Raw genomic sequence first — 144,179 nt, forward strand, 5'->3', positions numbered from 1 at the left:
ATGTTTGGTTAAGATATAATGTAAAATATGCATTAAATGGAGGTTTCAATATTAAATTTAAATGGCCACAACATCTGAAATCCAGATCAGATCTGGATCAAACTTTGTCAGGTGATAGTGAGTGCCAGTCTGTACCTCACTTTCAAATATGAGAGTGATTGGGGCACGTTTGGGTTAGATATAATGCAAAATATACATTAAATGGGGGTTTCAGTGTTAAATTAAAATGGCCACAACATCTGAAATCCAGATCAGATCAAGATAACCCTTTGTCAGGTGATAGTGAGTGCCAGTCTGCATGTCACTTTCAAATATGAGAGTAATTGGAGCATGTTTGGTTAAGATATAATGTAAAATATGCATTAAATGGAGGTTTCAATATTAAATTTAAATGGCCACAACATCTGAAATCCAGATCAGATCTGGATCAAACTTTGTCAGGTGATAGTGAATGCCAGTCTGTACCTCACTTTCAAATATGACAGTGATTGAGGCATGTTTGGTTAAGATATAATGTAAAATATACATTAAATGGGGGTTTCAGTGTTAAATTCAAATGGCCACAACATCTGAAATCCAGATCAGATCAAAATAACTCTTTCTCAGGTGACAGTGAGTGCCAGTCTGCACCTCACTTTCAAATATGAGAGTGATTGGGGCATGTTTGGTTAAGATATAATGCAAAATATACATTAAATGGGGGTTTCAGTGTTAAATTAAAATGGCCACAACATCTGAAATCCAGATCAGATCTGGATCTGATTGGGGCATGTTTGGTTAAGATATAATGCAAAAATATACATTAAATGGGGGGTTTGATGTTAAATTTAAATGGCCACAACATCTGAAATCCAGATCAGATCTGGATCAAACTTTGTCAGGCTATAGCGAGTGCCAGTCTGCACCTCACTTTCAAATGTGAGAGTGATTGGGGCATGTTTGGTTAAGATATAATGTAAAAATACATTAAATGGGGGGTTTCAGTGTTAAATTTAAATGGCCACAACATCTGAAATCCAGATCAGATCAAAATAACTCTTTCTCAGGTGATAGTGAGTGCCAGTCTGCACCTCACTTTCAAATATGAGAGTGATTGGGGCATATTTGGTTAAGATATTGTTGTGTGTTGGGGGGTTTGGCTGGATGTTTTTGTGTTGTTTTCTTTTCTTTGCTCTCCAGGTGGTATGCAAACTGGTTTTTGTCTGTGGAGAAGGTGCTGGCAGATGAATCCTTCACCCTCATCAACATTATTGGCTGCACTTGTGGAGGATGTCCACGTGCAGGCCTAATGACTCGCAGCACCTGTGGATGATGCTCACATGCAGACTTAAGGACTTTCAGCTGAAGCAGATAATTAGATGGTGTTCTGCATTTAAGCCATGAGTGGTTCAAGCAGAATTGCCGGGAACTCGACCTTGTGACGTTCGTTTGTGAGACGCTGAGGACCGCGCCTGGGTTTGACACATCGTGCCTGTGAAGGAGGACGGGTGAGGGACACATGCTCAGCACACATCAGAGGTGATTGATTGTCTGAATAAGTGTTAATAGTAATTTGGTATTTTGTTACGCAGTATATTTGAACATTGATGAGAATTGTGCAGCTCGCTTCTCACGGCCATGGCGTGCGGACTGATGATCCTCCACCTGTTGTGAGAAGCTGCTCATTTACATAAAGCTTAAAGTCAGACCTGAATGTGTTGCTGATAGCGTGTGCCTTTTGAAGGATATTAGTTGTAGCTGTTGACTTACCTCACCTCTTCTATCCTTCACAGAGTCAGTTTGTCGTGTCCACCTGGGGGGTGTTTGGCAGTGAATTTGAGTCCAGAAGCGCCGGGCTTCGATCCCTTTGGGCGCTGGAGAGCGCGCCGTCCTTCACTCCGCCAGACAAGCTATATATTATGTTGTACACAATTATTGCATGGAAAGGGAAATAAATGTTTTGTTTTTGGAACCGCTTTCTGGTTATTTAGCACTGGGTTCAGTCAGACGCAGGTCCGCTCCTCAACCCGCGTCAGCACATAACAGATATAATGTAAAATATGCATTAAATGGAGGTTTCAATATTAAATTTAAATGGCCACAACATCTGAAATCCAGATCAGATCTGGATCAAACTTTGTCAGGCTATAGCGAGTGCCAGACTGCACCTCACTTTCAAATATGAGAGTGATTGGGGCATGTTTGGTTAAGATATAATGTAAAATATACATTAAATGGGGGTTTCAATGTTAAATTTAAATGACCACAATATCTTAAATCCAGATCAGATCCAGATAAATCTTTGAACAGAATAGAGCCTTTATTGCCATTGCACATATACTCAACAAATATATAAACGCAACACTTTTGGTTTTGCTCCCATTTTGTATGAGATGAACTCAAACATCTAAAACTTTTTCCACATACACAATATCACCATTTCCCTCAAATATTGTTCACAAACCAGTCTAAATCTGTGATAGTGAGCACTTCTCCTTTGCTGAGATAATCCATCCCACCTCACAGGTGTGCCATATCAAGATGCTGATTAGACACCATGATTAGTGCACAGGTGTGCCTTAGACTGCCCACAATAAAAGGCCACTCTGAAAGGTGCAGTTTTGTTTTATTGTGGGGGGATACCAGTCAGTATCTGGTGTGACCACCATTTGCCTCATGCAGTGCAACACATCTCCTTCGCATAGAGTTGATCAGGTTGTCAATTGTGGCCGGTGGAATGTTGGTCCACTCCTCTTCAATGGCTGTGCGAAGTTGCTGGATATTGGCAGGAACTGGTACACGCTGTCGTATACGCCGGTCCAGAGCATCCCAAACATGCTCAATGGGTGACATGTCCGGTGAGTATGCCGGCCATGCAAGAACTGGGACATTTTCAGCTTCCAAAAATTGTGTACAGGTCCTTGCAACATGGGGCCGTGAATTATCCTGCTGCAACATGAGGTGATGTTCTTGGATGTATGGCACAACAATGGGCCTCAGGATCTCGTCACGGTATCTCTGTGCATTCAAAATGCCATTAATAAAATGCACCTGTGTTCTTCATCCATAACAGACGCCTGCCCATACCATAACCCCACCACCACCATGGGCCACTCGATCCACAACATTGACATCAGAAAACCGCTCACCCACACGACGCCACACACGCTGTCTGCCATCTGCCCTGAACAGTGTGAACCGAGATTCATCCGTGAAGAGAACACCTCTCCAACGTGCCAAACGCCAGCGAATGTGAGCATTTGCCCACTCAAGTCGGTTACGACGACGAACTGGAGTCAGGTCGAGACCCCGATGAGGACGACGAGCATGCAAATGAGCTTCCCTGAGACGGTTTCTGACAGTTTGTGCAGAAATTCTTTGGTTATGCGAACCGATTGTTTCAGCAGCTGTCTGAGTGGCTGGTCTCAGACGATGTTGGAGGTGAACATGCTGGATGTGGAGGTCCTGGGCTGGTGTGGTTACACGTGGTCTGCGGTTGTGAGGCTGGTTGGATGTACTGCCAAATTCTCTGAAATGCCTTTGGAGATGGCTTATGGTAGAGAAATGAACATTCAATACACGAGCAACAGCTCTGGTTGACATTCCTGCTGTCAGCATGCCAATTGCACGCTCCCTCAAATCGTGCGACATCTGTGGCATTGTGCTGTGTGATAAAACTGCACCTTTCAAAGTGGCCTTTTATTGTGGACAGTCTAAGGCACACCTGTGCACTAATCATGGTGTCTAATCAGCATCTTGATATGGCACACCTGTGAGGTGGGATGGATTATCTCAGCAAAGGAGAAGTGCTCACTATCACAGATTTAGACTGGTTTGTGAACAATATTTGAGGGAAATGGTGATATTGTGTATGTGGAAAAAGTTTTAGATCTTTGAGTTCATCTCATACAAAATGGGAGCAAAACCAAAAGTGTTGCGTTTACATGCATACAATGAAATACGTGTATGTCCTCTGCATTTAACCCATTCTAATTACAGTTAGACACAATCCAACGACTAGGAGCAGTGGGCAGCCACATTCCTGCGCCCGTAGACCAACTCCAGATGTAGAGACGCTACCGTGGTCAGGGGCAGAGAAAGGAGCAGACCCTAAACAAGAATGTTTTGATTGTGGGAGGAAACCAGAGTGGCTGGAAGAAACCCACACAGACACGGGGAGAACATGCAAACTCCACACAGAAAGGCTGGGAAGCGATCCCACGACCTTCTTGCCGTGAGCCACCATTGCTAACCACTAATCCACCATGCCACCAGTCAGTCAATTTGTCAGTTTGTCTGATTGTTTAAATGATGTTGTCTTGTATGACCTCAAATTTTTGGAAGTTGAATGAAAATCTGAAAACAAAAATAAGACTGAAACTATTGTTTGGTTGTGGTCCTTCAGATTGTTCTGCTGGATTTCTGCTCTCTTTGACTCCGAACATTTGGTCTTCTGTGAAAAATCTCTGTTTAAGATTTGACGACAGGTTGAAACTTGATCGTCAACTGAACTCAGTTGTGAAAAAATAGTTTTTTCTATTTGCAGTTTTTAGCTAAAGTTAAAGTGTACTTGTCATGTAAAGACTTTGACACTGTGAGTCATGCTTTTGTTAATGCACGGCTGGATTACTGCAACTCATTGTATGGCCTTGATCAGTCACTCTTGCACCGCCTGCAGCTGGTGCAAAACACAGCTGCCCGTCTTCTTACTGGCAGGCGCAAGCGTGATCATATATCCCCTGTCTTGGCCTCGCTGCACTGGCTTCCAGTTGCTTTTAGAATTTATTTTAAAATTTGAGTATTTATTTTTAAAGCTCTCAGTGGTTTAGCCCTCATTATTTGTCTAACCTTCTTTGTGTCTATGCCCCTGCTAGAGCACTGATGTCTGCCAATCAATTGTTATTGGTTACCCCTAAAATGAGATTAAAAACTAAAGGTGATAGGGCCTTTGTGGCTGCAGCCCCGAGGCTCTGGAACAATTTGCCCTGGCATAGCCGCTCTGTGGGATCATCTGAGGTTTTTAAATCATCTTTAAAGGCACATCTTTTTCCTTGGTTTTTGACCAAGTCTAAGTGGCTTTTTGGCAATTTTTAAACTTAATTACTTTTAACTTTATGTTCTATTTATAGTATTGTGTTGGTTTTATTGTGTATCTTTTATTGATTTGGTGATTGGAATATGAATAGCACTTTGGTCATCCTTGGTTGTTTTAAATATGTTTTATAAATAAAGTTTGAGCTGAGTTGAATTGATAAAGGATACCATCCTACATAACAATCTCAAATATCTTTTTTGACATTTATGAATTTTTAAAAATTGGTTCAATGTTAAAAGATTGGGATTTTTCCAGCATTCCAAGATTTTTCCTGACTTTGACCTATGACCTTGAAAGTTGAATCAGTTCTTGCCCGTCAGGATATGGATCTTCTGTAAAAATTTCATAACAATATATGAAAAATTGTGGGTTCCAGGCTGTTCACAATCTAACAAACGGGTGAAAACTTAACCTCTGCCCAACTTCGTTGGCGCCAGTAACGAGCTGCATTGTTGACCTCTTCATGCTCCCACACTGGGATGTTGGTCAGTACAAAGGGAGTAGGGGATCACCTGTCGATGCAATTCACCAGCTGCATTTCTGTAAGTTTAATATTCTCACACTGCATATACTGGTTAGGGCAGAGATATAAAAATAATCCAGTACTGCCAAAAACAAAAACAATGAGATCATAAATTCAGTAATCATCTCAGTAAACTGGGGGTCTTAAGGGGCTTTTGGTGAAACTCATCTGGGATTCACTCATTCAGAATGTTCAACCCAAATTTGGTGAAAATCAAATCAATTTTGTTCAAGTTATCATGTACACAAGAAACTTCCAGCTAACAAATTTACATTTTTACAACATTGTTGTGATATGGCATCATTGTGACAATGTTGGGATTTCAAGTTGTTCCAATCTAAATCTGTAGCATTTATATTTATAGTTTTGCCAACTATAATATAGTATTTTTATGTAGCAAATAATCACAACATTATGTTTTAGTGATGATAACGTTAGAAAGTGAAGTTGCCACGACATGGTAGACTCACAGCAACATTGCTGCAGTGTTGAGGGACCCTTCACACATAGTGCAAATTTGGTCGAATTACGACGAAACAGCACGAAACAGTTCTAATTAGTAATCCACGAAAACATCGCGCCAACAGGCAGGCATGTACGACGATTCCGCTGTAAAGGTTTCGTGCACGAACACAGTGCAAGCAACTGGAACATGCGGAACCACATTGCGCCGCTGCTGTGGTCCCTGCCCGGGTTTTGGGTTTGGTCGTGCTGGCTCCTTGGCTCCTTGGCCCCTCGTCCCCGCCACTGCTCGCTCCTCCCTTTGGGGCCTGAGGCCCCGGGTGATGTGGTTCTGGGGTGCCCCCTTTTGTGGGCCTACACCGGTGTCTTGTGCGCTCCCCCTGGTGTGTGGAGTTGCTCCATGTGCCTCTGTGAGTGGGGGGGAGGCGGTGTGGGGGTGCATTCTGGTCTGCCTGCGCCGTTCCCCTGGTGGTTCATCAGGCTGCCCTGGTGGCTCTCTTGGATGCCCTTCCTGGCCCCTGTGCCCTTCTACTGTCCCTTTTCTCCTTGCGTCTTGTGGGGCCCTGCATCCTGGACCCATTTCCATCTGACATGCCAGAGTGGTCCACAGTAGTGATTGGATATTCAGCTGTGATCTGGGTCTCTGTGTGTGGATGGTTCGGTGTTTGTGGCCATCACCACAATTCGGTTTAGGGTGCTCTCAAGAGGATCAAGACTCTAGTGTCCTCAATTAGGGTATGGATGCTCACTAACGAGACAACAGACTGTTGCTGTCACTGCTTGTTCATGTGTGGTTGTTTGTCCTGGTATGTTGTATGGTCGGGGTCCCATCTCCTTGGTGTCTCACTTTTCATCACTTTATAGATATTACTGTCACCACTTGTCGTTCGTTCTTGTCTGTCTTCATGTTGTTTTGGTGGTCGGCTCTTCCTGAAAGAAGTTGTTGGTTGGCTTTGAGTAGGATGTTGTAGGCTGATCGGGAAGGGCGGATGGGGGGTCACACACGCACACCACATTCACTCATGCTCTACATACTGTCTGTCTTGCAAGAACAAATTGCATATATGTGTATTTATTTATATAAATGGTTCTGCCAGTGTGGCATTTACCATTACTATATATGCAGACAGGGAAAAAAAACAGCTGGTACCTGTGGAACCACATCATGCCGCTGCTGTGGAAAAACAGAAAAAATACATACACACACATGATTTGAACTTGCATTTCACTGATTGTTTGCCCAAAACCGTACCACTGCACTCTACCATTGCTGGCCTGTAAATCCTGCGGGAAATGCCTGAAATCAACAATGAAATGGATGTATTTAAAAAAATAAAAACACACATCATAAAAAAACCCTCTTATCAAGTATGAACCATCTGTTCCTCTGTAAACGACCCATGGTCACAGACGTACAGTCATGAAATTACATTAATGAAGCAGTGCGCTGTTATCATGTCATGGCGCGTCATTCGACTCCAAAGGGTTAAACCTCAACCTAAACACAACACTGCATTTACGTAGTGTCTTTGCTGAGGTGTGACTGATGGATACACATGGACAGAGTGCATTTCTGTATCTCCCTACCAGGTTGTACAATAGCCAGGAGATAAAAATCAGCATAAATACCCTTCTGGAAGGACCCAAGTGCAAATTTGGAAACATCTGAGGGTAAACAGGTACAACAACATAAAAAATATGTCCAGCGAACAATGGACAGAGTCAGTAGAGAGACTGTTCTCCTTTACTGTAGGGGGGTTATTCTCCATCACTCTTTGTGATTGGTGGTTTGTCATCCTCTTGCTTCTCAGTTTCACCAGCTTCTGATTACCGAACAGTCATTTGACAACAAAAGAAATCCATTTTTTTTTTTATTATGCTAGCAAACCAAAGCAAACAGGATAATGGAGAAATAAATATGTTTGTGTTAGTGGCATGAACTTGTCCAATTGGTCCCAATGCAAGTAATAATATAATAATAAATTTTATTTATACTACACTTTACATCTGATTCCAAATCTCAAAGTGCTACAGAGACAAAAAACAAACAACAAAAAAAAAAACAATAAAAACATCGTAAAATATACACATAAGTTAATAACGTTGGCTGTAACCTTTCCTAAAAAGATACGCTTTTAGTCCTTTCTTAAAAGCATCGACCATCTGTGGAGCCCTGAGGTGGTCTGGCAGAGTGTTCCACAATGGGGAGCAGTGGCCTTGCAGGCTCGGTCCCCCATGGTCTTAAGCCGTGTCCTGGGCAGGAGAAGAACGGTGCTGTTGAGGTGTGTAGAGTGAGCAGGTCTGTGAGGTAGGTGGTGGCATCACCATAGAGACAGTGGTGGATGTGCAGAAGGACCTTGTACTTGATACAGAGGTGAACGGGGAGCCAGTGGAGGGTGTGGAGGATGGGGGTGATGTGCTCGTGTTTTTGCACCCTCATCAGGACCCTGGCAGTGCTGTTCTGAACATACTGGAGCTTTTGAATGCTCCTGCCAGGGATCCCGATGAAGAGTGCATTACAGTAGTCCAACCTGAAGGAGACAAAGGCATGGATGAGCTTCTTTGCAGCTGACAGGGAAAGGGAAGAATGGACTACTACTCCACTACTCTGCAACTACCGATCCATACCTGCGAACCTGTCTGGTCAACTTTTCAGTTTGCCTGGAGATAAACTACAATTTGTGATATAGTTCATCCATCAAAGCCCTCTTGTCAGCAGAGAAATATATAAAAAAGTACTACAGTGACAAACTGTAGATCAGTTGGCAGAGTGGCTCTTGGTGCATTTGATTCTGATATTTGAACAATTAATTCTTAAACTCCTCACCTCCTCAAACTGCTAGAAATGTAGAATTAATATGAATGTAGAATTAATTCAGCTTAAGATGTTTTGTCCAGCCTTTACTGCAGTCTCCTTCAGTTAATGGGCTGATATCTGGTGAGTGACTTGGCCTTTGAAGAATGTTCAGTTTAGCAGAGTAGATATGTGAAACAATTGTCAGTACTGAAACAATTGTTACATCCGCCAATGAAATTGGGTGGAGGTTATGTTTTCACCTGTTTGTTTGTTTGTTTGTGAACAGCCTGAAACCCACAATTTTCCATATATCGCTATGATATTTTTACTGAAGATTCATATCCTGATGAACAAGAAATTATTCAATTTCAAGGTCATAGATCAAAGGTCAAAGTCGTGAAAAATATTTGAAAAGTCCCTATCCTTTAACACTGAACAAATTTTCAAAAATTCATAACTCTGTCAAAAAAGATCACATTTCTTTCATATTTGAAAGTTGAATGTGGGATTGTATCCTTTATCAGCTGACAGTGTTTGATCCAGATCTGATCTGGATTACAGATTTAATGGCCATTTAAACTTAACATTGAAGACCCCATTTAATGTATATTTTACATTATATCTTACTCAAACATGCCCAAATCACTATTTGAAAGTGAGGTGCAGACTGGCACTCACTATCACCTGATGAAGTTGATCCAGATCTGATCCAGATTGTAGATTTTGTGAACATTTGAATTTAATATTGAAAAGCCCATTTGGTGTACTTTTTTAATTTTATCTCAATCAAAAGTGCCTCAATCACTTTCATTTTTTTGTTATGGATTTATCTTCACCACCAAAAATGGATAGAGGTTCCACTCAGAGGTGGGTGGATCAATCCTAATATTGATAATATCGATACCAACTCTGGTATTGATATTGAACATTCCTTGTGTAAAAAGATCGATACTCGAGCTTCTTTTCTCTCCCGCACCTGCTGCGCATGCAGAGTCATCAAAGTCTACTCTCTGTAAGAGCAGCGCTGCACTGTGTCACACAACACGGAGCAGCGCACCCTTGTATTGTGGTTTGTCAGCCCTCTACCTCAGGAGATTTTGTTTTAAGTTGTATTGAGTGATATTTTTTTTAAACAAAAATGTTGATTGTGATTATAAAGTATTTTGTTGTCACGTACAATGTTTGGCAAAATTCTATCCTGGGTCTTTTGGATTCTTTGGATCTATGAAGCTTAAATGTTGTGTGTTGGGGGGCTTGGCTGGACACTGTTTTGTGGTTTTTGTGTTTGTTTTCCTTCCCAGGTGGTCTGGGACTGACCTCTGGGAAAATTGTGCTGCAGAAGAGTCTCTCACCTCTGTGATGATTGGTTGCACCTGTTGCATCCTCGTGTGGCTCTTTATCAGGATGATCTGCAACACCTGTGACATTCACGCGCAGACTAAGGACTCTCAGCTGGCGTCAATGAAGAAATGAGGAGTTGCATTTAAGCCAGCAGTGATGAGGGCTGTTTGCTGGAGAATACAACCTTGTTACGACCTTGTATCGAACGTTGGGGACGCTGAGGGCCGCTCCAGAGTTTGACGTTACGTCTGTGAAGGAGGAATAGGGTGAGAGGCAAAAGCTGTCAGCACACGTCAGAGGTGATTATCTTTAAAGGCTTATTTGTGAATATAATGTGGTGTTTTTTGCACAGCTAAATTTGAACATTGAAGAAATGGTCTTGTTTGCTCCTCGCGGCTGTGGTGTGCGGAATAATAAACCTACACAAGCCGTGAGCAGCTGTTCATCTGAATTAACTCTGAAACCTGAACTGAACGTGTTGCTGATAAGTGTGCCTTTAATAGCTTTCTGGTAATAGTATTGAATAATCTCACCTCTGTTCCCCCTCCACAGAGTACAGTTCTGGGAAAAGCCACCTGGGGGGTGTCGGCGGAAAACCTGAGTCCAGAACGTTCGGGCTCTGGTCCGTTGAGGCGCTGGGAGAGCGTGCCACCTCTTCACCCCACCAGATTTATTTATTTTGTATTGCACAGTGGAAAAGAAAAATAAATTTGTTTCTTTTGGAACTGCTTCTGGTTATTTAGCGCTGGGTTCAGTCAGACGCTGGACCGCTCCTCGAGCCGCGTCCCACACATAACATTAAATATGAAAGTATCAGTATCGATATCGGCGATATTGGACCTGTATTTACTTGGTATCGGATCAGTACCAAAATTCCCGGTATCGCCCACCTCTAGTTCCACTTTTATGCCTATCTGTTTGACTTCCAGTTATCAGTCAGAAACCAAGTGCCAAAAAGCAATGGCAAATTGTGCATAGCAGAGATAACCAATGATCTATAAAAATTTTCGGAAAAAGAATTCACAAACTGAAACAGCTGAAAAAAAAACCTGACACCACCACAAAAAGCTTTGATTCAAGTACATGAACTAAATGCATACTCCTGACTCCTTTAATCACATCTAATTTAGCTTATGAAAAGTCACTTCTAACAGGACTTTGACCTTGAAAATGATTTCCAAAATAAAAATGTGCAGAACTGGAAACTAGTGCTGGTGGAGGTTTGCACTGTGCAAGTGCAGTGCTCTAGTTTTAATATTTTTCCAACAACACAGCAACAAATCAAGTGTAACATTTGTAAGCATTTGTTTTCAACAGCAATTTGCAGTACAGACAAAAGGTTTTACTGTCCCAAGCCACATGTTTTATCCATTCTTTTTTTTTTTACCTTCCCATTCTGTTGTACATTTCATCTCATAGTTACTCCTATAGTGGGAGTCATCTTCATCCCTGCAGATGTAAGATTGTTAGCTGTCCAAAAGTGCAGTGTTGTGCACACAACACAGTTGTTTCAATAAATTATCCAGCATCCACTAACCATCCAGTAGGTGGCAGACACACCTATAGATATTACACATGCAAATAAAGTTGCTGGTTTGATCAATGAAGTTGACCAAAGTTCACCTGATTCAATAGGGTTTGCACTCATTATATGTTGTTTTAATTTGGTGATGCACAATATGATAACAATATACTGTTGTTTTAGAGTTATTGCCTACACAAGCTGGCAGGGATGGACTATCCCACTCACTCGCCCACTCATCCACATTCACACTTTTTCCAGTTGCATCCACAGAAGCCTATAACCTCTTCAGACTAGTTATTCATGGTGTCTTCACTCACTGGTCTCCTTCTTACACAGTCAGTTTTTGAGACCTTCCTGTTCCAGACAGATTTACCATACAGTAGAATATTGTTTGTATTTCTTAATAATTGACATGAATGAAGTCCAAGACTTGTAAATGTTCACGTGTCCATCGCTTGACTAGTCAAGAAAGCCAGCTGTAAAAGTGATGACTTAATCCTTACATTTCGAATGATAATTCGTCAAATTAGTTGTGGCCTCTGAAAATGGAGGGAAATGGCTGTAATTCTGAAATTAAAAATGTAATATTTACAAGAACATCTTGATTGCTTTAGTTGCAGACTTGGGTAGGATCAATTTGAAATGTAATCAGTTATTTTAATTTTTTTTATTATTATTAAATGGAACGCATTGGATTTCTTAAAATCTGAGTACTTTTGGACCGCATTCAGATTACATGTACTCCAGAGTATTCCAATTATAATATATATATATATATATATATATATATATATATATATATATATATATATATATATATTGTTACTGTCTATATTACTTCACTAAGATACTCCATTGGAGATATTAGAGTGTTTTCTCTGTGTTTAACGTCTTCACTTCATCTCACAATATAATTTTGGTCTAATAAATTTAGATCATAATCAGTCATGGGGGTAATCGCACGGTTCAGTCGTCCTCGCGAGAACTGAAATTAGTTTTGCATCCAAGTAACAAGAGGCGCGGCAGTCGTGCTCCAATTGAGATAATTTACAAGGAGACTTTATTGTTGGGTGATAAACCGGAGCACACGCCCGAGTCTGCTGGCGGGGTTTCTGCCGCGTGTTAAGTGGATTTTTGGACACGTCCGGAACCAGGATCTCGGTCTGCAGGATTACATAGAAAAAGTTGCCTTTGGTTTGGTGGATCGGATCGACGGGACGTCCTCTGGCTGCAGAGACCTACGTCAGCGACTGCTGTGAATTTCCTGCACTGAGACCGAAGCGTATTCTCACCTGGAGAAAAAACGCGCAGTTCTCTGAAACTGTGCGGCGCGATTATGTCCTTCAACTCGAACCAGTCCGTTTTTCACGACACGTCAAACTCTTTATTAATGAACAGCGAAGACGCCACGGACACCTGCGCGTGTGCCAGCACGGCGGGGCTCAGCAAAGCAGTGTCAGTGTCCTTGGGTTTGGATCCAGTCTCCTGTCAGTGCTCCTCCAGTGGCGCGTTGGCGAGCAGCGCGCACCGAGCGCTCCACTTATTAGGAGCGGCAGCAGGCGTGCACCCAGAAGGCGCCACCGTGGCGGCAGCGAACGCCAACCCGAGAGAGGACGACTTTGGAAAAGTGTGTCGTGATATGGATCGAGTGAGCTGCATGGATCTGCTGCGATCGGGCGACGCGGCGGACGGCGCGCTGCCCGTGACGCACGGATCCTCCGCGGTCTCCCGGTACGTGTGCAAGGAGTCAAACTTATTTGTGGGCGAGCCGCCCGATCGGTCACCTATAAAACCTTACCCGGGGTACTCCAGCGGACAAGTCCTCTTAAGAGACGCGACGGCGGATGCGTGGTGCGTAAACGAGCGCGGATACGGTGGTCCGGCCGAGCCCGTCAGAGGCGGATCCGGTGGAGTTAATTTCTTGTGTAAATACTGTAACTGTGGAGAAGCCTCGCGTGGATGCCGCTGCGTCTGGTACAACAGCGGAGAACACAGCGGAAAAGCTGGCGCCAAATCAGCCACGGCACAAGAGTACGGCCAAGCGGAAAGTTACCAAAGTGCAGCCGCCCGGGGGCACGCCGGTTACCCCACCATTAAGACCGAACCGGCGGCGTGGACGCACTGCGCGGACCGCCGTTTCAGGTAAAGTCTGACTGAATTGTTGGTGCATTTGTACTTTCTGATTTTTCTTAAAAAAAAAAAAAAAAAAAAGACAGATTGTCCTTATTTGACCCCACTTGACCTGTAGTGACCTTTTCGTTTCTCCACAAATAATTACAGACCGTCCAAGTTTGGAGTTTCCACCTTACAAATCAGAGTGATTCGTAATTATTTGTGCTTAAAAGGGGCCACGGTGCATCTTTATCATCCTTAAATTGTTTGTGTTCTTAAAACACCACATTGCCCTTCACCTTGGTAACGCTGCGTGCAAGCAGGTGACCCTTCCCTTGACCTTGTACCACTCTGCATTCGTGCTGTGGCTATTGCATTGTGTCAGTGTAAACAAGAGATATGGCACCTGTTGCTGATCATGTGATCAGAGTGAAACCTTTTATTTTGACCCATTTAAACATGACTGAAAATTAAATCTTTCTTTATAAATCAAATGTTGTTTCTGGAGTAATATGATGAATAATACTGGGTTCAGGATAACTGTGATGTGTCTTTATTAAAAATAAAACAAAAAACAAAAAAACTTGAGGTTCAGTAGACCATCCAGAGACCTATAGGGACCAGAGCTTCCACACAAAAGTATTTCACGATTACCACATTTATTTACTCATTGATCACAGATGAACTCCTATAAATGATCTAGTTGGCCTTATAGGTTAATTATCAGAAATTGTCCTGTTCTTAAAAGGAAACCCATATTAGAATAAAATAAAATGATCACATGTGACTAATTATGCATATCTAACACATAAAATACTCAAGGTGACTGTAAAAACAATACAACACAGTCGTGCTTACATTATATACAAAAGAAGAAGAAAAAAGTAGGAATCACAAACCTCTAAATAGGCACATTTATGTGCAGAGGTGTGTGAATATTTTCTTGTTAAATCCAGTTTGAAATTTAACAATACAGTTTTAGAAATTTAAAGTCAATATTTTGGTGGACATTTTTAAATTTACTGCTGTCTTTTTATATTGTGGAGACATCCTTCAACTTTTGAGCCAGACTCCAATAAAAGGATAAATATTGATCTGTAAATCAAATTGAACATTTATCAAGTTGTGCCCAGCTGTACAACTGATCAACATAAATGTAATCACTGGGAACAACAACAGGGACCAGACAACAAAATGTCCCAGCAATCGAAGGGGAGATTCACAAGGGGAAGACAGTTTAAAAATAAAAACAAGCCTTGCCTTTAATCCAAATTCTACCTGATTAATACTTTTCAACCTCACAAAAAAGACAAGGAATTTTAAATTGATCATTGACCCTCCACATTTAAAAAAAAAAAATCACTGTACAATTAAGTCTATAACTGTAAAAATACTCAACTGTTTAATTGACTGACAACTAGAAAAGCACTTGGTGGAGTGCTGATTTAACCTTATGTGTTGTCGTAACTGCAGCACCATCTGGTGGTAGTTCGATTGACAGATGAGCTGGTGGTTGTACTGGTCAGGTTCCAGGTGTAAATGGAAACTGTGAGAGTGAACAGGGTGTGCCTGAAGAGGAGAGATTACTCTCTGCACACGTACTATGATTGACAGGAAGAGTTCACATGAGGTCAGCTGTTACTGTAATTTGGTTGTCATGATCTGGGCGTGGAAGTGGATTGAATATTATTCCAGTAATTTAGCCAGAGCCAGAAGGGGCTTCGGGGGGGTTCAGATAAACCGCCCATGTCTCCCACTTTTGCTACAATTTTCACCCTGGTGCTTGTTAGGGGTTGAAGTACCGGTATAAATGTTTGTTTGGTGCACCGCTAATCCCCATATTGATGATATATCGGCGTTTGATGTTGCGAGCTGTTAGTCTGCTGTTTTGTGTCGCAGCTCCGATTTGTTCAAACAGTTGTAGAGGCGCCCCCCATCCCCACAACATCCCTAGATTAAAGATCCACTGTTGAATACATTTTTCGTACTCCTAAATACTACTACTTATTATAATAATAATGATAATAATAATGATAATTAATAATAGTTTTAACAACTGAAATGTTTAAATCAGTTTTACTCTGGGCCTAAGTTTTACTGCAGTTCTGCACTGTTTAATTGATGAGCCTGTTAGATAATATCTGTGCTAATTCTTTGTTTTATGTTAGCTATTATGTATTTGTGTTATTTGTTTGGAAGTTCTGAGAAATGTTAAGTTTTACTCTATCATCTGTCCAAGTTTCAGATACAGGGAGAGCTCCCCCTGTTGGTGAGAGCCAGTAACATTAGAAATGTGAGACTAAACCACACCCGTGTTAACACCCACATTGTATAAAAAGTGTTGTATGACTCATTTTAGGGGCCTTTCACAAGATGGACACTGTCTGTGAGGGTCCCAGGCCTGGTTTCTAATGTGACCTTGAATAAACTCAAAATGAGGATTACAATGGTTTGGTTTTTGGTAAGGGGCGGAATTTTACATAAAAAGAACCAAGTAGAAATAACAAGCCATACAAAAATTTATACCGTGGTCAGTGAGAATTCCATGTCTGCATTATTTTTGTGTATACGCACATGTAGTTTGGTGAGTTAAGTCACTGTAATATCACTCCGCTCTGGTCGTCACCATAGCAACGCGCAAATCACTTGGTGCAGATCAACTGTGTTTTGATAGCTGAATGACAGAAACGCGATAAAACATGGATTTCCAAGTGAATTTTAATACTTTGGGCCAAAATGTTTGAGTTTAGCAAAAAATGAGTTGCGCTCTTTACACAAGTCCTGTTTGGTTCTGGTGCGGTAGTCAAGCGGAGCATAAACTGTTTGCAGGAGGGACTCGCACACAGAAGGACAAACTCAGAGTTTTTTTCAGATCATGTTTTTTTTACTTAAAGGAGCCTTACCCAGAAGGGTGCAGGAAAGAAAAAGAAAAAAAAGAAAAGAAAAGTGCAAACGTTTCAGTCCCCCTGGACTTTCCTCAGTGCAAACCGGGTGTGACATTGGAGCCGTTCTTTTACAGAGTTCATCAGGTGTCATCAAAATGTTTGAGGAATGGAAAGAGGAGGAGAACAAATGAGAACAGCAAAAGCAACGGCATAAAGATTTAGCATCGGACAAACTGGACAAGATTGAAGACGGGAAAGAAGAAGAGAACGGTTGCCAAGGATGAAAATATCTTGAGACTGGCATAAAATAGTCCCAAATACTTCAGCATTTTTATGAAATTGTTAACTTAAATAAATATTTGTGTGTTAGCTCACTGTGCGGGACCATGGAATAAGCGTATTAAACAACTCGAAGCTGTGCATTATACAGTTTCAATTATACTCCGCTTCGCGTCGTGGTGTTTTAGACTCCGCGTCGTGCATTCAAACCGTGTAATGCACGGCTTCTCATTGTTTAATCCTTACATGTTTACTTACTTTAACTTTTCTGCATAGCTAAAGTGGGACGTGAAGCACTGTCTTTTTTTTTTTCTTTTCTTTTTACCGTGACGTCTAAGCTCAGGCATTACTGGGTCTGTTTGGGGTTCTAGCTGTAAAATGAGGTCTGTTAGGATGAGGGAAGCCAAAACAGTTCTTGGGATTAGTTATCTTATAAAACAAACATGTAGTTTGTGATGACAGTTTGGGATAAAGGCAAAGAAAAGGTGAAAATGTGTTAAGGAAAGTACTAATAGAACACATATCAAGCAGTACAGCTAAATTGGGGTGGTGGATAGTGATCAAAAAACCCTCCAGAATGCAGATCCCCTATTAAGGCACAATGGTTCACTCTCACAAAAAGAGAACACCCCCCACTGTTTTCGTATCCTGGCTACAGGCCTGTATCACAGAGAGATATGTGAACTTTAATGATGTATTTGGCTTCTCTCTGTGATGAAACACCTTTGACTGAATTGAAACTTTTAGCTGGGTTGCATGTGATTGAGGGGTTAAAGAGCTGACATCACCTATCCATGTAATGTGGACAGACCCTGTGACAGTCAAACATCATGCTGTTTACTAAACTCACCTTGATGAGTCTGTAGTGTGATAGTTACGGTAACAGCCTCTGGATCTGGATTAGACAGCGTGGGTTTGATTTATTTATTTATTTTCTCAGGATCATCGCAGTCTGCATGTTTGTGACAAATATAACCTTCTTCTCCTAAAATTTCAATTCAGTTTATTTTCATTTATATAGCGCCAAATCACAACAGAGTTGCCTCAAAGCGCTTCACACAGGTAAGGTCTAACCTTACCAACCCCCAGAGCAACAGTGGTAAGGAAAAACTCCCTCTGAGGAAGAAACCTCAAGCAGACCAGACTCAAAGGGGTGACCCTCTGCTTGGGGCATGATACAAACATAAATTACAGAACAATTCACGGACGAATATACAAGAAATGCTGTTGGTGCACAGGACAGGAGGATCGCCAACACGAACGAAAATAAAGTCTATTTTAAAATTAGGATCTGTGTAGTCTCTCCCATTATTCACAGACGTGGATCTTGGGTCTTTGTGGATGAGGGGTGTGTCTTTTATTACTGGAGGGTTGTCTCAGAGAAGTCTATTTAGCCAGTCTGTGAGTTTAACCCTATGGTCACATTAGCTACAAGTGACAGAGGCAAAGTGAAGACTTGCCACTCATTTTTAATTAGAATGGGCATTTTGCAGCAACATGAGACAGTGGTCACTATGCCATCAGCGAGGTGGGGCCAAAATGGATAAGAAGTCTATTTCATGCAAATGCTGAGTGACGTGACATGGTGACTGGCAATCTGAGTAAAAAAGTGCTGAAAAATAAATTGGAAGTGCCACCTTTCTGTTATTTGAAGGGCCACTTGAGGCTGGAAAAGCAAGTCAGTCCCCGTCGAAGCACATGTTAAAATCTCCAACTTTATAGCCTGGTACAAAATGGCACATGTATGGCGGTGAATCTTTTTTATATCTCATCAATTTAAGCTATTTTAAGCAATAAATGTATGAATAGTTTGGGGCTATAGTCACTTTGAGGGACAGCTAGTGTGTCAATCGGCAGAGAAGGCCACTGCTAGCGGCAGTCGCAAACTGTGGACTCGACTGTGGCTTTCTGGACTGTTAATTGTTCTAATGGACCATCTAAATGATCTGTGTGCCAGTGTTTCTGTTTGAAATTTTAATATTGTTTTTTTCTACATTACACCATTGGCATTATTTAGCAGGTATCAGTAGCTTGGTAATGTTAGCTCCGCTCATGTTGCCACTGTTAATGAGGCTGGATGGCAGTCATAGTTTTTAATATCTGCACCCAAGCCACGTAATAAACCACCGTCCAGTCTGCAGACATATGCATTAATCAAATACCTAAATTGAAGGTTACCTAGCCTGTTTGCTTTAGCTAAGTTGGTAACTTTGAGATAAGTGATCATGTTTGGGTTTCATTCGTCCCGCTCCGTCAAACCAGTCTTGCCCAAGCTCCACCTCTTTAAATCACTTATGGGTAATATCACAGATGGTTTGTCCAGTGTTTATGCAGTCAATGGTCTGGACTCCATTTTCATTTACCACCATACTATGGAACCCAGAGACATCAATTCAAGTTTAATTTATTTATACAGTGCCAAATCACAACATAATTCATCCCAAGGTGTTTAGATTGTAGAAAGAAACCTCAGGCAGGACACACATAAACTATTTTATCACAGCAGACAGACCATTCCACAGAAAAGATACACCATAAAAAGGTCTGACCTGCTGGCTACTTCTTTACCTTTGGAACACATAGTTATCCTGCATCCCAAGAATGCAGAGCATGGGGTTGGTACATAAGGTTTAATTAGGTCTGCCAGTTCTTTTTTTGGGGGGGGGTGGGGGTGGGGGTGCTAGCCTATGTAGGATTTGAAAATCTGAACTCACATAACAGGAAGGAATTTGACTCCGGTTTGAACTGTACTCTCTCTGTTCAAACATGTATAAATACACACTAAACACCAAATAGTAAGTCCCTTCGGCTGCTCCCTTGTTTGCACTCGGGGTCGCCACAGCAAATCCAAGGTGGATCTGCATGTTGATTTGGCACAGGTTTTACGCCGGATGCCCTTCCTGACGCAACTCCACATTACATGGAGAAATGTGGCAGGGTTGGGATTTGAACCCAGAACCTTCTGAACTGAAACCAAGCGCATTAACCACTTGGCCACCACCCCTGCTAAACACCAAATAATTCACTATTTAAAAAGTGCAAATAAAAATGTGTGCAAAGGAGAAACGGACAAACAAATTGAAGTTGTACATGAGGTATATGAATTAGTGAGTTATTTTGGCAGGTTAAATTGTTTCAGTGTAATGGCCTGTGGGAAGAAACTGTTCCTGTTTCTTGTTGTTTTGGTGTACAGAGCTCTGTAACATCAACCAGAAGGGAGAAGTTTAAACAGTGTGTGTCCAGGGGGTGAGGGGTCTGCAGAGGTGGTACCAGCTGGCTTCCTGGTTCTGGACCGGTGTTGCCAACTGAACGGCCCCCCCCTAAAAATCGGTCCTCAAAAATCCTTTTTTGAGCGAGATTGTTTGCATTAATTGGCATGTAAAGCTGAGTGTCCTCAGTATAACAGTGAAAGGTAATTCCATAGCATCACAATATCTGTCCAAGGGGTGCTATGTAAAGAGAGAATAGCAGTGGGTCTATTATAGAACCCTGTGGTACCTCATATTTTACCGGCACAAGTTTTGAAGTAGTGTTGTTGTACAAGACACATTGAGATCGGTTGGATAAGTATAAAATCAACCATAAGACAACTCAACAATAATAACGGCAGTTAGTTAAAATTGTAGTGAGGAGAGCGACACATGACAGCAGAAGGTCCTTTCCATTTAAAGCGAAAAACAGCGTAAACTGATTTCCCCCACCTGACTGTTCTTTAAGTAAGTCCTTTGGCTGCTCCCTTGTTTTCATTGGGGGTCGCCACAGCAGACCAAGGTGGATATGCATTTTGATTTGGCACAAGTTTTACGCCGGATGCCCTTCCTGATGCAACTCCACATTACATGGAGAAATGTGGAAGGGGCGGGGTTTGAACCGGGAACCTTATGCATGGAAGCTATGTGTACTAACCACTTAGCCAAACTGTCAATAGGGGTATTTTTTTGTTCTTTAATCACTTGGTAAGATGTATAAGCTTGTGAAAAAGGTATAATATAACCCTCTATGTTTTTTTCTCCCATACTGTGATAGAGGTATTCTCAAAATTTTGGCTCATAACTCTGACGCTTGCTGTTTGGAGTCTCGTCTTACCACTTATAAAACAGCTTGAAATGATGCAGGTTGAATGATTCATCTGGCTCTGGTCCAAACAAATGTCTCTGTAATTGAACAGCACATTCAGGAAACAGCTTAGTGGTGTCAATTTAATATCGAACTGCATATTTAACTATATGTATTTCATCAGAAACAAAATCCAAGCGTTTGTTCTTTAGTAGGGAAGCTAGGACCACACACCCCCTCCCACCAACCCTCATCCCAACCTAAATTAAACCAAACTAACAATCAGGATGTTCATACGAGGAAAAATAAAAAGTAACATACAGACTGGGCCTCACACCAGATATTCAAGATGACGCCCAAAAAGGCTGGTAAAACCAGATGTTCTACTATTATTAATCCTGTTGTTTGGTACAAGTGTAATTCAAAGTTCCTGTTTGACACTGTGGCGACACTTATTCACAGACAACCACCCACAAGTCGCTCTCCATTTACAGCCCAAGATTTCTTAGATTTTAAGAAGAAAATAGGTGGCATTAGGTTAAATATATTCCAGCATGCCTTAGTCCAGCCACTACACCCTGTTATTGAGGTGGGTGCCATTACTGATACATCACCTAGATTTCCAAATTGATATATTCAATTGGGTGTGCTGATGAAACCTGTAACTTCTGCTCAAAGCACCACCTGTAGTTTTGACGCTATATCAACAAAACTGTTTAAAGACATGTGGCCCACTCTTGGGTCTACTGTGTTGGAAATGATTAATATGCCACTAACCTTGGGATATGTTCCAAAATGTTTCAAATCTACATTGATTAAACCATTACTTAAGAAATCTAATGTTTGATCCTAGTTTACTGAAAAATTATAGGTCGATATCAACCTATCATTTTGTTTCTAAGATCTTGGAAAAAGTGCTCCATCGGGTTGGATGGGGAGCATCAGTGCACAGCCATTTTCACATCTCTCCGGGGATGTTCATTCGGATTCAGGTCTGGGCTCTGGCTGGAGCACTCAAGAACATTCACAGAGTTGTCCTGAAGCCACTCCTTTCATATACTGGTTGTGTCACTAACTAGCACTAATCTCAGAATCTGTTGCTAAATCTTTCAAATTTGCAGTGATTCAAATATGACTTAAAATCTTTGTTCTTGACCCTAGTGTACTGAAAAATTATAGGCCAATATCAAATCATTTTGTTCTAAAATTCTGGAAAAAGTGGTTTCACAGCAGCTCGTGGACCACCTTACTGAGAATGATCTCTTTGAGCCACTGTAGTCTGCATTTAGAACACATCATTCCATGGAGACAACCCTCACTAAAGTGGTAAATGATCTTCTGCTTGCAATGAATTCAGACATCACTATGGTTCTGTTAGTGTTAGATCTTAGCGCTGCAATTGATATGGTGGACCATCGTATTCTACTTGATAGGTTAGAGCAGGGGTAGGCAACCTGTTCCAGAAAGAGCCATGAGGGTGCAGGTTTTCTTTGCAGCCACTGACTCCACCAGGTGATTTTACTGATTAATATCACTTTGAGCAGATGGAATCAGTGAAATCACCTGGTGGAGTCAGTGGCTGCAAAGAAAACCCTGCACCCTCATGGCTCTTTCTGGAACAGGTTGCCTACCCCTGGGTTAGAGAATCATTTTGGGGTTACTGGGAATGTCCTTGCGTGACATCTTGCCTAACCACTTGCTCTCATTGTGTTCTATACAACAACACTACCTCTAACCTTGGCAATATGAAATAGAGGGTCTGTCTTAGGTCCCCTGCTTTGCTCCCTTTATATAGTACCCCTCGGACACATACTGCGGGATTATGGGATTACTTTTCACTGTTATGCTGATGACACCTAGTTGTACATGCCACATGCTGTTGTAACTGCTGGTAATATCGCACACGTAAAGTCTTTAGAGGATTGCCTTGCTCCATTGAAAAGCTGGATGTACAGCAATTTCTTACTTTTAAACTCGGGTAAGATGAAAATGATGGTCCTTGGTCCAGCGAGACATAGTCAACAGTTTGATCAGCTAACGCTTTCCCAAGGCTCGTGTGTCATACATCACACTGACAAAGTGAGGAACCTTGGGTTGATTTTTGATCCCATGTTGTCCTTTGACCTACACATTAGAGATATTATGAGGCCTGCTGTCTTCCACCTGTGAAACATTGCGAAGATTTGTCTCATCCTGTCTATGGGTGATGCAGAGACCCTGATTCATGTGTTTGTCTTTTCTAGATTGGACTACTGCAATGTTCTATTTTCTGGTTTACCGCAGTCCAGCATTAGAGGTCTCCAATTGGTTCAAATGCTGCTGCCAGACCACACATTTGACCACATTACTCCAATTTTGGCATATTTTCACTGGCTTCCTGTCTCTGTGAGGTTGGATTTTAAGGTTCTGTTACTAACTCATAAAATTATTCACAGACTAGCACCTCCCTACTTAGCAGACCTACGTAAACCCTATGTACCGGCCCAGGCTCTGCATTCTCAAGATGCAGGACTACTTTGTGTCCCTAGCGTGAATAAAAAGTCTGTCTTTTCGTGCCCCTGTTTTGTGGAATAATCTCACTACGGAGATAAAACCATTAGATTCTGTAGAGACTTTCAAGTCCAGATTTAAGATACATCTGTTCTCCCTCTCGTATAGCTAGCATACTGACACAGTATGGTACTATGCTTCCTCTCCCTTTAACCCTAATCGGCACACTTGGGGTCCATGTGGACCCCGGAGGGGAAAATGTTATTAAAAAAATGCATCTTTAATTGGTTTCCTGACAAATCCTTTTATGTATTCCTCACGCTATATATCCAATTAATAAACCCATTATGTTTTTGGAAAAATGTCAAGACATATTTTTTTTTTTTTTTTTTTTTTGGTGTCCACATGGACTCCAGGATTATTTGATACTTGACCATAAGCAAATGTTTTGAAGCTGTGTATGATGTTCCATGTAAATATTTATTCTTTGCAACATTCAAACATTGATATTCTTCACCTGTATTTACAGGTTAGAGTGAAACAATTGCAAGAGTAAACAAGAGAAATCTGAGATTTCTGATGTCCGCCATTCCGGATCTGGATCACCTCCAAAATTCAGTGCACTTTTGCATGGCCTAATATCTATCTCTGGTGACAAATTCATCAACATCCGTGGAGTAGTTTTAATGTAATCCTCCTAACAGACAGACAGACAAGTAAACGCCAGTGATTTTATTACATCCTTGGTGGACGTAATAAAAATGGCAAAATACACACCTGCAGAAGCCCTAAAACGAATCCTAGCATCCTCAAGTGATGTTGATGATGATGATGATTGACATTGTGAAAATGACTGTTTGGTAATGAATCAGTTTCTGAACAGGAGGACCACCTCTTAGAGGTCTCTGGTATTAATTCCTTCCCACTGTTGCCAAGTGCTTGCTCACAGGGGGTCGTTTTGACCGTTGGGGTTTTTCCGTAATTATTTTATGGCCTTGCCTTACAATATAAGGTGCCTCGGGGCAACTGTTTGTTGTGATTTGGCACTATATAAATAAAATTGATTTTATTTGATTTAATTCTGAGTCTGATCAGGGTGATGGTAAACAAAGAAATGCTCAAGGGGCTCAAGGTGACAATGTTGTTTTGCAAGATGAACCTATGGTTAAGGAGATCCGAGACAGAAGTAGTACACCTGGCAGAGGAAGGGGGAATGCCTTGAGACCAGAAAACAGGAGAAATGAATCAAATTAATCAGCAGGGAGTGATGGTGAAGAAGACAGAAGGCATATAGCACAACAAAGAAGGCATGGAAGGGGCAGAGGCCATGCCCAACGAAGGGGCAGTGGTAGAGGAAGAGGTGTGCTAAGACAGACTCGAGTAAATGAAGCAGCAGCAGATGATGAAGGTGGTGCCCTGCATATGCAAGCACAAATGACCTCAAAGAATAATAAAGTATGGAATCGTAACACACTTCCTTGCCACAGGAGAGGCCTACAGGACATTATTCAACATGTACCAGGTGTGACAAGAGAGGGCAGAGTGGATAACATTCTAGCTGCCTTTGATCTACACATCGCAGAAGATATGCTGGATATAATCATCAGAGAAACAAACTGTGAGGCCACTGGAGTATATAGAGAATGGAATGACACAAATCCAAATCACCAGAAGGAATGGGAACAAGTCAGTGTGACTGAAATGCCAACATTCCTTGGCCTCTTGATCCTTCAATCAATCAATCAACTTTTTTCTTGTATAGCGCCAAATCACAACAAACAGTTGCCCCAAGGCGCTCCACATTGCAAGGCAAGGCCATACAATAATTATGAAACACAGTCTACGTCTAAAGCAACATAACCAAGGGATGGTCCAGGGTCACCCGATCCAGCCCTAACTATAAGCCTTAGCGAAAAGGAAAGTTTTAAGCCTAATCTTAAAAGTAGAGAGGGTATCTGTCTCCCTGATCTGAATTGGGAGCTGGTTCCACAGGAGAGGAGCCTGAAAGCTGAAGGCTCTGCCTCCCATTCTACTCTTACAAACCCTAGGAACTACAAGTAAGCCCGCAGTCTGAGAGCGAAGCGCTCTAATGGGGTAATATGGTACTACGAGGTCCCTAAGATAAGATGGGACCTGATTATTCAAAACCTTATAAGTAAGAAGAAGAATTTTAAATTCTATTCTAGCATTAACAGGAAGCCAATGAAGGGAGGCCAACACGGGTGAGATATGCTCTCTCCTGCTAGTCCCCGTCAGTACTCTAGCTGCAGCATTCTGAACCAACTGAAGGCTTTTTAGGGAACTTTTAGGACAACCTGATAATAATGAATTACAATAGTCCAGCCTAGAGGAAATAAATGCATGAATTAGTTTTTCAGCATCACTCTGAGACAAGACCTTTCTGATTTTAGAGATATTGCGTAAATGCAAAAAGGCAGTCCTACATATTTGTTTAATATGCGCTTTGAATGACATATCCTGATCAAAAATAACTCCAAGATTTCTCACAGTATTACTAGAGATCAGGGAAATGCCATCCAGAGTAACGATCTGGTTAGACACCATGCTTCTAAGATTTGTGGGGCCAAGTACAAGTACATGCCCGCAAGGGCATGTATCATGCTGCTCATGAAACTTTGGATGAATTGTGGAGTCCACGCAATGGGAGAGCAACATTCCAAGCAATTATGTCACTCAACCAATTTAAATCCCTGCTTTATTTCATCTGCTTTGACAGCAAGATTAATAATCCACGGCAACAAGCAACAGACAAGCCAGCAGCATTGCGGGACATCTGGACTATGTTTGTTGCACAACTCAGAAAGTACTACATCCCTGGGACTGATGTTACTTCTGTGGAAGATGTCCATTTAGACAGTACATAAAGAGCCAGTCTGCCAAGTATGGAATAAAAATTTAGTGGCGTTGTGATTCAAACTCGAGCTATCTCCTGAATAGCCAGGTCTACCTTGGCTGGCAACCTAATGAGCAAAGGGAGATGAACCAAGATGCCAGAGTGGTCAAAGACATGGTTCAAGCATTATATGGTAGTGGCAGAAACATAAATGCTGATAATCTGTTCACTAGTGTGCCTCTGGTTCAAGAAATTCTGACTCGCCATCTGACAAATGTTGGAACCATAAGAAGCAACAAGCCAGATATTCCTCACGAAATGCTTGCAAGTAATGCAAGGGCAGAAGCATCTTCCATTTTTGTATTTGCAGGAGAATTAACCATAGCTTTCTATGTCCTCAAACCAGGCAAGGCTGTGATCATGCTATCTATCAATCCACCATGACAACACTGGAGGGGGTGAAAGGGCAAAACCAGAGATCATAACCCACTACAATGAAAACAAAGGAGGTGTTGACAACATGGATCACAAGGTAGACACATACAGTGTGAAGCATAAGAGCAACGGATAGGCCCCTTGTACTATTCTTCAGTATGATTGATGTAGCAGGCATAGCAGCAAAGGTGATTTGGGTTTCCAACCACCCAGAATGGATGGCACACAGGAAAAAGAGTCTGCGCAGAGAGTTCCTGAGGTCACTTGGTGAAGCACTGGTTAATGATCTCTTGCAGCAGAGAATGCAAAATTGTAGGGCTCTGCAGAAAGATGTAAAGAGTGCGTTGGTGCACATGGCTGTGCTAGATGTGCGTCAACAGGCTGCTGCTGGACAGCCTGCAGCAAAACGCCACTGCATTGTGTGTTCAAGAGAAGCTGACAAAAAATACGCCAAACGTGCAGTGCATGTGGAAGTCATGTGTGCAAAACTCACTCAACACCAAGCATTATATGTAAAGAGTGCGTGTGAATAGAGTGAGAAAGAGAAAGTGAATCATTCTTACAGTAGATCACAGAACATTTCTTGTACATGTGGTACACGTGTGCTATAAGGACATTTTTAATTAGCATTACAGGTTCACAGTTTTGTAATCGGGTTGCATATGTGCTGTGAGGGCATTTTAATTAACATTTTCTACATGTAATTGTCATATAATTGATCTTCTGTAGGTTAAGGTTTAGGTTAAGATCATGATTATCAGAACGTGTTGATACAAGCCTTAATTTTCCTGATGTTGCATTCAGTTGTTGTCTCTTAAAATGGATTTTTCTGAGAGTTATATTTCATTTCAAAGTGCCTGAATGCATGTAAGAAAATCTTCTTCAACATAAATACAAATAAAAGTTAGTTTAGTCACATTTTAATGTAATATTGCTGTGTTTTTCTCTTTGGGTCCGCATGGACCCCAGGTTGCCTGGAACGTCGGTTTCAGGACATGTGCTGATGAGGGTTAACTCATCAGCAACGGAGCAGGTGTCGGCCTCACTTCATCTAAATTCTGGGTCTGTTAGTGAAGCTCAGGGCTTGCTGCCGACGATCACCTTAGTATTCTCTCTGCTTCACTGTCGATTTCCCTGCTGGTAAACTCGTACCTTAGGTGCAGTTTTTCGAGCCAACTGGTTCTGGTCTTTTTCTCTCTGTCCGATGCACTGACAACACTACTGACTGATCCTGGCCTTGGGATGCCACGCCTGTTCCACATGTACTGGATATTATATATTAGAGACCCAAGATGGACTTTATTGTATTTTCAATTAAGGACTCTGTTTTTGTTGCTTGTGGGCTTGTAAACAAACTTTTAGACAATCTGTAACAACCTTGTAACTGTTAGAATGGCCTAAGCAGTGGGTCACCCCTTTGAGTCTGGTCTGTTTGAGGTTTCTTCCTCATTATCACCACTGGCAGTTTTTCCTTACCACTGTCACCTGTGTGCTTGCTCTAGGGGTTGGTAAGGTTCGACCTTACTCATGTGAAGCGCCTTGAGGCAGCTTTGTTGTGATTTGATGCTATACCAATAAAATAAATTGAATTAGATTGAAAATTGGTGGTATGATACATTATAGGGACATTTATTTGAAAACAGCCTTTTGGTGGACAATTTGGATTTAATTTTGAATTTAAACCCATTAATGAAATTATTTAGGAACAAGTACATTTTTTGTGACCTGAAGCTTATTTTTGAAAGTGAAGGCCTTGTGTCTATTCAAAAGTAAAAACCAAAAGAGAAATTGTGTCAACATTTAAACCACCGTTTTGAATATTTGCCTTCAGGCCAGTTTTTATTTTTTTGGCTACATCCTGATTGTGTTTTCAGGTCAACCAGCAAATCTTAAAAACTTGGTTTGTACTTTCTTGAGATAACCTTTCAGGTAAAACTGGCCCAATGGCTGCAATAGTTAATTTGATATTGTTTTGAATCTGTCATTGATTACGTTTAGAGGTGCAGGTTAGTTTTCCTGCCCTTCCTAATATGTAGGATAATTGATAATTTTATGGAAATCCATCCATCCATTTCAAAGGTTGCTTATTCCAGTTATGGGTCACGACTCATGGGTTTTTTTTTTTTCCAGAGCCTCTCCCAGCGGTCATTGGGGTGAGAGCCAGGATCCATCCTGGACAGGTAGTTTATGGAAAAGAGTTCAGATATTTTCTTGTTGTTTGTCGTTGGTGAACTTAATTGTTTAAAAGCCTGTTTAACACTTTCTTTACATGCTTGAGATTTTGAGATGTGGGTGTGGTGTCACTGTGGGTGTGGCATCACTGTACTCTGAGCACCTATGAGCTGATTAAAGGTGAAAAGTTTCCAAACTGCTTCACCAGTGAAAGGTCATTAAAACTGTATGTACCCGGTAAGCAAATAACCCACCAAGCGTTTGCCCGCTCCTTTAACAAACATGTATTTGTGCTTCTACGTGTTCAGGAATGAAGATCTGTTTCCAGGCGTCTACCTGTCAGATCGGAGGGTGTGTCAAGTGTGTGGTGATGACGCCTCAGGGTGTCACTATGGAGCAGTGACTTGTGGCAGCTGCAAAGTATTTTTCAAGAGGGCAGCTGCAGGTGGGCATGACACACAAAAACACACAAGAATGCCTTCGATCAATCATTGATTTGGTTCCTGGCACCCACTCGCTCCCTCGTGCTGGAAGGGCACGGTGACCTGACATTACGAGCCAGAGTTATGAGGTGTCGGTAAACACCTGGCAACGGTTACAGCCTGGGCGTTGCTGAAGCTGTGCCATCATCACAAACCTGCTTGTGTGTTTGTTTGCTTGTCTCTCCCAGGTAAGCAGAACCACCTGTGTGCCAGTCGTAATGACTGTACCATTGACAAACTGAGGCGGAAGAACTGCGCCTCGTGCCGTTTAAAAAGGTGCTTCATGTCAGGAATGAGCCTTAAAGGTGAGAAACTAAAGGGCGCAACACAAGGAAGGAGAGGGGCTACTTGGCATGACTTTGGGGAGTGATTTTGGAAGTGGGGTCACAGTGGTTGGATACTTTAGATGCATTGGATCAGAAGCTACCAATAAAATGTTCCAGCTTACACACGCTCTTAGAATTGAATTTCACTAAAAGGCCCCCCCAAAAAAAACAAGTATTGGGTTTTTTTTTCCATCCAGCTGATAATAATCAAGAACTTCCTCATAAATCCTCTTTGAAAATAAAGAACTCCAAACTCTGCTGCACTACTCCACCCAGAGTCGCAGTTTTTCTTCTCGCCTTTTAACCCACCTGTTGTTATAGTAAATCAGACACAACAACTCCGACTGTTAGCTTCTTATCTTTTTCCATGTTTTTGTCTTCTTCTTTTTGTCTGAATCGTCTGCCGTGGTTTCTAGGTCGCAGGCTGAAGGGAGCCGGACAGTCGAAGAACGGAGAGGAGGAGCAATCGAGAGCTGGAACGAGAGCAGAAGCCGAAGCCAGTAACCCAGCTGTCAGGGATCAAGGTAGTGAGGATTAGTGTGTATAAAGCTGGAGTGTGACGCTAAGTGATTCACTCATTAATGAGCACACTGTGACTCCACAGCATCCCAGGCTCTGGCTCTCGCCCCGACTCCGAGCCTGCGCTCCTGCTTAACCATGCTCAGCGTCCTGCAGGCCATTGAGCCAGCTGTGGTCAATGCCGGACATGACCCAGCCCAACCGGACAGTCCGGCGTCTTTGCTCACCAGCCTGAACGAGCTGGGGGAAAGACAGCTGGTGACTGTGGTGCGTTGGGCCAAAGCCATCCCAGGTAATGCAGCGCGAGCAGCGGAACAGATAACGTGGGTGTTCTGCTGATGTCACGCAGTATTTGTTGCAGCTTCGGTGTCACATTGGATACATTATTTGTCGCTGATGCTTCAACAATAACATGCCAAGTAAAACACCACAAGGTCAGACGTGTTAACAAGATTGAGCAATACAATGGAACAGACCGTGGGACGGGAGCAGACGCAGGGGAAAGTCACTTATGTAACGCCACATCACAAAAACAACTTCCACCAAAGAGGCAATGTTTCCACCCCCATTTTATTTCTTTGAGTTTCAGCATTATTATTATTATTATTATTATTATTATTTGATGAAGGAATAGTCTGTTAAATTCTAGGTTGGGTGCAGACTTTTATTTAAATATTATATAACTTTGTGCAATAGGATTTTTTTGTTGTTGTTGATGTTGTTTTAACCATCTTCTTTAGTTTCCTATAAGCTGTTTAACGTGTGTGTGTGTGTGTGTGTGTGTGTGTGTGTGTGTGTGTGTGTGTGTGTGTGTGTGTGTGTGTGTGTGTGTAAAACCAGGTGCACTGAGGTATGAGCCAAAGAACTCATTACTCTTTGGAGTAGATCCAGACAAGGGAGCTGTTCTAGTATTATTTTTTCCCCTCTCTGTTTTCTTTTTATCTTGTTTTGCATCTTGTTCTTTCTTCTATTTTCAAGCCAGAATACAACAAATCCCATCAAACGTAAAATGGAAATAAAAACACACACCTCACAGGAATAATCTATACCACGATTCTCTAAGTAAGGAATATGGTACTCAGTGTGTTGTTTTTTGTTTGTTTGTTTTAAAGCACTTTAGAAATCTCACTGTTTACAACGGAGGCACTCGGCTCATGCTAATGTTAGCCTGTTAGCACTGCTTTATGCAATGCCTGTTAGCGTGTGTTTAAGTTGGTTCCACTCCTCCAGCCAAGGCAAAGGAGTCGGTATCGGGTTATTTGGTCACGTGACTTTTAGTCAGGATTCTGACATTTTGCTGATTGGCTGAGACATGCCGCTCTCCGATTGGCTGCAGCCTTTGTTTACAACATAGCACTGGTACCACAGTCTCTGGAGGAGTGGAAACAACTTACATTTTCAGCGGTTACACCACAGCCAATCACAGAGCGTGGCGTGATAGCCAATAGTGGCCAACGTATCAGATGGACCAATCACAGCCATGTTTTCAAAAACACGCTACCAGTATACGTATAAGAGACTGTGGTACCAGTGCTAGCATGTGTTATGTGATGTTATTGGGTTTTCAAGCTAATGTTATCCCATTATCATTGTACTATGTAATGCTAGTGAGTTGTCACACTAACATTGGTAGGTTAGTGTTACATTATGTGGCGCTAACAAGTTTTTAAGACACGTGAACGATTGCGTATATTGTGAATCACTGGTTCAAGGCCTTCCTGTCGCCTCAGCCACCACAAGTACCATATTTTCCTGAGTATAAGTTGAATATTTTAATTATATATATATATATATATATATATGAAATGGTAAATGGGCTGCATTTATATAGCGCTTTTCCATCTGCATCAGACGCTCAAAGCGTGAGGGTGCTGCCATACAATGTACTCACTACACACCGGGAGCAACTAGGGAATTAAGGATCTTGCAAAAGGGCCCTATTGATTTTCCAGTCAGGCTGGGATTTGAACCGAGGATCCTCTAGTCTCAAGCCCAACGCTTTAACTACTAGACCATCACCCATGAAACAAAATAAACTCTAATAACAAGAATTTATCCCAATAATAAAAATATGCTGCAACTACAAATGAAAGGGCTGATAGATAATATAGAAAAAAGGTACACCTTGTACTCCAATGTGACTTATAGTATATAGGCTTTTCCTCTTCAAGACACATTTAGTATTCTGTAAGACTTATACTGTGGTGCAACTTACACTCTGGAAAATATGGTATGTATTTTTTAAGCACATGATGAATCCCATTGTTCACAATGGAGGAACTCAGCTCATGCTAACCTGGGGTGCGATGTCAGAGCATTGACATCACACCTAACACTAAGATAGTTTCTAGCCAATTATACTACATATTATATGAAGACTGTAAGTGTAAATAAGGAAACCATGCTACCACACAATGACAGTATTAACCAGTTATGAGCTGCAACTGGATTAAATATATATAATTTACAAGGATCTTGGAACATCTTTCTTAATATTTTTGCCAGTAATTGCTCTTAGGAAGCCAAATTCATTAGCAATGATCATAATAAAGTACAATTTATTTATCAACTCATATTTCATGAATATTATGAATAAAAAACCCTACTAAAATAGTTAGCTATTGTTATGTGAAAGATTTTATATACTTATATACGCTTACGCTACGCTTATCCGATATAGATTTTATATCAGATAAGCGGAAGAAAATGGATGGATGGATGGATGGATGGATGGATGGATGGATGGATGGATTTTATATGCTACATTAATTTAATTAAACCTTTAGTAAAATATGTATGTTTAAGTATTTCTGTTTTGGGGAATTTTGGCTAGATTGAGAGTGGATTTATCATGGGGATTCTGATTATGGCAATGATGATGATGATAATAATAACAGTATTTTCCAAGTAACTACTCAAAACAAAGACTAATTCAACAGATTATAGCCAAATATATTGGCTGTGATAATAAAATATAATTTATCAATTCATAATTCATAAATACTATGACTAAAGAAACCTACTGAAATAGTTAGCTCTCTTTATTTGAGAGCTTTTGTATACTTCTCACTAGAGATGCACCGATCCCGATGTCAGCTTCTCTATGGGGGATTTTCACGCACACACTCCGTAATTTCTGGACTATAAGCCGCTACTTTGTTCATACGTTTTGAAGACTGCGGCTTAAACAATGATGCGGCTAATTTATAGATTTTTACATGCTTTCATGTAATTTACTCATAAGTCGAAATACGTCTATCAATGCTGTCCATTGGCTGAAAACCACAGTCCTCATGCGGAGTAAATTCACACACAGGGTAAATATAAAGGCTTACCTTTTCATTTCAGTGTGATTCATCAATAAATGATCCTGTAGAAAAAATTATCCACATACAGCCTCCTGAGTTTGGAAAACAACATCTGAAAATACTTTAATTCCTTGTTGTGGCTGAAAAAAGTTCCTCTGTGACTTTGGCTCTTTATGCCACAGTTCCGTCCATCAGATCGCAGTTTCAGTGGAAGAGATTGTCCATCAGGTTGGTGAGTTTCAGCCCCCGGTGTGGCTGTCCAGGCCGATGGGAGACCGGCTCGGTCCGCTACAGGTGTAATCTGTTTGTTGAATGTCTGTGGTGCTGCGTTCGGAGCCTCCTCTCCTTCCCATGGGCTGCACTTTTGTGCCAGAAGTTGAAAAAGTCACTGTGCTTCATTATTGTCTCAGCGACCACAGGCAACAAGCAAATCTGTCTGCACGCAATGAAATTATCCCATGCTCCACAAAGAAAAAAAAAATAATAATAATGTTTACTCATGTTCGCCTCTGTGGAGCAGAGATGCTGCGCAGCACCATGTGTGCGTGTGCGTACGATGCCGTGCTCCTCCAGTATTTACAGGTTCCACCTTTGGGGAAAAAAACATTTACTTTATTTATTTATTTGTGTATGTTACCTATATATATTTAATTAAAAGTTAAAAAAAAAATAAACATAGTGTGGGGAGTGAAAGGCTGTTTAGCTCAGTGTACACATTGTAGATGAAAACAGAAATAATGCAGAGAAGCTTCTTTTCATCAAAAAGAATCTGCCCCTCACATTTTTAAAAAAGGCTTTTAGTCCTCACAGACATAAGTAAAGTTAGTGATGGACAGTTTCACTTCTGTTCCTGGTATTTTGTAGTGCTGAAGTCCACAGGTTACATTCAAGTGAGATGTCTGGCAGTGCCATGTTTGTTAAGAAACATGGTTAATGTTAAAGGACAATTTGTTGTAATCAAAAAGTGAAGTTACATGATTTAAGTGAAATGATTGTAAAAAAAACAAAAAAAACAAAGTTAATGATTATCATTAAGTTATCATTAAGTATTCGTATCAGTACTCTGTATCGACAAGTACCAAAATATATGTACTTGTACTCAGTCTGGAAAAAACTGGTATCCCTACTTCTCACTCATCTTCAACCACTTACTTCAAACGAGCATCACGGGTGGGTGGAGCCCATCCCAGCAGTCATAGGGTGCAAGGTGGGGTACACCCTGGTTAGGATGCCAGTCTGTCAGATGGCCACATACACACAAACCTATGGACAACGCTTCCAATCCACCTAACCTGCATGTCTTTGGATGTGGGAGGAAGCCGGAGCACCCGGAGAGAACTCTTGCAAACACAGGGAGAACATGCAAACTCCACACAGAAAGACCACAGGTGGGAATCAATCCCATGACCTTCTTGCTGTGAGGCAACAGTGCTAACCACTAATCCACTTCATTATATACGTCATTAATTTACTAAATGTGTACATGTACAGCAAGTGTTTTTGTTCTGGGGAATTGTGGTGAGACTAGATTGGATTTATCCATGGGGATTGTGCTGCTGCTGCTAATAATAATAATAATAATAATAATAAGAGCCAATCCAGATCCAGATCACCTCCAAAGTTCAGTGCAGTCTTCTATGCCCTTATATCTATCTTTGGTGCAATTTTGGCGAGAATCTGTGAAGTAGTTTTGATGTAATCCTTCAAAACCTATATATCTTGATCCAGAATCTGGATCCAGATCACCTCCAAAATTCAGTGGAGTCTTCCATGCTCTAATATCTGTCTTTTGTGCATATTTGGTGAGAATCCATAAGGTAGCCCATATGGAAAAGATATACATAAATTTTATAAAGTTTGTATATGTTCTGTCTGGAACCTGTAAGACATGTGACAGTCAAACCAGATATAAGATCCTTAGTAAATTTGTACAATATGTAACTTATATAAATTGGGAACTTAAAAGAACAACATATGACAGTAATTCCACATACAGAATCCTTAGTAGATATGTGTAATATCAAACTGAGACTTATAAGAACAACATGTCAAACATAAACATTTATTACTGGAATTGATGTAACTTCTTGTAATTTTTTTTCTATTTCTTTTCCATATGGGAGGCTTCTTTTGCTTTGACGTAATCCTTCAAAGCCTATATAAAGTGAAATCTTGATCCAGAATCCGGATCTGGTTCACCTCCAAAATGTAATGGAGTCTTCTGTAGCCTAATATCTATCTGTGGTGAAAATTTTGTCCAAATCTGTGTAGTTTTGATGTAATACTGCTAACAGACAGACAGACAAACAAATAAATAATCACTGATGATTTTATTATGCCCTTGGCGGACGTAATAATAATAATAATAATAATAATAATAATAATAAACGGCCTCATAAGACAACAATAGAAATGAAGAAAACTGTATTTCTATATTGATCCTTATTTGTAAAATAATGTATATATGTGTATACTGTGCATTTTATTCATCAATTGCTATGATTCTATATATTCTGCAACCTTTCCAATCTATTTGTCAAACAAGGGCAACTCCTTGTATCCCGTCTCCCACTTTATTAACCATCTTTAATGTTTTTCCTCAATTTCTCAGTACAATTAAGTAGATCTCAACAAGAAATCTGCTTCAGGTCAGGATGTTTCTTTAATAGGGCAAATAAAAATGCACTGACACATGTGATGCAGAGCCACTCCTATTAAACTGTCCACTTCAGCAGAAGAATGTGCTCTTCTAGCAGTTATTCCATTATAAAGTGCCTGTTTGCACGGAGCAACACCTCGACACAGTGAAGGAAGACATTTCCCAGCAGATGAGGTTCTTTCCAAGAGATGTAACCACAGTTTGAACACCAACATGGTGTCGTCATCCTCAAGTTCCATACTGACCACTAGAGTGGGCTGTGTTCATATATAACCCAAGACAGAGCAGGTGGAAAGTGCAGCCCTCAGTTGACTGTGCAATCGTCACCTTGTTTTTCTTGTGTTTTTTTAATTTAGATTAAGTAAGATTGTGTCTTAACGCCTCATTGTTACACGTCCGGAGGTTTAATGAAATAACTGTTGACAGGTTTCCGTGACCTCCATGTGGACGATCAGATGACAGTGATTCAGCTGTCGTGGATGGGGGTGATGGTGTTCGCTTTGGGCTGGAGGTCGTACACGCTGACCAACAGCTCTATGCTCTACTTTGCTCCAGACTTGGTCTTCAACGAGTGAGTTACTACAACATTCACTTTAACCACTGTGCTTCATGTGTGCATATGAGTGTGTGTGTGTATGTGTGTTTGTTTGCATCAGAAGACAGCTGAAAAGCCTAACGTCGGACAGTGTAGCAGTCTAGTAAATAAGAAGTGTGTTATGGTTTCCTTTGATTCTGATCTATGTGGCCCACAGACAGATTACAACAGATGATTTATTCTATTCCACTGTTACAGAGCAGCCATCAGACTCCGGAAGCTGCTGCAGCATTAAATAGTTTCATTTGGTTTGTGCCTGTTTTTGTGTCTCACCATAGCAACATTCAATCTCCATCACAACATCTCTCTCATCTTTTTATTTTTATATCTGTACTTACTCTAAAAAATGCATTGCAGAGTATACCTAATACCCCTTGGACTTGGAAGAAGTCGATTTTTGAAGATTTTATATATTGTTTTAGGGCAAAACAAACAAACAGATAGACAGCTGGGCTGAAGGCATTTGTTCACTGAAGCAGTTTTTGTTGCTTGTTTTGCAAAGTACATTAAAAAAAAAAAAAAAAAAAAAACAGCATATACTTTTTCATTTTAATGGTATGATCTTTGCATAAATATGTTTGCAGTCAGCATATCATAAATGAGCAAAATTGTGTACTTATGTAACCATCACGCAGTTTTCATATTTAGTGAACATAAGCTGAAAAATGAGTATATTTGTCAAGCTATGCAGCAAGTAGTAGGAGTACCACTCAGTGTTCTGTCACTGAGCAATATGTTGTGTTTAATCAGCAGGAAATTAATTAAAATGTTGGGCTTTAGTACACGCTCTTCATGCATATACAGAAAACAGTTTAGACCAATATTGTCTTTGCTGAGGAAGGAAAGGAAGTGAAGTCATGCAATTGTATGAGTATATTCATTTGTGTAACCTTGTGAATATTAACCACTCTTATATGAGGTCAAATCCAGAAGTAAGACCTTGAGCTTCAGTAGCATCCTAATTGGCTGAATGCGTTTAAACATAAGTGATTTGTAAAGTTTATTTCTTGAGTTTTGGCTTCTCCATGTCCCTCTTAGTCAGAGTTTCATATCAAATGAGCCATTAACAAGCATTTTTCAACATCAAGTTACAATATATACCAGTAGAGGCTTGTATTGTATCACTTCCTGTTCCGGAGCACAGCGGTGTTTTTCTGTATCTGTTAGCTGTTTAATCTGCGCAGTTAGATTGATCTAGTTATCTAGATTACGATTTGTTTCCCAGTGTAATCTTTACGTGCCTTAACTAAAGCACTCCTTCTGCTGAATCACCTCTAAATTATTTACACATTATTCACTTGCGTGTTTTTAGGAATCCGCTAGCTTAGCATAGCTACTAGCTCTTAGCCGATTTAGCATGGCGGCTTCTCCTGTCTCTCCTGCACTTTTCTGCTCTGGGTGTGAAATGTTTAGTTATTCCTCGGCCTCCTTTAGCAGTAACGGTACTTGTAATAAGTGTAGCTTATTCGTAGCTTTGGAGGCCAGGCTGGGCGAATTGGAGACTCGGCTCCGCACCGTGGAAAATTCTACAGCTAGCCAGGCCCCTGTAGTCGGTGCGGACCAAGGTAGCTTAGCCGCCGTTAGTTACCCCCTGGCAGATCCCGAGCAGCCGGGAAAGCAGGCCGACTGGGTGACTGTGAGGAGGAAGCGTAGTTCTAAACAGAAGCCCTGTGTACACCGCCAACCCGTTCACATCTCTAACCGTTTTTCCCCACTCGACGACACACCCGCCGAGGATCAAACTTTGGTTATTGGCGACTCTGTTTTGCGAAATGTGAAGTTAGCGACACCAGCAACCATAGTCAATTGTCTTCCGGGGGCCAGAGCAGGCGACATTGAAGGAAATTTGAAACTGCTGGCTAAGGCTAAGCGTAAATTTGGTAAGATTGTAATTCACGTCGGCAGTAATGACACCCGGTTACGCCAATGGGAGGTCACTAAAATTAACATTAAATCGGTGTGTAACTTTGCAAAAACAATGTCGGACTCTGTAGTTTTCTCTGGGCCCCTCCCCAATCAGACCGGGAGTGACATGTTTAGCCGCATGTTCTCCTTGAATTGCTGGCTGTCTGAGTGGTGTCCAAAAAAATGAGGTGGGCTTCATAGATAATTGGCAAAGATTCTGGGGAAAACCTGGTCTTGTTAGGAGAGACGGCATCCATCCCACTTTGGATGGAGCAGCTCTCATTTCAAGAAATCTGGCCAATTTTCTTAAATCCTCCAAACCGTGACTATCCAGGGTTGGGACCAGGAAGCAGAGTTGTAGTCTTACACACCTCTCTACAGCTTCTCTCCCCCTGCCATCCCCTCATTACCCCATCCCCGTAGAGACGGTGCCTGCTCCCAGACTACCAATAACCAGCAAAAATCTATTTAAGCATAAAAATTCAAAAAGAAAAAATAATATAGCACCTTCAACTGCACCACACACTAAAACAGTTAAATGTGGTCTATTAAACATCAGGTCTCTCTCTTCTAAGTCCCTGTTGGTAATGATATAATAATTGATCAACATATTGATTTATTCTGCCTTACAGAAACCTGGTTACAGCAGGATGAATATGTTAGTTTAAATGAGTCAACACCCCCGAGTCACACTAACTGTCAGAATGCTCGTAGCACGGGCCGGGGCGGAGGATTAGCAGCAATCTTCCATTCCAGCTTATTAATTAATCAAAAACCCAGACAGAGCTTTAATTCATTTGAAATCTTGACTCTTAGTCTTGTCCATCCAAATTGGAAGTCCCAAAAACCAGTTTTATTTGTTATTATCTATCGTCCACCTGGTCGTTACTGTGAGTTTCTCTGTGAATTTTCAGACCTTTTGTCTGACTTAGTGCTTAGCTCAGATAAGATAATTATAGTGGCCGATTTTAACATCCACACAGATGCTGAGAATGACAGCCTCAACACTGCATTTAATCTATTATTAGACTCTATTGGCTTTGCTCAAAAAGTAATGAGTCCACCCACCACTTTAATCATATCTTAGATCTTGTTCTGACTTATGGTATGGAAATAGAAGACTTAACAGTATTCCCTGAAAACTCCCTTCTGTCTGATCATTTCTTAATAACATTTACATTTACTCTGATGGACTACCCAGCCGTGGGGAATAAGTTTCATTACACTAGAAGTCTTTCAGAAAGCACTGTAACTAGGTTAAGGATATGATTCCTTCTTTATGTTCTCTAATGCCATATACCAACACAGTGCAGAGTAGCTACCTAAACTCTGTAAGTGAGATAGAGTATCTCGTCAATAGTTTTACATCCTCATTGAAGACAACTTTGGATGCTGTAGCTCCTCTAAAAAAGAGAGCTTTAAATCAGAAGTGCCTGACTCCATGGTATAACTCACAAACTCGTAGCTTAAAGCAGATAACCCGTAAGTTGGAGAGGAAATGGCGTCTCACTAACTTAGAAGATCTTCACTTAGCCTGGAAAAAGAGTCTGTTGCTCTATAAAAAAGCCCTCCGTAAAGCTAGGACATCTTTCTACTCATCACTAATTGAAGAAAATAAGAACAACCCCAGGTTTCTTTTCAGCACTGTAGCCAGGCTGACAAAGAGTCAGAGCTCTATTGAGCTGAGTATTCCATTAACTTAACTAGTAATGACTTCATGACTTTCTTTGCTAACAAAATTTTAACTATTAGAGAAAAAAATTACTCATAACCATCCCAAAGACGTATCGTTATCTTTGGCTGCTTTCAGTGATGCCGGTATTTGGTTAGACTCTTTCTCTCCGATTGTTCTGTCTGAGTTATTTTCATTAGTTACTTCATCCAAACCATCAACATGCTTATTAGACCCCATTCCTGCCAGGCTGCTCAAGGAAGTCCTACCATTATTTAATGCTTCAATCTTAAATATGATCAATCTATCTTTGTTAGTTGGTTATGTACCACAGGCCTTTAAGGTGGCAGTAATTAAACCATTACTTAAAAAGCCATCACTTGACCCAGCTATCTTAGCTAATTATAGGCCAATCTCCAACCTTCCTTTTCTCTCAAAGATTCTTGAGAGGGTAGTTGTAAAACAGCTAACTGATCACCTGCAGAGGAATGGTCTATTTGAAGAGTTTCAGTCAGGTTTTAGAATTCATCATAGTACAGAAACAGCATTAGTGAAGGTTACAAATGATCTTCTTATGGCTTCGGACAGTGGACTTATCTCTGTGCTTGTTCTGTTGGACCTCAGTGCTGCTTTTGATACTGTTGACCATAAAATTTTATTACAGAGATTAGAGCATGTCATAGGTATTAAAGGCATTGCGCTGCGGTGGTTTGAATCATATTTGTCTAATAGATTACAGTTTGTTCATGTAAATGGGGAATCTTCTTCACAGACTAAAGTTAATTATGGAGTTCCACAAGGTTCTGTGCTAGGACCAATTTTATTCACTTTATACATGCTTCCCTTGGGCAGTATTATTAGACGGTATTGCTTAAATTTTCATTGTTACGCAGATGATACCCAGCTTTATCTATCCATGAAGCCAGAGGATACACACCAATTAGCTAAACTGCAGGATTGTATTACAGGCATAAAGACATGGATGACCTCTAATTTCCTGCTTATAAACTCAGATAAAACTGAAGTTATTGTACTTGGCCCCACAAATCTTAGAAGCATGGTGTCTAACCAGATCGTTACTCTGGATGGCATTTCCCTGATCTCTAGTAATACTGTGAGAAATCTTGGAGTTATTTTTGATCAGGATATGTCATTCAAAGCGCATATTAAACAAATATGTAGGACTGCCTTTTTGCATTTACGCAATATCTCTAAAATCAGAAAGGTCTTGTCTCAGAGTGATGCTGAAAAATTAATTCATGCATTTATTTCCTCTAGGCTGGACTATTGTAATTCATTATTATCAGGTTGTCCTAAAGTTCCCTAAAAAGCCTTCAGTTGGTTCAGAATGCTGCAGCTAGAGTACTGACGGGGACTAGCAGGAGAGAGCATATCTCACCCGTGTTGGCCTCCCTTCATTGGCTTCCTGTTAATGCTAGAATAGAATTTAAAATTCTTCTTCTTACTTATAAGGTTTTGAATAATCAGGTCCCATCTTATCTTAGGGACCTCGTAGTACCATATTACCCCATTAGAGCGCTTCGCTCTCAGACTGCGGGCTTACTTGTAGTTCCTAGGGTTTGTAAGAGTAGAATGGGAGGCAGAGCCTTCAGCTTTCAGGCTCCTCTCCTGTGGAACCAGCTCCCAATTCAGATCAGGGAGACAGATACCCTCTCTACTTTTAAGATTAGGCTTAAAACTTTCCTTTTCGCTAAGGCTTATAGTTAGGGCTGGATCGGGTGACCCTGGACCATCCCTTGGTTATGTTGCTTTAGACGTAGACTGTGGGGGGGTTCCCATGATGCACTGTTTCTTTCTCTTTTTGCTCCGTATGCATCACTCTGCGTTTAATCATTAGTGATCGATCTCTTTTTCCTGGTTCTTTCCCTCAGCCCCAACCAGTCTCAGCAGAAGACTGCCCCTCCCTGAGCCTGGTTCTGCTGGAGGTTTCTTCCTGTTAAAAGGGAGTTTTTCCTTCCCACTGTGGCCAAGTGCTTGCTCATAGGGGGTCGTTTTGACCGTTGGGGTTTTTCATAATTATTGTATGGCCTTGCCTTGCAATGTGGAGTGCCTTGGGGCAACTGTTTGTTGTGATTTGGCGCTATATAAGAAAAAAGTTGATTGATTGATTGATTGATCACGGTTGATTTAGCTCTGAGATTGATCGGTCACAGCAAAGCCTGCCAGTATGTTGTGCCACATTGTTGATATGTCATAACATGTATGTGGCACTGTGCGCGCATCAGAGGCTCAGTGCTGTGCCCCGCAATACAGCTGAACGGGATGTTGTCACTGTAATGTGTGTATTATTACATGTCCACCTCCTAAATCTTTAGCAGATATGATGTGGAAATGTTTCCCCAGCCCATGACAACAAACATAAACATGCAACTCAGCTCTGGTACTCTGCATTCCACAGTGCAGCACAGACAGCTGGTGAAGTCCTTCACCCAGCTGCACTGTGTGCTGGCAACATCCATTGGCTCACAAATGCATAATCCACCTCTGGCATATATAAATCCCATGTGAAGCACCATCCAGCACCGATAATCCAACTACATGTGTGTTAAGATGCCTATCAAGTAAAATGGCCACAATAATAGTTTAAAAGAGAGAAGAAAAAGTTCACTGGCTGCATCTGAAGAATGTTGCGCACATGGGGGAAGTTGGCGCCCTGCCAGCACAGTTCAACAGCAGTTAGGGAGTCCAGCTGAACAAATAAAATCTAGCAATGTAAGTATATACTGATCAAACACCGAAAGAGATTTTTCACTGGACTGTACACAAGCAGGTGATCACTGACGCCCCACGTGTGCATGCGGAGTGGCTGGTACAGCCGTTATGAACACACATACATGCAGCTGAGCGAACATTTGGTCACACACTCGCGCGCTGCTTTGATCACCTGTTCTACGTATGCAGGCACGCTTGCGCCACGGCTCGTTCAGCCATTATGAACACACACACAGCTGAGGGAACATTTCATCTGGCAACACACTTGCATGCTGTTTGGATCACTTGTTCTACGCATGTACACATGCGCACTCCATCATGTGAAACACACACACACTCCTGCCAGCGCGCCCTCTTAGGTCAGTTTAGCACTGAGAATGTGCGGATGAGCGAAGATTTGATTGCGTGGGTGAGTAAGTGAGTGAGTGACGGCTCCAATGTTGGTGGCGTCTGACAGCAATTGGTGTCATCTCACTGTTGTCTGAAATATGTGTGCACGAGGCAGTCTGGATGCGTTCTGATACGGCTGATCACACCTCTTTTCCTCTTGACTGCGTCTGGATTATGACCATATTTGCCTTGTTGGCCTGGTTCCTGCACATTCTTGCTATGTGTGATGGGGGCTTAAGCCATGAGACACTTGCCAGTAAATTGACATCAATTTAATTTTTCTTCTCTTGCTGTTAGTTGGGTTAGCACATATTTGGAGCAGTAAGACTGGTCTGCCACAGGGATCAGTTTTGGGTCCAATTATATTTTGCTTATACATAAATGATTTGCCCACCATTTGTACAGACACAGAATGTCAGATGTATGCTGATGACACAGTGTTTTATGTTTCAGCAAAGAATCCTTATCAAACTCCAGAGACCTTAAGCAGACAGATGGTTACTGTTTCAGAATGGCAACAAAATGGCAAATAAAAACAATATCAATGTGTTTTTCAATAAGAAAGAAAGTCCCTGAGAAATTTCACATTACTTTTGATACTAAAGAACTTTATAAACAAGCTTTGGAAATTTTAGATCAGAAGCCACAAAAAATGGCATCACTTCAGAATAATTTAAGAAACATGATTTGTTGACTTTTTCTAACTTTATAAAATTCCCCTTTCTGAAAGTTGTATTTAAGTGTGTAAATGGCCCCACAATTGATGTCTCAGATCTTTAAAAAGATGGACCACTGTAGGACAATGACAAGGAGCTTAACCAATCAAAACTGGAAAATTTGAAGGTGCAGGACATTTGTCCAATCAGCCCTCTCAGTGCAACGTACACACCTATGGAATTCTTTCCCATTTTTGTGGCAACGTTGTATGTATCATCCCTGATAAATAAACATTAAAATAAAAAATAAATTAAAAAATCAGAGAAAAGCAGGACCATGACCTTCAGCTTCAATAACATAGTTTATAAAAAGTTAATTATGCCAAGGCAATTTGTTCCTTGCTCAACAGGAGACCTTCAAACTAGCTAGAAGAAAGTTGCAAACTGGAGTATGACCTTGAATTTAAAGAGCTGGCTGTGAGCACGGGGGATTTTAAAGTTGATTTTTTTTTCTCCTCCTCTGAAAACATACTGTCATACCATAGTTCTCTGTGACCTCAGACGGATCAAAAGTCTGAGTGTGACAATGAGCTTTAAGTGTCCTAGTTTATCAGAAATGCTTTTACAAAATGCCTTAACGCCATTCTCTGACTTTTGACTTATCAAAGCATGAGTATGACCTTGAGCTTTAAGTGTCCTAGTTCATCAGAAATACTTTTACAAAATGCCATAGTGCCATTTTCTGTGACCTTTGACCTATCAAAAGCATGAGTCTCACCTTGAGCTTTAAGTGTCCTAGTCTATCAGAAATGCTTTTACAAAATGCCAGTGCCATTTTCTGTGACCTTTGACCTATCAAAAGCATGAGTCTCACCTTGAGCTTTAAGTCTCCTAGTCTATCAGAAATACTTTTACAAAATGCCATAGTGCCATTTTCTGTGACCTTTGACCTATCAAAAGCATGAGTCTCACCTTGAGCTTTAAGTATCCTAGCTTATCAGAAATACTTTTTACAAAATGCCATAACATCATTCTCTGTGACTTTTGCCTAATTAAAATCACGAGTCTCACCTTGAGCTTTAAGTGTCCTAGTCTATCAGAAATGCTTTTACAAAATGCCAGAGTGCCATTTTCTGTGACCTTTGACTTATCAAAAGCATGAGCTTTAAGTGTCCTAGTTCATCGGAAATACTTTTACAAATTTCCATAACATCATTCTCTATGACTTTTGCCTAATTAAAATCATGAGTCTCACCTTGAGCTTTAAGTGTCCTAGTCTATCAGTAATGCTTTTACAAAATGCCTTAACGCCATTCTCTGACGTTTGACCTATCAAAAGCATGAGTATGACCTTGAGCTTTAAGTATCCTAATTCATCAGAAATACTTTTACAAAATGCCATAATGCCATTCTCTATGACCTTTGACTTATCAAAGCATGAGTATGAGCTTGAGCTTTAAGTGTCCTAGTTCATCAGAAATACTTTTTACAAAATGCCATAACATCATTCTCTATGACTTTTGCCTAATTAAAATCATGAGTCTCACCTTGCGCTTTAAGTGTCCTAGTTCATCGGAAATACTTTTACAAAATTCCATAACATCATTCTTTATGACTTTTGCCTAATTAAAATCATGAGTCTCACCTTGAGCTTTAAGTGTCCTAGTCTATCAGTAATGCTTTTACAAAATGCCTTAACGCCATTCTCTGACATTTGACCTATCAAAAGCATGAGTATGACCTTGAGCTTTAAGTGTCCTAGTCTATCACAAATGCTTTTACAAAATACCATAATGCCATTCTCTATGACCTTTGCCTAATTAAAATCATGAGTCTTACCTTGAGCTTTAAGTGTCCTAGTTTATCAGAAATGCTTTTACAAAATGCCATAGTGCCATTTTCTGTGACCTTTGACCTATCAAAAATGAAGCCAAACTCCAACGCATCTTGTTAAGTTTATGCTATAAATGAAGAATAATTGTGCTGCTTGTCAGTAAATTGTCATGAGTGTGAGGAAGGGGCTCACACTGTTGAAGTGGGCCACGTGCCACTGGAGGCTGCTGTTCCATTAGTAAAATGTGCATTCTGTGCACATTAGACCTCTGTCACTCTGTTGGGTTGTGTCTAACCTGCATGGTAATGGATACATCTGCCCTTGTTGCTGACCCTCATTTTTCTCTGCCACTCTGTTCTTTTTATTTCCGTGCTCCATCTCATTCATTCTTCTCACCTCTGCTGTACTTTCCTCTTTTGCTTTGCTCCCAATGCTGCTGCTGTGAATTCCTTCCCTCACTTTATATTCCATTTCTCTGACCCTCACCTGGATTCTCGCCTCTTTCGTCACACCTCGTGCTCTTCTCCTGCCCTCCTCCCCCACAGCCAGCGGATGCAAGTGTCCAGCATGTATGAACACTGTGTGAGGATGAAGCTGCTCTCCCAGAGGTTCTGCATGCTGAAGGTCACCCAAGAGGAGTTCCTCTGTATGAAGGCGCTGGTCCTCTTCAGCATCAGTGAGTCCACGGGAGCCGTGTCCCAAATAATAGTTTGTCAGCGAGTGAAATATGAGGGTAACAGAGTGTAACTTGACTTCAGGGTGCTGATGGAGTGGATGAACACGGTGAAGATTAATGTTGTGTTCTGGGTTTGTGGTCACAGTGCCAGTGGAGGGCCTGAAGAACCAGCGCTGTTTTGACGAACTCCGGACCTGCTACATCAAGGAGTTGGACCGCTTAGCCAGCCACTGCGGAGAGACCACCCGCACACAGAGGCTGTTTCACCTCACGCAGCTGCTGGACAATCTCCAGTCGGTAATAACTCTCCTCAAGCACGTCATACCTCGAATCTGAAAAAGTGCACAAATGCAAACAAATAAATAAAAACACACAGTAACAGTGGTCTTCGTGCCCACCAGGACTCTGCCATTAGCAACCGCTGATATCAGACGTCACTTTCCTTCACTAGTTTGATCTTTGTCAGTATCAGTTGGACATTTGGTGCCACTCTGCTGCACGAGCTGCCCAGAAATTTCTACTCGTCACTCTTTTTTAGCAACTAGTGTGGCATGTTTGTCAAACTAGTTCTAACATAAACCTAACTAGTGATACCAGGCCCTACAGTAGTAGCACCAATGTCCCAACTTGTCAATTTCTACATGAACTATATTTTCCAGCGTATAAGTTGCATGTGTTAAAAATTATCTCTTGTAGAGGAAAAATCATCCGGAAAGTATTCACAGCGCTTCACTTTTATTTTGTTACAGCTTTATTCTGAAATGGATACCCCGTAATGACAATGTGAAAAAAGTTGGGTTTTTTTTAGATTCTTGCAAATTTATTTAAAAAAGACTTTTCACAGCCTTTTGCCGTGAAGCTCAAAATTGAGCTCAGGTGTATCCTCTTTCCACTGATCATCCTTGAGATGTTTCTGCAGCATAAATGGAGTCCACCAGGGGTCAATTCAGTTGACTGACATGATTTGGAAAGACACACACCTGTCTACATATAAGGTCCCACAGTTGACAGTGAATGTCAGCGCACAAACTAAGCATGAAGTCAAAGGAACTGTCTGTAGACCTCTGAGACAGGATTGTCTTAAGGCACAAATCTGCAGAAGGGTACAGAAACATTTCTGCTGCTTTGAAGGTCCCAATGAGCACAGTGGACTCCAACCTCCATAAATGGAAGAAGTCCTAGAGCTGGCCACCCATCTGAACTGAGCGATTGGGGGTCACCTCCCTGACTAAGGTTCTTAGTCAGGGAGGTGACCAAGAACCTGATGGTCACTCTGTCAGAGCTCCAGCATTCCTCTGTGGAGAGAGTAGAACCTCCTAGAAGGACAACCATCTCTGCAGCAATGCACCAATCAGGCCTGTATGGTAGAGTGGCCAGACGGAAGCCACTCCTTAGTAAAAGACATATGGCAGCCCACTTGGAGTTTAACAAAAGGCACCTGAAGGACAAAATTCTCTGGTCTGATGAGACCAATATTCAACTCTTTGCTGTGAATGCCAGGTGTCATGTTTGGAGGAAACCAGGCACCATCCCTCTAGTGAAGCATGGTGGTGGAAGCATCAAACTGTGGGGATGTTTTTCAGTGGCAGGAAGTAGGAGACTAGTCAGGATTGAGGGAAAGATGAATGCAGCAATATATAGAGACATCCTGGATGAAAACCTGCTCCAGAGCGCTAATGACCTCAGACTGAGGTCAAAATCACTCTTCTTTCTTTTCATCTTTCAGCAGGACAATGACCCTAAGCACACAGCCAAGATATCAAAGGAGTGGCTTCAGGACAACTCTGTGAATGTCCTTGAGTGCTCCAGCCAGAGCCCAGACCTGAATCTGATTGAACATTTCATGTTGTCATTATGGGGTGTTGTGAGTAGAACTTTGAGGGGAAACAATGAATTTACAACATTTTGGAATAAGGTTGTAACATAACAAAATGTGGAAAAAATGTGGAAAAAGTGAAGTGCTATGAATACTTTCTAGATGCTCTGTATTGAAGTCGTACCTTTTTTTCTGTATTATCAGCTCTTTAATTTTTTTTTGTTTTTTGTGCATCATTGTAGAGTACTTTTTATTCTCACTCATTCTTTCATTATTGGAGTTTATTTTGCTTTAGTGCTTTGATTCCTGGGAAAGTCCCATATAACTAGCCATTATAATTCTTATTATGAATAAACAATGTGATTTTTCAGTCTGTACTGAGAATACACAAAGTTTGTGAACATCTTGAGCTTTTACGTTTGTAAAAGGGAGCTTTTATGCCACCTAATTAATGAGCACTTTAACCAGCAAGACCTTCAATTTCTGAACAACTGAAGTCGAAAATCACCACTAGTTAACTAAGTAAAGCCTCTTTTGACCTTACTAGTTACTTAACTAGTGCAACACAAAATATTACTAGTTAATTGAGGGTCAAAAGTTCAACGAGTTAACTAGTGGTGTGAATAAGTGCTTGGCAAGTTTAAAATGTCAAAGATTTTGTATAAAGATTGGCAATTTTATTAACTAGTGAAGGCCAAAAAGATCACTCATTAACTAGTTTAAGCCTGTTTTGTGATAACTAGTTAATTAGTGGAGTTGCAACTGGTAGGGTTTCTGTTGGAACTAGTTTAACAAAGTGTCACTAGTTTTTATGAAAGTAATGCCAGATGTGTTGTAGACCCAGAAACTGACTAACTTCATTAATCCCAAATCACTATTTTGATAAAAGTAAATTTCCTGACAATCTCAAATATATTCATTTGCTCCATTTCACTCTTTTAATCTTGTATAAAGGTTTTTTTTTCATTATTATTTACTGACAAACAAAACAGTCAATTTAATGAAGCCATCTGCTCACTGATGTCACAGTTTACTCTTTCCTAACATGTTTTATCCTGAATATTTCATTTGTTAATTATAATAAATAATCAACAGACTCGTGCATAATGAAAAAACTCACTAGTTGCAGCTTTAAGCTCTTATCAGTAAATGACTTAACCAGGAAATGGATCAAAGTGTATCTCACAGGGGCACACTTGGCACACACGATTACAGTGCTGATTTATTATTAACTTGACTACATAAAGACTTTTGATCATTTCACGGTGCTGTAGAACAGCTGTTTCACACATCTGTCGTTTCATTTAAGGCCAGCAACATACTAGTTTATTATCCTTCAGTTTGGCACACCTTGCTTTGACTAATTGTACTTTGATCCTTTGTTATTTTTGTTTTTGGATGACTCCAAACTGACTATAACTCAGTTTTGTCTTTGACTCGCTCTGCATTGGTCTGTCAGAAGAGACAGCAAACGTCGCCCTCTAGTGGTAGCAATCACCTTGACGTAATGGCTGTGCAGTGCACGGCACTGATGGAAAGCACCTGAAAATAGGCCAGGCTAATATTATCCAACAGCAGATCATAAGACCTGTCGTCTCTTTATGTGACTCACCTCCAGCAGCTCCCGGCGTTGGGCTCCGGAACCCTAAATGTCCGCAGTATGACTCACACTGTAGAAAAACTTCTTCAGCATAGAATTGGAGCATGAAAACATAACTATAGGTGTGTGTAAACCAAAAACAGTGTATTGTGTTCACACACAATACACAGATGTCAGTAAATACTGAAGCCAGAGAGTAAAATCTGGATATACACAGTAGTATTTGATCCACTTGAGGAGTATTTTCTGAAAATAATTGGAAGTGCCTGCTCTGACCTTTGACCCAGATGAAATGACCCTCAACAGGTCAGCAACGTGATTCCATTGTAGAGACGGGTTTAACAGCATGTAAAGAATCACAGTCCAGTATCCATCTTTTAAATGACGGTGACGTGCTGCAGAAGGCTCATGCTTTTTGTATGTTGGGGCGGGGAGGTTAGCTGTCGCCAAAATCGAGACTATATGACCAGTTTAAAAACTTACAGAGAGGGGAGGTGGCATAATGGCCCATGCACTGTAAGAAACAAAAATTACTTTTCAGTTTCCTCTAATCCTGCCTTCTGTTTCGTCCTATGAATTATTGGACATTTTGCAAGTGTTTTTTCCATTAAAATACATTAGTGTAAAGTTACACAGGAAAAGGAAAAACTCTTGAGTAAAGCCTTTCACAGCTCTCAGACTTGTCAGTCTGTGATGACGGGTCACATGTTGACATTGCTGCAATTTAAAGGGGTCAGAAGTTAAAAAGATTTTCACCCACTGGCCAACAGCTAGAATACTAGCAGCAGTATTAGTTTAGAACTGCAGAGGAACCCAGTTTGCACAATTTACAAGCAAAGACTGCTGCAGAAGAGCTTCTGTAATTTGTCAGTGCAGGCCAGCTGCTGTTTGAGGATTTATAATTTAAACCTGAAAAAGTCAAGAGTTGTGTTAACTGGAAGACATTTTCTGCTGAATACAGGGAAAAGTGTTTAGAGAGTGACGGAAGAGGGTTGAGCAGACTTTGTTTGTCCAAAAGAAAAACTGAAGAAGCCTGACTGAATCTGCTCTGTGGTGCTTCTGTGTTTGCATGAGGGGCCCTATCTTGAAACTTTACAGTGCAGCACATAGCGTGGGTGTATTCGGGGTGTTTCCAAGTCCACTTTTCTATTTATGAGGCAGGAATTTTAGCATAAAGTAGAGCACAGTGCGCAAAGGGATTGAACATTGCTATCTAGATGCCAAACTCAGAAGTGAGGCGTTTCCTGGTAAGGAATGCAGACCTGGCAACTGGCTTGCTTACAAAGTACAGACCCAGCAAACCCGGCATGAAAACGAAAGAAAAGAGTTGCGCCCTCACAAACCGTGACAAACACAGCTTCAGCTTCCAATTTTTACCCTGATGACGCACGATCAAACAGGTTTAAAGCCATAGTCACTACAACGACCCTGTTTAAAGAAGTTTTGAACCCGTTAAGACTGCGAATACCCAGAAGTTATCACATACTAGCAAGGATTTTCAGAATCTGGATGAAATTTTTGAACAGTTCAAAAATTGGATCCCAATTTCAAATGTGGCACCGTTGACAGCCGTAACTGACCATATACCAAGTTTGCTCAAGATGGCCAAAGATGGATCAATAAGTTACTTCAAAACGTGTTCCGATTTGCTATTTGGGATTAAATGGGAAGGAATGGCACTATGTGGAATTGCCCTGTAAGCTAAAGGCTAAATTAAAGTGATGTGCTCATTATTTATGTTGTATTACCACAGTCTTGTGATGATGGTCTATGGTTAAGCGTCGGGCTTCAGATTAGAGGATCCTCAGTTCAAAACCCAGCCAGACTGGAAAATCAGTAAGGGCCCTTGGGCAAGGTCCTTAATCCCGGAGTTGCTCCTGGTGTGTAGTGGCTCCTTGCATATCAGCACCCTGATATCGGTGTGTGAGTGTGGCTGTGTCAATGAGTGAATGTGAGGGATCATTGTAAAGCACTTTGAGCTTCTGATGCAGATGGAAAATCGTTATATAAATGCAGTCCATTTCATATTTCATTCATATATAAGATTTCTCAATGTTTGCAACTCAGCTAAATACTGGTCAGATGTAATCCCCGGCTTCTGGTCACAGAAGAAAAACTTGTGTTTTTCAAATGTTATACAAATAATGAATGTTTATGAGTTCAATGGTACGAATATTTCATGAGCATTATTCCAAACCATTCAAGGCGGCTTCGCCTCCTTGAATGGTTTGTTCCAGCTTTCACCGAATTAAATATTCGTTCCATTGAAAGAATGTAAAAACATTCATTACTTGTTTCATATAACGGCAAAAATCGATCCTTGTCATTTGATATTTTATTAATTTATAAAGAACAGAAAAGGGACTTACATTTTGGTGTTCCACTGCTGCTAAAGTCCAACACAAACTTTAAATAGGAGTCCAAATTGTGACGTTTGCACTGACTTCATACTCCCCCCCCCCCCCCCCCCAAAAAAGACTTTGTGTAGTTCCTCAGTCCAGTGAAAAATCACGTCAGCTTTTCATCTGAACAGCTCTTCATGCCTCCAGATGGCTTACAGTGCTGTCCCGCTAGTGTGAGCGTGAGCGTACACATTCCTTCCATGTGAAGTGATGCTGTGTTTGTGTCGCACAATGGCAGGCTGTCTCCGGAAGTGGTCACATCCTGTAATAACACACAGGGGTTCAAACGAGCTGCACCGCCCCATTAACTTCTACACATTTGTAGGTATTATTGCAATAAATATACCAGACTCCCCCCACCCCCCAATAATATCCATGTAATATTACCTGGAAACACTGACAATGTACAAAAGGGGAGGTGATGGTCTAGTGGTTAAGCAGTGGGCTTGAGACGAGAGGATCCTGGGTTCAAACCCCAGTCTGGCCAGACAATCACTATGGACCCCCTTGGGCAAGGTCCTTAATAAAGTTGCTCCTGGTGTGTCGTGAGCACCTTGCATGGCAGCAACCTGACATCAGTGTGTGGGTGTGTCTGTGTGAATGGGTGAATGTGAGACATCATTCTAAAGCACTTTGAGCTTCTGATATAGATGGAAAAGCACTTTATAAATGCAGTCTCTATAAATAAATATAGTCCAAAAAAAAAAAAAAAATCTCCCTGTGTTTGAAAAGGGGAAATAACAAATCTTGCCTTTTCATCCTGATCTGTTCCAAAATTTAATGTGTTATTTTTTGGCCTATGCTGCATAAAAATGGCCCTGGTGGTTTTTGCATAATTCTGCTGTGCGACTCAGACAGACAGACTAATGTGCACTAATGAAACATAAGGTCCTTGGCAGAGGTAGTAAATGAATCTATAAAATGTGAGAGAAGTATTTTAGCTAACTATTGCCCACTCGAGGATAATGAGATGCGGTAATGTTCCATTTTCATGCAATAAAGTGATGTGAAATGTTAAGAAAAGAAACCAAAACAGTTTACCCGCTGAGATTAGACTTTTAAAATCTGAATCGTATGTTCTCTGTCTTTCTTTCAGCTAGTACTAGAGCACCACGCTCGCAGAGCACAAACCTCCACCAACACTAGTTTCCAGTTCCACCAAATTTTACCTTGGAAAATATTGTCAAGGTCAAAGTTGTGTTTTGTTGTTGTTGTTTTTTTTTGTTTTTTTTTTACTTTTTCGGTTTCTGAATTCTTTGTCAGATAATTTTCACAGAACATTGGTTATCTCTGCTCTGCACAATTTGTCATTACTTTTTGGCGCTTGGTTTCTGACTGATAACTGGAAGACAGACAAACAGGCATAAAATTGGAACCTCCACCCAATTTTGGCAGTGCAGGTAAATCCATCACAGAAAAATGAGAGTGATTGAGGCACTTTTGTTTGAGCTATAATGCAAAATGTACATCAAATGGGCTTTTCAATATTAAATTCAAATGTCCACAAAATCCACAGTCCAGATCAGATCCAGATCAAACTTTGTTAGGTGATAGTGAGTGTCAGTCTGCACCTCACTTTCAAATATGAGAGTGATTGCACGTTTGATTAAGATATAATGTAAAATATATATTAAATTTTTTTTCAATGTTAAATTTAAATGGCCACAAAATCTGTCATCTGTATCAGATCCGGATTAAACTTTGTCAGTCGATAAAGGATACCATCCTACATAACACTCTCAAATATGACAGAAATGTGATCTTTTCTGACAGAGGTATGAATTTTTGAACATTTGTTCAGTGTTAAAGATAAGGATTTTTCCAGTTTTCCAAGATTTTTCCTAACTTTGCTCTTTGACCTATGACCTTGAAAATTGAATCAGTTCTTGCTTATCAGGATATGAATCCTCAGTAAAAATTTCATATGGAAATATGAAGAATTATTGGCTCCAGGCTGCTCACCATCAAACAAGTAAACAAACAGACAAACAAAGAAACAAACATAACCTCCTCCAACTTTGGTGGGGGAGGTAAATGTTTGTTTTCTATTATTACATTATGTGGTTACTGAAATTATGGTCTGGTCAGGACTAATCGGGAGATTGCATGCGTCAGTGCGCATGCCCGGAAGTAGCCCTAGCACAGTGCATCATGGGACAGTCTGTATGCCTACTGCCGGTGTTCTTTCGAGATGAGGTGCGTCGTTGAGATGAGGTTCCTCGCGTAACTGCATATGTGTGCACTGAAAAAATTACTTGACGAAGTTCGCTTATTTTGATGGGCAAGTAAATGTATAAATTGTTCATCCGAACGTAGTAATGTATAAAATCTACTCACTATAAAACGATAAGTATTTTCAACCTGGAGTTAGCTTATTTCGACAGGCAAAATAGACATATACATACATTTATGCTCCTAACGTAAAATACAGAAAATGTTTTACTTGCGAGGTTATAAATACACTGAATACAATTAATAAAAAAAAAACTTTGACGGAAAAAAACAAACAAAATGTCGAGCGAGTTACATCATCTCCCCATGTGCAGTTGCGCGAGGGACCTCATTTTGACGGGTGACGTCTTCAAGTCTGGGGTAGAGCGATATGCGCACGCATGCGCAGTATGCAACTCATCTCGACATTCACCTCATCTCAACGGGACACCGCCATTTATGGTTGTAAACAAAGATGGATGCGATACTTTTAAGCCAATTTTGGACTCAGAAGATGTACATGGAGCTGTTATTAACTCACCACTCAAGGCAGTAACAGTAACGGGACTAAAGAGCAGCCTAAAGATCATCTTACCATCCTCCTGTCTCCATCTGTCCACATAATGATGTAAACATTTAATTCCTTGAATGGGTGAAGGGATATTCATCATTTTGATGCTAAGAATGCATCCTTTGATGAACCACAAATCTACTGAAGATTGGTCACACTAATGACTACTTTCTGGAGCAATAGGTCAACTTCATTAGTAATCACAACACATCATCACCGGAACAGTCAACTAAATTTGTCAGATGAAACGAGATGAAATATGTTCGTCAACAACCCTTTTTCCCATGACTAAGACGAGACGATGATGAGACGGCACCAATGTTCTAAAAACACTGACTAAAACTGTAAATGTGCGTTATTGTTGACGAATAAAAACAAGGCAAAAATGTTTTGCAAAAAATAAACAAAAACTCCCTCCTCGTTTTCGTCTACTGCACAAGAAGAAACACAACATCCAGTCCAGCTGTCACGTGTTTGTGCCAGGAGTTCTTCTGCTGTACTGTAGGCTACGTTACGTATCCTCTCGCTGTGCGATTCGGTGAGAATCGTCCACCGCTTCACATGGACAGTTTTTATTTGTTCGTCATTAACGTGCCTTTTTTTTGTCTGGCAGCCAACGATGCAGATCTCTGCCGTGGACTGGAACATTAATATCTCCTGCTTCTCTGGTTCCTAAACTAAAGTTACTCTCCCTCATGAAAATAATAATAATAACTAGGACTGCAAGCAGTCATATACAGGCCCTCGTTCCGCGTGACTGCCTACCCAGACCAGCGCGTCCCCTTGTGACCAGATGTGGGCATGTGCGTACAGGGGCAACCACTCATCCCACAGTTCAAATTTCAAGCAAATCACGCAATGCATGAAGGAGTTATGACATGTTGATGGTTCATCCACTAGGGGGCGTACAGAGCACAAACAGAAGGGGCAGGTGTGTTCAGGGGCCAACTGTCATCACACATGTGAAGTTTCAAGTCAATCAGGCAAAGCATGAAGGAGTTATCATGAGTTGATGTTCCATGGCGAAGGTCCAAAATGGCGGCGCCATAGCGGCCACACCCTTCAACATAGAGAAAAGCTTTGGATAACTTTTGATCAGTATCATCTCTGGATACTGTGAAAGAAATTTGAAGTGCATTGGACAAAATCCCTAGGAGGAGTTTCTTCAAATACAATGTGCAGAAATCACGCCAAAATGACAAGAAAATTAAAAATGGCCAACTTCCTGTTTGGAGTAGACCAACAGTGCAAGAGACGTTTTTGTACATCTATGCGAGTCACACGTGTACCAATTTTCAACTCCCTACTCCAAAAAAAAAAAAAAAACCCTATGGGGAGGGGTTTTTGAAAGGTTTAAGGGGGCGCTATTGAGGCATTTTGCCCTGCCCATGGGCGACGCCCCTATGAATTGTAAGAGGTTGTCGTGCTTGACCTGTGTATCAATTTTCATGATGATATGACAAAATTAAAGCTGTCAAAAGGAAGAACGTAATTTCATGACGAAGGGGCGATATTCAGCACGCCGCCACACGGACGCCGTTACTCGTAACTACAAACTAAAGTTACTCTCCCTCATGAAAATAATAAGAATAATAGTGATGATATCATCCACTCCATGTTCTTGTGTGTTGTGGGATTTGCTCTACGGCTCTCTGCCGAGTAAAGGTGGAAAGACGGATCATTCACATTACATCAATCATTACATCAATAAATTCAAAGCAAATCGCCGTTTTAAATAAAACGACACCTCTTTCCAAACGCTGTAAAACAGAGAGCATACTACAACTGAACAAAGCTGTTTTTCCCCAAAATGAGATGTCCTCCGTGCCGTCGGAGAGAACTTATCCCGGTGTCAAAATGTTAGCGCTCCAGTCGGACCACAACCAGCATTGTAGGGGAGACCGGGGCCAAAGTAACATTTTACATTTATATCCCTCTGAATCTGCTCCGCTGTGAGTCTAGCGGTAAGAGTCATATTATATAACACCAGTTTTTATTGGTGTCTCTAATAAATATAAAACATCAGAACAAGTGCATCATTTGTAAATGTGTATTGAATAAACAAACAAGATACTTTTTTAGCAAAGTTGCATTGAAGATTCATTCATTCAGTTCATTCAAGATGTTTGTTCTTCCAGACATTTAATCAATATTTCAGCTGTGGAACACAAGTCAACTGGAATGAATAAACAAAAATTATCTCTGAAATAAATAGAAAAAGCCTAAAATGTTTCGACGAAAATACCTTGAGTTCTTGTTTGGCAAAAAACTAGACTAAACTGTTGAGACTTTTAGTCGACTAAAACATGACTAACAAAAATGATATGCGAATGACTAAATGTGACTAAGACTGAGAATGAACTTTGACACAAGACTAAGACTAAATTGAAAAATGGGCGACAAAATTAACACTAATCTCCAGAGCAAGCTTTGGAATGCTTTTTATAGTAATGTCACTGAAGCATGTTGGGGCGGAGAAGAACTGGTCACATTGACCTACTTTTTCAGAGAACACAGTTCGACCTGGACAGTAATGATATACGAGGGTAGGTTGAAAAGTTCTCAGCCTCACCAAGAAGGGTTGTCAGGATACTCCTAGTTCCTGGTTATTTTTCAACATAGTCCCCCTTCACCTCAATGCACTTTGTCCAGCGGTGCTCCAACATTCAGATGCCTTCATGGTAGAAGGCTTCATTTTGGTCCTTCAGGTAGGACTCTACAGCCTTAATGACATCATCATCCGACTCAATGTCAATGGCAATGAGGTGTCATGCCCTTTTTATGCAGATATTTAATCACCACACAAGCTTCTTTTGTGTCCATTTTTGGATCTTCACTAGATCTGAAGACTTTCAAAGAGCCTCACCTAAAAATAAATAAAGACAGACGCATGAATGTTAGTGCATAACCATACAAGGCATAATAGTTTACAACTGCATCATAGATTTGGAGATGCTGCCCTGCCTTCTAGGTCAGGCCGAGAACTTTTCGATCTACCCTCATATACAGAGTCTCACCTGAACAGACCTATAAGATATTTATCATTTTGCGTATTGAAGCCTGTTGAAGTGCTAAGACGCATTATGTTATGTGTGAGTAGATTTTTCTTTATTTCTTTCTTTCTTTCTTTAGTGAAAGGAATAAAGATTCAGTCCTGGAATGTGACGACCACAGTGCCAACAATAACTCCTTGTTAAAAGGATGAAGCAGAAACTTCTGCCTTAACAGCTCTCCACAAATTGAAGAGTTTTACTGTGTTTCCACTCTGGCTGGACGTTGCCAGGCAGCGTAATCGTAGGTGTTTTCCATCAGCTGTCTGAGGAAAACCACCTGCTGTGACACCACTGATTGGGGTGCGGCCAGACGTGCGGTATGCTTGGTGGTGTATCTTTGCTTATTTTTTTATCCTACGGTTTCGCCATTTAAGACTCTGCCTTGTGTGTGTCCTCGTCACATCTTAGATATTTTAATTCCTTCTGAGCTGCGGGCCAGACAGGAACGGTCTGACTCAGGCCGTCTAGGCAGAAAAACCACACTTCAGGTTCCTCATCTATGCGGCTTACGCGTCATTTTGTTTAAATTGCCTCTTTTTAAAACAGGCTTTAGTGTAATTTGTTTTTTCCTCTCACATGAGCAGACTTTGTTCTTTTTCACTGATACACACTTAAAAATGCTTCGCTGTCACCGCTAACAACTCACACGTAATCCCTGCCTCTTTGTGTCTCTTCACCTGTCAGATTGTGAGGAAGCTGCACCAGTTCACCTACAACCTGTTCGTCGAGGCTCAGTCCCTGCAGACACGCGTCAACTTCCCAGAGATGATCTCAGAGATTGTGAGCGTCCATGTGCCTAAAATCCTGTCAGGCATGGTCAAACCCATCCTGTTTCACAGTAAAGCTTAATCTCCATGTTTGTCCCACCTGGGCTCGGGCGCTCAAATCTTGCGCCAGATTTGACGAATCTAGAATATCTAAATAAGGTTAGTGGTTTCATGAGATAGAATTAAAAAAAAAAAAAAAGCTTTACTTTGCCTACAGGGTGATTTTTAAGTGAATATTGACAGAAGGGAATCTTCCAGTCTGTTGGAATCTTTTTACTCTGTTCTTCTTATGCTGGTTCTCTATATCATACACATCAACAGTTTATCAAGACAAGCTCATTTTAAGATCAGACACCTTTTATCGTGTGTTTCTATATATGTGGTCATGAATGGCTGACTGAGTGACATGTAGACTTTTCCCGTTTTTGATCCTACACAGGATAAGTGGCTACAAATAACGGACAGGCAGCCATTTCATGTTGAGTTAAAGGGGTCATATTATGTGCCTTTTCAGCAAGCAAATGTATCACACCGAGAGGCTTAATAACAGGCATGGCAGCCACAAGGTGTGTTAGGGCCATATTACTTGGTTTTTAAAAAAAAAAATGGAGCTGGAGAGGGGCTTAACATTCCAACAGTCAGTTGAGGTTTTTAAAAATTTAGGTTTTAAAGGGGATTCTCTTGACCCTCCCAACCTAGACTCTTATTTTTAGATGTTTTGCGGTTCAACTTTTCACCCTGGATAAATTCAAAATGAAATGATGCTGTATTGATTTTAGAATGCAAGTAGTGTCACAGGCTAACCAGCTAGATCATGTTATTGTACAGGGCAAGCTACACACGCTCAATAAACTGCTTCTTGTCACCACTGAACACAGGGCCGGCCCAAGCCTTTATGGGGCCTTAAGCAGAATTTCATTTGGGGGCCCCCCTGCCATCACCTCCGCACTAGATGCCTCATTATTCCATAGGCTACACTGTTATTAGCATTATTTGTAATTATCTTACATCATACAGGTGTCATTCTTGTTTTTAACCTTAAAGGGGTAGCAAACTCATAAATATGTTTTAATTAACTTCTACATACAGAGTGATGGCAGAGTATGGCTCATTAATTTAACTATTTGAAAGTAACATCAGCAGGCAGGAGACTGCATTTATAGTAAACACATTAAATAGTTTAATTTCTTTCAGATGTGCAACGGTGTGCAAAATGTTCAATATCCAAATACAAAATAGAATCAATTGACATTCACATTATCCATCCATCCATCTTCTACCGCTTAGTCCAATTAAGGGTCGCGGGGGGCTGGAGTCTATCCTAGCAGTCATAGAGCGCAAGGCAAGGTACACCCAGGACAGGACGCTAGTCTGTCGCATGGCCACAAATAGACAAACAAACACAGACACACCCACACTCACACACCTACGGACAGTTTTAAAGATCATTCACATTATCTTACAGAAAAATAAAGTTGTAATCAAAACTAAATACTTAAACAATAAATACAATACTTAAATAATCTCCAAAATGAACATAGAAATCCACAACATAACAGTAATGTGTGTGCATAGCAATGCACAAACATTGCACTGGGGGCTACTGCTTTAACTTTGGCCCGCAAACCCTTGAGAGCTGAGCTACTTTTCCCCACCTTTTGCACCAAATTAATCTTTTTCTTCGTAAGGAAGCCTATCAAATGGCTTCACCAAAATCCGGTCCACAACATTCAAATTGTCTGCCATTATGTGCAGCTTGCTACCTAGCTAGCTTGCTAGCTGGGACTGGCGCGAGGCTAGTGTGAAGTGTGTCCGCCTGTGAGCGCTTTATGACGGTGGAGGAGCTCAGCAGCACTACTCGCTAGTCGTTTTAACAAAGAAAATGCCGCTAAGAGGATTAGGAAAGTCTCCGATTCAACTCAGAACAGAATGAAAATGCTCCCACGGATGTTTTACACCAAAAGATCGCTGATTCGCTCATTTCGCTGTCAATCAAAAAGGGATTCCGCCTCAGACAGATCATCCAATTATCATGCAGAAGCTGAGCGTCCGGGCCAGCCGAGGCCAGCCCACTGCCCCATAGACCCCCAGACATGCTGAACGTCCGATGGGCGGGACAAAGCCCAGCATTTATCCAATGACTCGTCTCGTTTCTCTGCATGCTTTGTGTCGCTATTGAAGTCTGTTTAAAGCACTGTGAAGCTGCGGGTTTGAGTGAGAGGAAAGCCGCGTCGTTCCCAGTGATAAGAAGCTGATTCTGAACAAAAGTTGAGCGCGTTGTAGCGCATATTTAGTCAATGACATGTACACACAACAGTATATATTTGATCACTTATTTTTTGACATTTTACGGGAAGCTGAGCTTCCCTTGCAGTCTTAGAGCAATCGCCTCTGACTTTAAGACACCTAAAGCACTTTAAACGAACGGAGCATTTCGCAAATAATGACAACAAAAATTGTAATATTGGACATGCAAACCTACCTTTGTCATGTTGTTTTTTCTCGTCTTCCAACTTCTTCTTTTTTCTTTTCTCCGCTCCAGAGGGATAATTTCTTTTCAGAGACATGACTTGCACTCACTTCATTCCTCACGATTAGTCATCGACCACCTGTCCCAAGCGGTGCATCTAAATTTGCCCATCTTCCGAATGGTTTCCACCTGGCTGTCGCCCAGTTTCTGGCAAAATTTGATGCGACGCTGCTCCAGTCGTTCCGTCTTTTTCCTTGAAATGAAAATCCCCCGAGCGCACAGCACACGTCCCACACAAAGGCTGCTTACCAGAAAATGATGCAATCGACAGGCGTGAAAAAGTTCACACATGCGCACGAAGGTTCAAGGTTTGCTCATGCAAGCACACGCGATTCAAATCCATCAGGTTTTTGCAAAAAAATAAAAAGGTCTGATACTTTTCTAACAGACCTCGTACAGTGACTCAGTTTTTGAGAACTATCTACTCCACACAGATTTATCATAGAGTTCTATACTGTTTGTATTTCTTCATAATTCATGTAAATAATGTCCAAGACATAGTCAGTGTCTTGGGAATGTTCACGTATCCATCCCCTGACTTGTCCAAAGAAAACTGTATATAAAAGTGATGGTTTACATGTGCTATACTAAAGGGGGCACTTACTTATTCACACCATCATTTTGGCTTTTAGATTTTTAATTAATTTATATCAAACTGTAGAGATTTACTTTCACTGTGAGTTTAAAGAGCAGGATTTTGGAAATTCTAATATACAAGGCCTGAATTTTTGTTTTGTTTTTTGATGTCCTAATAAAAATCTAACATGTAAAAGGTCAAGGGGCCAAACACTTTTTCACAGCACTGTAGCTGTATTTGAACTCACAAAGTGAGTAATTTTCAAGCCATCACACTACCACGAAGGTATCAGTGCCAGTGAAGTTTTGATAGCCTCCGCAGCTAATTGCCAGTCAGGACACAGACAGCCATGTTTACACATCAGCGTGAACTTTGGGCTACCTTTGTGAATGATAGATTCCTAGCTGGGTGCCCTTCATGTGCCTCCCAGATGATGGTGTGTAGCATGGCACTAAACCCGCTCATGGAGCACAGTTTAAAAAAGCCAAAACCCTCCAAATGTGGATTTTGGTAACATATATCACAAAAGTAAAAAATGAGCCCTTTGAGTAGCAGGAGAATTCTCATAGACACATAGAACTTTGTGAATGTTTAACACCACGAACTACTGAAAAGGTGGATTTAAAAAGCACGTTTACATAATATGGCCCCTTTTAAGACAATAGACATTTCCATAGTTTTCCTACATGGTAGTAAGATATTAGGCTAGCTTTTTACAGTAAATGTGACTGTACCTGATCAAAACACTTTTTTTTGTAGATCTGTGGTTATGCATGCAACAAAACAAAACTCTTGCCCAAAGATGTACAAAGATTGTAAAAGCTTTTCTCATCTTAAGAAAACAATATTTAACAATAAATAGTCATCAGCATATGAGGGGCAGTGGCCAAGTGGTTAGTGCACTTTCAGTGCACAAGGTTCCTGGTTCAAACCCCACTCCTGCCACATTTCCAGTGTAAAACTTGTGCCAAATTTACATGCAGATCTGCTGGGGCGACCCAAAGGGACTTACCTACTAATCATCAGCATATGTCAGCCTTTTCACTGCAAGTGACTTCTTCAATGCAGCTCAGAATTTACAGTGTATATATTCCTGAATTTTGTGATGTCTCTCTCTCTCTCTCTCTCTCTCTGTGTCATACACACACAAACACAGACGTTATTAAACAGAATCCACATTACATCCCATTAGTCAAGAATTCAAATTCAAATGTATTAATTTATATAGCGCCAATTCATGATGAGATCACCTCAAGGCGCTTCACACAGCATAATAAAATAAAAAGAGAAAACTGAATTAAAAATTTAAAAAGACAAAACCGTAAAGAATACAAGAATTAAAAACACATCATAACACAATAAAACTAATGATACAACCCCAGTTCCAATGAAGTTGGGACATTGTGTAATTAAAAACAGAATGCAATGATTTGCAAATCCTCTTCAACCTATATTCAATTGAAAACACCACAAAGACAAGATATTTAATGTTCAAACTGATAAACTTTATTGTTTTTGTGCAAATGTTTGCTCATTTTGAAATGGATGCCTGCAACACATTTTAAAAAAGTGGTGATGGGGCAACAAAACACTGGGAAAGTTGATGAATGCTCAAAGAACACCTAACTGGAAACAGGTGAGTGTCATGACTGGGTATAAAAGGAGCATTCCCAAAAGGCTCAGCTGTTCACAAGCAAAGATGGGGTGAGGATCACCACTTTGTGAACAACTGCATGAAAAAATGGTCCAACAGTTAAGAACAATGTTTCTCAACATTCAATTGCAAGGAATTTAGGGATTCCATCATCTACAGTCCATAATATAATCAGAAGATTCAGAGAATCTGGAGAACTTTCTACATGTAAGCGGCAAGGCCAAAAACCAACACTGAATGAGCATGACCTTTGATTCCTCAGGCGGCACTGCAGTAAAAACCGACATCATGGTGTAAAGGATCTTACCGCGTGGGCTCAGGAACACTTCAGAAAACCATTGTCAGTTAACACAGTTCGTTGCTACATCTACAAGTGCAAGTTAAAATTCTACAATGCAAAGTGAAAGCCGTACATCAACAACATCCAGAAACACCGCCGCCTTCTCTGGGCCCGAGCTCATTTGAAATGGACAGACGCAAAGTGGGAAAGTGTGCTGTGGTCTGATGAGTCCACGTTTCAAATTGTTTTTGAAAATCATGGACGTCGTGTCCTCTGGACAAAAGAGGAAGCGGTCCATCCAGATTGTTAGCATCGCAAAGTTCATCTGTGATGGTATGGGGGTGTGTTAGTGCCCATGGCATGGGCAACTTACACATCTGTGATGGCACCATCAATGCTGAAAGGTACATCCAGGTTTTGGAGCAACACATGCTGCCATCCAAGCAACGTCTTTTTCAGGGTCATCACTGCTTATTTCAGCAAGACAATGCCAAGCAACATTCTGCACGTTACAACAGCGTGGCTTTGTAGTAAAAGAGTGCAGGTACTAGACTGGCCAACCTGCAGTCCAGACCTGTCGCCCACTGAAAATGTGTGGCACATTATGAAGCGCAAAATATGACAATGGAGACCCTGGACTGTTGAACAACTGAAGTCGTACATAAAGCAAGAATGGGAAAGAATTCCACCGACAAAGCTTCAACAGTTAGTGTCCTCAGTTCCCAAACGCTTATTGAGTGTTGTTAGAAGGAAAGGTGATGTAACACAGTGGTAAACATAGCAAACATTAAATATCTTGTGGTGTATTCAATTGAATATAGGTTGAAGAGGATTTGCAAATCATTATATTCTGTTTTTATTTACATTTTTCACAATATCCCAACTTCATTGGAATTGGGGTTGTAAAACAAGGAAAACAAGTCTTTAAACATAATTTAAAAGTCTCCACAGTAAGAAACACAATCAATGTTTTTTCCTTATACACATTTTTGAAAGTGGATATCTCATGCTGTAACTTTTTTTTTTTTTGTACATTTGTACCTTTTTACAGTGTTGCAACTGCTTTATTGTGTATCATCATGTACTCACTGTAACTCATAACAGCCAAGAATCTGTACAACTGTTGCAAAATACATCTTTGAATGTAATAAAATTTAAGCATGGGTAAGTGTTTGTTAATAATAATTAAAGTGGCCGCGGATGGATTTGCACAGGCTGTGCAGGATTACCATGGCAACATTTGACTGCATGCTTTTGAAAATATGTGTTCCAGGTCTTCTGTCTGCTAGACTCATTTGTGTTTCATGCAGTCGTGGACACGTTTTGCAAAGCAGCAGACAGACAGACAGACAGAGAGATGGGTCTCCCTGCAGGATTAACTCTGTCATCACCCAGTCAGGTGAAGGATCACAGCACAGTTCACAGGAGGAGGCCTTCCACATGTATTTAGCCTTTATATCCAAACAGAAAAAAAAAACACATTTTCTGATATGGAATGGCTGCCTGCATATTAGCGCCCCCTACTGGGGACTGTGTATCAACATCAATAAGGCTGCATGAACAACATCTGTTTGATCTATCAAAACTTGCTTTATAATTGCACTCTCACTATTCCAACAAGGTCATCGCTGAAAAGTCTAGGGAGAGCGAGTTAACTGCATTACGGTTCGGCAGAAACAGAAAAAAAATCATTATTATAAGATGAAATATGAAGTGTGAGGACTTCAGATATGATTTAAATATGTGCATTTCATCATGTTACTACACAATACTGTAAACTTTATCAGGCATTTATTATTAATAGGATATTCTTTTTCATACATCTGGATAGTAAATGACATTACTTTGGTTTATTTTAGTAATGTGTTTAAGAGCCTGGTCTGTAAAGCAGAACGGCCCGTCTGGGTAACCTTTACTACTTTTTCTAAGTACCATTTCCTGAACAGGCTCTTTCAGCAAGTATTTGCCCCCCCCCCATCCATATATGAATTGGAGCTGAACCAAGATGATATCAAAAGACGTTGAAATATTACTTATTTTTAAATATAAGCCATGCCACGCATGTCCCTGCGGCTTCTTTTAAAAGGCATGGCGTCTGGTAGCTTTGCAATGATCAAAAATGTATGTGTTGATGTCGACATTTGAACTTAGTTTAGATTCCATTTGATTCCTGGATTTCCCAGAGTCTGCTCTGCATCAATATTACATGTCTACTCCAGCAGAAGAGGGATTTTTCTTTTTCTGTTCTTTTTTTCTGTTGGGTACCAGCATAAAACACAGCAGTCACAGATGGCAAAGTTCAAACTGTTTCCTCATGTTGTACAAGGAAATATTAACGTAAGTCAAGAGTTTCATCTTTCTAAAGCTCCAAGTGTGGCATGACAGAACTTGAATGTTGATGAGAAGAAAACTGAATAATTGCACAACCTGCATACCTGCCTGACTAATTCACCAACCTGGCACAATATTCCATCTGTTAAGTTGGATGTACTTCCAAGAATATTATCAATTATCAAGTTGTTCACCAATGAATATGGCTTTATACACCCTGAAGAAAACCATACACCCTGAGGCCGTTCATTGGTAAAACAACTTGATACTTCAACTTCATTGGTAAAACAACTTGATAACGACAACTTCATTGGTAAAACAACTTCATTGGTAAAACAACTTGATAAAGACAACAACTTCATTGGTAAAACAACTTGATAAAGACAACTTCATTGGTAAAAACAACTTCATTGGTAAAACAACTTCAATGATAAAACAACTTGATACTTCAACTTCATTGGTAAAACAACTTGATAACGACAACTTCATTGGTAAAACAAATTGATAAAGACAACAACTTCATTGGTAAAACAACTTGATAACGACAACGTCATTGGTAAAACAACTTCACTGATAAAACAACTTGATACTTCAACTTCATTGGTAAAACAACTTGATAAAGACAACAACTTCATTGGTAAAACAACTTGATAAAGACAACAACTTCATTGGTAAAACAACTTGATAAAGACAACAACGTCATTGGTAAAACAACTTGATAAAGACAACAACGTCATTGGTAAAACAACTTGATAACAACAACTTCATTGGTAAAACAACTTCATTGGTAAAACAACTTGATAAAGACAACAACTTCATTGGTAAAACAACTTGATAAAGACAACAACGTCATTGGTAAAACAACTTGATACTTCAACTTCATTGGTAAAACAACTTGATAACGACAACTTCATTGGTAAAACAACTTCATTGGTAAAACAAATTGATAAAGACAACAACTTCATTGGTAAAACAACTTGATAACGACAACGTCATTGGTAAAACAACTTCACTGATAAAACAACTTGATACTTCAACTTCATTGGTAAAACAACTTGATAAAGACAACAACTTCATTGGTAAAACAACTTGATAAAGACAACAACGTCATTGGTAAAACAACTTGATACTTCAACTTCATTGGTAAAACAACTTGATAACGACAACTTCATTGGTAAAACAACTTCATTGGTAAAACAACTTGATAAAGACAACAACTTCATTGGTAAAAACAACTTGATAAAGACAACAACTTCATTGGTAAAAACAACTTGATAACGACAACTTCATTGGTAAAACAACTTCATTGGTAAAACAACTTGATAAAGACAACTTCATTGGTAAAACAACTTGATAACGACAACTTCATTGGTAAAACAACTTCATTGGTAAAACAAATTGATAAAGACAACAACTTCATTGGTAAAACAACTTGATACTTCAACTTCATTGGTAAAACAACTTGATAACGACAACGTCATTGGTAAAACAACTTCATTGATAAAACAACTTGATACTTCAACTTCATTGGTAAAACAACTTGATAACGACAACTTCATTGGTAAAACAACTTCATTGGTAAAACAACTTGATAAAGACAACAACTTCATTGGTAAAACAACTTGATAACGACAACAACTTCATTGGTAAAACAACTTGATAAAGACAACAACTTCATTGGTAAAACAACTTGATAACGACAACAACTTCATTGGTAAAACAACTTGATAACGACAACAACTTCATTGGTAAAACAACTTTATAAAGACAACAACTTCATTGGTAAAACAACTTGATAAAGACAACGACTTCATTGGTAAAACAACTTGATAACGACAACGACTTCATTGGTAAAACAACTTCATTGGTAAAACAACTTGATAACGACAACAACTTCATTGGTAAAACAACTTGATAACGATTTTATCATATACCTATAAATGATAAATGCACGCATAACACAATGCCCATGCTCTCCCTTCGCTCACTGCCTCCAGGGGTACGGATGCGGGACTCGCAAAGAATCCAAGTCATGGCCACGGAGCTCTGCAGCTGCGGTTACCGAGACCATGCAGTGGGCGCTGCGCATCAAAACAGCGAGCATAGTCTCTGGACCTGGTGCTGGAGTTGGATGCAGCTCGGCACAGCAGACGGAGGCATTGTGAGTGGCCCGCTGCGGCGCTTACTGAGCCCGCAGACACAGTAAGCGCATCAGAGGCAGTGAGAGCAATCGCGGTGCCGCGACCGGCCCGCCTGATAACGGACGCAGAATACAATGTGCTGTTTAAAAAAAAGAAAAAAAAAAAGCATGCAAAATTGCACTAAAAAAATCTGCCAAACTGCGAGGCCGCGAAACGGAGTTACCTTCTAAAAATAACCCACAATAGGCGAAATCCACGAAGTAGTCAGCGTTATTTTTTACAATTATTATAGATGTTTAAACCCCTCACTGTACACTTGATACACTTTTCTCAAACAGGCATTAACATTTTCTTACTTTTCTCTCGTGTGTAAACACTCAAAGTTCAAACCTTAGTAGAAAAAAAATAGAATGCTTTCCTATAAATAATTATGATGGCTTTTAGAACTAACAAATTTAATTTTAACGATCAACCTACGAGGTTGGACACGTAAGAAATTATTAATAGTGACTCACCAGTATTTCACATTTCCTCTGACCGCGCCTCTTCATCGTGGCGCCGCGCCACTCCGCTGTCTGGATTGGCTGATTACTCGGGTGGTATGAAAAATATTACCCGTCCGCGAAAAGGGTGTATTGCTGTTTATTCTTTAGTGTTTTATCCAATCATATTGGCGTATCATTTCTATGTATAACATGACTTATCTAGGTTTCTATAGATTCAACAAGAATAGTTGCAGGGTTCTTCTTCTTATTTCTATTTTTTTACTTCGTTCTAATGGACAGACTTAGATTAAACATACACTGGTAATCATACGACTGATGTACCAACCCTACTAATTCGCTAACCTTACTAAACCAACCTGACTAAAAAATACAAAAATGTCTCAGGAACTGCTGACCATGAAGCCTTAAAAGGGGAAACTTAACATTTTTCAGCGTGGGGTCTGTGTATAGATTTAGATTTGACATTAAATTGGTGCAGTATTAATTTAAAACGCAACCATCATCACAGGCTATCCAGCTACATAATGTTATTTTGGGGGCAACCTCAAAACTCACAGTAAAGTGCTTCTTGCCATTGTTAACAGGTGAAAATGTAATTGGCAGCATCTGGTAGCATGGACAGGATCCCTACAGAGATGAACATATTACAATGTAAAGAACCTCTTCATTACAATTGATTGTACAGGTAGCTGCTTGCTTTAGCCTTGCTGGCATCCCACAGTGTTGCTCACAGCTGAGTCATTACAAGTTGACACTCATTACAATGACATCTTCGCCTATTCAGTTGTGACAAGAAGTGGTTGACTGAAGTGTCTTTAGCTTGCACCGTCAAATAATATTATGTAGCCAGATCACGCGTGATAGTGTTTGTGTTCATTATCACAGACTGTACGGATCATGACAGTAAGTAGTTCAAGGCTGTCTGTTCTTTTGAAATTTACCCCTTCAGGGAAACTATTTATTAGTTTTCTACACAATGTGATCATATTGGCGATATCATATAAAGGCAAAAAAAAATAAAATAAAATTATAGTGGTGCCAAAGGCAATTCTTTTTATGACTTCTTCTTTTTCTTTCAGCTGCTCCCGTTAGGGGTCACCACAGCAGATCAGTCATTTCCATCTCACCCTGTCCTCTGTATCTTCCTCTATCACACCAGCCACCTGCATGTCCTCCCTCAGCACATCCATAAACCTCCTCTTTGGCCTCTCTCTTCTCCTCTTGTCTGGTGGCTCCATCCTCAGCATCCTTCTCCCTATATACCCTGGGTCCCTCTTCTGCACATGTCCAAACCATCTCACTCTCGCCTCTCTGACTTTGTCTCCAAAATGTCCCACCTGAGCTGTCCCTCTGCTCTGTTCATTCCTAATCCTGTCCATCCTCTTCACTCCCAAAGAGAATCTCAACATCTTCAGCTCTGCCACCTCCAGCTCCGCCTCCTGTCTTTTTGTTAGTGCCACCGTCTGTAAGTCGTACAACATAGCTGGTCTCACTGCTGTCTTGTAAACTTTCCCCTTCACTCTTGCTGATATTCTTTGGTCACAAATCACTCCTGCCACCTTTCTCCACCCACTCCACCCTGTCTGCACTCTCTTCTTCACCTCTCTACCACACTCTCCATTACTTTGAACAGGTGACCCCAAGTATTTAAACTCATCTTCTTTCACCACCTCTACTCCTTGTAACTGCACTATTCCACTGGGCTCCCTCTCATTCACACACATGTACTCTTGCTCTGACTGACTTTCATTCCCCTTCTCTCCAGAGTATATCTCCACCTGTCCAGACTAGACTGAACTTGCTCTCTCCTTTCACTACAGATCACAATGTCGTCTGCAAACATCATAGTCTGTGGAGACTTCTGTCTGATCTGATCCGTCAGCCTGTCCATCACCATTGCGAACAAGAAAGGACTCAGAGCTGATCCTTAGTGTAATCCCACCTCCACCTTGAATGAGTCTATCATTCCTACTGCGCATCTCACCGCTGTCACACTATTCTTGTACGTCCTGCACTACCCTAACATACTTCTCTGCCACTCCAGACTTCCTCATGCAATACCGCAACTCTTCTCTTGGCACCCTATCATAGCTTTCACTAAATCCACAAACACACAATGTAACTCTTTCTGACCTTCTCTGTACTTCTCCATCAGTATTCTCAGAGCAAACATTGCATCCGTAGTGCTTTTTCTCTGCATGAAACCATATTGCTACTCACAGATCTTCACCTGTTTTCTAAGCCTTGCTTCTATTACTCTTTCCTATAACTTCATGATGTGGCTGATCAACTTTATGCCTCTGCAGCTCTGCACATCAGCCTTGTTCTTAAAAATAGGAACCAGCACACTTCATCTCCACTCCTCAGGCATCCTTTCACTTTCCAAGATTTTATTAAAATATCTGGTTAGAAAGTCCACTGCCATCTCTCCTAGACATTTCCATGCCTCCACTGGAATGTCATCTGAGCCAACTGCCTTCTCATTCTTCATCCTCTTTATAGCTGCCCTCACTTCTTCCTTACTAATCTCTTGTACTTCCTGTGGTGAGAGTAAGTCAGGAAGTACAATTCTTTTTATGACATAAATCCAAAAATGTGATAGGCCATGCAGCTTTTTTTTCTTTTTTCTTTTTTAAGAAAAGGACTGGACATGCCTGTTTAGACCTTTACCCAATTAAATAGCCTTTCGCTGTAACCAGACGGGATACAGTGAGGGAGCACACGGGCCACAGAGTACATTTGGGGCTGTGAGACCGTGAGTTTCTTTTTGCACCAGTTAAATATTTTTTGTATTTTTTGTTTTGGTTTTTCCCCCCTACAAATGACAAAACATGCCTGTTTAGACCTTTGACCCAATTAAATAGCCTTTCGCTGTAACCACAGTGGATATGGAGTATATTTGGAGCTGAAATTACTGAGCCCGTGAGTTTATTTTTGCTCAAGTTAAACATTTTTTTGTTTTTTTTTTTGTTTTGGATTTTCCCCCTGCAAATGACCAAACATGGCTGTTTAGACCTTTGACCCAATTAAATAGCCTCTCGCTGTAACCACAGGGGATACAGTGAGGGGCCACACGGGCTGCAGAGCACATTTGGGGCTTAAATTACTGAGACCACAAGTTTCTTTTTGCTCCAGCTAAACTTTTTTTCCTGCAAATGACCAAACATTCCTCTTTTGACCTTTGACCTCACCAACACCGCCACCTCTCCAGAGGGTTCAGTAACAGGTCAGTAAAATTATTACATAGAAGATGCTGTGGTATTGTAACAGAATGTAAAGAGTCACATTTTAATATCTATCTTCGAACTTACAGTCACATGTTGCAAATTGAAAATGGTTTGTGCAATAATGAACAAAAATCTTAGGGATGTTGCCAGTTGATGTTAGAGTGGCCCAACTTAAACTAAATCACATGTTTGCTGTGGTACAGAAATCTACCCAAGATGACCTAATTTCTTCATTTAAATTTAATTCATAAAACCACAGCATTAACAATAGATATAGTGCCTTGTCCATGGTTGGATCCTTTGGGGCAACATCTTTATCTTATACTGGTGCTCAGGTATGGAACCGCCTTGATCTACAAACAAAATCCTGCAGAAATAAATTGGATTTTAAAAATAGGGTGAAACAATATTCCGTGATGTCAACAGTTTTACTGATAACTAAACTAAAGTCTATTTTAGACTTTATTTAAAAATATACTGCAAATACAGATTTACTAATGTGTAAATTAATTATTTATTATGTTCTGTTGATTTACTAGACAGTAGTGAGACCAGCTACGTTGTACGGCTTAGAGATGCAGGTACTCACAAAAAGACAGGAGGCAGAGCTGAAGATGTTGCGATTCTCTTTGGGAGTGACAAGAATGGACAGGATTAGGAACAAACATATCAGAGGGACAGTTTAGGTGGGACAGTTTGGAGACAAAGTCAGAGAAGTGAGATTGAGATGGTTTGGACATGTGCAGAGGAGGGACCCAGAACCCAGGGTATACAGGGGGAAGGATGCTGAGGATGGAGCCACCAGGCAGGAGGGGAAGAGGGAGGCCAAAGAGGAGGTTTATGGATGTGCTGAGGGAGGACATGAAGGTGGTTGGTGTGACAGAGAAAGATACAGAGGACAGGGTGAGATGGAAATTGATTGATCTGCTGTGGCGACCCCTAACAGGAGTAGTCGAGAGAAGTTTTTATTGTTAATCGTTACCTTTTCTTGTATTTTATCTGTGATTTATATTGGGCCACAACAGATACAAGTACATTTGTCACTTTTTTGTTACCCTGTATTTTAATGTATTTTTGTTTTTGCATTATTATACAAATGAATTCAAATCAAATCACCATTTTCCATTAGCATCATAATGAGTGATTATCTCCCATTTGTTGCCTTTGTGGAATCATGCCTTGGGCTGTAAGACAACCAGATTTTAATCTTGGAAATGTCTCTTATTTCCTTTAAAATAAATAAACAGAATTGTCTGTGATGTTTTATTTATTTATTTATTTATTATTTACATTTAGACATTTCTAAATGGATCTTTTGCAGGCATTCTACCAAAACATCAAAAACTGCATTCATACAGAAACACTGTGGTACTTAAGCCTTATGCAGAATGCTGTCTCTTACTAGTTTGTGGGGGGGGGGGTCCAATGCCAATAAAATGTGCTTGCCCTAGTTTGACACTAATATCAAGAAGATCTGACCTTGCAGCTATGGTCCTCTGTGCCCACCTGATCCCATCAGATGTTAGAAGTGAAGCAGAGTAGGTCTTAGTTTGTATTTCGTTGGGAGACCTACTTCGGAACACCACCAGTTGCACAGGTTTTTCCATGTACAACTGGAATTGCATCAAGAAGAGGATCTGATGCAGATCTCCACGAGATCTTCTGTGGTGACCTCAAGGAACTGGGGATAGTCATGAACAAACAAATCAAGACCATCCACTCAGTCCAAAAATGTACTAGTTGTTGCAGAGTGGTGCATCAGGTAAAATTTCCCTGGTTTAATACCGACAGATCTGAGCTCACAATGAACAGCAGTTGGCTCAGTGCTTGCGTGACCGCCGCAAAAGCTCAATAATGTAACACCAGGTTGCCGGAGCTCACGGTTACAGTGACTGGAAAACAATTAGCTTGTGAAGGTGGTAAGATGACACCGTTCAATGGCCTGTTTCACTGTCCTCTCTAATGGAGGGCCGATTCCAACCCAAGCACCAGTCCATTAACAACCAATTAACTTCCTATTAATATTTTACCAGACAGGGCCTCTCATCCTGACGTGTTTTAAGGAGCTTTTCCCAGGAGTGTTTGAACATGAGCAGCTTTTAGCGCAGCATAAAGAGGTCTGTGTAATGGGCTGGAGGAGGAGTGGCAACCCGATAGCACTGAAAGCAGGGGAGAGAGCCGACCAGGAGACAGACTTCTGCAGCTGGCCTGCCCCGAGCCCGGCAATGCAGGCTGGGATTGCACTCATAGGAAATCCACAATTTTATGGCATCAGACATGAAAAATGAGTCATGACATGCATCGGGTATAATTTTGCCAAAAAAGTGACTGATGAGTTTTCTCCTGTTTTGCTCAGAACAACAGTTCAGCCTCTGGGACTTGTGTGCATGCACATCTGAGAAAATATCACAGAATAACTCTGAGAGTGGGAATGATCGGCACTGTGCACTATGCAGGACATTTAAAACATGAGCACGACGAAAGTCCCCGCTTTAGGAGCAAGAGAGGGAGAGAGCAACCATGATTACTAGACCCTCGGGCGACTCCCAGCGGATCAGGCATTTGTCTTCACTAGGAAGTATGATTTATTTTTCCGGCCGTCAGAAGGGTTATGTTTGTCACCGCACACTGAAAATGACTTTTGGAAAAAGCAGGACAGGCAGAAACGGGGGAGAAAACTCCATTTTGGTGTTTTCTCAAAGACTTTGGCCTTCTGTGGTTACCTCGTTTGAGATCGCTTTGCGTCTTCATTTACCATGGTTAATCATACGTTTTTCGGAACCTTGTGTCTAATTAATCAGCGGGAGTGTGTGCGTTGATGATTAAGAGAAAAACAGAATGTGTGTGTGTGTGTGTGTGTGTGTGTGTGTGTGTGTGTGTGTGTGTGTGTGTGTGTGTGTGTGTGTGTGTGTGTGTGTGTGTGTGTGTGTGTGTGTGTGTTGGGGGGGGGGGGGGGGTATGTGGTTGTATCAGGTTCCCTCCACTGGGTGTAGATGTGGTCTTAGATTTCTCTCTGGGCTGCTGATTAACTGTGCGTTTGTGCATGTGTGTGTGTGTGTGTGTGTGTGTGTGTGTGAGTGTGAGTGTGTGTGTGTACTGAGGAGAAGAGGAACTTCAGCTTTAATTTCCCCCAGCTTCACATATTACACCCCCGCGCACTCTGTTTTTATTGGAACAGAGACCAAAAAACACCGAGTGTTTATGATGCATTAAAACGTGGTGGTGAACTCGAGTGTGGAATTGTGTAAATCTATACATTTTGGCTCTTGTCTCACCGAAGGAGAATTAATTCTTTTAGAGAGGATTTTGTGTGTTTTTATGAAGACTAATGATTGTAGTGGGATGCAAAATCATATTTATCATCTCAAAAAAAGTCTCACAACAATGGAAGCACAAGTTTTCAAACGGAAAATTAAAATAAAAAAAAAATCAGGAAGGGGAGGGGGGGTGGATAGCCAAAAGGAAGGAATTATTCTGTGTTCCTCTAATAATCGTTTGAACAAACGCATGGGTTTGGAGACCACATTACATTCTATTAACTCCACTTTTGCTGTCAGTGAACTGTTAATGATGTATAAAGGGAGCGTTCCCTCGCACTCCTGGACAATGCATGCTCTGTGCTCCTAATTATTCTCCCGAAAGTGCCAACGGCCTTTGTACCTGGAGACGTATTAGCGGCCTCTAATTAGAGTAAATATTCCTGGGGTATAACATTAGCGTTGCCTTGCTAATCCTACAACAATTATTTCTACAGCTCCTCCATCGTTGCCTTTACTCCTCCCTCCCTGCACTTACTTTACCTCTTCAACTCTCGACGAGCTGTGACACAATTCCCGTGTGTGTGTGCACGCCTATGCTCCCCGCCATCTCCCAGTTCATTATATCTGCACACAGTGTCCGTATCCTCCGCCCCTCACTGCTGCCATGTCCCACCTAAACACAATGTGACAGCGGCGCTACGGCCTTCGTTTCCAGCCATCACAGAACACATTTCCCAATTCAATGCTCGCGTTGGCAGCCTTATCGACGGCATCGATGTTCTTACTTTGCACCTTTATGCATGCCTCGACATTTGCCCTGTCACTAGCGATTACTGAAACAATGAGTTACATAACCAGTCTTTGGTGCACTGATGCACGTTGGCTATACATATATATAATATATATACATATAATGCACTCTTCTAGTTTAGAATTTATCAGCAACTGCTCACTTTGAAGTGTTGAGTTTAGGGAGTGTGGCCTTCCATTTGGGTGGCACGCTTATTGGCGCACCCTTGGGGCAGGCAGCTCTCAATTTGGGAAACATTGCAGCATACCTCAGCTGCAGAGCACACCTTTAGATAGCTTGTGTATATCTGGGCCTCTTCTCTTCTAAATATTACCCTGGTAGCCTCTGGTGTGGGTTATGGGTCGTACTGGGAAGGTCAGAAAAGACGCACATTTCAAATCTCTCCCTCAGCCCTCAAAGGATCAGATTATTTTACAGGAAATCATGTCATGGGTCAAATAATTGAATTATTTATGGTGGTGCAGTGCAGTAACAATCAGCTTTTGTCTATTGTGATTCCAATGAGATATATTCACAGGCTCCTCTCAGCCTAACTTGATACTACCATGTTACGATCCAAATCCAATAACGCCGACTCGGCAAAAAGGATCCCACCCCATTGTTTCGTCAATCGAAGAGCATCATTAGTCTGTTGCCTTCACACTAGACAGTATTACTGAGTCTGTAGAAGCATATCGACTGCTGTGCCATATTTCCAAGGACAAGGCGATGTATTTTCATCTAAACGGTCATGCTGAAGTAATCCCCAATCATAAGGCTCTTTCACAATACAGCGGTCTGTGAAAAGTATGTGGCTAATCTGACATTCACATTCCTTATAAAAACTGGAATTTCGAACCTTTTCACAGCACCAAATAGGGTTTCTGTTTCACAGCGTAGCTGGAAATCAACCAAGCAAATCTAAGATACTTTCATGACCCACATTATGGAAATTAAAGCAGCCAATTCTACGCGCTCACATTTGCATATGGAAAGAACTCTGCTAAAAGAAGTACAAGTATTTTAACCTTAATTTAACAGGCAAAGGACTAAATTGAAAGTAATATGCAAGATTTGTATTAAAATGCTTTGAGAGGACACCAGAGGCAGCGCTGGCCTCTTCCCGTAGGCCGGCTTCTCACAGAGCCGGCGTAGAAATGTGTGTTATTGTAAAAAAAATCCCGCTGATGGATTCTTGACCTCAGCTCAAGAGGATTTCTCGGTGTGTTTTGAGAATAACCGTTGGAGCAACACAGGGGAAAGAGACGTAAGGTCACCCTTTTAGCGTTTATTATTGGCCGGTGCCAGAAAACACAACTCTTTTAGACCTCCTAAACATAGAGTCGGACACACGGGCTGACAGCTTCACTTAGGAGACGCAAATCAAACAGGCTTGTTAATGCAGCTGCTGAAAACAGTCCCATTAGCAACAGTCAGTCTCACGCTTTGTTGTTTTTTCATTTGTACTTGTCTTTTTCATCGTCCCCTCCTTGTTTGGAAACTATGTGGCTAAAAAGAAAAAAAAAAATGTTCCTTTTAAATGTTTAATAGAGCAATTCCATTTCCACTCATAGCAGGATGTCGATGTCAAACTGTAATTTGAGCAAAGTTTGTCTGTTTGCTCCCCTCCTCGTCCCAGGTCATTTATAATAACGATTTCTACCAAACGTGATATGTAAATAGATAGTGGTCAACACAGAACTGCCTTTAAAGGGTGTGTTTTGACAAAGGTCAGGGTCATGAAGGTCAAAGGTCAAAATTGTGATTCCCCCCACTTCAATGACAATCAAAAATAACATACGTATGTAGGTGGATTCACATTTTCCAAAGGCCAATCACACTGAGGTCAAAGACACTGGGATCAAAGGCCAAAATTTTGAATTTCACTCCAATGTCCACCAAACTTTGCACGCATATGTAAGTAGGTTCTGCAATTGCCCAGACAAGATCATTTTTACCAAAGTTCAATCACTGATGTCAAGGTCTTTGGAGATAAAAGTCAAAATGTAAGTTTTCTGATTTGTGCCAAATGTGGCACACAGGTGGAGGCAGGTTCTGTAATTACCCTCTAAGGCCAGATTTACCAAATGTCAGTCACTGGGGTCAGACTTATTGTTGTCAAAGGTCAAAATGTATGCTTTCACTCCTATTTGCAACAACCATAGCACACATAAGGAGGTAGGTTCTGGAATTCCCCTGTAAGGTCAGTAATTGGGGCCAAGGTCATGTCATGCTTGCTGACCAACTCCTTCCAGCTGCTTTTTCTGATTTCTACCAAACTTGGTATGCCGGTGAAGGTTGAAACCGAAATTGCCCTGAAAGAATTCATTTTGGCAAAGGTCTAGGTCAAAGGACGTGATTTGGTTCAAATGTGGAACACATTTAGATGGATTCCAGAATTGCCCTGGCAAGGTCAATCATCTGGGTGAAGGTCAAGGTCACTGAGGCCAAACGTTAGACAGACGTATTTGTTGCTGTCTTCCAGCCCACGGGTACTATTGCTTCATATAGAACAAAACAATAAAGAACCAATTGCTGTAATGGCTTTTGGTCTCAAATTCCTCAGTGAAATCACTTTGATGTCAAGCTCTATCAAGCTCGTTTGCATGATTATGTATTCTCATTACAGTTTAACAGAAGTTTCCCATCTGGAGAAGCACAGTCCCTGTTTACAGTCCTCTCTCTCATACACTTCCTCTCCTCTCCTCCAATTTCAAACTCCATAGACATTTTCTGAGGCCTAAATGAGCTTGAAGAAAAAAAACAAAAGAACCAAAAACGGAATACCGTGTAGTATCCTTTTTTCCCCACTTTAATTTGCTTTGTCCCTCATTACATTCTCCGCTTTATGAGGACGAGAAAACAAAAGAAGACATATGTAATTACTGCGTGACTGAAGCGCAAACACGCCATATAGGACGCGGTTATGCTTTCGGCAGCACGGTAATTGTAACGTTCCCCTTCCCCATCAGCGCTTGAGTTATGTGATCGCTCACAGTCAACACATGAGCATGCATATGAGCTCTCATGTGCAATCACGCGCCCACACAGACGCACCATCTTTCGCTTTCCCTATCTCGCCTTTATGGCGGTTATTGCTTTGCAGAATGACACACACCAATAGGCGTCATAACGCTGCTGCTTTTTACGAGCACGTGATTGTTATATGGTTGTGTTCTCTGCACTTTGCTCAGCTCGACTCCACTTTTCAATACAAACACTTGAGATTGCACCAGGCTGTGTATTAATCCTACCTCACCCCTTAAACCATCCTCAAGTAGTAAAAAAAAAAAAAAAAACACGATGCTACAACCATGAATGGCATCCGGGCCTCAGTCTCCACACGTATCATACCACACATTACTCCACTTAGCTCCCTTTTGATGTGTCAGAGAGAAACTAGCAACTGTTCTGCTGCTTTTTATTGCTCACACAGCAGCGTGTGTATGTATGTGTGTGAGTGCGCGGACGTGAGCAAATGAGTGTTTGCTCTTCAAAGGCAGCAAAAAGGGGTGTGCTACTTAAGGCCTATTAAACCTGGAGCTCTGCTCACTGTAGTCAGGAGAGACAGAAAGTTCTGTGTGGTGCTGACGCAGACAAAAAGGCGAGAGAATACCTTTGAACTGCAGTCATGTGGGAGCTCACTTTTTCCCAAGTGCCGTAGAACTGAAAACAATGTTTTGGCAAGTCCCCTGATGTGTGCGTTTTTTTTGCTGCTAAGAGCCGGCTAACAGAGAATCTTTTAAGGCTTCGCCCTGATGGTGTGATATTACAGCCCGCAGTATATAATCCAACACACTGAGAGTTATTAAAGTATGACCACAGCAGCTCCCTGGGGCTATATAACACACACACACACGCATGCACGCACACACACAGGCACTCAGACTGACCAGAAAGTCTCTGTCCTTCCATCCATTTTGCACAGCTTATATGAGGGCAGGACAACAGATATAAGATGTAAGATATAAGTTATTTCTTTGGCCTTCTCCCTTTTTTTCTCAGGGTCTCTACAGCAGATCTGATATGAATCCACATTTTGATGATTTTAAGAATAAGATCAACATTATTTATGCCAAATGAAATTATTTTGCCAGAGTACAGAAATAGTGGCAGCAAAACAGTGAAGGTTTTTTTTTTTTTTTTTGGAAGACATTTGCACAAAATGTTCAACAATATTGCACATAATTCTGAGTAATTCTGAATAACTCTGTTCATTATGTATTCATCCTGCAGGGTGGGGTGGGGGTGGGGGGTTGGATTACTGCCACATGTAGGAAAGACCTCCTTGTCCTCTGTCTTGTATTCATCCTGTAGTCAGGCCTAAAAGAGTATAAATAGCCAATCCAGATTCGGATCGCGTCCAAAATTTAATGGAGTCTTCCATGGCCTAATATCTATCTGTGGTGCAAATTTGATGAGAATCCATGTAGTAGTTTTGAAGTAATCCTTCAAATCCTATATATAGAGTGAAATCATGATCCAGAATCCCCTCCAAAATTTAATGGAGTCTTCCATGGCCTAATATCTATCTGGTAAAAATGTTGTCAAAATCCGTGTAGCAGTTTTGATGTAATCCTCTTCACAGACAGACAAATAAATAAACGCTGATGATTTTATGTCCTTGGCGGACGTAATCACATCCGGACATTTGAGCCTACTCAACTGTAACTAATCGGCAATCCCGATTATATTCATTCATTCATTTTCTGAACTTGCTTATTCCAGTTAAAGTCCACAACTTGTGTCGAGTTGTAGAGATTTGATTTCAGTTTGAGTTTGAGGAGAATAATTTTATAATTTTAGACATTTAAACAAATTAAAATGTGTAAACGCCCGGCAGGATGGAATACTTTTGCAAAGCACTGTTTCAATCAATCTACATAAGTTTCAGGGATGTGTACTGAGATGGAAACCTTATTCATGGCTGAAGATAAAGAGTAAAATGTGTGACCCTTGTCATCTTTAAAAAATACTTATGGAATATAAATAAAATATGAAATAAAACAAATGCTTGATTTTCAATGGAATAGGAATGTTGGGACATTTCACATGCCTGAACATTTGCCTTCTGTCAACATGGTGATGAAGAAGATATGTCTACAAACTAAATGTTTGCACAGTATTTTATATATGAAATTGCTCTGAGCCTCTGGGGAAAGAGTGCAAATGGACTGGACATCTACCATGTCCTCTAAAAGTTTTGGAACACTTGGGATTTCACACATTTTAATCTGTTTATGCCATTTCAAATACAAAAAATGCAGAAATATTGCAACAAAAAAAAACTTATCTTCCTTAACGTCAAACTGAAAGCAAATCTCCACAACTTGATCAAATTAATTAAAAATAATAAAAGCCAAGATGATGGGTTGCATAATGGAACACTTTAGTATAATAGTTGTAAATAATCTGTTTTATTGGCACTTTTCCTCAGACAAGTCATGGGATGGATAAATGAACATTTCCAAGTCACTGAATATGTTTTGGACTTTATTTACATCAGTTATGAATAAATTCAAACAGTATGGCACTCTATGGTAAATCATGGGGAGTAGAGAGTTTTGCAAGAAGAAGAAGAGTGAGGAAAGCCACCAAGACACCCAGACAACCCAGAAGAAGTTATAGGCTTCTCTGGCTGTGACTGGAATAATTGTGCATGTTTTGCTTTTTGTATCACCAGTTATACAGCTTCATGATGAAGTGGTATAGAGGTGGATTTTCTTCAAAAGAAGACCTGAAAGTTCAGCTGCAATTTGCTAGAAAGCACATGTGAGATGCAAGCTGAGATTTGATGTTTGGGTGAAAGAAAATTTTGTATTTCTTCATAAATGATGTAAATAAAGTCCAAGGCATACGCAGTGACTTGGAAATGTTCATGTATCCATCTCCTGACTTGTCTGAAGAAAACTGGCAAAAAAAAAAACGTGATTATTTACAAATATTATACCAAAGGGGTTTTTAGATTTTTAATTAATTTATATCAAGTTGTGGAGATTTGCTCTCAGTTTTAGTTTAAGGAAGATAATTTTAGATTTTTTTTATTATTATTTTTTGTATTTGAAATGGCATAAACAGATTAAAATATGTGAAATCCCAAGTGTTCCAATACATTTGGAGGGCACGCTATCTGTCTATCTATATCAATATATGTGTGTGTGTGTGTGTGTGTGTGTGTGTGTGTGTGTGTGTGTGTGTGTGTGTGTGTGTGTGTGTGTGTGTGTGTGTGTGTGTGTGTGTGTTCTGGGCCTACACATAGAATCTCCTCCCAGTTGGACCTGCCTGGAAAACCTCCAGAGGTATGGAGGGGGGCATCCTAATGAGATGCCCAAACCGCCTCTACTGACTCCCTTCAACACAAAGGCACAGCAGTCCTGACAGTTCTGACCTCCTTCTAGATGACAGACTCCTGAGGGACCGCAACACTCGAAGGAAACTTATTTCACCCACTTGCACCATGAGCTCTTTCTAAAAGCTCATGTCTGATAGTCACTATCCAAAATTTACGATCATAAGTGAGATCCGTAATATAAGACAGCTGCTAAATCATTTTACTTCTTCTTCTTTGTCTTTTGGCTGTTCCCGTTAGGGGTGGCCACAGCAGATCAATCGTTTCCATCTCACCCTGTCCTCTGTATCTTCCTCTGTCACACCAACCACCTGCATGTCCTCCCTCAGCACATCCATAAACCTCCTCTTTGGCCTCTCTCTTCTCCTCTTGTCTGGTGGCTCCATCCTCAGCATCCTTCTCCCTATATACCCTGGGTCCCTCTTCTGCACATGTCCAAACCATCTCGGTCTCACCTCTCTGACTTTCAGTGCACAACGCCCAGCCTGTTGTCAAAGGGTATTGCACCCAGCCTTGACGAACGTCCCCTAGAAGCCATGACTGGGAGGCAAGCGTCTGGAAGTCAGACTGTTATCATGAGGTCTGGTCAGGCTCAGCCCACAAGAGTAATATGGAGATGTATCCACATGGGCCCATCACCAGGAAGGACAAGCGCTTTGCAGTGGTGGGCATAGCTAAGCAAATGTGACCATCCATAATCACTAATCTGATCTCCTAACTCTGCTAATGCTGAACTAGACTGAAAAAACACTTAGTTGAAGCTTCCAATAGTTGCCAAAAACAAGCTTTTATTGTTTTGTTTTTTTTGTTGTTGTTGTTGGTTTTTTTTTTTGGTGGTTGGGCTCCAAAAAAAGAGCTGACATTTTAATATGTTATAGTGTAAACATGGAGATTACCAAGAAGGTTTAGCATGCTAAGATCAGATGATCATCAAGATGTACATAAACTAATTAAATGAACACATCAAATTAAATTCCACATTCAACATACAGTTAATTCACAGCACATAAAGTATTAAACAAATAGTAAGTCCCTTTGGCTGCTCCCTTGTTTGCACTCGGGGTCGCCACAGCAAATCCAAGGTGGACTTGCATGTTGAATTGGCACAAGTTTTACACCAGATGCCCTTCCTGACGCAACGCCACATTACATGGAGAAAGGTGGCAGGGATGGGATTTGAACCCGGAACCTTCTGAACTGAAACCAAGCGCATTAACCACTTGGCCACCACCACTAGAAAGTATTAAACAAATAAGAAGTAAAAATACATATGGAAAATAATTTGAATACTATAATTAATGTATTTACTCTGATTTGACCTCCTGCTCATCCATGTTCTCAAGGTGATGCTTGCTGTGTTTGTGTGTCAGTTTCATTGATTGGGTTAGTGTATAAACTCAGTGCATCTAGAAAAGTATTCACAGCACTTCACTTTTCCACATTTTGTTATGTGACAGCCTCATTCCAAAATGGAGTGAATTCTTTTTTTTTTTTTTTTTTCTGCTCACAACACCCCATAATGACAAGAAAAAAAAAACTTTTTTTTTTTTTTTTTTTGCAAATTTATTAAAAAGAAAAAAACTAGAAATCACATGTACAGAAATACACCTTTGCTCAGTACTTTGTTGATGCACCTTTGGCAGCAATTACAGCCTCAGGTCTTCTTGAATATGATGCTACAAGCTTGGTGCACCCATCTTTGGGCAGTTTTGCCCATTCTTCTTTGCAGCACCTCTCAAGCTCCACAGGGTTGGATGGGGAGCATCAGTGCACAGCCATTTTCACATCTCTCCAGGGATGTTCAAACAGATTCAGGTCTGGGCTCTGGCTGGGCCACTCAAGGACATTCACAGAGTTGTCCTGAAGCCACTCCTTTCATACACTGGTTGTGTCACTAACTATCACTAACCTCAGAATCTGTTGCTAAATGTTTCAAATCTGCAGTGATCAAAATATGACTTAAAATCTAATCTAATCTTGACCCTAGTGTACTGAAAAATTATAGGACGATATCAAATCTATCATTTTGTTCTAAAATTCTGGAAAAAGTGGTTTCACAGCAGCTTGTGGACCACCTTACTGACAATAATCTTTTTGAGCCACTGCAGTCTGCATTTAGAATGTACAGTAGTGTTCAGAATAATAGCAGTGCCATGTGACCAAAAAGATTAATCCAGGTTTTGAGTATATTTCTTATTGTTACATGGGAAACAAGGTACAAGTAGATTCAGTAGAGTCTCACAAATCCAACAAGACCAAGCATTCATGATATGCACACTCTTAAGGCTATGAAATTGGGCTATTAGTAAAAAAAAAGTAGAAAAGGGGGTGTTCACAGTAATAGTAGCATCTGCTGTTGACGCTACAAACTCAAAACCATTATGTTCAAACTGTTTTTTTAGCAATCCTGTGCATCACTAAACTAGTATTTAGTTGTATAACCACAGTTTTTCATGATTTCTTCACATCTGGGAGGCATTAATTTTGTTGGTTTGGAACCAAGATCTTGCTCGTTTACTAGTGTGCTTGGGGTCATTGTCTTGTTGAAACACCCATTTCAAGGGCATGTCCTCTTCAGCATAAGGCAACATGACCTCTTCAAGTATTTTGACATATCCAAACTGATCCATGATACCTGGTATATATAGGCCCAACACCATAGTAGGAGAAACATGCCCATATCATGATGCTTGCACCACCATGCTTCACTGTCTTCACTGTGAACTGCGGCTTGAATTCAGAGTTTGGGGGTCGTCCCACAAACTGTCTGCGGCCCTTGGACCCAAAAAGAACAGTTTTACTCTCATCAGTCCACAAAATATTCCTCCATTTCTCTTTAGGCCAGTTGATGTGTTCTTTGGGAAATTGTAACCTCTTCTGCACATGTCTTTTATTTAACAGTGGGACTTTGCGGGGGATTCTTGCAAATAAATTAGCTTCACACAGGCGTCTTCTAACTGTCACAGCATTTACAGGTAACTCCAAACTCTTTGATCATCCTGGAGCTGATCAGTGGGTGAGCCTTTGCCATTCTGGTTATTCCTCTATCCATTTTGATGGTTGTTTTCCATTTTCTTCCACACGTCTCTGCTTTTTTTTTTTTTTTCTTTCCCATTTTAAAGCATTGGAGATTGGAGACATTTCCCCTCTCCAATCAACTGTTTAATCAAACTACGCTGTTCTCAGGCTTTCAAAGAGAAAAGCATGTTCAACAGGTGCTGGCTTCATCCTTACATAGGGGACACCTGATTCACACCTGTTTGTTCCACAAAATTGACCAACTCACTGACTGAATGCCATACTACTATTATTGTGAACACCCCCTTTTCTACTTTTTTTACTAATAGCCCAATTTCATAGCCTTAAGAGTGTGCATATCATGAATGCTTGGTCTTGTTGGATTTGTGAGAATCTACTGAATCTACTGGTACCTTGTTTCTCATGTAACAATAAGAAATATACTCAAAACCTGGATTAATCTTTTTAGTCACTACTATTATTCTGAACACTACTGTATCATTCCACAGAGACAGCTCTCACTAAAGTAGTAAACTGTCAAATCAAACAATCAAGTGTTTGATATGGTGGGTAATCGTATTCTACTTGTAGACTGGAGAATCATTTTGGGATTCTGCTTTGCAAAAACTTTGTAACAACTGTGTAACTGTTCGATTGGTTTAAGCAGAGGGCCACCCCTCTGAGTCTGGTCTGCTTGAGATTTCTTCCTCAACATCATCAGAGGGAGTTTTTGTTGCCAGTGTGCTTGCTCTAGGTGTTGGTAAGGTTAGACCTTACTCATGTGAAGTGCCTTAAGGCACGTTTGTTGTGATTTTGTGCTATATAAATGAAATTAAATGTGTGCTTACGGTCACTGCCCTGCTGAAAGATGAACCGCCACTGCAGTCTGAGGTCAAGAACGCTCTGGAAAAGGTCCAGAATGTCTCTGCACATTGCTTCTTTCATCTTTTTCTCAATCCTGAGCTAGTCTCTCAGTTCCTACCACTGAAAATCATCCCCACAGCATGATGCAACCACCACCATGCTTCACTGTGGGGATGGTGCCTGGTCAACAGTCAAAAATGCTTGTAAACCCGAAAATCATACCTGTTAATTCCTGTTTATGAACACGGAGAGCTAGCTAACACTTCCAGTTCACAGATCAAAGCACACAAGCGCTGGTAAGAAGACAAGAAGTTACACGGTGGACAAAAACAGTATGTAAGTAGCTCAAAAGTCAGTATTTTTATTTATTTTTCATGCATTTGTTTTGTGTTTGTGAACGCAATACAGGTTGATGAACTGATGAAATGTTAGCTTTGGTAATTTGCTGTTAGCTGATTAGCTAAACTGTACCTGCTACCTGTCAGGGTAACTAACCTCTGTGTGCCTGCAACAGTCAGGCAAACATAGTTTTATATTTGTTTTTAACTATTTTTAATTTTTAGGTGGATTTATTACTGTTATTAAGCTATTTAAGGGTTTTTATTAAGTTGGGTATTTTTAATGTTAATTGATGTTTTAGAGGGATACAAGCAATATGGAACATGTGCAGCATGGGATAAGTGCAATATGGGACAATGACAATGTGGGATAAGTGCAATACGAGTTATGTTTGTCTCCGAGCTTGCCCCCCCAATCTTCTGTTTTTTTTTTTTTTTTAATATTTATTGAAGTATGTGTGTGGGTGAGTTGTGTGTGAGAGTGGTCATTGTTTTTGAGGATGCACAAGCAAATTTCGTTGTGCTGATTGCTGTGCAATGACAATAAAGGTGATTCTGATTCTGATGCTGCACACAAACAACGGAAGAGCTAAACATCTTAGTTTAACAGAGTTGCTTACCACTGTTACATCACTCATAAGCAGTAAGGGATTGTGCAAAGTGAAAAATGCCATGTCTCAGGGAAAGGACTACCAGTGTTCCTGTTACTCTATATCACAATAGATAAGCACAGAGCTCAGTGCTTTCACAGGAAGGAAGTGAGCGAGACGTGCTAGATCTGATCAATACCACACTCTGCAGTTTGCGTCCAGAGAATGTGGAAACCGAGTGAAATTATCATAACCAGCAGGATGGTTATGCAAAGCAAAGTGTGGCTGAATGGATTCCCAAAACTCGCTCCAAATAAAAACAGGCGAGCCGAGCCCGGATCCTGTTATAGTGATAGATATGCCCGTATTGGAGTCATTTATAGAGTGGGACTATAACTCTATTGTTAGATCATAATTCAAACAACCTGCTTCTTTCAGCTATCGTAGATGAGCCTCCCATGAGGATCCTGCTCTACTCATCTGCATGATGTGTGTGTTCACACACACGCCCACATGCATATACATGCACGTGCTGTAGATTCACACAGTTTCGGCATTCGTGCAGTCCCCAGAGCGCACGGCAGGACAGGAGAGTTATGTTCTCTGTCGTGCAGACACGGTTCTCGCGGCTAGCGCTCTGCTCATTAGGGCTCCTACATGGTCATACGTGTTCCTCTAACAAGCTGCACAGAGCCCCCGTCTAAAGCCTGATAGATTCGAGGGGAGGAGTGACTTCCTCCCTGCGAGAACCCGGAGGAAACGTCACAATGCATGAAGCATTGCAGAAACAACTAATCTCCACTGAGGCAGGAAGAGGACCATGTAGCGGCTCAGCCATCCATCATGGTTAGCTGCATTTATTAGGCCTCACTTTAATGATTGTTCTACAGTCGAGACGATACACTGAAATTAAAATGTTTGGTTTGTGCCGTGTGGATATCACTTATCAGTGCTGCGATGGTAACTGAAGCAAGAGAGCATGTTTGCTAATCTCTATAGTTAGATGATATGAGGCGGGCATCATACACTGAAGCAAATATGAAAGCTAAATGAACAAACAGACAAGTTGTTTGTGAGCAGCCCTGCATACAGGGGTTATCAGTTTTGCTCCCATAATCCCCTTGATAATACATCCGGAGTCTATTTTTCAACGCATGCTCCAGTGATCATGCTTGGATGGTGTGTGCGTGCGTCTCTGTGTGTTTTGGTGTGTTGTTTGCAGCAAAGCTGCACATGCTGTGAGATGTGTGTTTGCCGTAGGAAGCAACTGTGCTTTGTTAAAAGGCAGTATGTTGTAAAAGTAAAGCAATAATCAAGAATGTAACAAGGATATTTCCTGTGATGCATGACCTGTCACGGTATGTTACAAGCTGCCACCCAAAACAGAGTTTTGCATTAGTTGTATAGTTTGTTTTATTGGTGTCAAATTTTTTGTACCATATACAGAGGGTAAAAAAAAAAGTATTGAACATGTGTCCACTTTTCTCAGTAAATATATTTCTAAAGGTGCTATTGGCAGGCATGCACATAACTGGTATTCATGGTGCTTGTACGTTAAAAATTACGGAGCCCTGGAAGTGTCATTGCAAAATGTTTTGCATGTGGAGAGAATGTGCGCACGTTGTATTATATTGTGTGCACGTTTTGTTATATTGTGCACTCGTTTTATTATATTGTGCATGTTTTGTTATATTGTGCGCATGTTTTGTTATATTGTGCACACATTTTGTTATATTGTGCACTCGTTTTATTATATTGTGTGCAGGTTTTATTATATTGTGCGCACGTTTTGTTATATTGTGTGCACGTTTTATTATATTGTGTGCACATTTTATTATATTGTGTGCTCGTTTTGTTATATTGTGTGCAGGTTTTATTATATTGTGCGCACGTTTTGTTATATTGTGTGCTCGTTTTGTTATATTGTGCGCTCGTTTTATTATATTGTGTGCAGGTTTTATTATATTGTGCGCACGTTTTGTTATATTGCGCGCTTGTTTTATTATCTTGTGCGCACGTTTTATTATCTTGTGTGCACGTTTTATTATATTGTGCGCTTGTTTTATTATATTGTGTGCACGTTTAATTATATTGTGCGCTCGTTTTGTTATATTGTGCGCTCGTTTTATTATATTGTGTGCAGGTTTTATTATATTGTGTGCATGTTTTATTATATTGTGTGCAGGTTTTATTATTTTGTGCGCACATTTTGTTATATTGTGTGCACGTTTTGTTATATTGTGTGCACGTTTTATTATATTGTGCGCTCGTTTTGTTATATTGTGCGCTCGTTTTGTTATATTGTGCGCTCGTTTTGTTATATTGTGCGCACGTTTTATTATATTGTGTGCACGTTTTATTATATTGTGCGCATGTTTATTATATTGTGTGCTCGTTTTATTATATTGTGCGCTTGTTTTATTATATTGTGTGCACGTTTTATTATATTGTGCGCTCGTTTTGTTATATTGTGCACTCGTTTTGTTATATTGTGCACTCGTTTTATTATATTGTGTGCAGGTTTTATTATATTGTGCGCTCGTTTTATTATATTGTGTGCAGGTTTTATTATATTGTGCGCACGTTTTGTTATATTGTGTGCACGTTTTATTATATTGTGTGCACATTTTATTATATTGTGCGCTCGTTTTGTTATATTGTGTGCAGGTTTTATTATATTGTGCGCACGTTTTGTTATATTGTGTGCTCGTTTTGTTATATTGTGCGCTCGTTTTATTATATTGTGTGCAGGTTTTATTATATTGTGCGCACGTTTTGTTATATTGCGCGCTTGTTTTATTATCTTGTGCGCACGTTTTATTATCTTGTGTGCACGTTTTATTATATTGTGCGCTTGTTTTATTATATTGTGTGCACGTTTTATTATATTGTGCGCTCGTTTTGTTATATTGTGCGCTCGTTTTATTATATTGTGTGCAGGTTTTATTATATTGTGTGCATGTTTTATTATATTGTGTGCAGGTTTTATTATTTTGTGCGCACATTTTGTTATATTGTGTGCACGTTTTGTTATATTGTGTGCACGTTTTATTATATTGTGCGCTCGTTTTGTTATATTGTGCGCTCGTTTTATATTGTGCGCTCGTTTTGTTATATTGTGCGCACGTTTTATTATATTGTGTGCACGTTTTATTATATTGTGCGCATGTTTATTATATTGTGTGCTCGTTTTATTATATTGTGTGCACATTTTATTATATTGTGCGCACGTTTTAAGCATCATTTGAGTGCGCAAGGCACAGGCACGATCTACTTTAACGTGGCCACAATTTAATGTGCATTCAGTATTTGTCTTGACACATAAATGTTGGCTTTTAGTCAACAAACCAGGAGACAGTGTAATACATTTCCCTATTAGAAATGGATCTGGTCAGAGTGTATCATCATGGTTTGGACGCACAAGGACATATAGAGAACCTGTCCAGCATGGCACCATCTGGAGTTTAAGCACATTAAAAAGGATGCTGAGGGCGAAGCGTCTCCCCGTCGTGAGGATGACAATTTAGGTCATATTATGGAGTTCATTTTGAACGAATGGAAAACGTGCGCACGTTTTACAGATTTACAGATTGTAGGAAAAGTTATGTGCACCCCTGGCTATTGGCATGAAATTTTCACCAGATGTCGGCAACAACCCAAGTAATCCATACAAGAAACCAAAACAAACAAGTAAATCAAATCAAATCAATTTTATTTATATAGCGCCAAATCACAACAAACAGTTGCCCCAAGGCGCTTTATATTGTAAGGCAAAAGCCATACAATAATTACAGAAAAACCCCAACGGTCAAAACGACCCCCTGTGAGCAAGCACTTGGTGACAGTGGGAAGGAAAAACTCCCTTTTAACAGGAAGAAACCTCCAGCAGAACCAGGCTCAGGGAGGGGCAGTCTTCTGCTGGGACTGGTTGGGGCTGAGGGGAGAGAATCAGGAAAAAGACATGCCGTGGAAGAGAGCAGAGATCAATCACTAATGATTAAATGCACAGTGGTGCATACAGAGCAAAAAGAGAAAGAAACACTCAGTGCATCATGGGAACCCCCCAGCAGTCTAAGTCTATAGCAGCATAACTAAGGGATGGTTCAGGGTCACCTGATCCAGCCCTAACTATAAGCTTTAGCAAAAAGGAAAGTTTTAAGCCGAATCTTAAAAGTAGAGAGGGTGTCTGTCTCCCTGATCCGAATTGGGAGCTGGTTCCAGAGGAGAGGAGCCTGAAAGCTGAAGGCTCTGCCTCCCATTCTACTCTTAAAAACCCTAGGAACTACAAGTAAGCCTGCAGTCTGAGAGCGAAGCGCTCTATTGGGGTGATATGGTACTATGAGGTCCCTAAGATAAGATGGGACCTGATTATTCAAAACCTTATAAGTAAGAAGAAGAATTTTAAATTCTATTCTAGAATTAACAGGAAGCCAATGAAGAGAGGCCAATATGGGTGAGATATGCTCTCTCCTTCTAGTCCCCGTCAGTACTCTAGCTGCAGCATTTTGAGTTAACTGAAGGCTTTTCAGGGAACTTTTAGGACAACCTGATAATAATGAATTACAATAGTCCAGTCTAGAGGAAATAAATGCATGAATTAGTTTTTCAGCATCACTCTGAGACAAGACCTTTCTAATTTTGAGATATTGCGCAAATGCAAAAAAGAAGTCCTACATATTTGCTTAATATGCACATTGAAGGACAAAATCCTGATCAAAAATGACTCCAAGATTTCTCACAGTATTACTGGAGGTCAGGGTAATGCCATCCAGAGTAAGGATCTGGTTAGACACCATGTTTCTAAGATTTGTTGGGCCAAGTACAATAACTTCAGTTTTATCTGAATTTAAAAGCAGGAAATTAGAGGTCATCCATGTCTTTATGTCTGTAATACATTCCTGCAGTTTAACTAATTGGTGTGTGTCCTCTGGCTTCATGGATAGATAAAGCTGGGCATCATCTGCGTAACAATGAAAATTTAAGCAATGCTTTCTAATAATACTGCCTAAGGGAAGCATGTATAAAGTGAATAAAATTGGTCCTAGCACAGAACCTTGTGGAACTCCATAATTAACCTTAGTCTGTGAAGAAGACTCCCCATTTACATGAACAATTTGTAATCTATTAGATAAATATGATTCAAACCACCGCAGCGCAGTGCCTTTAATACCTATGGAAGTACAGAAATGAAATATGTAATACAGGGAAAAGTATTGAACATGCTTATTGAAATTTATTTTATATTTTGTACAAAAGCCTTTGTTGGTAATGACGGCTTCAAGATGCCTCCTGTATGGAGAAACAGGTCACATGCATTGCTCAGGTGTGGTTTTGGCCCTTTCTTCCTCACAGTCTACAAATACTAAAGGTTCTGTGGAGTTCTGTGAACTCTGATTTTTAGTTCTTTCCATAGATTTTCTATTGGATTCAAGTTGGCTGGGTCATTCTAGCAGCATTATTTATGTTCTTTGAAAGCAATTGGGAGTTTCCTTGGCTGTTTGGGATCATCGTCTTGCTGAAATGTCCACCCTCATTTCATTTTATCATCTTGGTAGATGGCTGCAGATTTTAATCAAGAATGTCTCAGTACATTTTTACATTTATCCTTCCTACCATTAAAAGAATTTTGCTAGTGCCCTATACTGAAAAACAGCCCCACACCATGATGTTCCTGCTTCCAAATATCACTAGTGTTTTTGGGGTGATGTGCAGTGCCATTTGCCCTCCAAACATGGTGTGCATTATGGCATCCAAAGTGTTAAATTTTGGTCTCATCTGACCACACTATAGTCTCTCAGTATATCACAGGATTGTCTAAATGTTTTGCAGAAAACTTTAAATGAGCTTGAAGACCATTTGTGTGGAAGAATTGGCCAAACTCACACCTGAGCAATGCAGTGACCTGTTTCTCCATACAGGAGGCTCCTTGAAGCTGTCACCACCATCAAAGGCTTTTGTATGAAGGATTAAATAAATTTTTAAAAGCATGTTCAATACATTTTCTCTGCGTCATCTGGTGAAAATTTCATGTAAGCATAGAAATCTGTTTACTTAGAACAGTGGTGACATGTTCAAAATTTATTTGACCCGCTGTGTACGAGGTCTGTTAGAAAAGTATCGGACCTTTTTATTTTTTTCAAAAACTATATGGATTTGAATCACGTGCGATTACATCAGACAAGCTTGAACCCTCGTGGGCATGCGAGAGTTTTTTTCACGCCTGTCGGTTACGTCATTCGCCTGTGGGCAGGCTTTGAGTGAGGAGTGGTCCACCCCTCCCGTCGGAATCTCTTTGTCTGAGAACCTCCTGACAGACTGGCACTTTGCTTGATCAAAATGTTTTCAAAAACTGTGAGGCAGATCGAAGTGGACACCATTCGAGAAATTCAGCTGGTTTTCTGTGAAAATTTTAACGGCTGATGAGAGATTATGGACTGTTGCTGTCGCTTTAAGGACTGCCCACGGAGCGGGACGTCACGACGCGCCCTGAGCCGCCGCTGTCTGCCTGTTTCGAGCTGAAAGCTTACAAATTTAAGCCTCTGTTGACCCAGGATGTCGTGACAGAACAGAGAACTTTCAGAAGAGGTCGGGATCAGCAGTTTATCCGGACATTCCACTGTTAAAGGAGATTTTGTAATGAAAGAAAGTGCGGACGGGTCCGCGCGTCGGCAGGCAGCCGGCGCCGCCACAGGAAAAACACCTCTGTTGGAAGCCTTAAGGACAAGTTGGAACATGTCCAGCTGTTAAACAATTTCTCAGATACTCACTCAACTGAAAGTCATCAAAAGCCGCCTGGTTTTTACAAATGGTTATCAACACGGAGGTGTTTTTCCTGTGCCGCCGCACCGCGCCGACTGTGTCCTGACGCCCGGACCCGTCCGCACGTTTTTCATTAATAAAATCTCCTTTAACAGTGGAATGTCCGGATAAACTGCTGATCCCGACCTCTTCTGAAAGTTCTCTGTTCTCTCACGACGTTCTGGGTCAACAGAGGCTTAAATTTGGAAGTTTTCAGCTCGAAACAGGCAGACAGCGGCGGCTCAGGGCGCGTCACGACATCTCGCTCCGTGGGCAGTCCTTAAAGTGACAGCAACAGTCCATAATCTCTTATCAGCCGTTAAAATTTTCACAGAAAACCAGCTGAATTTCTCAAATGGTGTCCACTTCGATCTGCCTCATAGGTTCTGAAAAAATTTTGATCAAGCAAAGCGCCAGTCTCTCAGGAAGAAGTCAGACAAAGGAATTCCGACGGGAGGGGTGGACCACTCCTCACTCAAAGCCTGCCCACAGGCGAATGACGTAACCGACAGGCGTGAAAAAACTCACACATGCGCACGAGGGTTCAAGGTTGTCTGATGTAATCGCACGTGATTCAAATCCATATAGTTTTTGAAAAAAATAAAAAGGTACGTTAGTTTTATCACAGACCAGTATGTGTGTACCGATAGATAGATAGATAGATAGATAGATAGATAGATAGATAGATAGATAGATAGATAGATAGATAGATAGATAGATAGATAGATAGATAGATAGATAGATAGATAGATAGATAGATAGATAGATAGATAGATAGATAGATAGATAGATAGATAGATAGATAGATAGATAGATAGATAGATAGATAGATAGATAGATAGATAGATAGATAGATAGATAGATAGATAGGGGTTTAGGTTACCAATTACAGAGCTCATTAGAAAATCATATGGCTTATTATTATAGTGTTTCCACCACTGTGTGTCAGCAGTTAAGAAGAAGAGCCTTTATTGTAATTGTACACATACATACATACATACAAGGAAATTTGTCCTCTGCATTTAACCAATCCTAATTGCAATTAGACACAATCTAACCACTAGGAGCAGTGGACTGCCACAGTCCATGTTCATCTGCATCAAATAACACAATATGTCTTCAATCGCATGGTTATTTGTCCATCTTGCTTATTTTTTATTTGAAAGACCTTATGTTAAGTAACAGCACATGCTGTGGTGTGCACATGCGCTGCACTGAGCTGCTGCCCATTGTTAAACTGTCTTAAAAAGTGAGCTCCACAAAAAAAGTGTGACTTATACTCCATTGTGACTTATACTCTTGAAAATATGTATGTTGTTTCTGTGATATAGCTGTTTTTCTTGGTCAGGTTGATGAGTTGGTGATGAAACCACTGGTGTTTGTACCTTGGGATTGAATCAGAAATCCTGAAGCTTTTTCCCTCTCATATCTGCTGCAGTCAGGCTCATCACTACAGTGCATCTGGAGAATATTCACAGTGCTTCACTTTTTCCACATTTTGTTATGTTACTGCCTTATTACAAAATGGATGAAATTCACTTTTTCCCCACACACAAAACCCCATAATGACAATGTGAAAAGATTTTCGAGATTTTTGCAAAATAATAAAAAAAAACTAAGAAATCACATTCAATTTCACATTCAATTCATTTGTTGTTTTCCTCGAAATTCAATACACAATACCCCACAATGATAATGTGAAAAATGTTTTTTGAGATTTTTGCAAATTTATTAAAAACAACAACAAAAAATCTAAGAAATCACATGGTAATAAGTATTCACAGCCTTTGTCATGAAGCTCAAAGCTTGAGCTTGAGCTAAGGTCCATCCTGTTTCCACTGATCATCCTTGAGATGTTTTTACAGCTTACTTGGAGTCCACCTGGGGTAGATTCAGTTGATTGGACATGATTTGGAAAGGCACACACCTGTCTACATATAAGGTCCCACGGTTGACAATACATGTCAGAGCACAAACCAAGCATGAAGTCAAAGGAATTGTCTGTAGACCTCCGAGACTGTCTCAAGGCACACATCTGGGGACAGTGTTGCTACAGTTGCAGTTAATGGATAACGTTTATTAATGCAGAAAACACAACCAGATTTTTTTCAGGGTTTTTTACATCATGTCATCCTCAGAAAGAGACTAGGTGCATTTGGGTAGAAAAAAAGCGTTAGTATTTGATTTGTAATGCGTCACAGTTCAGCAGTTTTTAGCAAGGGGACACAGGGGCACAAAGTTTTAAAGAAAAAAAACGGGTAAAAATGTCTTTGTAAAACCACAGCTCTGAGCGTCACCATGCTTTGAGAGACAACTGCTTTTCAACTCAGAGCTGCTGCACAGTGAATACGGCTCTGTGCTCACAGCTTGCTGAAAATGGTCGAAGTGCGCAGTAACTGAACCCCGACCTCCCCCTGCTCACGGGCCGGTTTTAATGCTGTGATCGACTCACAATACAAATATAATAGTAACACACAGTGACTTGGAGAAGTAACTTTAATTGGATTACTGATTTGGAAAGATGAACGCGTTAAATTACTTGTTACTGAAAAAAGTGGTCAGATTAGAGTAATGCATTACTAAAGTAATGTCTTACTGGTATCACTGTCTGGGGAAGGGTATAGAAACATTTCTGCTGCTTTGAAGGTCCCGATGAGCACAGTGGCCTCCATCATTCGTACATGGAAGATAAGATAAGATAAGATAAGCTTTATTGACTCCACAGCAGGGAAAATCACTTGTTGCAGCAGCAAGAGTCGGACAGTAGTAAAGAAAAATAAAAAAACTACATTAAAAAAAGATGACAAATGATATAGCGATGTTTGCTGGTGGCTGCATAAATACTGATGTGAACAGGTTATGTGAAAAACAGAATATGGTGAGTATAAGTATGTACATAGATATTGTAAAATAATTACACAGGATAGATTTCACAGTTGTTCATGTAATAAAGCACAAAAGGTGACAGTAGACATAGCTGATGATGCAAAATCAGCTGGTGATTATGGTGCCATAAACTCAAAGAAATTCAGATCCACCAGGACTCTTCCTAGAGCTTCACACACGTCTAAACTGAGCAAGTGGGGAGAAGGGCCTTCGTCAGGGAGGTGACCAAGAACCCAATGGTCACTCTGTCAGAGCTCCAGCATTCCTCTGTGGAGAGAGGAGAACCTTCCAGAAAGACAACCATCTCTGCAGCAATTCACCAATCAGGCCTGTATGGTAGAGTGGCCAGATGGAAGTCACTCCTTAGTAAAAGGCACATGGTAGCCCACCTGGAGTTTACCAAAAGGCACCCGAAGGACTCTCAAACCATGAGAAACAAAATTATTTGGTCTGATGAGACAAAGATTGAACTCTTTGGTGTGAATGCCAGGTGTCATGTTTGGAGGAAACCAGGCACCATCCCTATAGTGAAGTATGGTGGTGGCAGCATCATGCTGTGGAGATGTTTTTCACTAGCAGGAACTGGGAGACTAGTCAGGATTGAGGGAAAGATGAATACAGCAATGTACAGAGACATCCTGGATGAAAACCTGCTCCAGAGTGCTCTTGACCTCAGACTGGGGCAGAACTGTCCATCTTTCAGCAGGACAAAGACCCTAAGCACACAGCCAAGATATCAAAGGAGTGGCTTCAGGCTTCTCTGTGAATGTCCTCAAGCGATTGTGGAGGGATGCTCCCCATCCAACATGATGGAGCTTGAGAGGTGCTGAAAAGAAGAATGGGCAAAACTGTCCAAAGACAGGTGTGCCAAGCTTGTGGCATCATATTCAAGAAGACACAAGGCCGTAATTGCTGTCAAAGGTGCATCAACAAAGTATTGAGCAAATGGTGTGAATACTTACGTCCATGTGATTTCTTAGTTATTTATTTTTAGTGAATTTGTATGAATTAAAAAACTTCCTTCATGTTGTCATTATGGGGTGTTGTGAGTAGAATTTTCGAGGGAAAAAATTAATTTACTCATTTTGGAACAAGTCTGTAACATAAAATGTGGAAAAAGTGAAGTGCTGTCTTCACTGCACTTTACTGTAATGGATACACTGTGATGAAGAGACATTACACATTGTGACCACCCAGTGAGGCCGTAATCAGAGAGACATAATCACAGCTAATGACCTCTGATTGGTCTTGCTCGCGCTTTCCTATGGTGAAGATGACACAAGTGAAAACTGCCGCGGAGTGAGTGGCCCACTTGTGGTTCAGGCATTATTTACAGCCCAGTGAGACTGTAAGATAAGCTCACACTGAAGAGATAGATGCCCCTACATGCTCGGTGTTGCCCATATTTCAAGCACAGCTATCAGGAAGTGGCAAATAAAATGTCTGCAGTCAAATTTTACAGACCAGTAAAGTGTAACTTAATAACGCCGGTGAAATGCTGCCTGTATTGACTGCTTGTGCGACAACATAGTGATTCCTGTGTGATGGAGGACGCCATTAACAGCATCATTAATGAGCCGACACAATGGCTTTCAAATCAGATGTCTAACTTATTCGACAGTGCAGACCATGCAGATAACCGCAGGCGCAGCCAGCCTCCCTGGCTTTTCCCAATTCATCACATTACAATTTTGCACACCAGGTCATTCACCTTGACAGATCTGGCAACGGTGAGGAGTTTGATGGTTCTTGGAAAGGGCTGTTTTATCAGCACACCAAGTATAGGGTCTTTAAATGCAGGACAGGTCAGTTCATTCGGTCTAAAACTGTTTAAGTTGGCACGCCGCACAGGTTTTTTAAGAGATATTTGAACAATCCGGAGAGGGTTTCACTTTTCTAATACAACATCCAAAGTAAACCTTCTCATTTCCAGTGATACTGAACCAACTCAGCAGAGGCAGAGAGCAGTGCCACAGTAAATTAATCAGGCTTTTTGGAGGAGAAACAGGAAAAAACATTCCTCAAATGAGACAAACCCCAGCCGCAGCTTGATGTGGGCAAGCCCTGGCTGTGATATGGCCACATTCCACACTCCACACAGAGCCAAAGCAAATCTAGACCTGGTAAACTTGGCAGGGTCCAACACAGTTAACCTTCGTGTTATCAGCGTGCCGGCCAATTATCTTGTCAGATGCCTCCACTAGAACAATGTCTACCACTGCAACGTGCAGACGAGAGGGGATGAGTGGCATTACAAAGTAGTGTTAATTTAGGAAATAACAACCAAGTCAAGCTGTGTGTTTGGGTTTTCATCCAGACATGTTTCCACTGCTGAGTCGCTGTCGGATTGGTGCCGTTCCTCTGATCCAAGAACACAGTTAACAGAGAGTGTTGTGCAGTCAGTTCCATGCTGCTCTGTCTGGGGGACGCGGGGCCAGCCTGGCTGCTCAGCGTAGAGACAGTGCTGGGTTTAATTATCCCCAGCTGTGCCTCATCTCCCACCCCAGCTGGGCTTCGTGTCCCAACGTCCTTTGAAAGTATGCTATAGTCACGCAGAAGTCAAGGTGAGACGTACGGGCAAACGAGCACACAATCTCACACACGTACAGTAGGTGCGTGCATGTACATAATGAGGGCAGTGCACATAATTGAGGCTTTTCAGGTTTCAAATCCCGCAAAACCTCAGAGAGGTCGCCGCGCTGCGAGATCTCAGTACCATTGAGAACTGCATTGAGACGTTCTGATCACGCTGCACTTTAACCGCTGCACACGGACAACACCATTAACATCGCAACATAAATCTATTTTTATATTGTGCCTAAAACTCTCGTGAATATATTCTCTGGGTTTATAGACGTTATTGTGTTTGTTTTATGTAAACATGCGAGAATCACAGGCTGTCTCTCCATTATTTTCAATGGGAGCTGCTGTGAGCTACAATCGCCTCCTGATCATGTCGTTCTGGGGGAAAGTGAAGTTTGCTCTTTAACGTCTTGAATATTGTCCTTTACAACACTGTTTGTCCTCTTTGTTCCAGACTAATATATATAATATGTCTGAAATTCGGTTTGCTCTTATTAAATTCCACACATATTAAACGTAGCAAACACGGATTATTTGTTATAATTTAAGTTTTCAGGGTATCATGCACGCAATCTCTTACTAATGTGATGAAAAGCATAAAAAATTACATTTTTGTAGTATAATATTCATTTACAATTGTCATCATGTGGATTCTCTATATTGTTTTGACTGCAGCAACTCTCTGGCACGCAAAGAATTATGGGATACATGAAAACCCTGAATAATGTGAACGAACAGTTGTACAAGCTGTGAAGCTGATAACAATCTGCTTTTGGTGCTACACAAAAAACAGATTTCCTCATATTTACAGTTGGTTTTGAAGATTATGCCCAAGATAATTCCATGTGTGTGTCTGTAGTATGAATAACAGCATAGCAGCAAAGCTAACCTAAACATTAGCTTCAATATCCGCTAACTGAAAAGTTAACTATGATAATACTAAACCAAATAAACAGCTAAAACATTTGGCTAAAGCTCTACTAGCTTTAATGATATGATTTTAGCTTTAGCCTGGATTTTTGCCTTTTAGACCCCAATAAACAGACCTAAAAAGCTGAAATTTTAATATGTTGAAATGTAAACATGGAAGTTTCCAAAAAGGTTCATGCAATGAGCAGATGATTATTAAGATGTACATATACATTTAAATAAACAGTACTTGCCACTGAAGATAGTTTATTTGCAGTGGAGAAAGTATTAAATAAGAAATACTAAAAAATAAAAATACACATGAAAACTATTTCATTAATGTAATTAATGCACTTTTCTGGCTTGAACCTATGCTTCTTGAGGCATCTTTATTGTCTTTGTGCATTGTGTCACTTTTGCTTACTGATTTGTATATAAGTGCTAACGGGAAAAAAAAAATGTGATTTTAGGATTTAAAAAGGTGTTAGGCAATTTAAAAACTTTTACAAAAAAAGGTTTGCTGAAGTCACTGAGCAGAACTCAATTTTGTTAATTGGTCCTGTAAAGATTTTCAAAGTTAGCTGAAAAGGTAATCTGCTACACACACAAAAATAAAACACAAAACAAAACCAAAACAAAAACTGAACTTCGCTAATTAGCTGTTAGCTGTTTAGCTGAATTGTGCAGCACTGATGAATAATGTGGAAACAATAATGTGGAAACCTGTTTCTACTAAGAAATCCACAGTCTTACAATTTTTATGTTGTTATCTATATGTTAAAAACAAAGTGGTGTCTGTGTACGTGTGTGTAACTTTCTCAGAGAAACTGGGGAGAGCTGGTTTGTATGCTTATGTATTTTGGGTCAAAATTTTTGGGGAAATTAGGGAGCTGAGGTAACAACAGTGAACAATGAACATTGATATCACCATTAATCAGTCCCTGGTAACCAGACAAGTTCTGAACAAAGGAGATATCTCAACCTTGCCACTTATAAAACATGACATCAACTAAATGTGTCAAATAATAAATACAATTAATCACAAAACTTTCTCATTTTAATTTCCTGCACTTTTAGATAAAATCATTATAGAAACTTATGAATAATTTATTACCACCCTTGAAAAATGTAATTTATCTACGTAAACACTACCCAATCAAGAACCACAGGCAACACACTAGTTCCATGTTTAGTCTTTTGTTAAAAGCAAAAGAAATTTGTTGCAAATACAGCCTGTAACTTTTGTCATATCTCAGTGTTTTCTAATTATGAGAAATCTAATAATTAACAATGGGCTTTAAAAAGCATTTAATGTACGAGGGCTGTCCGTAAAGTATAGGTCCTTTTTATTTTTTTTCAAAAACTATATGGATTTCATTCATATGTTTTTACGTCAGACATGCTTGCACCCTCGTGCGCATGCGTGAGTTTTTCCATGCCTGTCGGTGACGTCATTCGCCTGTGAGCACTCCTTGTGGGAGGAGTCGTCCAGCCCCTCGTCGGAATTCCTTTGTCTGAGAAGTTGCTGAGAGACTGGCGCTTTGTTTGATCAAAATTTTTTCTAAACCTGTGAGACACATCGAAGTGGACATGGTTTGAAAAATTAAGCTGGTTTTCAGTGAAAATTTTAACAGCTGATGAGAGATTTTGAAGTGATTCTGTCGCTTTAAGGACTTTTCACGGTGCGAGACGTCGTGCAGCGCTCTCAGGCAGCGTCATCAGCCTGTTTCAAGCTTAAAACCTCCACATTTCAGGCTCTATTGATCCAGGACGTCGTGAGAGAACAGAGAAGTTTCAGAAGAAGTCGGTTTCAGCATTTTATCCGGATATTACACTGTTAAAGGAGATTTTTTTAATGAAAGACGTGCGGACGGGTCCGCGCGTCGGGACGCAGCCGACGTGGCGCGGCGGCACAGGAAAACACCTCCGTGTTGATAACCATTTGTAAAATCCAGTTGGCTTTTGATGGCTTTCAGTGGAGTGAGTATATGAGAAATTGTTTATCAGCTGGAGATGTTCCAACGTGTCCTCAAGGCTTCCAACAGAGGTGTTTTTCCTGTGGCGGAGCGTCGCGGCGGCTGCGAGCCGACGCTGCAATCCGCCCGCACGTCTTTCATTAAAAAAATCTCCTTTAACAGTGGAATATCCGGATAAAATGCTGAAACCGACTTCTTCTGAAACTTCTCTGTTCTCTCACGATGTCCTGGATCAATAGAGCCTGAAATGTGGAGGTTTTAAGCTTGAAACAGGCTGATGACGGCGCCTGAGAGCGCTGCGCGACATCTCACACCGTGAAAAGTCCTTAAAGCGACAGTATCACCTCAAAATCTCTCATCAGCTGTTAAAATTTTCACTGAAGACCAGCTTAATTTTTCGAACCATGTCCACTTCGATGTGTCTCACAGGTTTAGAAAAAATTTTGATCAAACAAAGCGCCAGTCTCTCAGCAACTTCTCAGACAAAGGAATTCCGACGAGGGGCTGGACGACTCCTCCCACAAGGAGTGCTCACAGGCGAATGACATCACCGACAGGCATGGAAAAACTCACGCATGCGCACGAGGGTTCAAGCATGTCTGACGTAAAAACATATGAATGAAATCCATATAGTTTTTGAAAAAAATAAAAAGGACCTATACTTTACGGACAGACCTCGTATGTAAATAGTGGAAATTGGCTAAACAGAGATTATTTTAAAAAATGCACCAAAATATAGTCTAATTCACAAGATATCCAAATTGCAAGTCTATCATAATATACTACAAAGTATCTTCACCATAAAATATATCAAAACATTTTTTTGTATTTTAAAAATACTTGTCTACAAAATCTAATTAGACCTTATAGTTTACTGACACGCTTATTCAAAAGATGCATCATTAAATGCTAAAATAGACTGTGATTGAGAACTGCAGTGTTCCTCTTCTCAGTACTCTGAAGCTGATATAAAGACACATTCAATATTTTTTTACTATATGAGACATTTCACAGACCTGACCAACATGCTTTTTATTTATATCAAATATTCTAGTAATGATGAAAAAATAATGTATTCTTTGCTTGTGCATTTAAGTTCGCTAAGACCTCACTGATGGAAAGCACTTTCAGTAGTTTTAAAACACAGAAATGCAGAAAACCAAAGGATCTACATATAAATTACAATCCAATTTTGAAACCTCCATCAAAGACAAATACTATTTTGTATTTCAAATACCATACTTATTTTAAACACATTTTCAGACATACTATGCTTGACAGAGTTCAAAGAATGATGTTAAGCAGGAAAGGGCCTGAAAGCAAGATGGTAAACTCATCAGAATGCCAAAGTGAGGGGAAGTAAGTCCATGTTGATTTTTTTTCATTAAATGTGGTAAAGTCAGCAAATCTACAGTCTTCTTTCACCTTCATCTAGAATTTGACATCCTGCAAATATAAATATTATAAAATTCAACACACATCCAACAAGCAATGATTTTCTTAATTGCTCAGCACTTGAACAAAGAATGAAATGAATCTCTTCTCAGATGTGATACCTAATTTTTTTTGGGTTGTTTGTTTGTTTGTTTGTTTGTTTTTTTTTTTGATTGACTGATTTTAGAGGGATAAGTGTTTGATATTTTATAGGTGAGTACAGCTGCATGTTGTCAACAATAAAGTGACAAGATATATTAAAACATTTTATTAAAAGAACCAGTGGCAGCACAGATAGAAAATGACCAAAACCAGAACCTTGAGGAACCCCATATTCAGTGCAGCAGCATCATACATATTATTACTGGTGATAACATGAGAACTTTCAAATATGATATCATTTAATCCATTTTCTTAATGTAACTTGTGTGTTGTGCTGTATTGGGAGGAGGCAGTTATCCAGATATTTAGGGTAAAAAGGCCAAACATCACAAACAATGTCAGTGAATTTTGCCAACATCAGTACACAAAATTAAAAATACTTTGCTGTGATGGATGTTTAATTGTGTTTTGTTTACTCTACGAGGTCTGTTATAAAAGTATCCGACCTTATTATTTTTTTCAAAAAACATATGGATTTGAATCACGTGTGATTACATCAGACATGCTTGAACCCTCGTGGGCATGCGAGAGTTTTTTCACGCCTGTTGGTTACGTCATTCGCCTGTGGGCAGTCTTTGAGTGAGGAGTCACCCACCCTCTCGTCAATTTTTTCATTGTTTAGGAATGGCTCAGAGACTGCTGCTTTGTTTGATAAAATTTTTTTCAAAAACTGTAAGGCACAACTGAGTGGACACCATTCGATAAATTCAGCTGGTTTTCGGTAAAAATTTTAATGGCTGATGAGAGATTTTAGTCTGTAAGTGTTGCTTTAAGGACGGCCCACGGCGCCTGATGGCGATCTGCGCTCCGAGGCGTCGTCGTCTCACTGTTTCAAGCTGAAAACTTCCACATTTCAGGCTCTGTTCACCCAGGTCGTCGTCAGAGAACAGAGAAGTTTCAGAAGAAGTCGGCATGAGGAGTTTATGCGGACATTCCACTGTTAAAGGAGATTTTGTAATGAAAGAACGTGCGGGCAGATTCGCATGTTGGGCTGGACCCGACCGCGGGGGGTCGCGACAGGAAAAACACCTCCGTTGGAAACCTTAACGGACAAGTTGGAACATGCCCAGCTGTTAAACAATTTCTCAGATACTCACTTGTTGAAAGCCATCAAAAGCCGCCTGAATTTTACAAATGGTTTTCAACACGGAGGTGTTTTTCCTGTCGCAGCGCAGACGGATTTGCGTCGTCGTCACGGAACCAACTCGGCAAATTTGCCCGCACGTTGTTTCATTACAAAATCTCCTTTAACAGTGGAATGTCCACATAAACTCCTCATGCCGACTTTTTCTGAAACTTCTCTGTTCTCTGACGACGTCCTGGGTAAACAGAGCCTTAAATTAGGATGTTTTCAGCTCGAAACAGCCAGACGGATGCCACCTCCGACCGCACTGCGCCGATCCGCTTTGTGAGCTGTCCTTAAAGCGAAAGAAACTCCACAACCTCTCATCAGCCGTTAAACTTTTCACCGAAAACCAGCAGAATTTCTCGAATAGTGTCCACTCAGATATCCCTCACAGGTCCTGAAAAAATGTTGATAAAGCAACGCGCGCCGTCTCCAGCAGCGTCTCAGACAAATGATTTCAGCCCAGAGGGCTGGACCAGTGCTCAGTCAAAGCCTGCCCACAGGCGAATGACGTCACTGACGCGTGAAAATACTCACGCATGCGCACGAGGGTTCAAGCATGTCTGGTGTAATCGCACGTGATTGAAATCCATATAGTTTTTTTTTTTATAAAACTGTCGGTTTCTTTTCTAATAGACCTCGTATATATATAAACTGAACAATATTTAGTTAAAATAATTTAAAGTCCTTTACAATTTGTAAGGAATACAAAACAAATATGTTCTTAGACTTGTGCTGTAACAGCTTAAACAGAAGTGGATGTTCAGGTAGACTGTTACACAAAGTAGGAGCATGACAAGTAAAAGCTCTCCAACCCATTGACTTCTTCTTAATCTGAGGATCACAAATTAAGCCTGCGTCCTGAGACCACAGGGCAGGAGAGGCCATATAACGCGTGATACATTCTGTAAAATAAGAGGGTATATAACCATATAGAACCTCCTAAGTCTCGGTCCTACATTCACAGGAAGACAGTGAATAGACGCCAGTGCAGTCTATCAGTCTAACAGTTTTTGTGCAAATAAAGTAGACATTCTCACTGAACACAAACATTCTTTGGTAAAACAGAATCTGCCAAGCAGGGGTAAACAGAGTTTGGAAGTTTTTTGCTAAGCTGTGAGTTAATTTATGTCCACGAGTGTAAAAGCAACACAAATGCTTTTACAGTTTCCTGAAAACTAAGAGAAAGAATACCAAGGCCCCATGCTGTGCTCAGAATGAGGCAAATGTCTGTGAAAGCCGTCACTGCGTGATGCCTTTGCATGACCACTATTCTGGCAGTTTTGATTGAATCCCAATCTGACGTGGTTTGACTTGGCCCATCTGTGTGACTGTCCTTGGCCTGGGTTTAGGGTCTGGGATAGCGGGCGCAGAGTTATCACACTGAGAGGCTGTTAGGGTCATTACAACGCTCTGCTTCGATATTTCCACTTTTTGATGGGAGCCAAATGTTGCACTGGAATCCTTGTGTTTGTCTGTCTTTGTTCCCATCTCTCACCATCCTGTTCTGGGCTATGCCAGCACAGCTGTGAGCGGCAGCGTGTAATAAAAGTCTAATGCGAGCAGCTGCTGGGGGTTTAAACTGTAATGAGATGGTGTGTGAGATTACCACACTTCGCTAGTCGCCGAAAGAAAGCTTGGCACCCCGACAACACCCCCCCCACCCCCCACCCCATGGTACAATTACACTTTAGATATGGCTAATAGAATATCCACAAAACGCCTGTAAGCAAGCGGCATAATGAGCTTTAGCTTAGCCTCGCCTTTCTCGCTTTTTCTGTGTCTTTCTCTTTCACAGCTGTGAGGAACATCCACACCGAGGAGCCAAGGATCTGCTGTAAACTGTTAGGGGGTTGATGTAGGAAACAGAGATGGGGTTTTGGAAATCAAAGGCAGGCGTAGTCAGAAGATTCCCACAGAGGGGGACAGCCGTTTCAGGGCTTGATCGGTGGAATCACAGTTTGCCTGCTTACATCAGCCCGACAAAGTAACTCAAGCCTCAAGTTGTGAATAGCAGAAAGCCCTGCGTCAACTTCATTAGCCATCATAAGGGAGTTTGTGCTATAGAATGTATGCGTACCCACATGGTGCCCATACATTGGAAAAGTATGGGAACAATGGAAAGGAGGTGCACTATGGAGTTGATTTGAGCCTGCTGTGGAGCTTTTGTTATGTGCTACTTTATCATGCAAAACCAGCTCTTTTCTGGTGTTCTTACCTTCTCTTTTCGTTTTGATAGTTTCTTTTTGCATCTGTTTTTTTTTTTCTGTTGCCCCCGTTTCATTTTGTTCTTTTATCCCTTTACCGAGCGCAGTGTCAGCCGTGATAGAACGAATGCAGGAACATAAAAGTCCTTGTTATGATTCCTGCGCCTCCTCCGAGGTGCCCTGTAATGAAAGTTCAGGCTGTCTGCCTGTGAAATGTCTGTACCTGTCACAGCGATGCAGCGATAATAGGCCCAAAGGTGCCACTGCCTCCGTGCAGTGGAGGAGAATCTCCCGCGGATGCGTTCGGCTCTTCATTACCTCATGCAGAAGGCTAAACTCTGGATTCCCAGCTCTGCAGAGCTGGATGTTGTGAATGTGACCCCGGGGAGCATAGCAGTGGAATTTCAGTACACCACTCGGTCAGTAATATTCCACACCTGAATGCAGAGCCTTCCAGACAATTAGTGGAGAATTACAGAAGGCGAGGTGTTGGGTAATTTACAGAGTCTGTCGCGCCTCAGCCCCCGGCCTTGGCCTTGCCAGCCGGCAGGGATATTTCACATTCTCTCAGCAGGAGGGTTGTGATGCTTCTGGCAGTGAGAAAATGGACCTCTTAGAGAACTTAAATGGGAGCAAACTCAATTTCTACAGACATTTAAGAAAATTTGAGTGTGAATGTTAAACCAGATAAATTCCTTCTATGGTGCACAACCTGCTATGTCACAAGCTGACCCCAAAGTGGATTTTTGGACTGCTTGCATATTGTTTTTAGTGTCACATACATTACATCACCATGAGATGGAAAATACACAAGGCTATATCACTGTGTTCAGTGAAACAGCTTTATTGACCTGTTAATGAAATACAGCAAGGGGCCATTTCATCAGGAAAACCAGAACATTTTCAGTCATTTTCAGGGAAAAAGAAAGGCTAATTGGAGAAAAGTACTAATGTGGGCTTTCTGTGGTCACTTAGATACAGGGATTGGCCATTATATTGAGGCCAAATGTCAAAATCGGCATTTCTGGCCATTTTCGGGAAATATGTTTAATTGGTCTAAATAGAACATTGAGGTCCTTGAGTTTTTTAACTCCCAAACCCACTGTCTACTCTCAGTGGTTACTGAGGTACAAAAAAAGCCATTTCAACAGTACCAAAAGTTAAATATTTTTGACCATTTGGTTGTGAGGAAATAGCTCTATAGCCTCAGATACAGTGAGAAGGTAATGTGATTGGGTCAAAGGTCAAAAACGTGGATTTGCATGCATTTTTAGAAAGCAAAACCTTATTGGAGCAAATAGAAACACAAGGTGTCTGAGTATCTGAAGCCTAAAATCTGCTTTCTTTCCAAAGTGGGTACTTGGAACTGGAGGGGAATTATGCTGTTTTTATCACTGGCATGTAAGTATTTCATTTTTTGACAAAGCAATTTTATGTAGATTAGTAATATGCTAATATGAAGCATGACCTCCCTTCACAGCGCTTCCATGTTTTGTTATGTTACAGCCTTATTCCAAAATGGAGTAAAGTCATTGTTTTTCCCACAAAATCTACTCACAGCAAGCAATAACGCCAACATGAAAAACGTTTTTATTTTTTAATTGTTGAAAATTTATTAAAAATTAAAAAAAATAAGAAATCACACATACTTAAGTGTTCACACCCTTTGCTCAGTACTTTGTTGATGCACCTTTGGCAGTAGTTAACAGCCTCAAGTCTTGAATATGATGCCACAAGCTTGGTGCAACTATCTTTGGACAGTTTTGCCCATTCCTTTTTGCAGAACTGCTCAAGCTCCATCAGGTTGGATGGGGAGCATCAGTGCACAGCCATTTTTAGATCTCTCCAGAGATGTTCAATCAGATTCAGGTCTGGGCTCTGGCTGGGCCACTCAGAGTTGTCCTGAAGCCACTCCGTTGATATCTTGGCTGTGTGCTTAGGGTGATTGTCCTGCTGAAAGATGAACAGTCTCCCCAGTCTGAGGTCAAGAGCGCTCTGGAGCAGATTTTCATCCAGGATGTCTGTGTACATTGCTGCATTCATCTTTCCCTCAATCCTGACTAGTCTCCCAGTTCCTGCCACTGAAAAGCATCCCCACAGCAGCCAGCTCTAGGAAGAGTCCTGGTGGATCTGAACTTCTTCCATTTATGGATGATGTAGGCCGCTGTGCTCATTGGGACCTTCAAAGCAGCAGAAATGTTTCTGTACCCTTCCTCAGATTTGTGCCTCAAGACAATCCTGTCTCAGAGGTCTACAGACAATTCCTTTGACTACATGCTTGGTTTGTGCTCTGACCTGCACTGTCAACTGTGGGACCTTATATGTCCAATCAACTGAACTTAGACACAGGCAGACTCCAGTTAAGCTCTAGAAACATCTCAAGGATGATCAGTGGAAACAGGATGGACCTGAGCTCAATTTTGAGTTTCATGGCAAAGACTGTGAATACTTATGACCATGTGATTTCTTAGATTTTTTTTTGTTGTTGTTGTTGTTGTTGTTTTTAATAAATTTGCAAAAATCTAAAAAAAAAATTTTTCACATTGTTTTTAATAAATTTGCAAAAATCTCAAAAAAAAACTTATGGGGTATTGTGTGTTGAATTTCAATAACAAAATGTGGAAAAGGTGAAGCGCTGTGAATACTTAGTGGATGCACCGTAGAGGAATTTCTATTTTGCTCATAATTTGACAACTAAATTAAAGACATAAGGCAGAGCAAGTCCTTGAGACATGGTATAGTGTTAATACCTATATGCCAAACTGATCCCTGCTGCTGTCGCTGCATTTATATTACTACTGTTTTTCAGCTCAGGTTTTACATGTAGCAGTTGGCAATATTGGACATTGTACCACTTTATCAAACCACTGCAGACAAACCCGGTCCCATTATAAATGCAAAGGACAATCAAGCCATTAAAGTATTATTTGACACTGACTGCAGAAGTCTTATCATTCTACTCCACCATTGCTTTCATTAGCTCACCTCATCATGTTGTGACAATCACCAGCAGATAAACTTTGGTGCTGATAACATTTACTATGATGATTAAATCACTCGATGAAGTGACAGTATAAATCAAATCCATCAAACAAGGTTGGGTTATGATGAAAGTGATCCATAGTTATTCTGACACACTTCCAGATCGTGTGGGTGTCATAACACCAAATTAGACAACACCTTTTCAAATAACTCAGTTAATGCATCAGTCAGTCTGCTTGTCATGCGATGTCATGGCTCACTGGCGATTGTGGAATGCTTATTGCCACATGAGATCTTCATAGAATCCCAGCTCGCTCCCTCTGAAACGTGTGTTCCAGCTGTTACCACTCTATGGAGCTGTGAGGTTATAATGAGCATGGAAGCAGCTGCTTCCTCCTACAGTAGAGGCCCCCGGCCACTCTAATCCTGATCATTAAGAAATGGAAGGGTGTGGAGGGCCAGAGCGCGCAGACTAGTGGGCCTCAGCTCTGCAGGACGCACCGCCAAGACTTGGGTTACCCGGCCATTTTATTAGCTGGACCAGCAGGTATGGCACCTTTATTGATCCGCGTGAAGTGGTAAAAAGGATTAACTTATGCAGGACAGCTGGTCCAAATTCTCCACCAAAAGTTGCAGTCGTTTCACTTTTTCATTGCTCATTGTCCAAACTCAGTGGTCACACTCTGGACGTGCAGCGGAATTTTCCAGTGATGGTTTCTGCCATCAACAAAAAGCTACACTAGGGCCTGAAATTTCTGTACTTATACAACCTTACTATGCATAAACTCAGTCTTACATAGAAAATATCAGATTATGAAATATTTATGCTCTGACCTTTCTCACTAATGATTTCATGATTTAATTTTCTCTGGCTTTACCTTACAGTGTTGAGAGAATACAAAACAGACGAACCACAGCAGGCATGAGGGGAGAAAAGATGATCCGTAGAGGCGATGGCATTTGCATTCAGCTCGTAAATATCAACAACACTCCGGGAGATTATTCACGGGGTTAGCGCTGCCTGTTTCACTCATGTCTCCCAACAAGGCTCCGCAAACTGGCGCAGATGTCCCTGCATGTCTTTCAGTTTTACTTTTAATACTTTGAACCATCTGATATCTGCACGAGCTGTAAATCACAAACCGTGAACACACCACCATAATAAGCTAATATATACAAGCGTATAGCATGGAATGTTCCAATGTAAAGTTAATAGTGTTACATTTACAATAACAAGCTCGCTCAACCTTTTCATAGTTGAGTCGAAGTGAAATTGCACCCAGAGCTGTGATGCTAACAAGACGATGTCTTTGGAGCAATTTTATGTAGATTAGTAATATGCTAATATGAAGCATGACCTCCCTGTTTGCCAGAGAAAAATCTATCTGTCCTTTTTTTTTTTTTGATCTGCATATTAATGCTCAAAGACTAGATGGAAGTTGAGACATGAAAAGGTTTAATAAAACCAGCAGGTAAAAGGCAGCTCCATAATTAATCTGGCAAAGAGGAAGTCTTCCACAGACAATGGACATGCCTCATGTTCATAATTGGGGCCTTTATTGGTATTCCACATCCTCTTCAGCGCATCTCCTGAAAAATAATTATTCCTTGCCTTGTTTCTCTTCCTTACGCATTTCTCGCACAACTGGATGAGACTTGCCCAGAACAGGATTATCCCGGTCTGAATCATCCTGCCGGTCATAAATACACAAACCATCAAAATTACTAACCAAACTCATTTTTCAGCAAGAAAAAAACAAACGTATGCGCAGGGGACAGGCCGCGGCTTTATGTGTGATGTTCTGTCATTGCATTTGCTCTTCCTAACCTCTCTTGACACCTGGAGTCAGGGACCCCCCTCTAAATGTGTAATATTCAATCTTCCTGACAGCTCCACTAATGACCAGGAGGAACCAAAACAGAGGTAATAGGTGAGCCTCAAAATTGCTTTCAAATTATCCCTGATAATGATTCCCTTCCAAGTAATAAACTGCGCTGTGTGTGCGTGTGAGTGGCAGTGTGTTTATGTGGGTAGAATATAGAATGGCAGGGCTAATTATCAGCACTATTAAAGGTAAGTACATCCAGCTGCATCCCGGACAAGTCCTAATGAAGGACAGCCGACAGGCTGGACTCTTTTATCTGTGGTCTGGTGTTGGTCAATATCCACACCTCCGCCTGCCACTCTGGTCCTGCTCCTGCTCTGCACAGAATTAAACATCCATCAGGGCCGTTCACATGCTTACTGTTGCCTCTATGGAAGTGAAAATATAGCTTCATGGCATGAAGTTAATTTAATGGATTTGTGTTATACACCTTTTCACCAGGTGTCTTCAAAATGGATATTAAAGGTTACATTCAGTTTTTACAACTCTAGTCATATAATATTTATAGTCATATTAGCACCTAAAACTGTGAGTGTTGTACTCAACTTTTACAATTGCATTCTTTGCAATAAATCCTTTTTTCTTAGGCTTTGGAAAAGCCTGTATACCAATGAAAACCCAGTGAGTAAATAGTAAATATTGAACTCAGCAGTTTCTGAAATACTCACACCAGCCCATCAGGCACCAACAACCATGTCACAATCAAAGTCACTTAAATCCCCTTTCTTCCCCATTCTGATGCTCAGTTTGAACTTCAGAAAGTCATCTTCACCACCTCTAAACATCTAAATGTATTGAGTTGCTGCCATGTAATTGGCTGATTAGTTATTTGTGTTAACAAGCAATTGAACAGGTGTACTTAATAAAGTGGCTGGTGAGTGATAGATAGATAGATAGATAGATAGATAGATAGATAGATAGATAGATAGATAGATAGATAGATAGATAGATAGATAGATAGATAGATAGATAGATAGATAGATAGATAGATAGATAGATAGATAGATAGATATTTCAATTTATTTTCATTTATACAGCGCCAAATCACAACAGAGTTGCCTCAAAGCGCTTCACACAGGTAAGGTCTAACCTTACCAACCCCCAGAGCAACAGTGGTAAGGAAAAACTCCCTCTGAGGAAGAAACCTCAAGCAGACCAGACTCAAAGGGGTGACCCTCTGCTTGGGCCATGCTACAAAGATAAATTACAGAACAATTCACAGAACAATTCACGGACGAATGTACAAGAAATGCTGTTGGCGCACAGGACAGGAGGATCGCCAACACGAATACAACTCCCATCTCTGGATGGAGCTGCACCTTTAACAGAGAGAAAAAATAGAATCAGGCATCAGAAAGACAAGAAATACTGTAGAATTTGCCAGCATTAAACAACAGGAAAAACAGAAGAAATACTAAGGTGCACAGGATGGTTTCCGGAACAGATGCCACACCCATCTCTCGATGGAACCACATCTCAAACAGAGAGAAAAGAAAAAAGCAGAATCAAGCATCAGAAAAACAAAAAATAGTGTAATTTGTCAGCATTGAGCAACAAAAAAACAGAATACTAAGGTGATCGCTGGCCACTCGCCCTAAACCTCACTAAAAGACCCAGAATTTAGGTAAAGTTGAGGCTGCGGCCCGCTCCAATTACTAATAAAATTAATTAAAAGAGTAAAAAGCATAGTAACATACTATGCCAGTATGCTAGCCATATGAAAGGGAAAATAAGTGCGTCTAAAGTCTGGACTTGAAAGTCTCCACAGAATCTGGCTGTTTTATTGACGCAGGGAGATCATTCCACAGAACAGGGGGATGATAAGAGAAAGCTCTGTGACCCGCAGACTTCTTATTCACCTTAGGGACACAAAGTAGTCCTGCACCCTGAGAACGTAAAGCCGGTACGTAAGGTTTAATTAGGTCAGCTAGGTAGGGAGGTGCCAGTCCATGAATAATTTTATAGTTTAGTAGCAGAACCTTAAAATCTGATCTCACTGGGACAGGAAGCCAGTGAAGGGATGCCAAAATGGGTGTAATGTGGTTGTACTTTCTGCTGCTTAGATAGATTTATTGATTTTAGGTTATTCAGGATGTCTTTTAAACTTGGTGAAAGTCTTTTGTTATATGTTAACATGTAGTATGAACAGTAATGAACCATGATCTGAACAGTCTTGATATCTTGATGGTGTACTGGTGCACCCCCAGTCCATCCACTCCAGATTGTTGTCCAAAACAATATACACTATCCACACTTGTATCTCACAACATTTAAATGGGGCATATAAGAAAAACTCGTGAAAAATCTGTTGAACTTGATGCAGCAGATCTGAGCAAAATGATTTCCCAGTATCATATTTCGTATTCTAATCCAATTACATTTTTTCCGCAAATCTGTTTGGTTAATCATATGAGATTTCAGACCGTATAATATCGGGGTAACGGTGGCAAAATATTCAACCTTTTCACATTTGGATGTATTACTCCACGCCTTGACCGGTGTTCTGACAAGATGTCATTCCTGTCAAGAGGCCAGCCCCCGCGCAACTGCACATGCGCAATATTGTCGGGATGCAGAACTGTCGATTTATGCGATGAGACGCAGATCTCGACAGAACACCGGCCGTGCATGCTGCTACGCAGATGTCATAATGGCACCGTTAGCTGAGAGCGAGAGAAAGTTGCGTATCAATGCCGTCGCCGAAATGGGTGACGAAAGTATTGATGTGGATTCTGATACAGAATTACCATTTCACTTTTGATGGATTTGATGGATTTTCACATTTGATGGATTACTCTGCGCCCTGACCAATGTTGGAGCGACGTTGCCTCACGGTAAGCCTCACCGACCAAATTACCTACAGAAAAATCATCTGTGGAATTTGATTAGAATGGGAATAACCTCCTTGTGTGTAATGACTTGAGGATGTTCATGCTGTTATATGGTCACAAATATCCGTTTTAGCTCAATTTGCAACCGTATAACCAGCATGAACGTACGCAAATCATCAGACACAACAGTGTTATTCCCTAAGTGTATGGTACCTGCTGGATCGGTGCATAGATGCTGGTTTGATGATCAATTAGAAGCAGGTGTGGTTGTCTTTTAGAGAGACAGAGCTTTTCTGCACAGGAACTTCCCAAATCACAATGTAAACCTATTCTAATTGTTTCACAATATTTATTTAAATAAAAACATAAACCATAAACAAGCCATATAATCCACACAAAACAGGCTGCAGAAATGATGTATATAGCCATGAAACAATAAGACAGCAAAGGATATTGTTGAGCTACAGTAGTGTTCAGAATAATAGTAGCATCTGCTGTTAACGGTACAAACTCAAAACTATTATGTTCAAACTGCTTTTTTAGCAATGCTGTGAATCACTAAACTAGTATTTAGTTGTATAACCACAGTTTTTCATGATTTCTTCACATCTGCGAGGCATTAATTTTGTTGGTTTGGAACCAAGATTTTGCTCGGTTACTAGTGTGCTTGGGGTCATTGTCTTGTTGAAACACCCATTTCAAGGGCATGTCCTCTTCAGCATAAGGCAACATGACCTCTTCAAGTATTTTGACATATCCAAACTGATCCATGATACCTGGTATGCGATATATAGGCCCAACACCATAGTAGGAGAAACATGCCCATATCATGATGCTTGCACCACCATGCTTCACTGTCTTCACTGTGAACTGTGGCTTGAATTCAGAATATGGGGGTCGTCTCACAAACTGTCTGCGGCCCTTGGACCCAAAAAGAACAATTTTACTCTCATCAGTCCACAAAATATTCCTCCATTTCTCCTTAGGCCAGTTGATGTGTTCTTTGGCAAATTGTAACCTCTTCTGTACATGTCTTTTATTTAACAGAGGGGCTTTGTGGGGGATTCTTGCAAATAAATTAGCTTCACACAGGCGTCTTCTAACTGTCACAGCACTTACAGGTAACTCCAGACTGTCTGTGATCATGTGATCATCCTGGAGCTGAACAATGGGTGAGCCTTTGCCATTCTGGTTATTCTTCTGTCCATTTTGATGGTTGTTTTCTGTTTTCTTCCATGCGTCTCTGGTTTTTTGTCCATTTTAAAGCACTGGAGATTGGAGAGATTTCCCCTCTCCAGTCAACTTTTTAATCAAACTACGCTGTTCTTCTGAACAATGTCTTGAACGTCCCATTTTCCTCAGGCTTTCAAAGAGAGAAAAGCATGTTCAACAGGTGCTGGCTTCATCCTTAAATAGGGGACACGTGATTCACACCTGTTTGTTCCACAAAATTGACGAACTCACTGACTGAATGCCACACTACTATTATTGTGAACACCCCCTTTTCTACATTTTTTTTACTAATAGCCCAATTTCATAGCCTTAAGAGTGTGCATATCATGAATGCTTGGTCTTGTTGGATTTGTGAGAATCTACTGAATCTACTGGTACCTTGTTTCCCATGTAACAATAAGAAATATACTCAAAACCTGGATTAATCTTTTTAGTCACATAGCACTACTATTATTCTGAACACTACTGTACGTAGGTATGCAGTGAACAGCTCCGTGAGTGTGTGTGAGAGAGAGAGCATTTTCGTATGCACAGAAATGTATGGCATCCATGCAATAAACCATGGTCGCAAGTCCACACTATCCTGCAGAAAGACTTTGTAGAAATGTAACTGAAACAGACACTGCTTCCTTCATTCTCTCTCTCTCTCAGCATATATGTAGTTTTGAAGTTACATGCAGCTTGAAATGAGCTTTTGCAATTTCTGTCATTCACTAAACCTCAGTCTCATGATCACTAAGGCCACTGGGAAAGATTAAGGGAGTATATAAGGCAGCCTCCAGGGGAATTACAAAAAAAAAAATAAATAAATGGTTTGTTCGAAATAGTAAAAAAAAAAAAAAAGAAGCAAAGAACTGGCTAAGAATCTACTCTGTAGTTGCTGCTATGATGGTGGTACAACACCATGTAAATATGGCCAGGTAAGTGTCATTTTTGAATATGCTGGTACGTATATGGGGATACTTCCTCTTTACAAACATTGATGTCACATCCAAGCATGCGCATTGACGCGGTTGGCAAGAACATGTGTAAATAGATACCAGGAAAGAGAGAAAGCACGGCATGTGTAAGCTCAATTCGGTACCAATTGACCAAATGACCAACCGCATGATCCTTGGGGCTGCTTACACAAATATGATGCTTGTGTTTATTGCGCTCACTGCATGACAGAGAAAGTGTCATTTTACTTCTCACCGGCTTTAATATCTCATGTCTGAAAGCCGTATTAAACTTGAGTGAAAATATTTTGAATGCTTCCAAACCACTTTACAGTAACTTATTCACAACCACAAGCGATCAGAGTGTAATTTTTCCTGTCAGCAGCTGTCGAGCCAACTGATCACTTACTAAATTATTATTATGTTATTATTATGAGAACTGGGGAATTGATCAGGCTAAGGATTTTAAATTGATCTGACAATGGAAGGTTAATTCGCCTTTACATTCTTTATTGTTTGTAATTTTTATTTTATTTTTTATATAATTTCTATACTTTTTTACACTTTTACTTTTTAAATCTATGGACTGTTGGTGTTTTTTTTTACACATGTACACATATGAAATAAACAAATATAATATAATTTACAGTCTTACATTCCAGGAACAGATAAATGTGTTGTCAAGATTTAAACTGTCATGTCTATTTTTGACACCCGTCGAATGAACATCCATGAACAGTGTAAAACACGCATTTTGATTGGCCCCCATGAATTTTTGGTCAGAGTTTAGATGCATAAATGACAAGATGACCAGCAAAAAGGTTTTTCATGTCAAAACATTTTATTTTTAACTCGTATAAAACAAATAGATTCGGTTTGGCAGCATGTTCGTTTTTTTGTGTGCTGTTTTATTTTATATGTGTTTTATTTTTGTGAATTTGTGTTTTTAATGTTAAGCACTTTGGACACCAGTCGGTGCTGTAAAGCGCTTCATAAATAAATGTTGATTGATTGATTGATCGATTGTGTGTATACATGTACTTTTGCAATGCAAAGAGCATCATCACATGATAAATCAGTCATTCATCATTGTGAATACTATAACAACTACACCCATTTGGTGTAGTATCTCAATCCTATCAGATTTTTTTTTTGAAAGGTGTATTCATCTGCATATGTAATAATGAGCTTACTATTGTAAAATCATTGTTACATATTACATTACTTTATGCTCTATTGATCAATCTGAGGTCAGACAGGAAACTGGAGCTGAACCCATTCAAGACTGTGGAAATCCTCAATAACACTGTGCCTACTGTGGGCACTTTCTGGTTCCTGGGACCCACCATCTACCAGGATCTCAAGTGGACCTCCCACATCGACTCCATTAGGCACAGCAGAGGATGTTCTTCCTCAGACAGCTCAGGAAGTTCAGTGTGCCTCAGGAACTGCTCATCATCTTTGCACATCCATCATCCAGTCTGTCCTGTGCAGCTCCATCTGTTTGGTTTATTTTATTTGCACATTTTTACTATGACTTATTCAATGTTTAGTGTATATTTATACTGTACATGCTGGTACAGAGAGAGTACAGTTCAAACCAGTGTCACTGACAGAATGGTCCTCCCTAAAAATTGGTCTGGCCTGTGTTCACTGCACGTGTCATTTCAGAGTGTCACCAGCGATTCACCAATTATCACTTCGTTTCTGCCTAAAACTGCACTCCAGTCATCATCTATGTCAGCAACAGATATCTGAAGCCAGCAGCACATCAGATTATTGCCCCGTTTCTCCTTAAAACTAACTTTAGAATGATTTACGAGGTTTTACCTTGTCATCTGATGATTAATAATCACATTATTCCCTTTGATCGCTTTGGGTGAAGAGAGTCAGACTCAGAGTCATGCTCTGATCGCTCCAACCATCTTTTATTATGAAATAACGCTGAATTTATATTGAAATGATTGTGGTACAAAAGCTTCAGATATCTGTCACTGAGATAGATGATGACTGGAGTGCAATTTGAAGCAGAAACGAGGTGACAATCTGTCAATTGTTGCTGACGCATACAGTGGCGGCGCCAGGACATTTTTGTTGGGGGGGGCTGAAGGGGGGCTGGGGTAAAAGTTGGAGGAGCTCCACAAAATGTCATTGAAACGAACAATATATAGTAAATTACTTTATAAATACCAAGGTATATGTTTAAGTCAGCCGTGCTCCTCTAAAATGTGGTATCAAAGCACACACACATCACTTAGAATGACTGCAAGTTCAGTAAACTTGCACATAGATATACAAACTGAATTCATTGAAATGGTGCTCAAGACAATGCATGGAATCAACCTTACACAAATCGTCTATAACAAAGATTTATTGCCAATTTAACACCGAGGTCATAACCATTCGATAAAAGTAAGTAAAAGATATAGCCTGAGAAACTTAGTTGTAAACAATACACAAAAAAGTGATTCTTGTATACAATCTAGCCCAAATATCCTTTGATTTGTACACGTGCTTTGTGATCCACAAACACATATTTCTGATTGGTAACTTGTGTGTGGGTTTTTACAAATAAATGTTTACTTGCAAAACTGAAAATTCTGTTTGTGAAGGGTGATTCAGCATTGGTGGATCACCGAACACACACATTCATCACTTTGTTCAGTCAAAACTGCAGTTGAGATCCACAAATTGAATTTTTTGGGGGGGCTGAGGGGGTGCTTGGCCATTATTGGAGGGGCTTAACCCCCCCCGGCGCCGTCACTGGACGCATGTGCAGTGAAGGCAGAGAGAGGGAACCGATTTTGAGGGGGGACTGTTCGGTCAGCGACACAGGAGTCAAATTCCTTGTATTCTTGTTTTTGATTTTCCAGAATCCAGAATCTGAATTTTGATTCAGATTCTGGTATCTGAATTCAAACACCTCTCGAAAAGAAACAGGAATAGTGAAGTTGGTTAAGTATACACCATCACCCGAGCTACCTGACAGTGCAGTACTTCAAAAAATTTAAAGACATTTGTCCAAGTGCTGTATTCTTTTTATTTGTGCCCAAACTGGATCCATAGGAGACAGACACAGCCTCTGAGAGTGACGATGAGACAAATCTGCCGGAGCCAATAACTGCCTTGTGCTTCCGACTTTTCAACGTATGCTTCTTAATCTCTTCTTCAATGACGTTTCCAGTACCTGTTCCTCATCGTAGATCCATTCTCAGGTGAGGAACATAGTCTGGGTCAGTTGGATCATTGCTCGATACCCCTACACGGATGATATGTTTGCTAAGTTGAGCGACAGTAAATCTGAAAAACTTGAACAATATTACCTACAGATTTTTAACTTCACCTTCACATATTTGATTCTTTTTCACTTATAAGGGTGATTCTTAGACTACGGGCACTTATGTCCTTTGATCATACTGTATGAAAAACAGAAAAAAGGGGAAATTTCACACTTTTATAGTTATCTTTACAATGAAAGTGTGTTAAGAACTTTGTTCTAGTAGTCTATGATGACTTTTTCACCTTTTTTCAGCATCATTATATGCAAATATTGCCGTTTTGTGCTTGTCCCACACCCAGACTTTTGATCTTCAATGATAAAAATGAATGGTAAAGAAACATTTTTTCTAATGTTTTAAAATATCTCTGAATAAAATATCAGTAAAATAATCAAAACATAATTGGGGTATTCAATGTCATACAACTGTTGTGGGGTTTTTTTTAAACAAAATGTAGTTGTCCCACACTATTGCCATAATTGTCCCACACTATTGCCATAATTTCCACCACAACACTGCAATGTCCCTTTAAACAGTTTGTATGAAAGATTGTTTGGGTAGTTTCTATGGAGATAAACAGTGACATCAGAGCACATGTATATAGCGCCAAATCACAACAAACTGTTGCCCCAAGGCGCTTTATATTGTAAGGCAATGGTGTGGTGGAAATTACATTTACAAGGCCAGTAGTGCCCGTAGTTAAAGAATCACCCATAAATAGGTTCTTAAAAATAAATTATGGCATAATTTTGCATTTATTTACAGATGAATATTTATGCATGGATCAGCTTGCTTGTAGTTTAAACACCCTTTTCACACTGTTCATTTCCACATACACTTGTATGTAAAAGTTTGGGTGCCCCTGATCATTTTCATGATTTTCCTTTATAAAGGAATTTGTTTGGATCAGCAATTTCAGTTAAATATATCACATAACAGGTAAACAATGATATTTGAGAAGTGAAATGAAGTATATAGGATTTACAGAAAGTGTGTAATAATTCTTTAAAAAAAAATTTGGCAGGTGCATAAATTTGGGCACCTCAACAGAAAAAAATACATCAATATTTAGTAGATCCTCCTTTTGCAGAAATAACAGCCTCTAAATGCTTCCTATACCTTCCAATGAGAGCCTGGATTCCGGTTGAAGGTATTTTGGACCATCCTTCTTTACAAAACATCTCACGTTTGTTGGTCTCCGAGCATGGACGGCCTGCTTAAAATCACACCACGGATTTTCAATAATATTCAGGTCTGGGGACTGAGATGGTCATTCCAGAAGGTTGTACTTGTTCCTCTGCATGAAGTAGATTTTGAACAGTGTTTAGGGTCGTTGTCTTGTTGAAAGATCCAGCCCCTGGTGCAACTTCAACTTTGTCACTGATTCTTGAACATTGTTCTCAGAATCTGCTGATATTGACTGGAATCCGTGTGACCCTCAACTTTAACAAGATTCCCAGTACCTGCACTGGCTACACAGCCCCACAACATGATGGAACCACCTCCAAGTTTTACTGTAGGTAGCAAGCGTTTTTCTTAGATTGCTGTGTTGTTTTTCAGCCATGCATACCGCCCCTTGTTATGTCCAAATAACTCAATTTTAGTTTCATCAGTCCACAGCACCTTATTCCAAAATGAAGCTGGCTTGTCCAAATGTGCTTTAGCATACCTCAAGTGACTCTGTTTGTGGCGTATACACAGAAATGGCTTCCTCTGCATTACAGCATCATACAGCATCATACAGCATATCGTTGTGCATTTTGCGCTGAACGATGCACAGTGACACTATCTGCAGCAAGATCATGTTGTAGGTCTTTGGAGCAGGTCTGTGGGTTGACTATGACTATTCTCACCATCCTTCACGTCAGCTTATCTGAGATTTTTCTTGGCCTGCCACTTCAGGCCTTAACTAGTACTGTGCCTGTGGTCTTCCATTTCCTCACTATGTTCCTCACAGTGGAAACTGACAGCTGAAATCTCAGATAGCTTTTTGTATCCTTCCCCAAAACCATGATTTTGAACAATCTTTGTTTTCATGTCATTTGAGAGTTGTTTAGAGGCTCTCATGTTGCCACACATTAGAAGAGATGCAAAGAGGGGAAACATTGCAAATGGCCACCTTAAATACCCTTTCTCGTGTAAGGAGGCCAAGGGTCAGTGAGCTTACCAAACCAATGTTGTGTTCCAATAATTAGTGCTAAATGTATTCAAATCAGTAAAATGACAAGGGTGCCCAAATTTATGCACCTGCCTAATTTTGTTTAAATAATTATTGCTAGAAACTTCATTTCACTTCTCAAATATCAGTGTGTTCGTCTGCTATATCATATATTTAACTGAAATTTGTGATCTAGACAACCAATGATTTATAAAGGAAAATCATGAAAATTATCAGGGGTGCCCAAACTTTTGCATACAACTGTACCTCAAAAAACGTGTTCTGCACTTAAATACTGGTGTAAAACTGGGATATCTGGGCTTTTGATGGATTCAAGTGTACAACCCCAATTCCAATGAAGTTGGGACTGTTGTGTGGGCCGCTGAAGAGGAGGTACTGCTGGCCCACCACCATTAGAGGGCGCCCTGCCTGGAGTGCGGGCTCCAGGCACCGGAGGGCGCTGCCGCCTTACAGGAGCAGCCAGGATGACAGCTGTCACCCATCACTGGAGACAGCTGATTCTAATCAACAGGGAGGTATATCAGCAGGACGGCATCTCCACCTCATTTGCCGAGATATCGCCTAATCAAAGAGGTAACAATCTCTGCCCGAACATATAAATAACCATTGTTGTATTTCTTGTTGAGTATTTGTAGGACAGCAGACTTCTGGACAACAGTTGGATAAGTACTCACCTTCCTACACTCCTGCATTGTTGTTAACAAGAGGTGGAGGTAGACTCTCCACCCTCCGTGTTGCTGGGTGCAGCCGCATCCACACCTGACTGTTTTTGTTCCTTGCCAGCAGTACCGGATCCGACGAGCGGAGGCAGTGGCCACCTGGGAATTCGGGACTTGGCGGCTCCAGTATTCCCGTGGTTCGGTGGCAGAGGAAATCGGGTTGGTTCCGGTTCGACTTGGACAGACGTCTCCTATCGTCGAGCCTGCCCACACGACACCGTTGTAATTGGACTCAGTCTCAATATTGTAATCGGCTGTGTTGTTGTGCCTGTTTTCACAACAGTAAAAACAGTGTTATTTGACTCCTCCATTGTCCGTTCATTTGCGCCCCCTGTTGTGGGTCCGTGTTCCTACACTTTCCCAACAGGGACATGGTGTAAAATGTAAATAAAAACAGAATACATTGATTTTCAAATCCTCTTCAACCTATATTCAATTGAAGACACCACAAAGACAAGATATTTAATGTTCAAACTGATAAACCTTATTGTTTATATAAATATAAATATAAATATTTGCTCATTTTTAAATGGATGCCTGCAACACATTTTGAAATGGATGCCTGCAACAAATTTCAAAAAATTTGGGATGGGGCAACAAAAGCATGGGAAAGTTGATGAATGCTCAAAGAACACCTGTTTGGAAACAGGTGAGTGTCATGATTGGGTATAAAAGGAGCATCCCCAAAAGGCTCAGCCATTCACAAGCAAAGATGGGGCGAGGATCATCACTTTGTGAACAACTGTGTGAAAAAGTAGTCCAACAGTTTAAGAACAATGTTCCTCAATGTTCAATTGTAAGGAATTTAGGAAATCCATCATCTACAGTTCATAATATAATCAGAAGATTCAGAGAATCTGGAGAACTTTCTACACATAAGCAGCAAGCCCAAAAACCAACATTGAATGCCCGTGACCTTCGATCCCTCAGGTGGCACTGCATTAAAAACCGACATCATTGTGTAAAGGATATTACCGCCTGGGCTCAGGAACACTTCAGAAAACCATTGTCAGTTAACACAGCTCGTCGCTGCATCTACAAGTGCAAGTTAAAACTCTACCATGCAAAGCGAAATCCATACATCAACAACATCCAGAAACGCCGCTGCCTTCTCTGGGCCCGAGCTCATTTGAAATGGACAGACGCAAAGTGGGAAAGTGTGCTGTGGTCTGATGAGTTCAAGTTTCAAATTGTTTTTGGAAATCATGGACGTCGTGTCCTCCAGACAAAAGAGGAAAAAGACCATTCAGATTGTTACCAGAGCAAAGTTCCAAAGCCAGCATCTGTGATGGTATGGGGGTGTGTTAGTGCCCATGGCATGGGCAGCTTACACATCTGTGATGGCACCATCAACGCTGAAAGGTACATCCAGGTTTTGGAGCAACACATGCTTCCATCCAAGCAACGTCTTTTTCAGGGACATCCCTGCTTATTTCAGCAAAACAATGTCAAGCCACATTCTGCACGTGTTACAACAGTGTGGCTTCATAGTAAAAGAGAGCGGGTATTAGACTGGCCAACCTGCAGTCCAGACCTGTCACCCATTGAAAATATGTGGCGCATTATGAAGCAGAAAATGCGACAACGGAGACCCCGGACTGTTGAACAACTGAAGTTGTACATCACGCAATTTGGCTCCCACAAACAGGAGTGAGCTGGCAGCACCAAGTTCTTGAGTCGAATTGCAGTAATCCATGCAGATCTTTTCGGTTCTCAATCAGGACTTCTCAGGAAACATATCCCTGAACCCTTCAGGAAATGATTGGTGCAGTTAATAACGCAGCAATTGACTGGCGTTATTAAGTAACCCTGCAACGCTTGTAAAAACCTGTTGTGCACTATGGCTTTCTGCTAACCGCGGAAATAAAAAAAACCTATGTGACCAGATTTATGACATCACAAGACGTATCCCTATATCAACCCTGCACCACTTTTAGAATTGATTTAAGAGAAAGTTTTTTGTGCTAATGTTGAGCATTTATTTGAAATGCAAGTCTTTGCATTTGGCCTTTTGCAGTGCATTTGGCCTCTTAGGGCCACCATAAGAAAGCTCTTTATCGAACAGATACTGAACACACTTTATTGCCAACAATAGAATAAATCCAAAATAGGGCAGCATAAATTACACAGGTATGACAAAAAATATGTTGTGAGACTCTTGAGTAAACTCACAAGGCAGTTAACCAGTTAACATGTTCCAGTATTTTGTTTTCTGACTTCATTGAATAATGCACAACACAGTGGGCAAATTTTCCACTCAAAAATTCAATATCACCAGCAGTACATGTAAATAATCAGAGAATGCATTATTTTAAAGTTTGGCAAATGGTTTTGAGTTCACTCAGAGTTTGAATGATTTATATTTCCTTGTCAGCAATTGGATTGCTCCAGTGGCGGCTGCTGGTCTGTCAAAGAGGGGAAGCTCAGTGTCGGCTTACATCATAAAAGTTGTCAGTTTATTTACATGTAAATTCAAATATGTAAAATGGTCATAACAGTCCCTAGTTGCACAACCATTTCACAATTTATATCTCTAATCCATACAATATTTTATGTTGGCACAATCACCTTATAACACAAGTATATTCATGGTTTTAAATGAAAATATCATCAAAAATTTCAAGGAGCACATAGGAACTTTGTTATTAAATATACATAACAGAGCCTGACTCTTTCATGACATTTTGTCCTTTATTGTTGCATGCAAATGTTATGTTAAAGATTGGCCAGCAGATTTTGCCATATCTAATTGTATCAAAAGCTTCAAAACACTGAACCATTGCTTCATATTGATTCAGTAGTCACCAATTTTCATCAATGGTTGCTGATGTGACCACTAATTATTATCACATGTCCACAGATAGACTTACAATCATGAATACTTTGATGCTGTGTTGCGAACCGGGGCATTAATTAACGTTTGACGACCTTTGGGCGTTAATTAACCTGTGACGACTGACATCACCAGTTTTGTCCATTTCTATTGTCTTTCTGCAGATTTTAGCTTTTTTTTTAAGTTTGGTAGCACTGTATAAACATATGACATCTCATGTGTGCCTTTAAAACAGACTATTTATAGCTCACGCAAAACACATTGGAATAAATTTAAAAATGCATAAATACGCAAAAATGTGCAAATTAATTCTTACATACCTATATCTCAAAATAGCTGTCAGTCAAAACAGGATTCGGCCTTTCGACTGATTGTCCAATTGTTGTGCAGAGGTCCAGTGTCCAGGCCCGCCCACAGCTCCATTCACCCCCAGAGATGCTGAGCATCTGGGGGAGGGACAAAATCGTGGCATTCGTCTAATGGCCGTTGAGTTTCGAGGCAATGAAAAAAAACTGTTCCAGGCAGTCCCACTGAAGTGAACGGACGCTTGGCTTTTATGGGAAAATGCGTTGACCACAAACCGTATGAGAAAAAGATTTATGAGAAGTTAACAAAATAGAGTCAGTCAATTTGTCATAAGTTGCTGATTCTGAACGAACTCGTCTTCAAGATGAACGTGTTCAAACGCATTTGTAGTCACTGAAATGTTAAACTGTACATATTTGACCATTTAATTGTTAACATTTTAGGAGAAGCTGAGCTTCCCTTGCAGTCTTAGAGAAACCACCTCTGGATCGCTCTCATGCAACACAGCCATCAAAGGTGAGCAGATCTCTGAGAAGCTTAATTATGGACAATGTTTTAATATAATTCAGGTTTTTAAAAATGTGATCTAGTCCTTTTCATGTTTGTAACAAACACTATCCCAGACACAGTGACAGGATGCCGTTTTCAAAAGTCCAATTTTCAGATTTCCAAGAATCATTCAGATTCTGTACCTGTCACTTTAAATGGAACGGAGCTGTTATTGGCCACACCCCTTTTATTTACAGAGGTGATATATTTCCATATTTCTCCCGCAGATCATGTGGGGGTGTGCCACACAAAAGAGACACCAACTCAGTGGCTGTGCATCACTCAAGGCTGGGCCGCACTTTATGCTGAATATGCAATTGCGTACAACCATGCGACATGATGCACGGGACAGTAATCACATGCATGAAATGAAACATGCATTCCAGCAGAAACTCTTGTGAGGATCAGAGTCCAGACAAAATATGGATGTGATTGTATTCAGCGAAAGCAGAAGTAGAAAATGGTGTAAAATGTTACTCTGTGTGTGAACCACAGTATGCACACAAATGTGCAAACCAGTCATTAATGCTCCCATCTGTGCACATACATGGCGCTTGTTACCACAGTGCTTGTTAAAGCCGTAAAACTGTGTAAATAAAATAGTCCTATGAATGCTTCACTGAGCTCAATGGGTCTCTTAAAATATTCAGTTAAAAAGCTGTCAGAGTTGTGAATGAAGTAACATAAGAGGAGCAGCAGATTTCACAAACAGCACTTCATAAATCTTTACACTTAGGGAGTTAATGCCTTAATTCTTCTCAGCATAGATTCAACAAGGTGTTGGAAACTGTCCTCAGAGATGTTGGTCCATATTCACATGATACATCATAGTCATTCATCCAATGTGCCCATTCTCCTCTGACCTCTGGCATCAACAAGACATTTTTGTCCACACAACTGCCACTCACTGGATATCTTCTCTTTTTCAGACCATTTTCTGTAAATCCTAGAGATGGTTGTGTGTAAAAATCCCAGTAGATCAGCAGTTTCTGAAATACACCAACAACCATGCCAAATTCAAAGTCACTTAAAACCCCTTTCATCCCATTTTGATGCTCAGTTTGAACTTCAGCAAGTCGTCTTCACCACGTCTAGATGTGTAAATGCATTGAGTCGCTGCCATGTGATTGGCTGATTAGCTGTTAACAAGCAATTGAACAGGTGTACCTAATAAAGTGTATTTTCATGTGAGTTTTCATGTTTCAAGTCCCGCAATTCTCTGTGTCACATGTTGCATATTGTCTCACCAACGAACCATCATTAGGCAGCAGAGTGAATCGGCGCTGTGTGCTGTAAATATTGGGGGGGTGCTGTTATTATTGTTATTGCCTTATTTTTTTTAGATTTACAGTCAGCCGTACTTCCATCTGGTTGCATTGTAACCCATGTAGTGTTCATAAAGTGAGCATTAAAAAGACATCGAACAAGTGTAAATCAATTTTTTAATTTCAATTTCAATTTATTTTAATTTATATAGCGACAAATCATAATAGAGTTGCCTCAAGGCACTTCACACAAGTAAGGTCTAACCTTACTAACCCCAGAGCAACAGTGGTAAGGAAAAACTCCCTCTGAGGAAGAAACCTCAAGCAGACCAGACTCAAAAGGGTGACCCTCTGCTTGGGCCATGCTACAGACACAAATTACAGAAATCAGACTGGATAAATTAAGTAATAAATAAATATCTTGCAACACAACTGAATCCTGCTGATTTTAAATCATACTGCTGTCTAATGCTGCTTCAAGCTTCACATGCTATTGACCAGAATCAGAGGGGTGACCCACTGCTTAGGTCATTCTAACAGTTACAAGGTTTTTACAAAATTTTACCAAGCTGGAGAAACAAGAAAGAGAATAGCATCAAAAAGAGAGTGCATTATTGAGGTGAGCATGCAGTCATTTGCACCACAGGCAGGGCGTCGTGAGAGCAGTCCGGCGCCCTGGGGTGCAGGGCCAGCATCCATCCATCACCTCATCAGTTTCACTTTAGCAAAAGCTCTCTTCATGGGAGACTGCATTCCAAAAGCAGACTGCAGTCTTCATGGTCACATTCTTCAAAAATATGATCAACTTCCACGGCTTTCTTGCAGACACATGTAGTAGTTAAACAGTTGCCAGGCGCTGCAAAGCTCAAATATTCACTGTGTGAAGGTGACTGGACATTCAGCTGTCTGACAAAAAACACCGGCTGTTGATGACACAGTGCATCCTGGGTCCATTTTGCCTACGTGCGAGAGACAGAAGGCTGTAAATGTGCTCACAGAAACAGTCGTACAATAAACATAAATTAGGCTTGAGACCACTTCTTGTAGGCTTCTGTGACAATTTTTCTGTTTCAGGCCTAAATTTTACTTGCAGCAGAGTTTCCACATGCATAGATACAGAATTGTTGGACTTTGAGGGTGTTTAACATGAGCCTCCATCTACAGTAGTGTTCAGAATAATAGTAATGCTATGTGACTAAAAAAATTAATCCAGGTTTTGAGTATATTTCTTATTGTTACATGGGAAACAAGGTACCAGTAGATTCAGTAGATTCTCACAAATCCAACAAGACCAAGCATTCATGATATGCACACTCTTAAGGCTATGGAATTGGGCTATTAGTAAAAAAAAAGTAGAATAGGGGGTGTTCACAATAATAGTAGCATCTGCTGTTGACGCTACAAATTCAAAACTATTATGTTCAAACTGCATTTTTAGCAATCCTGTGAATCACTAAACTAGTATTTAGTTGTATAACCACAGTTTTTCATGATTTCTTCACATCTGTGAGGCATTAATTTTGTTGGTTTGGAACCAAGATTTTGCTGGTTTACTAGTGTGCTTGGGGTCATTATCTTGTTGAAACACCCATTTCAAGGGCATGTCCTCTTCAGCATAAGGCAACATGACCTCTTCAAGTATTCTGACATATCCAAACTGATCCATGATACCTGGTATGCGATATATACTGTAGGCCCAACACCATAGTAGGAGAAACATGCCCATATCATGATGCTTGCACCACCATGCTTTACTGTCTTCTTTGTGAACTGTGGCTTGAATTCAGAATATGGGGGTCATCTCACAAAATGTCTGCGGCCCTTGGACCCAAAAAGAACAATTTTACTCTCATCAGTCCACAAAATATTCCTCCATTTCTCTTTAGGCCCGTTGATGTGTTCTTTGGCAAATTGTAACCTCTTCTGCACGTCTTTTATTTAACAGAGGGGCTTTGCGGGGGATTCTTGCAAATAAATTAGCTTCACACAGGCGTCTTCTAACTGTCACAGCACATACAGGTAACTCCAGACTGTCTTTGATCATCCGGGAGCTGATCAATGGGTGAGCCTTTGCCATTCTGGTTATTCTTCTATCCATTTTGATGGTTGTTTTTCGTTTTCTTCCACGCGTCTCTGCTTTTTTGTCCATTTTAAAGCATTGGAGATCATTGTAGATGAACAGCCTATAATTTTTTGCACCTGTGTATAAGTTTCCCCTCTCCAATCAACGTTTTAATCAAACTACGCTGTTCTCCGTAAAGCTAGGACATCTTACTACTCATCACTAATTGAAGAAAATAAGAACAACCCCAGGTTTCTTTTCAGCACTGTAGCCAGGCTGACAAAGAGTCAGAGCTCTATTGAGCCGAGTATTCCTTTAACTTTAACTAGTAATGACTTCATGACTTTCTTTGCTAATAAAATTTTAACTATTAGAGAAAAAATTACTCATAACCATCCCAAAGACGTATCGTTATCTTTGGCTGCTTTCAGTGATGCCGGTATTTGGTTAGACTCTTTCTCTCAGATTGTTCTGTCTGAGTTATTTTCATTAGTTACTTCATCCAAACCATCAACATGTCTATTAGACCCCAATGCTTTGATCTTAAATATGATCAATCTATCTTTATTAGTTGGCTATGTACCACAGGCTTTTAAGGTGGCAGTAATTAAACCATTACTTAAAAAGCCATCACTTGACCCAGCTATTTTAGCTAATTAAAGACCAATCTCCAACCTTCCTTTTCTCTCAAAAATTCTTGAAAGGGTAGTTGTAAAACAGCTAACTGATCATCTGCAGAGGAATGGTCTATTTGAAGAGTTTCAGTCAGGTTTTAGAATTCATAATAGTACAGAAACAGCATTAGTGAAGGTTACAAATGATCTTCTTATGTCCTCAGACAGTGGACTCATCTCTGTGCTTGTTCTGTTAGACCTCAGTGCTGCTTTTGATACTGTTGACCATAAAATTTTATTACAGAGATTAGAGCATGCCATAGGTATTAAAGGCACTGCGCTGCGGTGGTTTGAATCATATTTATCTAATACATTACAATTTGTTCATGTAAATGGAGAATCTTCTTCACAGACTAAGGTTAATTATGGAGTTCCACAAGGTTCTGTGCTAGGACCAATTTTATTCACTTTATACATGCTTCCCTTAGGCAGTATTATTAGATGGCATGTTGTGTGTTGGGGGGTTTGGCTGGATGTTTTTGTGTTGTTTTCTTTTCTTTGCTCTCCAGGTGGTATGCAGACTGGTTTTTGTCTGTGGAGACGGTGCTGGCAGAAGAATCCTTCACCCTCATCAACATTATTGGCTGCACTTGTGGAGGATGTCCACGTGCAGGCCTAATGACTCGCAGCACCTGTGGATGATGCTCACATGCAGACTTAAGGACTTTCAGCTGAAGCAGATAATTAGATGGCGTTCTGCATTTAAGCCATGAGTGGTTCAAGCAGAATTGCCGGGAACTCGACCTTGTGACGTTCGTTTGTGAGACGCTGAGGACCGCGCCTGGGTTTGACACATCGTGCCTGTGAAGGAGGACGGGTGAGGGACACATGCTGTCAGCACACATCAGAGGTGATTGATTGAATAAGTGTTAATAGTAATTTGGTATTTTGTTACGCAGTATATTTGAACATTGATGAGAATTGTGCAGCTCGCTTCTCACGGCCGTGGCGTGCGGACTGATGATCCTCCACCTGTTGTGAGAAGCTGCTCATTTACATAAAGCTTAAAGTCAGACCTGAATGTGTTGCTGATAGTGTGTGCCTTTTGAAGGATATTAGTTGTAGCTGTTGACTTACCTCACCTCTTCTATCCTTCACAGAGTCAGTTTGTCGTGTCCACCTGGGGGGTGTTTGGCGGTGAATTTGAGTCCAGAAGCGCCGGGCTTCGATCCCTTTGGGCGCTGGAGAGCGCGCCGTCCTTCACTCCGCCAGACAAACCATATATTATGTTGTACACAATTATTACACAGAAAGGGAAATAAATGTTTTGTTTTTGGAACCGCTTTCTGGTTATTTAGCGCTGGGTTCAGTCAGACGCAGGTCCGCTCCTCAACCCGCGTCGGCACATAACACGGCATTGCTTAAATTTTCATTGTTACGCAGATGATACCCAGCTTTATCTATCCATGAAGCCAGAGGACACACACCAATTAGCTAAACTGCAGGATTGTCTTACAGACATAAAGACATGGATGACCTCTAATTTCCTGCTTTTAAACTCAGATAAAACTGAAGTTATTGTACTTGGCCCCACAAATCTTAGAAACATGGTGTCTAACCAGATCCTTACTCTGGATGGCATTACCCTGACCTCTAGTAATACTGTGAGAAATCTTGGAGTCATTTTTGATCAGGATATGTCATTCAAAGCGCATATTAAACAAATATGTAGGACTGCTTTTTTGCATTTACGCAATATCTCTAAAATTAGAAAGGTCTTGTCTCAGAGTGATGCTGAAAAACTAATTCATGCCTTCAGTTAATTCAAAATGCTGCAGCTAGAGTACTAACGGGGACTAGAAGGAGAGAGCATATCTCACCCATATTGGCCTCTCTTCATTGGCTTCCTGTTAATTCTAGAATAGAATTTAAAATTCTTCTTCTTACTTATAAGGTTTTGAATAATCAGGTCCCATCTTATCTTAGGGACCTCATAGTACCATATCACCCCAATAGAGTGCTTCGCTCTCAGACTGCAGGCTTACTTGTAGTTCCTAGGGTTTGTAAGAGTAGAATGGGAGGCAGAGCCTTCAGCTTTCAGGCTCCTCTCCTGTGGAACCAGCTCCCAATTCAGATCAGGGAGACAGACACCCTCTCTACTTTTAAGATTAGGCTTAAAACTTTCCTTTTTGCTAAAGCTTATAGTTAGGGCTGGATCGGGTGACCCTGAACCATCCCTTAGTTATGCTGCTATAGACTTAGACTGCTGGGGGGTTCCCATGATGCACTGAGTGTTTCTTTCTCTTTTTGCTCTGTATGCACCACTCTGCATTTAATCATTAGTGATTGATCTCTGCTCCCCTCCACAGCATGTCTTTTTCCTGGTTCTCTCCCTCAGCCCCAACCAGTCCCAGCAGAAGACTGCCCCTCCCTGAGCCTGGTTCTGTTGGAGGTTTCTTCCTGTTAAAAGGGAGTTTTTCCTTCCCACTGTCGCCAAGTACTTGCTCACAGGGGTCGTTTTGACCGTTGGGGTTTTTACGTAATTATTGTATGGCCTTGCCTTACAATATAAAGCGCCTTGGGGCAACTGTTTGTTGTGATTTGGCGCTATATAAATAAAATTGATTGATTGAAATTGATTGATTCTTCTGAGCAATGTCTTGAACGTCCCATTTTCTTCAGGCTTTCAAACAGAAAAGCATGTTCAACAGGTGCTGGCTTCATCCTTACATAGAGGACACCTGATTCACACCTGTTTGTTCCACAAAACTGATTAACTCACTGACTGAATGCCACACTACTATTATTGTGAACACCCCCTTTTCTACTTTTTTTTTTTACTAATAGCCCAATTTCATAGCCTTAAGAGTGTGCATATCATGAATGCTTGGTCTTGTTGGATTTGTGAGAATCTACTGAATCTACTGGTACCTTGTTTCCCATGTAACAATAAGAAATATACTCAAAACCTGGATTAATCTTTTTAGTCACATAGCACTACTATTATTCTGAACACTACTGTATATTTAACTGTAAATGTAGATCCAAAGAGATTTTACACAAATGCCTCCTTTAATGTCCTAAAGACTGCAGATATTTCCCCTCTGTTCTCAAGCACTGACTTTTTTTTTTTTTTTTTTTTTGGCTTGTTCAGTGAATTTCAACACTTTGGCTTGCCTCACTCTATGCCGTCGTGCAATATATCTGTCTCTATTTCTCCCTTAATGCATGTAGCATAGCAATTTGTACATTTCTAATCAGCACTGTGTAAATTCATCAGTGTCAACCTGCAGCGCCACACTGACGTGTTTCTCCTCTCAAATTACAACCATTATAAGTGCTCTTAATTTTTCCGGCGCTGGTGAATTATGAATGATATAAAATATTGAAATCCAGCATGGAGCAACAGCAGAGAGAATTTCATAATCAACCTAAGTACGTGGTGGTCTGTACTTAACGAAATGAGCCCAGAGCTGTGAACAGCATAGCTCTTTGACCTCTATGCGGCACATTCATTTTCCAAACATATGTTGGCTATTTCGGCAGCTCTGGACTGTGAAACTGAGACAAGACGAGAGAGGTCTGTCGCACATGTGAGCATGATCTAACAGACTGTGAATACATGGAACGGAGCAGCGGTTAGCGGTTGGGGAAGAAAGTTAACAAACTCCATGACATGTTTGTGTGATCTTTTGCAGGTTTTTCTCAGGCACTCTAATGGAATGGTGTAACCCCGGGGCTTTTTGAGGTGTGTGAACTTGAATTCATTTTCAAGCAAGCACATATGTGCACACCAGTAATTACACCACTATTCCGCAGTGGTGCAAAAGTATAGCCATTCCGCTGTGTCCGATATTAAATGACAAGGTGACTCTGTTTCCTGTAGGCCACCTGAGAGTTTGAATTCTGCAAGGAGACACGGCGGTCTATTCCCCTCATAGCTCAGAGCGACTTACTCAAGCAGAGCACCAGTTATTACCCCTTTCTGCTGCGCTCCCAGTCCCTCCCCGTTTGCCTTCAAGTCAGCACCACTTAGTAGTTGCTTGTGTGCGTGTGTGCATGCATGTGTTAAAGCGTGCCAGGGAGAATATTTGCTGGGCTGATTGCCACAGCATTGCAGTGGAGTTTGCAGCAAACATTCTGCAGGATCCCGACGTGATGCACATTAGGCAGCAGAGCGAACCGCTGTCGTGTGCTGTAAATATTCGATTGTCACTTTAATGTCTCTGTCATTGGTTTGTCCAGGGTAATTCAGTCCACTGGTGATTCTGTCCCTCGCAGCTTCCACCAGTGATACATCTCACGCATACAGTTCATGCACATGTGTACTTTGAGTTAATGAAAGTGAGAACTTGTTATAGGGGATGCAGACATCTCTCACACGCACAAACTGCCTGAGGATTTTTCTGCTTCTTCTTCTTCTTGCCGTCACAGATAATCAGGCCCAGTTCTGCTTTTAGCTCAGCTCTGACCAACCCCTAGTCCTGGAGCCAAACTGTTAAAAGACATTAAGTCAGCACGGAGCCGCCCTACTGCTTCCACAGGGACACTCAATGTGTGCGTGTGAAGGAGACACACACACACATCTGTATCCTAATGAGTCCTTGCTTGTGTATCTCTCTCCTTGGTGAGGTCAGACAGAAAGAGGGCAGAAATATTGGGAACAACTTTGCAGTCTCTCTCTGGGAGCACCGCCTGTTGCAGCTCAGTGAGCAGACTGTGAAAAGCTTATGCAAATGACGAGTTGCTCAGATGTGAAATCAGCCCTGTATTAAATTGTTTTGTTCCACTTGTCAGAGCTGATTAATCCAAAAGCTCCCCAAAAGCTACACAGGTATTGTGTCAATTGTATTCATATAGGAGGCCGCGTGCAAACAAAAATAAGAAAAATCGATGGATCACCTCGGGTTACAGCATCTGTTTAGGTAGCGGGGCACAATGACATTGTGAAGTGTGTTTGCACGTCAGTTGTCCCGTGACAGATTAGTCTTTTTTTTTTTTTTTGAAGATGCTGGACAGCCTTTCACAGATGCGCTCTGCCATCCCTGCATGTGTAGTCACAAACGCTCCACTTGTCTCTTCAAAGGAGGCAGCTCTTGCTCGGCTGCAGAGGCCGGATCACAGGCCCCATTAGCCTAACCTCACTCTGCTCCTCTGAAAGTCACCGAGCAGGAGCTGCCCTCTCCGCTCCTCCCTGCACGCTCAAACTTACTCCTGAGACACTGCACAGATGGTGCAGTATCATCAAATCTGAGCTGGAACAGCAGGAGGGAAGAGGAGGACTGGTCGTGTTTTAGACGGGCAGATCGAGAGATGCGTGGGCTGAGTGAAAGAGAGAGAGAGAGAGTCAGACGAGTGATTGCAGCAGAATGGCTGAAGGGCTCCCGGCATAAAGCAGGCCTTTGAAAAGGGCAGACAAAGAGAAAAGGTCTCAGCCAAATACCTGAAAGAATGTTGAGAGGAAAGAGGAGCACGGCCAAAGGGAGATAAGGCGGTTAGCCGCACACTGAGGCAGCTCCTGTGTCATTGGATCAGGTTGCTTCTGCCTTCGTGTGTGTGTGTCTGTGTGTGTGTGTGTGTATATCTGTGCACCTACGTCGATACCGACATTCCGGAGTGGTCTGTCTGTGTTCACGGTCCAGTGAGGTCGCTGACAAAGCCTGTGTGTGGCGCCTCAAGGGCAAGCCCAGGTCAGTCCAACGTGGCCAGCTCCAGAAGACGCGAGCCACAAACTATAAAGCAAAGCGGGATACCAGAGGACTAACATTTCCATCAGACTCCAGAGGATCCTGGTTTCCATTTGCAGGTTTTTCAAGCTCTTCTCCATGAGCTTCAAAGAATCTTAAAATGAGAGCCCGCTTTTAAAGTGATTTTCAAGTCCGGGCTTTATCTGCGTGTGGGAAATCACCCTCTAGCTATTTTGTAAGCTTAGCCACCTTTGAATAGACTAACAGAGCCTTAGGATAAAGGGATCTGCTGAGCTACCGTGGCAACAAACTGAAATGAGGTGCAACCTGGCTTCTGCCTGCGCTGCTAAGGAAACGACAGCAAATCTGTTAGGATATTAGGAGTGGATAATATGAGTATCGAAACAAATCTAAGCAGTTATTAGTTGTGATTGAGGTCTGATAGCAATTAGTTTCGCTCCGGCTCACACACTGACTCCTCTCTAATGACGGCATTGACCTTGTCACCTCCCAGAGGTCGTGGTGTCCATGTTAAACCACGCGTAATGGCTCCATGTTTAGACTACAGGTCCCGTCCAGCTAAATGATGATGGATTGCTTCTTCTTCTTCTTCTTGTTTTTTTGTTGGTGATGATACGGGTCTCAACATGATACGCAACTTATTAAATCAATACTCAGAGGAAATGTGCAGCTGGCTACAATTCAGTCCAATAACCCAGCAGGGGTGTGCACGTGCCTGCACACGCATGCATCTGTGTATATTGTTGAGGTGTGTTTGCACAGTACACAAAATAAAGGGCAAGGACACTGTGTTGGATGGTAATATTCTCTCGAAATGAGGTCATCAATAATAAACGCGCGGCTCTGAAGAGCTGTTCATGATCACCTGAAACACATGAAATGGGCGATGACAGGCCCGATCACAGTGGTCATTTAACGCCCCTGCTTCCTAACTCATAAAAAAAAAAAAAGAGATGGAATATGACAGACAGCCCGGCAGGCTCAAGCAAAACTGAAGGACGTTTTTTTCTATTTTCCCAGCCTGTTTATTAGATTTGTTGGTGGAGAAGAGGCCAACTGCTGCTGAGGAAGTAAACGAAATGAGGCTGGTGAAGAGATGAAGGGCGGCAGATGAGGATGCAGAATAGAAGATATGAAAGAAAATCCTCCTGCGGTATGGTCACCGCTTCCTCCCGCCGTGTCAAGGACAGTTAGCGGGACAGGTGGCGCCCTCGGGCCTGTTCCCATTAACAAACCGGCTCGCCACGTTGCACAGATGCCTCACACGCCAAAGCTGAATTTGTGTCGTTTTACTGCCTTTGCTTTCCTGTTTTCTGTTTCGCTCTCCCCTTCTTTTTTCTTTTTTGTCTCACCCCAGCAGTGACCCGTAGCAACCCTGAGTCTAATGACCACCACAGTTTGACGCTCATTAAAGGTGCTCAGTTAAGTAGAGGGCCTGGAGTCACTTTCATGAGATGAATTGTAAAGGTCTATTTTAGTCTGGTTTTAAACACAGGGGGCAGACAAGACCAGGTTTTTTTTTTTTTTTTTTTTTTTTTTTGGTCCTGGGGGTTGGAGGGGTTGAGGATAACCTGGACCTTGGCGGGGAGATTTCAAACCTGTGAGATGGAAAAATGTCTGGAGAGTTATTTGCTTTGTTTGGTGTTGGTTTTTTTTTAAACTGGATTCTGCTGGTGTTTTATGGAAACAAAGTCAAAACGGTGAAAAACAGTGTGATTGCTGAACAGAGCACAGAAAATGAGATCTCACGAGAGAGGAGATGAAAAACAGAGCCATCTGCGCTGAGGGTTGGCTCTCTAAAGACGATCTGGTCTCATTTCTCTCTCATGTATCACTCCTTTACAGTAAATCAAGGGAGCCGCTGCTTTCCGATGGCTGGAGCTTTTGTGCATTCGCACATTTGTGCACGCCAGTATGTTCACGTCTGCAAATACAGACGTGAGACGGCTGCGGGGAACATTACCACGTGATGCAGTTCATGTATCTATGCAGTTTTAGGCAGTGAGCCTCTCTTTGGTCCCATGCCTCTTGAGTCACCAGCCTGTGAAGGTCAAGGCTGATTGTGAAAGAGACAAGGCAGATTGGCATGGAAATGGAATCTGCTGTCTCCGTGCCAAACGTCCAGACTGACTGACTGTCCTCAGCCTCTCATCACATCCAGCTCTATCCTCTCATCACGCCGTCCGCTCCTCCTCTCGCGGCTGCCTCTGCATACCAATATCAGAATCACAACAGAGGAGGACCAGCACCCAAATGGGCCTGTTTAATAATGGTGATGTCAGCCCTGTTTCATGGACGGGAAACACGGATCCAGTGCAGCCAGGAACCATCTGCTTAAAGCAGAGCCGTCTCTCCTCATTGCTCTTCTGCATATGGCAGATTTTGCCTGAAGCTATTTTGAAGCACTTTATTTCATAATGAAAGAAGAAATGTGCTTATTGAGCTAATGGATTCATAAGCAGCCAGCACTAAATGATATTGTTCAAATGTTTATTAAGTCTTTATGAGAGAAGTCGAGTTATATGAGTTATACGTGACTTAATGTCTGGTATGTGTGCTCTGCTGTTGCATGTAATGAGCATGCGCTTTTGATATGAATGAGCGCAGTGATGCGTGTGATGAGTGTGTGGCTGCTGCTATGGAACAAGTCCTTGTACTTCTTGCATGTGTGTGTGTGTGTGATTTTGTGTATGTGAGGGAGTGTTCACTGGGCTGAAATGGGTCCCTGCCCTTCATGAATATTCAGCCTATCCCCCCACGTTCCACTGATGTCTTACTGATGTCAGCGTGCATGTGGGAAAATGCGTTGCCCTAGTAACAATGCTCCCCACAAAGCTGGGGGAGAACCGAGCTGAACCGTGCAGTTATGTTGGACCTTCAAAATAACCTGATAGATAGATAAAAGGCTGGTTTTCACTAATGTGCTGCTGCACCTTGGCGTCGTTTTACCCAACGTTCTGACATGGTAGCTGGTTACAATTCTGCATCTTCAGGCAGGGCCGTGGTAGCTGCCTGTCCTAGAAAATGTAGGAGAAGAAGCCGGGAGTGGAAGCAGTTTTCACCCTGGTAGCATAGTATGTCATTACACGAGGGAGGATCGGATACTATTTTTCTCCCTCTGGCTGCCCTCAGTTGCTCAGAGTAACCAGAGCAGATCCAGTACAGATCTGTATCGAGATTTGGCTCGAGTTGTACGCTGGATGCCCTCACTGACGGAACTCCAGTTCAGCATAGAGAAATATCTGCAGCTCCTGGTGTTCCTCAGCGATCTTCCAGCCAAGTACTAATCAGGACCTCCTCTGCATAACTTCTGAGATCTGATGGGATCAAGTGTGCACAGAGCAGCATGGCATCACCAGGATCAGATATCATTTTTAAAAAATGCAAATACAGAGGCTTCCTTCCAGCTAACATGGAACATACTTGTAAAGTTCATTGGGGGTCAGTTTAGTTGCACCAGAAAAACAACATTGTGCTCACTTTCTGGCCAGTTTGCACTGCAAGTATTCACTGGTTAGAGTTTTGTAATGTTTGTTTGCAGCGTTGTCAGCACTTGATGAAATGTGCAAAAACATGCATGTACAGTAGTGTGCAGAATAATAATAGTGCTAAGTGACTAAAAAGATTAATCCAGGTTTTGAGTATATTTCTTATTGTTACATGGGAAACAAGGTACCAGTAGATTCAATAGATTCTCACAATCCATTAATTTTGTTGGTTTGGAACCAAGATTTTGCTCATTTACTAGTGTGCTTGGGATCATTGTCTTGTTGAAACACCCAATTTCAAGGGCATGTCCTCTTCAGCATAAGGCAACATGACCTCTTCAAGTATTTTGACATATCCAAACTGATCCATGATACCTGGTATGCGATATATAGGCCCAACACCATAGTAGGAGAAACATGCCCATATCATGATGCTTGCACCACCATGCTTCACTGTCTTCATTGTGAACTGTGGCTTGAATTCAGAGTTTAGGGGTCATCTCACAAACTGTCTGCGGCCCTTGGACCCAAAAAAAAACAATTTTACTCTCATTTTTTGCACCTGCGTATAAGTTTCCCCTCTCCAATCAACTTTTTAATCAAACTACGCTGTTCTTCTGAACAATGTCTTGAACGTCCCATTTTCCTCAGGCTTTCAAAGAGAAAAGCATGTTCAACAGGTGCTTCATCCTTAAATAGGGGACACCTGATTCACACCGTTTGTTCCACAAAATTGACGAACTCACTGACTGAATGCCACACTACTATTATTGTGAACACCCCCTTTTCTACTTTTTTTTACTAATAGCCCAATTTCATAGCCTTAAGAGTGTGCATATCATGAATGCTTGGTCTTGTTGGATTTGTGAGAATCTACTGAATCTACTAGTACCTTGTTTCCCATGTAACAATAAGAAATATACTCAAAACATGGATTAATCTTTTTAGTCACATAGCACTACTATTATTCTGAACACTATTGTAATAATAAATAGAGACCCAAAATGTGACACAGGAGGTCAAAATAAAGAATATCTATTTAGAAAATATGTTACTTATTTATAGAAATAAATCCCTAACTGGACTCTCCAAAAGTCCCCTCTGAATCTGGTGAAATGTGAAATGTTTGAAAAGGGGACATCTTATTTAACAAACAATAATACTGTAATTCTCAGTCATCAAGATAAGTGATTGTTAACAAAGGTGCGTGTTTCCTCCACAGTACCCAGGAATGTGTGATGTGACGTGTGCCGTCCACACCATCAGGATTTATAGGCCCCACACTTTGTTGTCTTGGAGGGGACAAAAATTTTAATGATGAGAAGTCACGTTTTGCAACATGCACAATACGGTTGCAACACTGTACCTAATTTTAACCCTTTTAAATATATGTCATGCATTTCGTAAGCAAAAAGAAATTTGGTGTGGTTTTTATCTTGTGTTTTTTGGAGCCTTGTATTGAATGAAATTTACAAGTTTCTAAGGGTGATAAAAATACATTCTAATCCAATAACATTTGTTCCGCAAATCTGATTGGTTAATCATGTGAGATTTCCGACCATAAAATATCGCATTGACGGTGACAAAATAGTGACGACGCTGTTGCTACGGTAAGCTTCGCCACCAACCAAATTACTTACAGAAAAATAAACCATACAAATGATGGACTTGGAGTAGAATGGGAATAATTAATTGGTTTAATGAAATTTACAAGTTTCTAAGGGTGATAAACATACATTCTAATCTAATAACATTTGTTCCGCAAATCTGATTGGTTAATCATGTGAGATTTCCGACCACAAAATATTGCGTTGACGGTGACAAAATATTCGACTGTTTCACGTTGGATGTGTTACTCCGTGCCCTGACTGCTTTGCTACACAGATGTCTATAATGGCGCTGTCAATTGAGAGCAAAAGAAACTGGTGGAGCGACGACGCTGTTGCTACGGTAAGCTTTGCCGCCAACCGAATTACTTACAGAAAAATAAACCGTACAAATGATGGACTTGGAGTAGAATGGAAATAATTAATTGGTTTAATGAAATTTACAAGTTTCTAAAGGTGATAAACATACATTCTAATCCAATAACATTTGTTCCGCAAATCTGATTGGTTAATCATGTGAGATTTCCGACCACAAAATATCGCGTTGATGGTGACAAAATATTCGACTGTTTCACATTTGATGTATTACTCCGCGCTCTGACTGCTTTGCTTACACAGATGTCAATAATGGCGCTGTCAGCTGAGAGCGAGAGAAACTGGTAAAGCGACGACGCTGTTGCTGTTGTAGCGGGATGAAGGTCCAGGGTCCTGATTGAAAAGACGTTCCCGCTAGCTTGGCCATCCGGGTTTGATACCACCGCCGTCCTGGCCACAAAGGTCCTGTGGTCACAATCTGGCATCACGAACAGGATGTGGGTAGTCACAGAACATGCTTAAATGCACCTGTGACTTCGGGATTGAAGTCAAAAATGGTGGTGAGATATGTAGCGGGATGAAGGTCCTGGGTCCTGATTGAAAAGACGTTCCTGCTAGCTTGGCTAACGGGGGGAATTCCCCTTTGGCTGACCTGGTAGAGGAATGGTCTTTAGTGCGAGCTGTCTGGGTTCAATCCCACCGCCATCCTGGCCACAAAGATCTTACGGTCACACTATGGTAAGCTTTGCCACCGACCGAATTACTTACAGAAAAATAAACCGTGCAAACGATGGAACTGGAGTAAAATGGAAATAACCCCCTTGTGTCTGATGATTTGCGGACAACGTTAATGCTGGATTACGGTCGCAAATACCTGTTTTACTCAATTTGCGACAATAAAATCCAGTATTAACATCCGCAAATCATCAGACACAACATGGTTAGAAAAAAAAATCTCCATCAGCATTAAATAAAGAGATTGGTAGATGGTAGATGCTGAAGAAAAGTTTTTAATATATAAAATATAGTCCTGCCTTTTATAATTTAATAACAATGCAAGTTCAAATATACACTTACTTGTCAGGAGAGGTGATGGTCTTGTGGTTAAGTGTTGGGCTTGAGACCAGAGGATCCTTGGTTCAAATCTCAGCTTGACCGGAAAATCACTAAGGGCCCTTGGGCAAGGTCCTTAATCCCCTATTGCTCCCGGTGTGTAGTGGGCGCCTTGTATGGCAGCACCCTGACATTGGGGTGAATGTGAGGCATTATTGTAAAGCACTTTGAGCATCTGATGCAGATGGAAAAGCGCTATATAAATGGAGTTCATTTACCATTTTGTTTTGACATACAAATTTACACACAAATCAGACATATTTCCAGCCATAACGTTTTTAAAAATCATGGTAAAGCTTTGATAATTGGCAGTATTATTTACCACGTGGGCTTGATGTAGAAGAAACTAATATTACAGTAATAAACCAAAGAATCTAGTGACAATTTCACTATTAATATTCAGTTTTCACAATGTACCCTTTAATATGAATGTGCCCATATATTTCTGTCTTGTCAGCTCTTTAATTTGGGATTTTGTGCATTGTCGCCTTGTAAGTTTATTATTGGCTTTTATTTAGTTTTTACTGTGGTGCAGCAGCAGCAGTAATAGTATTAAC

The 144,179-nt window shown here is 40.8% G+C and overlaps 1 protein-coding gene and 1 long non-coding RNA gene across 2 annotated transcripts; one reads left to right on the forward strand and one right to left on the reverse strand.

Moving 5' to 3' along the window:
• The first annotated feature begins 12,776 nt into the window (after window positions 1-12,776).
• LOC117519959 (androgen receptor-like) lies at window positions 12,777-59,359 on the forward strand. The gene is made up of 10 exons (XM_034181252.1): window positions 12,777-13,864; window positions 29,314-29,450; window positions 29,676-29,792; window positions 30,230-30,337; window positions 30,418-30,624; window positions 36,726-36,870; window positions 46,630-46,760; window positions 46,906-47,057; window positions 59,098-59,266; window positions 59,311-59,359. Exons 1-9 carry the CDS (start codon window positions 13,059-13,061, stop codon window positions 59,260-59,262), a joined length of 1,968 nt encoding a protein of 655 aa, XP_034037143.1. The 5' UTR covers window positions 12,777-13,058; the 3' UTR covers window positions 59,263-59,266; window positions 59,311-59,359.
• On the reverse strand, window positions 59,299-79,893 carry LOC117519960. The gene is made up of 3 exons (XR_004563492.1): window positions 79,884-79,893; window positions 71,267-71,272; window positions 59,299-59,480 (listed from the first exon to the last, which is right to left on the reverse strand). It is a non-coding gene; the product is annotated as an uncharacterized LOC117519960 (long non-coding RNA).
• Window positions 79,894-144,179: the final 64,286 nt, after the last annotated feature.

This window comes from Thalassophryne amazonica, chromosome 11 (genome assembly GCF_902500255.1).
Source record: "Thalassophryne amazonica chromosome 11, fThaAma1.1, whole genome shotgun sequence".
Taxonomy (NCBI): Eukaryota; Metazoa; Chordata; class Actinopteri; order Batrachoidiformes; family Batrachoididae; genus Thalassophryne; species Thalassophryne amazonica.

Bases quoted from the DNA above. Each gene is read 5' to 3' on its own strand.
- LOC117519959 (XM_034181252.1), top strand. From the start codon at position 13,059: ATGTCCTTCAACTCGAACCAGTCCGTTTTTCACGACACGTCAAACTCT. The intron at 29,451-29,675 runs GTGGGCATGACA...TGTCTCTCCCAG, and splicing joins TTTCAAGAGGGCAGCTGCAG to GTAAGCAGAACCACCTGTGT. The intron at 47,058-59,097 runs GTAATAACTCTC...TTCACCTGTCAG, and splicing joins TGCTGGACAATCTCCAGTCG to ATTGTGAGGAAGCTGCACCA.